Source organism: Girardinichthys multiradiatus, chromosome 19, assembly GCF_021462225.1.
Source record: "Girardinichthys multiradiatus isolate DD_20200921_A chromosome 19, DD_fGirMul_XY1, whole genome shotgun sequence".
NCBI lineage: Eukaryota > Metazoa > Chordata > Actinopteri > Cyprinodontiformes > Goodeidae > Girardinichthys > Girardinichthys multiradiatus.
The window spans coordinates 34,926,153-35,070,331 of record NC_061811.1 but is presented as its reverse complement, the minus strand read 5'-3'; the positions used below and the strand labels follow the sequence as shown (position 1 = coordinate 35,070,331).

Sequence of the window (144,179 nt, the reverse complement as noted above, 5' to 3'; positions counted from 1 at the left end):
TCCAAAAGACTCCCAGGGTTGTGCATTATTTACTGTAATCCCTACTTTTTTTTGCAGAAGCTGATACACATTTGCATCTGGTAAAATACATTATAGAGAGACAGCGCTGGTTCCCATGTTGTGCAATACTTCATGTTGTAGAAACATGGACTCTTTATTAACATGTAAAAGAAGAGAAATAAAATATTGTCTTGATAATAAGCAGTTCATGAGATGATTGGGAACCAACGTTAAGTATGTGTCTTCTCAGTCATTCCAGAAGAAAAGCTGGTGTGAAATTAAATACACTCAAAGTAGGAGATACATTTAATGATTGCTCTGCAGGAGTGGGGATGGGCGTAAAGTTTTTTTGGTAATGCATTGTGGTTTACTTACCCCCCAATCTCATGCAATCCTTGGTGACCGAGCGACTGAGTGGGTGACAGCTGCCAGGCTAGAAAAACAACGGGTGCCATTTTACTCCATGTGAACTCATGAGAAATTCCAGGAATGACTGTGATTCAACTGTGGCCCTATAATGTTACATAATGAGTGCGCTTTATAAATATAATCTCCGCTTCCTTCTTCCTTCCTCTTCCCTCAATGTCACCTTCTCATCTTCTGCCTGAGCACAGGCTCGTTTTCTCGCAAAGCTGGATCTGTTTCTCACCCCTCTGTCTTTTACATATGTCACATTATGTATTTGGGAGCACACAGCTGCACTTCCACAGCTGTTATTTAATTGCAGTTGAGATTTACTTTCGCACACTGTGGTGATATTTTTTATTCTAACCTCTTGACACCAACTCTCTCTGGGCAATGAAACTTTTACAAGGCAAGTCAAACGTTTACATCCATTCACCATAGGAATGAATTTTAAACATTTGGACTTCTACTGATGCATTTGAACCATTCTTTGTCCATGATGGAATGGCTATACAACAAAAAGCTTCACAGATCTTTTTGAAATTACCTGGTTTATCCAGGCTAAAACCAGTTTTGATGTGCGTAGCTCCCAGTCGAACAAAGATGAGCCTTAGTGATGGTTGTAAGCGGCTTCCTTTGAACTTTTTCCTGCCGCTTTCAGGCGTGGGCACAGCTAACCAAAATGTTAGCTTCACTAATCCATATTCTGCTATCTAAACTATTAGCTGCACTATTGCTAAACCGCTAAACAGATGAAAAATTGGCAGAAGCTAACGCTAAACGTTAAGACTGTCACTCAGTCTGTCACATGTCTCAGCCTCCTTCCAGTTAAAAACCCTGACGCTGAAAATAGGCCCCCACCTCAATGTGTTCTGCCATTTTCCTTCACGCGCACACACACACACACACTTGCTACTGCCCTACTCCCTGAGTAGAATCAAGAAAACGAACCGAGGAAGTAGCATGCCTAATGGACTTTTCAAGCCATGCCCACAAGGACTAAACATGCGTAGACTCAAGGTAGGTGAAGCCTAATTTAGCGGAAGCTAATGGGTCCGCTAACGGTTTTCAAAGTTAGCGAAGATGCTAATCAGCTAAACAAAAACAAATTTGTTCCGCTATTAGCTGTAAGTGGATTAGCCGAACTGTGCCCATCAACGCCTCATTTCAACCAGCGTGGTTGCTAGTGTGGCAAACGCAGATAAAAAAAAGAAATTAAACGTAATTTCTACCATTTTCAACATGATTTAATTGACCCTGATTAGCGTGTGTTATACTTATAGAAATGTCATGCTAAACATTCTTTCATTAAGCATACATTTACCTTGTTCCTCCTTTTCGACTGGTGCTAAACCTTTAGCCTTTGTATTTGTTTTAACTTTAGTTTTCACCAGACTCTGTTCTCTCCCTTTGCCGTTATGTTTACCATCATACACTTACATACATACATCATGTCATTCAAAGACGGCACTTCTAGGTCTACAGGTACTGACAGAAAAAAAGCGCCCTTAACGTACAAACAAGCCATCAGATGAAAATCCCATTAGTTAATGACCTTCAGAATGTGTGTTTAAAACCATTGTCCTGTTGGAAAACCCCAAATATGTCAATGTTTCAACAATCTAACTGTTGATATTGGGTAAGGTAAAATGAAGAGCTAGTCCTTCTTTATTAATTCTTCTGCTTTTTGCAGACAAGGAAACAGACTTACAGTCATTCTTAACAGTTGGTATAGTGTCATTTGATTTGAAAGCCCAACCTTGACTCCTCCAAACATGCCATTGTTGCATCAATCTTTGTGCTGTCTAAACCATAAATTTGCAGATGCATGTGGATCGTGGGCAGCTTGAAATTTCTCATATGCTTGAAGGTGCTGACTTTGGAGCAGTGACTTGTTTCCTAGTGTCCTCTAAGTCTATGCTGATGTGATATTTGTGTTTCATCATCTTCCATTTTAGGATTACCTTGAATTTTGGGGATTTTTGGGTTGTTTCTGGTCAGGCTTACTTATTTCATTGGAGGTAACCGTTTTAGAATGGATAAAGTAAGCATTTCGAATTTGAGCCTTACACTGCTCATTTTATAAAATCAGTTTGGAACACTCTCCTCCAATAAAAGTACCAAAAAACACTTTTTGTGCTGGCAGCCTAAAATAACAAGTGTGTGACTGAAAACTAACTGTACACATTTCTTCCACCACAGAGAGAAGTACAGCTTGTGACAAGCGGATCAGCTTCCAAATGCTAGGTTTTGTTTACGGTATACCCATCCTCATCTTTGGTAGGTAACTTACCGTTGTCCTTGTTTTTTGTGCAGCTGGGACTCTTGTCAACTGCCCCCACTTGGTTCCCAACTGCCCACCTCACAGCCGAAACATGTGAAACCGCACGAGCATCTACAGTACAGCTCTAACTAAAAGTTTTTTTTCATTCTCTCAGGGTGATGTAAGAGTCAGTGTTGAATCTTCCACTCCTAAAAATACATTGACAACTTTCGACTGCTGCTAAGAAATTCCAAAGTAGTGTGATGTAATCTGTGATGAATGTTAATCAGTGGATCAAAACACTGCGTACCATATCAGACAGATTAACCATGATTTAATACCACCCTCACTTTCTCACCCGGGATGAATTTTGTCACTTGTCCCACTTTACCCTTGAGATAGCCTCACTTTTCTCACCCTCCCCATCTTCTTTCTTCAGGCTGGAGCAGCAGATGAAAGGGAGCCAGAGCAAGCATTAAAGTCTGTGTCTTAGCAGTCAAGATGACCTCCAGGCTTTGCTCCTCTGCTGTGTTTCAATCTACCTCCTCTACTACTTACCTGTAAAACACTCCATGTCTGCTTCCTTACAATCCTTCAACCCTCTCCTCCATACCCATGGTCTTTAAAGTGTCATCATTCCATTTTATGCTGCTCCTGACAGACCTTTTTTAAATATTTTTATTCCTTCAGAATTTTATCTTTAAAACCTTTATTGTTCTTAGTACTGTATTTAATATTTTATGTCTGCTTCAAGATGGCGCCGCAGATGGTCGCCTCGGCGTGTTGGTGCGCATTGTTTTGTTTTGTTTTTTGCTTTCAAACGGTCTTCTGTAATGGTACCCGGAGCTCTCTCACCAGAGAAGAACTCATGAACATCAGGGCTACTACACCAGAAGAGTTATTTCCCACTTTTCTGCCTACTGCTCTGGAATTTTTGGACATTCTGGTCAAAGGTGTGCTCACCTTTGCTCACGCGGTGAAACGCCGGAAGAGAGGGAGACAGGCTGGGGTGCTAGTACGTCTTCGCCAGCGTGGACTACGAACACCGTTACCTGGAATATTTCTCTCTAACGTGCACTCACTTCCCAACAAAATTGAGGAACTACAACTGCTGTTGGGGAAAAACAGGGACCTTTATTCATCGGCAGTTTTGTGCTTCACGGAGACGTGGCTGTGTGGATTAATACCGGACTCTGCGCTGCAGCTGGCAGGATTCCAGCTCTACAGAGCGGACAGAGACACGGAACTCTCTGGCAAAGCGAAAGGTGGAGGAATCTGTTTAACCTCAACAGTGGTTGGTGCAACGACGTGACAGTGATTCAGCAGCACTGTTCTCCATACTTGGAATCCTTCATCATGAACTGTAAGCCTTTCTATTCCCCCCGTGAGTTCGCTTCGTTCATCCTGGTCGGTATTTACATCCCGCTGCAAGCTAACATGCAGGTCGCACAGCGCATGCTCGCCGACCAGATACTGAGTGTGGAGCGGACCAACCCGGACTCCTTAGTTATTGTCGTTGGCGACTTTAACAAAGGTAATCTCACCCACAAACTCCCCAAAAACTCAGAAGGTTAAGACTGGATAAGGAAGAGGCCTTCAGGAGTGGGGACATAGACATATACAGAGAGGCGAAGTACAAGTTTGGCAAGGCAGTGAAAGAGGCCAAACGACTGTACTCTGAGAAGCTCCAAAACCAGTTCTCAGCCAACGACTCTGCGTCTGTCTGGAAAGGGCTCAGGCAGATCACCAACAACAAGCCAAAAGCCCCCCACTCCATCAACGACCGATGCCTCGCCAACGACCTGAACAAGTTCTACTGCCGCTTTGAAAGACAAAGAGACAGTCCTGCAACCATCCCCCACGACACCCCCCAACAGCTGCAGCCACAATCCACCACCCCCACCTCCCCAACCTCAAGAGGGGCCTTGGCACCCCCCCCCCCCCCCCCACCCTGAAGTTCCCCCCCACCAGTCCCCTACCCACGCCGGGGACGGCTCTTTCCATCCAGGAGAGGGACGTCAACAAACTCTTCAGGAGACAGAACCCCCGGAAAGCTGCTGGACCGGATTCTGTCTCACCAGCCAGCATGAAGCACTGTGCTGATCAGCTGTCTCCAATCTTCACAGACATTTTTAACACCTCACTGGAGACATGTCATGTGCCAGCCTGCTTCAAGTCCTCCACCATCATCCCTGTTCCCAAGAAGCCAAGGACCACAGGGCTTAATGACTTCAGACCCGTCGCCCTGACCTCTGTGGTGATGAAGTCCTTTGAGCGCCTTGTGCTCTCACACCTAAAAGACATCACCGACTCCCTGCAATTTGCCTACAGAGCCAACAGGTCTGTAGATGATGCAGTCAACTTAGCCCTTCACTTCATCCTCCGGCACCTGGACTCCACAGGAACCTATGCCAGGATCCTGTTTGTGGATTTCAGCTCTGCCTTCAACACCATCGTCCCAGCTCTGCTCCAGGAGAAGCTCTCCCAGCTGAGTGTGGCCGACTCCACCTGCAGGTGGATCACTGACTTCCTGTCTGACAGGAAGCAGCGCGTGAGGCTGGGGAAGCACGTCTCTGACTCCCTGACCATCAGCACTGGTTCCCCTCAAGGCTGTGTTCTCTCTCCTCTGCTCTCCCTGTACACCAACAGCTGCACCTCCAGTCACCAGTCTGTCAAGCTTCTGAAGTTTGCGGACGACACCACCCTGATCGGACTCATCTCTGATGGTGACGAGTCCGCGTACAGATGGGAGGTGGACCATCTGTTGGACTGGTGTAGCCAGAACAACCTTGAGCTAAACGCTCTAAAGACAGTGGAGATGGTTATGGACTTCATGCAGAACCCAGCCCCACCTGCCCCCATCACCCTCTGTGACTCCACAATTGACACTGTGGAATCTTTCCGCTTCCTGGGAACCATCATCTCCCAGGATCTCAAGTGGGAGCCAAACATCGGCTCTCTCATCAAGAAAGCCCAGCAGAGGATGTTCTTCCTGCGGCAGCTGAAGAAATTCAACCTGCCAAAGACTATGATGGTGCACTTCTACACAGCCATCATTGAGTCCATCCTCACCTCCTCCATCACCATCTGGTACGCCGCTGCTACAGCCAAGGATAAGGGCAAGCTGCAGCGTGTCATTCGGTCTGCTGAGAAGGTGATTGGCTGCAGTCTACTGTCGCTCCAGGAACTGTACACCTCCAGGACCCTGAAGCGGGCAGGGAAGATTCTGGCTGATCCCTCCCACCCCGGTCACAGACTCTTTGAGACTCTCCCCTCTGGCAAGAGGCTGCGGTCCATCCGGACCAAAACCTCATGCCACAAGAACAGTTTTTTCCCATCTGCCACCAGCCTTGTTAACAAAGCCCAGAAACCACACTGACACTCTCCCTTTCCTCCACACCCCCCTTTTTTGCTGACAGGACACTTGTAACTCGCAACTCTACGCGTTACATTAACGCTCAGCTTGGACACCTGCTTTACTTGCACTGCCATACTTGCACACTGATCATCTACACTGTTGTACTGCTCTCGCACCCAATACTGCTCTATATTTACTCTCACTCACTTAAAACTGTGCACATATATTTATATTATATTGTAGATATGTTTATACTGTCTAATTTGTATTGTATTGCACCGACTACGCCAAAACAAATTCCTTGTATGTCCAAAAACGTACTTAGCAATAAAGCTTTTCTGATTCTGATTCTGATTTAGAATCAGGACATAAGAAGTTTAGGAAATAATGGCTAAAAAGATTAAGAGACTTTTTGGGCATCACTTGGCTTCAACAGGCAGCTATGGTTACAGAGGTAAACCATCACGGCCATCTAGGACCTCACTGAGTGCCGAAAAAATTATATTGTAAATATATATATATATATATGTATATATGTGTATATATATATATATATATATATATATATATATATATATATATATATATATATATATATATATATCTATATACAGGTCCTTCTCAAAATATTAGCATATTGTGATAAAGTTCATTATTTTCCATAATGTCATGATGAAAATTTTACATTCATATAGTTTAGATTCATTGCACACTAACTGAAATATTTCAGGTCTTTTATTGTCTTAATACGGATGATTTTGGCATACAGCTCATGAAAACCCAAAATTCCTATCTCACAAAATTAGCATGTTTCATCCGACCAATAAAAGAAAAGTGTTTTTAATACAAAAAACGTCAACCTTCAAATAATCATGTACAGTTATGCACTCAATACTTGGTCGGGAATCCTTTGGCCGAAATGACTGCTTCAATGCGGTGTGGCATGGAGGCAATCAGCCTGTGGCACTGCTGAGGTCTTATGGAGGCCCAGGATGCTTCGATAGCGGCCTTTAGCTCATCCAGAGTGTTGGATCTTGAGGTTCTCAACGTTCTCTCCACAATATCCCACAGATTCTCGATGGGGTTCTGGTCAGGAGAGTTGGCAGGCCAATTGAGCACAGTGATACCATGGTCAGTAAACCATTTACCAGTGGTTTTGGCACTGTGAGCAGGTGCCAGGTCGTGCTGAAAAATGAAATCTTCATCTCCATAAAGTTTTTCAGCAGATGGAAGCATGAAGTGCTCCAAAATCTCCTGATAGCTAGCTGCATTGACCCTGCCCTTGATAAACCACAGTGGACCAACACCAGCAGCTGACACGGCACCCCAGACCATCACTGACTGTGGGTACTTGACACTGGACTTCTGGCATTTTGGTATTTCCTTCTCCCCAGTCTTCCTCCAGACTCTGGCACCTTGACTTCCGAATGACATGCAGAATTTGCTTTCATCCGAAAAAAGTACTTTGGACCACTGAGCAACAGTCCAGTGCTGCTTCTCTGTAGCCCAGGTCAGGCGCTTCTGCCACTGTTTCTGGTTCAAAAGTGGCTTGACCTGGGGAATGCGGCACCTGTAGCCCATTTCCTGCACACGCCTGTGCACGGTGGCTCTGGATGTTTCTACTCCAGACTCAGTCCACTGCTTCCGCAGGTCCCCCAAGGTCTGGAATCGGCCCTTCTCCACAATCTTCCTCAGGGTCCTGTCACCTCTTCTCGTTCTGCAGCGTTTTCTGCCACACGTTTTCCTTCCCACAGACTTCCCACTGAGGTGCCTTGATACAGCACTCTGGGAACAGCATATTCGTTCAGAAAATTCTTTCTGTGTCTTACCCTCTTGCTTGAGGGTGTCAATAGTGGCCTTCTGGACAGCAGTCAGTTCGGCAGTCTTACCCATGATTGGGGTTTTGAGTGATGAACCAGGCTGGGAGTTTTAAAGGCCTCAGGAATCTTTTGCAGGTGTTTAGAGTTAACTCGTTGATTCAGATGATTAGGTTCATAGCTCGTTTAGAGACCCTTTTAATGATATGCTAATTTTGTGAGATAGGAATTTTGGGTTTTCATGAGTTGTATGCCAAAATCATCCGTATTAAGACAATAAAAGACCTAAAATATTTCAGTTAGTGTGCAATGAATCTAAAATATATGAATGTTAAATTTTCATCATGACATTATGGAAAATAATGAACTTTATCACAATATGCTAATATTTTGAGAAGGACCTGTATACATATATTCATACTCATACTCATCATCTTCCGCTTTATCCGGGACCGGGTCGCACGGGCAGCAGACTCAGCAGAGACGCCCAGATGTCCCTCTCCCCAGACACCTCCTCCAGCTCCTCCGGGGGGAGCCCAAGGCGTTCCCAGGCCAGCCGAGAGACATAGTCCCTCCAGCGTGTCCTGGGCCGTCCCCTGGGCCTCCTCCCGGTGTGATGTGCCTGGAACACCTCCCGAGGAAGGCGTCCAGGAGGCATCCGGTATAGATGCCCGAGCCACCTCAATTGGCTCCTCTCGATGTGGAGGAGCAGTGGCTCTACTCCGAGCCCCACCCGGATGGCCAAGCTCCTCATCCTATCTCTAAGGGAGTGCCCGGCCGGAGGAAGCTCATTTCAGCCGCTTGTATCCGGGATCTCGTTCTTTCGGTCATGACCCAAAGTTCACGGCCATAGGTGAGGGTAGGAACGTAGACCGACCGGTAAATCGAGAGCTTTGCTTTTCGGCTCAGCTCTTTCTTCACCACAACGAAACAGCACAGCGCCCCCATTACTGCGGCAGCTGTACCGATCCATTTGTCGATCTCACGCTCCATTCTTCCCCCACTCGTGAACAAGACCCCGAGATACTTAAACTCCTCCACTTGAGGCATGAACTCCAATCCAACCTGAAGAGGACAAGCCACCCTTTTCCAGTCGAGAATCATAGCCTCGGACTTGGAGGAGCTGATCCTCATCCCAGCCGCTTCACACTCGGCTGCGAACCTCCCCAGCGCATGCTGTAGGTCTTGGCTAGAGGGGGCCAGCAGGACCATGTCATCTGCAAAAAGAAGAGACAAAATCCACTGGTCCCCAAAGCAGACCCCCTTTGGCCCTTGGCTGCACTTAGAAATCCTGTCCATAAAAGTTATGAACAGGACCGGTGACAAAGGGCAGCCCTGCCGGAGTCCAACATGCACCGGGAACAGGTCCAACTTAGTGCCGGCAATGCAAACCAAACTCCTGCTCCGCTTGTACAGAGACCGGATGGCCCCTAGTAAAGGGCCCCTGATTCCATACTCCTGGAGCACCCCCGACAAGGCATCACAAGGGACACAGTCAAATGCTTCCTCAACGTCCACAAAACACATGTGGACCGGTTGGGCAAACTCCCATGAACCCTTGAGTACCCTGTAGAGGGTATAGAGCTGGTCCAATGTTCCACGGCCGGGACGAAAACCACATTGCTCCTCCTGAAGCTGAGGTTCGACTATCAGCTGGACTCTCCTCTCCAATACCCTGGCGTAGGCCTTACCAGGGAGGCTGAGGAGTGTGATCCCCCTGTAGTTGGAACACACCCTCCGGTCACCCTTCTTATGAAGGGGGACCACCACCCCAGTCTGCCAGTCCAGAGGCACTGTCCCCGACCGCCACGCAATGTTGAAGAGGCGTGTCAACCATGACAGCCCCACAACATCCAGAGACTTGAGGTACTCAGGGTGGATCTCATCCACCCCCGAAACCCTGCCACCGCAGGGCTTTTTATCCAACTTTGTTTCTTCAGCCTGGGTGATGAAAGAGTCCAACCCCGGTTCCCCAGCCTCTGTTTCCACCAGGGAATGCGTGATGGCAGGATTGAGGAGATCCTCGAAGTACTCCTTCCACTGCCCGATAATGTCCCCAGTCGAGGTCAGCAGCCTCCCACCCCCACTGTAAACAGCGTTGGCGAAGCACTGCTTCCCCCTCCTGAGGCGCCGGACGGTTTGCTAGAATCGCTTTGAGGCCAACCGGCAGTCCTTCTCCATGGCCTCACCGAACTCCTCCCAGGCCTGAGTTTTTGCCTCTGCCACTGCCCGGGCCGCGGCACGCTTGGCCTCACGGTACCCGTCAGCCGCCTCAGGAGTCCCACAAGCCAATCACAGCCGATAGGACTCCTTCTTCAGCTTGACAGCGTCCCTTACTGTCGGTGTCCACCACTGGGTTCGGGGATTGCTGCTGCGACAGGCACCGCAGACCTTACGGCTGCAGCTACGGGTGGCAGCATCGACAATATTTGCGGAGAACATGGTCCACTCGCACTCTATGTCTCCAACATCCCTCAGAATCTGGTTAAAGGTCTGCCGGAGGTGAGAGTTAAATACAGCCCTGGCCAAGGGCTCCGCCAGACGTTCCCAGCAGACCCTCACTATGCGCTTGGGCCTGCCAAGTGTGTCCGGCTTTCTCCTCCTCCAGCGGATCCAACTCACCACCAGGTGGTGATCAGTGGACAGCTCAGCCCCTCACTTCTCCCGAGTGTCCAAAACATGCGGCCGAAGGTCTGATTATACGACAACAAAGTCGATCATTGACCGCCTGCCTAGGGTGTCCTGGTGCCAAGTGCACTGATGGACACCCTTATGTTTGAACATGGTGTTCATTATGGACAATCCGTGACTAGCACAGAAGTCTAATAACAAAACACCACTCGGATTCAGATTGGGGAGGCCAGTCCTCCCGATCACGCCTCTCCAGGTGTCACTGTCTGTTCCCACGTGGGCGTTGAAGTCTCCCAGCAGAATAAGGGAGTCCCCAGGAGGGGCACCATCCAGCACCCCCGACAAGGACGCCAAGAAGGCCAGGTACTCCGCACTACCACTCGGCCCGTAGGTCGAAATGACAGTCAGAGACCTGTCCCCAACCTGAAGGCGCAGGGATGCGACCCTCTCATCCACTGGGGTAAACCCCAACACGAGACGGCTGAGCTGGGGGGCAACAAGCAAACCCACCCCAGCCTGCCGCCTCTCCCCATGGGCCACTCCAGAGTAGAAGAGAGTCCAGCCCCTCTCGAGGAGATGGGTTTCAGAACCCACGTTGTGCGTCGAGGCGAGCCCGACTATTTCTAGTCAATATCTCTCGACCTCCCGCACAAGCCAAGGCTCCTTCCCCCCCAGCGAGGTGACATTCCATGTCCCTAGAGCCAGCCTAAGCATCCGGGGATCGGAGTTGCAGCTTTTAGAATTGCAAAGAGTTGGCTGGCATCATATTAAACACGATGTATTTAGAATGGGATGTCACTTAAGGTTAAATGCGTGTTAAAGCAAGCAAGCAAATACTATTATCATAATATTACTTAGTCACTTTGTAACATAGTGTTGGAGCAAGTATCCAATACCATAAATCAATCTCATTGGGATTTCTACACCCTTCATCCCACTGCACAGCTACTATACGCAAGATGTGACATGACTTGATGTTAAATAGAAATAACATTTTTATTTTATTTTATATTTGTTACCGTGTCCTGTCCAGCAGAGTAGCGCTCAGAATTGTTGTCTGAGTGCCAAGAAGAAGCCCAACAGATTTACTTTCACAAGTGGAGCATTACAGCTAACCCTTTAATGCTCTGCTTGATATTTATAAAAGAATCTTTATAAGAAACTGCTTTGGGATTGTTTCAATTGTTACGGACACGGAGACAGAAACGAATAGGAAAAAATAAGAAGCACGAAACAGAGAGAGGTGGGGCAAAAAGGAAAAAGTGAGAGAAGGGGAAAAGAATGGAGGAGAGAAAGAAGGATGAAGAGAATACAAGCTAACACCCTGCTTGCTTCTACACCTGCAGAAACAAACATATGTAATAACAGCATTGTTACTAAAAAGTGCACAGTACTAATGAATGGAAAATATATTCAGTGGTAACTGTGGCTCAGTGTAGAACATTTGTGTATCTGTTAACACTTGAATCTAAACACCTGTGGTTTGAGTGTGAGCACACTTGTGTATACAAGGTTTCTCCATAAAAATATGCAATAGCGAGTGTGAGGAGCCATAGACCTGCCCCCCTGGACCTCAGACAGACATGGAGGAGATCCGAGCCACAGAAATCTAAAGGACCCCCAGAGCCCAGGAATCCCAGGAGAACCATCGCCAGGACTACTGCAACCCCCCCAGAGAAAAGCAGGGCAGAGTCCAAAGGGAACCACCCAGCAGCCACAGAGCAGAAGCCCCAGGGAGCTGCAGCGATGAGCCCACAGACCCTGCCAGCTCGCCAGAGCAGATCCAGCCATGGACGTAGAGACCCAAGAACCTGGAACATATCACTCCCCAAGCAGAGGCCCGACAGCCACCGGGAGTGAGCCTTGCACACACAACAAATGCAGTTTGTTTACACTTGTTTATACCCAAGTAACACCCATTTTTCTATCTTGTCATTATACATACAGTACAGACCAAAGGTTTGGACACACCTTCTCATTCAAACAGTTGTCTTTATTTTCATGACTATGAATATTGTAGCTTCACACTGAAGGCATCAAAACTATGAATTAACACATGTGGAATTATATACTGAACAGAAAAGTGTGAAAGTGTCTTATATCCTAGGTTCTTCAAAGTAGCCACCTTTTGCTTTGATTACTGCTCCGCACACTCTTGGCATTCTGTTGATGAGCTTCAAGAGGTAGGCACCTGAAATGGTTTTCACTTCACAGGTGTGCCCTGTCAGGTTTAATAAGTGGGATTTCAAGCCTTATAAATGGGGTTGGGACCATCAGTTGTGTTGTGCAGGAGGTGGATACAGTACACAGCTGATAGTCCTACTGAATAGACTGTCAGAATTTGTATTATGGCAAGAAAAAAGCAGCTAAGTAAAGAAAAACGAGTGGCCATCATTACTTTAAGAAATGAAGGTCAGTCAGTCCGAACAATTGGGAAAACTTTGAAAGTGTCCCCAAGTGCAATCGCAAAAACCATCAAGCACTACACACAGAGTTCTAGCAGCAGACACATCTCTAGAACAACTGTTAAGAGGAGACTGTGTGAATCAGGCCTTCATGGTAAAATAGCTGCTAGGAAACGACTGCTGAGGACAGGCAACAAGCAGAAGAGACTTGTTTGGGCTAAAGAACACAATGAATGGACATTAGACCAGTGGAAATCTGCTCTTTGGTCTGATGAGTCCAAGTTTGAGATCTTTGGTTCCAACCACCGTGTCTTTGTGCGGCGCAGAAGAGGTGAACGGATGGACTCTACATGCCTGGTTCCCACTGTGAAGCATGGAGGAGGTGTGATGGTGTGGGGGTGCTTTGGTGGTGACACTGTTGGGGATTTATTCAAAATTGATGGCATACTGAGCCAGCATGGCTACCACAGCATCTTGCAGCGGCATGCTATTCCATCCGGTTTGCGTTTAGTTGGACCATCATTTATTTTTCAACAGGACAATGACCCCAAACACACCTCCGGGCTGTGTAAGGTCTATTTGACCAAGAAGTAGAGTGATGGGGTGCTGCGCCAGATGACCTGACCTCCACAGTCACCGGACCTGAACCCAATCGAGATGGTTTGGGGTGAGCTGGACCGCAGAGTGAAGGCAAAAGGGCCAACAAGTGCTAAGCATCTCTGGGAACTCCTTCAAGACTGTTGGAAAACCATTTCAGGTGACTACCTCTTGAAGCTCATCAACAGAATGCCAAGAGTGTGCGTGGAGCAGTAATCAAAGCAAAAGGTGGCTACTTTGAAGAACCTAGAATATAAGACATATTTTCAGTTGTTTCACACTTTTTTGTTCAGTATATAATTCCACATGTGTTAATTCATAGTTTTTTATGCCTTCAGTGTGAAGCTACAATATTCATAGTCATGAAAATAAAGACAACTGTTTGAATGAGAAGGTGTGTCCAAACCTTTGGTCTGTACTATAGTTAGATAGAAAACTGTGTGAAAGCAGTTTAAATCAATGTGTTAATAGTTCTTTTGGAGAGATGATGCCCAACAACTCCCTAATTCTCTCTCTCGCTCAGACTAATTTTCTATTTTTGTTATTGCTTCATTACAGTGTCTTCGGTTTGGCTCCCCTCACCTTGTTGACATACTAGCTGCGTTTCCGTTGAGCATCAAATTGCGCAAATTGTAATCATGAAAATAAATTCGCTCAACCGAATACTACTACTGGCGAAAAAGACGAAGAAGACGACAGAAAGTAGTAGGAGGATGATGTTATCTCATGGACAAACTTATTCACGTGTGATTTTACTTGCATTTGGAAACACAGCAATTGTGAAATTATGTTCTTTTGACATTCGTATAATATCGACAAAATTTTTAGCACATTTATAATACGCAGGTTTTGTTTGCTAATTTTTTAGAAACAAACAGAAGTCAAGCAAGTGTAGCAGTATTTCACCATCAATGTAAGGTTAGTTGTAAATACTACATGTTTGGTATTTGTTCTACTGCTGAAACCCTTCTGTACTCCTTGGCCTCAAGACAAAGATGTCACTATATTAGAGAAGCAGATGCTTTTACATGCATTGAACACAGGAAGAACAAGAACAACTGGATGAACTCAACATCTCTTCAAAGCACCTGTCAGGCCTACTGGTTGCTAGGCAACAGCTCCCCCTGCCTCCCTACTTCACTCCACTTCATTCTCATACTCTGTTTTCTTGCTCTTGCTTCGTACTGAGCTGGACCTGGTTTTCTGCTTAGTGAAGAGGTTCCTGTTACCCTGGGGGAGGGCATCATTTCATCCCGCTGAGATAAAGAGCTGTGTCCGCTGTCGAGGTATAGACAGCTTTTGCACTGAGGCTAACTAGGTTTGAGACCAAAAAATTCATGTATTTTCCCTCCTTGGTTTCCTCCCTCCTCTCATGATGATGAACAGCAAGGTACTAACAGCCGTAAGAATTCAGGCATGGAATTATTCAAAAAGCTTTTTAGACCAAACAGTGGGAAAGAAATGGAACTAGTCTTTGACTGAAGTAGGACACTGGTGGAAAACACTCAATAGTTATTTACTTCACCCTTTGAATGGTTTAAATGTTGAAGCAACAATTGAAGCAACAATCTTGGACACAGTGAGACAGAGGCTTCTATTCAATAAACAAAGTGGTAAATTTAGCCCTTCAGTTTGTTTCTTTAAGTTAGATCACACTATTATAATGAGTTGATAACACACTAATAAACTTCACAGAATCAACAAGCAAAGAATTATTTAAGTAATTTTTGCTTCTACTTTGTTTTCTGACAATGATTTTCTGTGCTGCTCTGCTGGAACGTCACACTTTTTGTGGACAGATGTGGAGTATGCATCTATATTTATGCCTTGTTCTTATTATTAGTTGTGTTGATGTGTTTCAGTTAGAGTATAAGGTCCTTTGTTGTTTCCTCAGTACCCCTGGCCATCATGAGCAGCAACTAAAGCTATGAAGTCAGGCAAAAGACAAAAGCTGTGACAGCAAAGGCAGTTTGACAAGGCTTAGTGCAAAGGGCTGTCTTCATGCATCCAAGCTGATAGCCAACTGAGAACTAGTAACCAGGTAGAGGATATTCATCTGATACAGAACAGTCTTACAGAGAAATACTGTGAAGTGCATGCAGATTTTGCAGTCTACCTGCAACATATCTGGTATGTTGATTTAAAAATGTTGCACAACTTACACGTCTGTCCTTGAAATCCATGGCAACCTATATGTCGTGCCATAACAAACTAACTTTTTTGTTTTGTTTATCAGGGTTGTTTTATATTACAGTCCCTTGCAAAAGCAGTTATATGTTCTAAAATGTTTTCACATTTTGTTGCATTATATGTAGTGTAACAGAGCAACACAAAGCATTGCATAACAGTGAACTGGAGGGAAACGGATAGATAATTTTCAAAGTGTGTCGTTGCTTTGTATTCAGGCTGTATTGTGAATGCATATGAATATTTACATAAACGGAATTGAATTGAAGTGTAATTATTTGTACTCCATAGATATTCTGCACGTAGACCAAAAAATATAATTTTGGTCTCTCCTGACTAGATGCCCCTTCTTCCTCTTTGTCTCTCACAGAGCTTCTGACAAACTGGATTCCTTATGACATTCTTTCAATAGTGACTTTTTCTTGCTACCCTTCCATAAAGGGCAGATTTCTATAGTGCACAAATAGTAATTGTCTTGTCCGCAGATTCTCTTACCTGATCTTTGAATCTCTACAGCTCCTCCAAGAGCTGATTATTCCTCTCCATGCCCAGACAGTGTGATTCTATAATCTATCATTGGTTTAAACTTTACCACAACCTTATTCTTAATTAAATCTTGTGTTGCTCAATATCCAGTTCTCACTGGTGAGGTGTGTCAAAACTGGTATTCAACTTGGTCCTTTATTTTCTTTTTCCGTTTTTTTAAAATTTCTACAGCAGGTTATGTAACATGTTTTGATGTCTGCTTTAGCCAAGAATCTAATCCACTAATCTAAGGAATATTATTTTGTTTTCAGACATACAAAGACGGACGCACATTTTCAAGTAGCAATTGAGTGTGATGGAACACAGGAAAGCAGCCTTTAAACAGTTCTTGGTCTTGTTAAATTGGTTGAGGCTAAGCAATTCTAGGAAAAGAAAACTCATGGTAGACGTTACAGATTATTACCCAAAGTGTTCCTGCTCCATTTAAATAAGCATGTAAAAGTTCCAGATGCTCACTTAACAGTGACCCGGTTGTCTCCGGTCAGATGAAAGGTTGAACAGGTGGTGATTGTTTGTTGATACAGGAGCGACAATGCCTGGAAGAATGTTCCACATGTGATAATTGTTCACAGTTGAACAGGAAAAAAAGATGGATGGGAAGAAGGGAGACAATGAAGAAAAAAGGAAAAGGATCACGAAGAAACCAGAAGGGGGAAATATTATCTGCGCACACAGCAGAGCCTAAGGGAAAGACATATTTGACAGAATTGTGTGTGAGTTTGTGTTCCACTTAGTTACAATCCCCCATGATTCATCATATTCTTCACTCATTTATCCTCATTTTCCTTTTCATCCCCTGTATCAACATCAATCTCAACCTAACCAGTTAAATTAAAAATGTTGTGTTTGCAAATTATGTTGGCAGGCACGTGCATTCAGCCACCTTGTGTTCACAAATTGTGATTGCAACAGTGGGAATTTTGTTTGGCGTCTCGACCAGCTTTGTATTTCTGGAGACATCTGGAGACTGACATTTTGTCCATTCCTCTTTTCAAAATAGCTGAAGTTCATAGTAGGATAGCATCTGTAAAGATCAATTTTTAATTGTTACCAAAGAAGAAGGAAAAAAAAAAACATCCCCGTTATGACACTTTCAGTATCATGTCTTACTATGAATATGGCGTAAAAAGGGTTATGTGATGTTTTAGTTTTTTGTGTTTTGTATGTAGGCAACAACTTTCAGTTTCATCTCATCTGACCAAGAGTACCTTCTTTTATGTCTGCCATGGCCCCAGTGGATGGCTTCTGGCTAACTGCACACAAAACTTATTCAGGTTTCTTGTTAAGATGAGAAAAAGTTCAGTGTTTATGAATGTTTTTGCAAAACTGCATGGTACTAAAAGGAGAAGCTTGTTTGTTTTGATGTTTTACCACATTACACCATGGCAATATAGAGTTGCATTAACTGATCTCACTAAGTAAGGACCTAAAGAAATGATTTATGTAACCTTCTAATACTACTGTAGATCCCATTCCTTGATTTATTGTTGTGTTTTAATGCAGAGAAAACCCTATCAACTTTACTGTATTATGTACTGTGGACAATATAATGATATACTGTGATACTGAACATGTGTATATAAGTGATTCCTGCCAAACATTAATATAACACTCATTGTGAGTGTTAGTATTTGTCCTCAAAGCTCTCATGCAATGTCAAGGTTTTCAAAATTAAAAGTATTTTTATTTCTAACTTTCCCCTTTTCTGACTTTTTTGTTCTTATACAATGTTACACGCCATTGTATTAGTTTAATCCTCATCCATCTTTTTTGTTGTTTTCCCTCATTTCCTCTGTTCTTCTTTCTGCTCTGACTTCTCCTCATCTAGATTCTTTCGGAATTTCATTCATTTATTTTTCCTCATTTGTCCTGTTGACATTTCCTCCATGTCTTCCTTTCCCTCTCATCCCAGCCTTTCTCCTCTCTTCCTTGTCTCCTCTGCCGTTCTTCTTTCTGTGCTTATTTCCTTGCCTTCAGGAAGTGGTTTATCAATGGAAACCATTCAGTCTTTGGGACTTTGGCCCAGTTAGGTCCCTCTGGCTTGTCAACAGTTGTCTTGGAGAAGCACTGCACTCGCCAGGACTGGCTGTCCTCCCACTGTGCCTCTTTGACCCTCCCCAGCCCGATGCTGCTGGGCTTCTACTCTTGGCCCAAATAAGTCAGTCCAGAGCCAGCTCTGGTTCTTTTAGGGGTCTGGGTTTGTTTAAGCGTGTGTATGCACAGGTTTGTGTGGGATGGTCAGTTTGCAGAGCGAGTCACAGGACCAAAATTGTCTAATAGAGGGAACTGCTTCTTTGATGTAATTAGGGACTACATCTTGTCTTAAGTAATCTATGATCCGATTCTTTCTGCAGAAGCTCCGATAGCCATATTTAGGCACCTAGTCTTATTTTCGGTCAAGGTACATAAACAGCAGATCATACTTTACATTGGATCCAAGGTTTCTTCGAAAATCTAGTCCTTTACTTGGCCAGCGAGATCAAGACCTTCACACGTGTACCCTCTCCAATGCAACCTGCGGAGGGCAAAAAGGAAGAACTCTGATTTGTGTTGTGCTGAGTTTCGGAGCTCAATGACGTCATTGGAATTCCAGCTGTGAAACTCCTCCTTCCTGGGAGCTGTCATGAAAATGGGTTTTTACTGTGCTTTTTGGGATTCTCTTTCGTTCTCTGTTTTGAGTTCCATCTGTGTTCTCCATCCTTGGCTGGGCCGAACACTATTTACTTCTTAGGTGGTAGCACTGTTGCCTTGCAGCAAACAGGTCCTGGGTTCGACTCCCGGCTGGGGATCTTTCTGCATGGAGTTCGCATGTTCTCCTGTGCATGCGTAGGTTCTCCGGCTTCCTCCTGCAGTCCGAAAACATGACTGTTGCCCTGTGATGGACAGGCGACCTGTCCAGGGTGTACCATGCCTTTTGCCTGTAGACAGGTACCAGCTCCCCCGCGACCCTGTTTAGAAGAAGCGGGTATAAGATATGGATGGATTGAAGTTGTGAAAACCTTTTTTACTTTTCTTTTCATGATCCAGTTACTTTGTGCTGCTCTGTTACATAAACTCCCTATAAAACACATTGGAACTTATAGTTATGTTGTAAATAATGTTTGAAACTTCTTTCTCTTGACATCTAAAGTGACGGGACACACATACAAAATGGAAAGCATCATATTCTCGCTGTATTTATATACTGTTGAGTTTTAGGAATACGCTTGGCTTCTGAACTCCATCCCTCTGTGAGTCTGGTGAGGTTAAAAAGGCCTTTGAGATTGTGTGTCATATAATTATGAGCTGCAGAGCATGTTTATAAAAAGAGCATAGTCTGAAATCTGGGACTCATGTAATTATACATTTACTTCTAGAGAGCAGGGTATTTTTATATAACTGCTTGAAATACTATAGAAACTAATGTAAGCCACATTTGTTGCCAATGTTGTGGGACTATTTTGTCCTCCCTGGCACAATGGAGGACAACATTATGCAATTAAATGTGTTCACACAATACTATATTTATGCAATATGCATATATAACTGAACTTTAAATCACAAGCTGTGGTTTTTGTTAAAAACAGAGCCTGTGGTTGAGAAAAGAGACAGAGGGGTAATCTGAACTGACATAGCTGTGAATGGAAATTGCTTACTTTAGTATGAGCAAGTCATATATAGCATTGTTGCCTGGTAATACTTAGTTGCTACATAAATATGTATTTATTCAAAGAGGTCATAGCACAGATCAAGCCACCAAGGTTTGCTCAAATATAAGTGGACCAAACTGGTGATATTTCAGAGGTATCTGGTTTCCCAGCAGTTATACTCTAAGACTGGATGTCAGTTTTTGTTGAATCAAACCTTTATGCCCCCCTCTTCCCCTTTAAGAAGACACCCCGGTTACTGCTTTTTATTTAGAGCCAAAATATTCTGATGGGAGAAAATGTGAGAAGCAGAAATAAAACCTAAGACATAAACAGAAATAAAAAGGGATTATTTCTGTGCTTTTATTCTTGTGCTCCTAAACAACATAATGAAAAGCACCCTTTAAGTGTATATACGAATGCGATCTTCTAATAAGTACGAATATATTTATGTATCCCAGTTATTCTGTGTGTGCATGAGAGAAAAATCTGTAGATTTCTGTGCTTTTGGAACACTTTAACATGCAAAAAGTCAGCCTGTATACACCGCCTTGTAGTACTAAACAATATTTACACTAAAGAGAGGCCAGTCATATTATTTCTGTTCTTACAAATGACCAGCCACACACCTGTGATCCCCTTCTTTGCAGCTCTCATGACAACTTTCCTGAAACCCATCCAGTCAGAATCATTCATTCAGTCATTGTACAATTAACATTACCTGTTTAATCTCTGAGTGTTCTTGTATGTGTGTCAGCTTCAAACCTGAAACTTTCCTACTGAAATTTGCTAATGATAAGGTGTTTTAAGTTATTACCATATCAGGCACCCAGAAGGAACAGTTTGATGTGAATGTAATTTTGTACACATGCAGAGTGGAGTCTTATACACAAATACTTGCCTAGATTTCCTACTGAAACACAATGTACAGTTATATCGAGAAAACAGTGAAAGCCCAGCTGTGTGAAACATTTTATGTGAAACCGGACACAGGCTCTGTGCACATCAGAAGAGTTCACCTTAGGATAATTAAATGAGTTGCAATGTATATGCAGTCATAAGCTCCAGATACATAAGCAAGTCCGAGTTTTGATGTAAAGTGAGATTTAATAGTGGCCTGTTAAATTGCATTGTATAGGAATTTGATAAACCTGGCTGACATCAGTGTTGTGCCAGTTAACAAAAACCTATTTTGTCCAAAAACATGTTTTTGCACCCCTTCATTTGCAATATCCTTTACTTTCCTGATGCATTAATTGCTTCTGTGTTGTGTCTGTGTTGCCCTGCAATGGACTGGCAACCTGTCCACGGTGTACCCCGCCTCTCACCCATAGAGTGCTGGAGATAGGCACCAGCTCCCCCACGACCCACTATGGAAGAAGCGGTAGAAAATGACTGACTGACTGACATCCTCATGCAAACCCTGTCAAACTACATTAAGTGCTGGTGATGTTGTTCACTGCATCGAAGACACAGTCTCACTCAGTTACCCCTTTTACCACCAATGCGGCTCGGAGCCCATTCCAGTTCCTGAACATGATTTCGAACCGGTCTTCAATGTATGTACCAATGTTCTTGCACGGCATCTCCTTTTTTTGTGCTAACTGTAGTTTATGGATGCTCTCTCTGCATTAGAAGGAACATTGCATGCAGCTCAGCAAGCTCTGCTGGATGCTTCCACGCTTTCCCCGGGCGTAGAGCAATGCCAATTACTGATGAGTCATGCTTGGCTCCTAAAACTGGTGGAAACAAGTGCCGGTGCTCAACAAACACCAAAATTCAAATGCACCCGAATCGAACTGGTTCCAGAATGAGAGTTCTTTTGGTGGAAAAATGTTTTGTGTTTCGCCTATACCACAACATCATAGCTTTCTTGGCTGCTTTTGTCGGTAACTATAAAAGGCATAAGAAAAGCCATCAAACTCCACAATATACACTCAGAAGGCATAACATTATGACCACTAGGCTAATAGTGTGTTGATTCAACCATTGCTGCTACAACAGCCCTGACCTGTCAAAGCATATACTCCCTGAAGATGTGCTGTGGTATCTGGCATCAAGAAGTTAGCAGCAGATCCTTTAAATACTGTAAGCAGCTAGGTGGGACCTATATCAATAAGACTTGTTCAGCAAATGTCACATATGCTTGACTGATTTGTGATCTGGGGAATTTGGAGGCCATTTCAACACTTAAAACCCAATGTTGTTCTCATCAAATCATACCTGAACCATTTTTTCTTTGGGAGACGGAAAGAGGTCACAACCTCCAAGGATTACAGTTTCCACCTCCATCAGGGAATACAGTCTGTATAAAATGGTGTATATGGTCTCCAACAATGCTTGGGTAGGGGTAACATGAAGAACCCAAGGTTTCTGAGTAGAGCATTGCCCAAAGCATCCCTCTGCCTCTACCTTCTTTCCATAGTCCAACCTTGTGCCATGTGTTCCACAGATACGTGTTGCATGTGCATCCAGCCATCCATTTGGCTCTTGGTCAAATCCTTCTGCCTGCCCATTTTTCTAGCTTCTAAACCAACAATTGCGAGGACAAGATGTACCCCACCAGCTGGTGCAATGACAAAAATATAATTAGTGTTATTCACTTGCTAGTGGTCATAATGTCATGCCTGATCAGCTTATACTCATATACTCATATGTAAGGTCGTCTTTAGTTTTGCTTCACTGCATTCTTGCTGCTGAAAGTGAAAACCTTTTCTTATCCTCCATCGCTTGCAATTTCCGAAGCAAAGCACTCTACCTTGATGTGCTATCTTTCATCATCATTTTAATTAAACTTCCTGAAGAGTGCTTGGGGTGCGTCTGAACGCTGTTCTTCCATATTGATCATGGTGAACAATAGAGACCTGCAGGGGCCCTATGAAGGCAGTTACAAAACGTGGCATGCAGTGCAGAGCGGCTGGACTCAACTGTCACTGCACACTGAGGAGCGTTTAATCTTCACCAGAGCTCATCCATCACTTACTGACAGCACAGGAGACAGCAGCTATGTTTACATGCACAGTTTTCAGTTCTAAGCAACCCAGTTACCCGACCATGACCAGTTTGTATTCTCAGAAAAAATACTACTTCCGGCAAATATAAGCTAAAATATATATTAAAAACAACCAAGCTAGAGAGCGCTGATTTTAGAGAAAAATTCTGGATGCTCAGATTTTTTCTTCCTTCATTTGAATGCACTGAAGCAACCTGGCTTTAAATGGTGAATATAAATGGCATGACTTTAAACAACCTTCCTAGGCTTATAATTTAATTATGGGTCACAGGATAAATTTGAATGTCAATAAAACGGCATGGCAAGCCAGTGGTACTGACAATCACAGCTGCCATTGGAAGCCTCATTTATAACCCCCCCCCCCTGCGGGCTCTTAGAGGAAGCCTCTCCCTTACTGGGGGAACTGGCAGTCATACCGTTTCATATATTTTGTGGAGAAGCATGCATGGAGCTCAGGAATATTTTTAAACTTGTTTTTAATACAAGGAAAATTCAATCCCAGAGTATCAAAGGTTCATGTCGAGGTCCTTGACCTGAATAATATTTTAGGGATGACCAATATAGTCAATAGCTGTGACTCTCTGAAATGACTCTCGGAAATGTGTGCCTACATGTACAGTATTATCTTGTGGTACAGTTTGCATTGTTTGAACAGGCTGCCCTTTATCATCTCAGTTATATGCCTGGGGGTGAAACACAATTCCACTATACTCCATGAAGGGACTCTCAGTGTCCTTCAAGTGATACGTAATGTTTCAAATTGCTTCTTCTTTGCTTGAACTTTATTGAAACCTAAGAGTTTGCTAACAAAAGTAAATGGATTGACCGGGTTCATATTCTGTATGCCAACACACAAGTAACAAAACAGGTAAGCCCCTCTTACTGTTTTATCTGAGCTAAGTATCAGCAGAAAGCAAGTACTGCATACATTCGCCAAAAGAGATGCACCAGTCAGGCTTTTGTTTATCTTTGAGGTCTGAACTACCGATTCCGATTTCAAATTTTTGTCCAATGGACAAATCAAAAAGAAAAACATGTGCTCTAGCTTCTTAGAAAGATATAGTAATTTTGAATCTATTAGGCAAAGAGGGAATTACAGGAATATCCTATTTATGCATCAAGCTATGTCTCTGTTATTTATATTTAAATTCAAAGAAAGTGTATCAAAGTGCGTGCTGCTAAATGTTGCCTTTATAGACGGGAAAATGTGAGAGTTCTTATTTTTGATGCATTTAAGAATTAGAGGGAAAGCAAATCTGATTCCTAAGTATTTGCCTGCCAGTCACTGATGAGAGCTAATTAAGGAAAACTTGGCAAATTCCAATTTTTGCCTGATTGATTGGAGCATCTTTATTTGCTTTGTTTGTCAGTTATTGTCTGATATAAAACTAAAGCAATATATTTTATAGCGGTTTAAAAAAAACAGTTTTGTTCATTTTTACGCTGCCATACTTTTCTGTTTGGTAGTTACTCTGACCGGCACATGCTCTGTTTCCAGTGCTTTTCACACAGGGAGATCACTGATGGTCTACCAGCCTACTTTTCCTATGTAAATGATCCTTGGTTTTCTGTAAATTACCTTCAAATGCAAATGTGACGATTTTTCATCAGGCTCATAAAATAGTGTTCCCATAAACGGCTATGATGTTTCTAATATTGTAAAAGTGTTGTTCTCTGCCCTTCAGGCTAGTCATTAGCTTCAGCATCCAGGACCAGTAATCTGGATTTATACTGAATAGAGATGGCGAGAGAATCCTGTACTATAAGATACAGGATAAGATATTTGCTGGAGTAGACTGCAATCTCATCTGCTGATGTTGACATCAGTCTGGACTGTCATGGTTGATTCAAAACCATTTTACTGGTTTGTCTGAATTGCAACCATCACAAGTGGTCATGAGATCTGGATCATGAATAAAAGAATGAGATCACAACTTCAACTGAAAAAAATCACACCTAGGAATGGCTTGTAGGACTATACAGGTCCTTCTCAAAATATTAGCATATTGTGATAAAGTTAATTATTTTCTATAATGTAATGATGAAAATTTAACATTCATATATTTTAGATTCATTGCACACTAACTGAAATATTTCAGGTCTTTTATTGTCTTAATACGGATGATTTTGGCATACAGCTCATGAAAACCCAAAATTCCTATCTCACAAAATTATCATATCATTAAAAGGGTCTCTAAACGAGCTATGAACCTAATCATCTGAATCAACGAGTTAACTCTAAACACCTGCAAAAGATTCCTGAGGCCTTTAAAACTCCCAGCCTGGTTCATCACTCAAAACCCCAATCATGGGTAAGACTGGCGACCTGACTGCTGTCCAGAAGGCCACTATTGACACCCTCAAGCAAGAGGGTAAGACACAGAAAGAAATTTCTGAACGAATAGGCTGTTCCCAGAGTGCTGTATCAAGGCACCTCAGTGGGAAGTCTGTGGGAAGGAAAAAGTGTGGCAGAAAACGCTGCACAACGAGAAGAGGTGACCGGACCCTGAGGAAGATTGTGGAGAAGGGCCGATTCCAGACCTTGGGGGACCTGCGGAAGCAGTGGACTGAGTCTGGAGTAGAAACATCCAGAGCCACCGTGCACAGGCGTGTGCAGGAAATGGGCTACAGGTGCCGCATTCCCCAGGGTCAAGCCACTTTTGAACCAGAAACAGCGGCAGAAGCGCCTGACCTGGGCTACAGAGAAGCAGCACTGGACTGTTGCTCAGTGGTCCAAAGTACTTTTTTCAGATGAAAGCAAATTCTGCATGTCATTCGGAAATCAAGGTGCCAGAGTCTGGAGGAAGACTGGGGAGAAGGAAATGCCAAAATGCCAGAAGTCCAGTGTCAAGTACCCACAGTCAGTGATGGTCTGGGGTGCCGTGTCAGCTGCTGGTGTTGGTCCACTGTGTTTTATCAAGGGCAGGGTCAATGCAGCTAGCTATAAGGAGATTTTGGAGCCCTTCATGCTTCCATCTGCTGAAAAGCTTTATGGAGATGAAGATTTCATTTTTCAGCACGACCTGGCACCTGCTCACAGTGCCAAAACCACTGGTAAATGGTTTACTGACCATGGTATCACTGTGCTCAATTGGCCTGCCAACTCTCCTGACCTGAACCCCATCGAGAATCTGTGGGATATTGTGAAGAGAACGTTGAGAGACTCAAGACCCAACACTCTGGATGAGCTAATGGCCGCTATCGAAGCATCCTGGGCCTCCATAAGACCTCAGCAGTGCCACAGGCTGATTGCCTCCATGCCACGCCGCATTGAAGCAGTCATTTCTGCCAAAGGATTCCCGACCAAGTATTGAGTGCATAACTGTACATGATTATTTGAAGGTTGACGGTTTTTGTATTAAAAACACTTTTCTTTTATTGGTCGGATGAAATATGCTAATTTTGTGAGATAGGAATTTTAGGTTTTCATGAGCTGTATGCCAAAATCATCCATATTAAGACAATAAAAGACCTGAAATATTTCAGTTAGTGTGCAATGAATCTAAAATATATGAATGTTAAATTTGCATCATTACATTATGGAAAATAATGAACTTTATCACAATATGCTAATATTTTGAGAAGGACCTGTATATTCCTTCTAGCCTGGGAAGAACGTGGGACTTCCAGAACGAGCTAGACAGATGGATGGATGGATGGATGGATAGATCGATCGATGGATGGATCGATCAGAGCAGGCTCTATCCATTTTGTTTCCCTAGACGAGATTGAAATATATTTCACATAACAGACATGAGAGACAGTGAAAAGCCTCATCTTGAGTGTATTATCCTTTCCAATCATTTAAAACTGGGATACAGTTTTTCCACTGACAGTATTATTTTTGTAAAAGGAGGAAAGAATGGAAATTAACTGACAGATAAACTAAGTAGAGAATCCCAACCTGTTCACACTTAACAGGTCCGCATGAATTAAAAGTAAAAAAATAAAATTTTTGGCTGTTTGTGCATCAGGAGGATACAAACTATAAATAATAAAGGGCCTGATTTAAAATTTAAAAATCAAATCAACTCTTTTAAGTGTTTGTGTGCATGGCAGGTCCTTGAGGTCATCTAGTCAGCTTTTAATTGGATGTTCCAAGGACCACGCTTAAACACTGAGGTGACCGGGCCTTTTAGGAAGTAATACCCATGCTCTGAAACATGCTTCTTTTGAATTTTTGTGCCATAAGTGAACTGGGCCTATTGAAGACACATTTGTTTTTGGAGGCTTTCAATGCTCCTTAGCACATTTCTTTTTAACTAATTTGTTGTCTGTTGTTTTCTGAATAGTTTTGAGTGTTTCAGTGGTTTTCTTGTTATGTACTTTAGTCTCCTTATTTTGGGTGTTTTAAAGCTCGTTACAAATCAATAAATGAGATGATTTGGAATGAAAAGACATGTCTTAGATTTTTAAAATGAATTACCAATTTATTTTCAACTTGATATGGCCTCTCTCACAGAAGAAATACTATCCAACCGCAGGTAAACTACAGTTTGTCAGATTTTGGGGTGGAGGAACAGGACCCAGGTGCAGACTGGATTGTTTGATAAACATAATTTATTAAATGAAGAAACTTACAGGAGGCTCATGGAAACAGGGCGAGAAACACGGCAAAGTCACACGCGCAACAACAGACACTGGCATTAAAACAAGGAGAGTAACAGAAGATTATGGCGAGGAGCATGGCAAACAGGTAAGCATAATAGTGAGGGGAGGAATGTAGAACTGACATGAAATGCAGGTATAAGTAATCAGAAGTAGAATGAGTAACAGCTGCAACCAATGAAGGGGAAAGCTTAGCAGCAGAAGAGAAAACTATTGGCTGGGGCTAAACAGGAAACCTGGAAGGAATCTAACAGAAATGTAAGTAAACAATGGGGTGAACAAAAATGGCAATGCCAGGAATATCAACAGGTAAATAAAGAAACAACATTAATCAAACTCAAACACCTCAGGATCATGACGATATTATCTGTTTAAGCATCAGATCACAGCTGTTTCACATGGAAAACACAAATAGTGAAACAGATCTATCAGCAGCTACAGATGATATGCTGACTTCAGCTTGTAACAACAGAACCCGCCCATAGATTTATGTACAAAAACAAACATACAATATAGTATAATACAGACAGATATATATATATATATATATATATATATATATATATATACATACACACACGCACACAATTCTCACCAGAAATGTGTCGCAGGTTGGATGGCCCCGATATTCAAGGAGGGGTCAGAGGACTGTGCTCTGAAGTGGAAGGACTAGATGGGTTGAGCGTGGATTCTGTGCCGTTGTCGACTTCGGTAATGCATTCTTCTCCCACATGTGAGAAGAGGCATTCTTTAACAGAACACACAGACCAGTTGAATACAGTGCAGAAACGTGCTAATAATGGAAATGGTCACAAAACAGGCATTTTGAGTGGAGGAGTAGAAGCCATGGATAAGGGCCGTATGTGAACAATGCCCAGAGCTGGCCCTCGCATGGATGGATGAATGATGGATAAATAGGAAATCTGAATAAATCTGACATGCCTTTTAGTTTGTACATTTTCCATTTAATGTAAAAGATCTGTTTTGCAGCACTGGTGGCCAAAATCTTGTCATTTCTTGAAAGTGGGCAGACAGGAAATAGGGTGAAGACAGGGGACAGACATGCAACACAGGTTGCTGTGGCCAGGACTCAAACCAGGGGACAGCCGCAATGTGGGCCGAAGCCTCTCTATGCAATGGTTGCACACCCAACTGCTGTCCCAGTGCCTCTCCCAGTTTGCACATTTCTTGCCACAAAATAAAGTTTGACGTCTTTTTTTTCTTCAGTTTTTGCACTTTGGTGTCAAAAATGAAGCCCACATGGCAATCTCCAACATTACGTCGTAGCATTCAACCAGCTGATGTCATTGTGCGTCACACTGAAAATATCTTCCATCGCTACCTGAAGCACGTTCAAACTTCCTGCTCACACCTTCTAGCCCTCACTCATCCTCTGGTACTGTGTAAAAAGACTTCATGAGCTCTATCTTGATGGAAGCAGTGAAGTTTGGCGGGGCCACTTGAAATTCCACACAGGCAGCATAGAGCCATCTTTGTGTCATGACTCATGCTCAAGAAGTCATGAGGATTTTCTTTGTCTGTGGAGATTAAAAACATTTTGCAAAGGCAAGACAAAATTTTGGAAACTTGTGGAGGGAAAAGAAGATGTACAGATGGTGTTGTTAGGTTTCTCACTAATGGAACTTTCTGGGTCAGACATTTGGTAATGGGGGAGATCGTATTCTCAGTGGGAGCTACTTGCAACCAGCTTAAGGTTCTAAAAATAAAGAAAGCACAATAAGGCTCCCATTCTTTCTTGGTTGTTTACCTTAAACATTAGAGTGAAGGTGGTTGCTGCATGTGGAACCATTTTTCCTTGCCTTAATGACTCCTAATTTCATGGCAAATAAACTAAACAATGATGCCTTTGAGTCTTGCTTCATTTGTGGAGCTTTGCAAGACCAAATCACATTCTTTTCCAGTCAAAGACCAGCTTAAATGTTCCTTTCTTATCTTCCAATCGACCTGCAAGTGTACCCAGATTGTTTAGATTTAGTTTTTCCAGGCAGTTTGAGGTCTGATGCCACAATAGTATTTAAATAGAAACAACAAAAATGTTACTATTGTGATGAATAAAAAAGTATATTTATTTACAAAACTAAATTCATTCTGTGGCAGTCTGGCATGCTTTAATCAGTAATGTCAATGTCAGATATACAAGATCTGATGATGGTTCAGGGGGTATGAATACTTTTGCAAGATATTGCAATTACTTTTTAATATAGAACAATGAATTCTCTAAAATGTTGCTATAGAAGGAAATATCACTTAATAGCAAAAGTGCCAATAAATTGGCTCTGTCGCCATTTAGTGATAATTTTCAGGAATTCATCTTGCATTGCCCCTTTCTATGTAAACCACTGAGGGCAATTAGTAAAATTTCTCAGAGGAAAGCAGCCACAACCTTCTTTCCCTTAAACGATTCAAAAAATGCAATTGGACACTGAAACATTATGACATAAACAGAAATTTTTCCTATCATGATCACACCTCATAGTGGAACATGTCAAAACAGCTCAGGGGCAACTTTCAGTAACCACGGGCTTCCTGTCACCTTCTAATCCAGCAATTAGGGGAAAAGGCCAGAGGGACAGAACAGATGTTCCATAAATGGGAATGGCAGAAGGAGTCTTGGCTGGTGTTGGTTTTCTTTTATATGTCCACGAACAATGACCAAGGAGACTAAGATAATTGCTACCATGCTTCTGCTTCTAATAGTCACAGCACCTGCTTTATGGGTCAGGGTTTGCCAGAAGGATATAGGTGAAGAACAATATTGCAAATAATGTGCATCTATGGCATTTTAATTAAATTAAATGAAATACAGCAGGCAGTTGATTTAAGTCTTTAACTTTGCAGCAATCCCTCATACTTAGCATGCATGTGGCGACAGTGAAAACAAAAAAAATAATTTTTAACAGGAAGACGCCACTAGCAGAACCTGGCTTAGTGTGAACGGCCATCTGCCGCGATCCACTGAAGCGTTTGAGGAATTAGAGCCAGCTCAAAAAACACAGAAGCACTGATCCAGGAATACTTTCTATGTTAAAGAATATAAAAAGGCTTAATGGCAGCAGTAGCTCTTTTAGTTGGTTCTTAGTTCTGTGTCTGTAATTTAACCTTCTGAATTTAATTTGACATCAGACAGTCCTCTCTTGGCATTTATTCACCATCATTCATTGATGCCAGCTTGGGGCTATATGGGCTATGTCGTGGAGATGGCGCAGAGGGATGAGAGCTGGCTCGCTTGTTAGTCTTCAACAGCGAGGACTACGCGCACCCTTGCCTTCAATCGAACAGGCAAACGTGTGTTCCCTGGCCAACCAGATGGACAAACTGCTTCTCCTCATCTGTAAAAATTTGGACCTCCGCGGATCTGCCACCCTCTGCTTTACTGAAACATGGCTGAGTGAGAACATCCCGGACTGCGCACTTCTGATTCCGGGCTTTCAGTTGTTTAGAGTGGACCACAAAGCAGACTTGAGGAAAAAGCGAGGACGCGGAATCTGCTTTTCTATAAACGAAGGTTGTTGCAGAGATATCAAAGTGTTGAAGATATGTAGTCCTGACCTGGAGTCATTTTTCATAAACTGTAAACCGTTTTGTTAACCGAGAAACTTCTCCTTGTTTGTACTGTTTACCTCCTCAAGGCTTCAGTTCAGATGCTGAAAAACAACTCGCTGAGCTGATAACACGTGGAGAAAAAACATCCAGACCCTCTCATCATTGTTCTTGTGGATTTTAACAGTGCAAACCTCTCCAATGAACGTCCCAAATACAGACAGCATAAAAACACTCTGGGACCACTGCTACACAACTTTAAAGGATGCATATCATGCTGTCAGCAGGGCTGTTTGGATATTCTGACTACTCTCTGATCCAGCTCATTCCAACCAACCTACAGAAACTAAAAGCTTCCAAACCTGTGGTTTGTACTGTTAAGTGGACTGATGAGTCAAAGCAGATGTAACAGGCCTGATTTGACTGCACAGATTGGACTGTTTATAAAACTTCAGCCACTGATTTAAACCAACTTACTGAGCTGGTGACATACAGCAGTTTCTTTGAGGACATGTGTGTGTAGACCAAGACCTTCTGCACATACAACAATAAACCTTGGTTCACTTCTCATCCGAGGCAGCTGCGCAGGGATAAGGAAGAGGCTCACAGCAGTGGAGACTGGGCCCTGTATAGGCAGGCCAGGACAAACTGACCAAAGAGAGCTAAGCTGTGAAGAGAAGCTGCAGTGAGAAGCTAAAGAAAAGCTTCTCACATGGAGACCTGACTGCCTACAGGAGCCACTCCCTCAACCCTGAGCACAAACCTCACCTGCAAAGCAGTTGAATGGCTCCTACTGCAGATATGAAAAACAGCCGTTCAAACCTCAATCCAACTCCTCCACATACCATCCAGACACAAATTCTTGCCATAGACCAACCACCCCCCAACCTTCAGACCCCCTGCCTGCACTTAGGATCTCAGAGGAAGATGTAAATAGGCCCTTTCATTGCCTGAAAACTAGGAAGGTGTCACACTCAGGAGACAGAGGACTTAAGATGTTTTATTGTAAAGAATAATGTTGGTTGATATCCGGAACCAGGAAAACACTTCAACTGTGCAGGAAGGGGGACAGGGAGGTTAGAATGGAGTTGATATGTATGATGACGTTGAAAAGATTTTATGCTTATAGTTGTTGAGTAGATGAACCACCAGAGGGGAGAATGAGGTGGGTCTGGGAGTGGAGAGTTTGTCCTTTAGTGTAGGACCTGATCCAAGCTACTTGCTGAAGGTAAGTGATCCAAAGGCCAGAGCGAGGCGGTGTGGAGTTTGGTGGTGAGCACGGTGGAGGGTGAGCAGGGTTTGTTTACCAGTATCTTGAGAGAGGAGCCAAAAATGCTGTCAGCTGGGATCTTGTCCAAAGATCAGAATCATCAAAGGAGGCTTGGAACCAGAAGGAGAACTGGAGTGGGATCCAGTGAACTATGCAACCTAGGGAGGAGCACAAACAAGGTAAGATTCTTTCTTGAGAAAATTAACAAAGGTTTTCAGTGAGCTTGAGTTTAACACTCAGGCCCTGAAGTGCTGACAGCAGGCTCCTCTTATACTGCCAGGATGATGAGGCTTGATGTAGAACACCTGTCTCACCCTCAGAGACCCTGCTCTGGCACCACCTAGAGGAAACTAAAGGAAGCAGCAGGCAGCAGAGGAGACTTGCCACTTTTTGTCCGCTTTAAACGGACCAGAGTTCGTTGCCCCCCTTGGTCCGGACCTTTTCTGCAGGTGTGAATACGCTCAAGCGAACCCTGGTCCGGACCAAACAACCGGACCGAGACCCACTTTTTGAGGTGGTCTCGGTCTGCTTCCAAACGGACTCTGGTGCTGTTCGCTTATGGTCTGAAAACAAACCAGCCCCGATCCGAACCAACTACAAAAAGCGTACGTCTCTTTGGACATAAAAAGCCACCGTAGCCGGTAGCAAAGGTGTGTGTTGTAAGGTAGTCATAACTGATAAGCTGTGTGTTGCTTAGCAACGCTACCGGCTTGTTGTGGGACAAGGCACGTAGAGAACGTCGGCGTTCAGCACGCATTCTCCAACCGGGTTCCAAAATTATAAATGGAACGTCTCAAAGTCTGTGTTGAATGAGCTGCTCTTCACCCTCACAATAATATTGCAGCTGTATTAACGGTATAAATATGCAGAACAGAGGTGCTGCAGGCAGCACATCTACAGCTGTTTTCCTAAATTTCCGAGACTGTGCTCTGTCCCGCCCCCGTTATTTCTGTCCAATGGGAACAATGATCGTCACCCGCGTGGCTTTGTTTACAAGTAATAGTTCACTTGCAAAAAGTACCATGTGAAAACAAACCGCACCAAATGAAAAAAATAAAGTTTGCTTTTGGTCCGGTCCAAACAAGTGGACCAAAGGACTTTCCTGGTGTGAGAACACCCAGAGTCTCCCAGACCCCAACAAAAGGCCTCAGGCCATAATAATGTCTCCCCATCATGCCTGAAAAGCCTTAGGGACCAACTGGCACCCATCTTCACTGAGATCTTCAACAAGTCACTGGAGCTGTGTGAGGTTCCCTCTTGCTGCAAATGCTCCACCATCATCCCAGTACCCATTTAACCCACCATCACAGGATTAAATGACTACAGGCCTGTCGCCCTGTCTGTGGTCATGAAATCCTTTGAGCAACTGGTTTTGAAGTACCTGAAGGACATCACAGGGCTTCTGCTGGTCCCCCTGTAGTTTGCCTATCGAGCAAACAAGTTGGCAGATGATGCAGTCAACTTGGGACTACCCTGATCCAGGACAGTGATGAGTCTGCATACAGACAGGAGGTGCATCGGCTGATACATTGGTGTGGTCAGAACTACCTGGATCTTAACCCACTCAAGAATGTGGAGATGATGGTTGACTTTCGGAATATTCGGAAGAAGGCCCAACAGGGACTGTACTTCCTAAAGCAACTCAAGAAGTACAATCTTCCCCAGGAGCTGCTGGTCATCTTCTACACTGCCATAATTCAGTCTGTCCTGTCTTTGTTCATCTGTCCATTGACAGGTCCAGACTGCAATGGACAATCAGGTCTGCAGAGAGGGTCTTGAGGGCTGACCTTCCCTCTATTCAGGACTTATACAAGTCTAGGGTCAGGAAAAGGGCAGCTAACATCTCTGCAGACCCCACACACCCCACAAAATGTTTAGGCTTTTACCTTCAGGTTGGCGCTACAGAGCACTGTCTGCTAAAACCAGCTGCCACAGAGACAGTTTCTTCCCCCAGGCTGTTTCTCTGATGAACACTTGACAGTGTAGAACAACACAATGCATATTTGGACTGATTTAACACAATATTCTATTGTATAGTCAATTGTCTCTATATGTACATTTAAAAAGATATTTTCTATTTCCATTATTATATATATAGTAAAAAAAAAAACTTCACTGAGAGCAAAGTGTACCAGAGATAAGTTCCTTGTTTGTCTATACAAACTTGGCAATAAAACTGATTCTGATTCTGACATAGAGTACAGTATAGTCAGTGGCAGCAATAGCTCCATCAAAGGCTTTGTCTGGAAGAGAGACAGAGTTAAACACAGAGAGACAAGACATACTGTATCCTCCATTGAGAGATAAAGTCAGATTAAGTTGGGGGCAATAATTCAGCTGATAGCCTACTCCAGGACAGTGTCTCAGCTAAACATAAATGCAAGACCAGATGTGACTTCTATGAAGTGAAAAGCTGAGGCTTGGCAAATTAACAGCAGAAATGACTGCAGATAATGCATGATTCGAGTAGGAGGACAAAGTAGAAGAGTGAGGAAAAGTGGTCAGTAACTCCTTCTGGAGTATGTTAAATGTTTGTACCTGAAAGCAATAATCTGACCAGTATACACAGTGATTGGCTGGTGCTCTGAGATGACAGAGTTAGCATAACTTCTGTTTGATGACTCTGAATAGTGTGATGCTTCTGAAGCTTTCGCAGTTGTCACACAAACTTAGTAGTTAGCCCAAGCTAGTGCGCTAACTAATTACCATACTTAACTACTCTGTTCAACAGTCAGACTTTGACCAAAAGTCTGGTCATAAAATCTATAAAGGCAAGCAATATTTCATACAGTGTTACATGCTGAAAATGAATTTTGTTAATCATAACAATTCTTTGCCAAAGAAATTCTACTTAGACATTATGATGTTGTTGTATATTTTAATTTGTTCATTTTTTTATGAAGAGCAAAACTAAAACTAAGAATCCTTCAGTTTGTGTAGTAATCCAGGTTATGGGCTATGCTTTTCAGTTAACTCTTTGGTAGCCTCACTTTAACCAGATGTCTAGGGTAGAAACCCCTAATCCATGTATAAGATCAAACCCATGAACCAACACTGTTGTTTTGAATCAATCCAGTTCTGGATTACTGGGTAAGAAAAAAAAAATACAATTGAGATGTTATAAATCCAGCTTTCTTTCAAAGTTTTTATAGCAGACAGGAGTTATGAAATGAGACAGATGGTGGTTGATTCTTAGGTCGGTTATCCACTGTATAACAGTGTGGGAATCACTGAATTTGTAGAAGAGCAGAGGCTGTTTGTCTTGTCTAATTTTTAAACAATGTAAAGAATGTTGTTTTGATGGGCAGATGTATCATGTTAAGTCATTATGGCGCCTCTGGTACATGTTATAGTGTTGTAGTTTACTTCTGGATTGGTCTTTGCATTGTTTTGTTGTTTGTTATAATCATTATTTTGGATTTATCTGTTTTTTTATTATAAGAAACATGTTTATTTTTTTTATCTGTTTCTTTATTCAGAATTCACTCTCTGATCCTGTTCAGACAGAGAACGCTAAATACCGGCCTGAATGCACTCAGAACACTTTCAGGACACTTTAGGACCCTTCTGTCTGCATTTGCTTAGCCATCAGAACTAAATCCATACTCAGACACACCAAAAGATCACCCACTGACCTAATGAGGCTCCCTTCAAGTTAGTACCTGTTAGACTTTCTCATTAAACACATATCCAAGGGAATATTGTCAAAGCAGGATTCATTTTTGGGTTATCAGTTTAAATTATTTACTAATTGGAGTTCTCCTCAATTGAACATACTGATATGTAGATGACACAATAGTGTGGATGTGTTTTTTCTCTTCAGTGCATTTTTGGAACTGATTGTACACACTGTGCCTCCCATATAGTAAAATGTTCTCTGTCAATCATATGAATATGCACTCAACAATTATTTGCCACTTTTATGCAGTAAAGGTCAGTAGTAGTGGCTGCATCCTGCTGCCAGGGTGATTGGAGCATACCTGTTGTGGTCAAGTGAGAAGCAGGCTAGGTCATTCAGAACCAATCAAACTAATCAGATTTATTTTTCTGAATAAACAACAGACTGATCCAGTTGTGACTGAAATCAGAGAAGAACCCCGATATTCACGAGGCCATTTACAAACAAGCACACCTATGTTGGTCTCAAACTATCATCAGGTCTATTCCTGCTGCTCGGTGTGGCTGCAGTTCTCCAAGGAGCTCCGAAAACCAGATAGTTTTACACAAACCTGTTCCTGGATGTCACTCGACTACACGGCTGTCTCAATGGAGCGCAGTTAATCGCTGATTTGGCACACTTACAGTAACAACATACGGAGGTCCAGTTTCAGGAACACAGTATCCACACATGCACATAAGAAAACAGCCTTTCATTCTTGTCCTCACTCACTAACACAGAGCAGACACATATCACTTGAAAAAGACTAAAACATACAAACAGCTTATTTTTTACCTCAGTCTCACATTAGCTGTGTAACAGACAAGGAGAACGGCCATGTCTGACTTCCATCTGACTGCTGATTCACCAAAACTGCTTCAATCTGTGCAAAGCAGCATTTTCAAAGCCAGTTTGAACATGTGCAATTATTTCAGTCCACCTTAACGTGGTGGAGGGGTTTGAGTGCTCAAATGATCCTAGAGGCTATGTTGTCTGGGGCCTAAATGCCCCTGGTAGGGTCTCCCATGGCAAACAGGCTCTAGGTGAAGGGTCAGACAAAGAGTGGTTCAAGAATCCCTCATGAAGAATAAAATATCGAGGCACGTGACGTCGCCCGGTACGGCGGAGCCGGGGTCCCACCCTGGAGCCAGGCCTGGGGTCGGGACCCGTCGGAGAGCGCCTGGTGGCCGGGTTGCTCCTCGCGGGACCCGGCCGGGCCAAGCCCGAACGAGAGACGCGAGGCCATCCCCCAGTGGGCCCACCACCTGCAGGGGGAACCGTGAGGGACCGGTGCAAAGAGGATTGGGTGACGGACGAAGGTGGAGACCTCAGCGGCCCGATCCCCGGATGCTTAGGCTGGCTCTAGGGACGTGGAATGTCACCTCGCTGGGGGGGAAGGAGCCTGAGCCTGAGTGTCACGACAGTGACACCTGGAGAGGCGTGATCAGGAGGAATGGCCTCCCCGATCTGAATCCGAGTGGTGTTTTGTTATTGGACTTCTGTGCTAGTCACGGATTGTCCATAACGAACACCATGTTCAAACATAAGGGTGTCCATCAGTGGACTTGGCACCAGGACACCCTAGGCAGGAAGTCGATGATCGACTTTGTTGTCGTATCATCAGACCTTCGGCCGCATGTTTTGGACACTCGGGTGAAGAGAGGGGCTGAGCTGTCCACTGATCATCACCTGGGGGTGAGTTGGATCCGCTGGAGGAGGAGAAAGTCGGACAGACTTGGCAGGCCCAAGCGCATATTGAGGGTCTGCTGGGAACGCCTGGCAGAGCCCTCGGCCAGGGATGTATTCAACTCCCACCTCCGGGAGAGCTTCGACCAGATCCCGGGGGATGTTGGAGACATAGAGTCCGAGTGGACCATGTTCTCCGCATCTATTGTCGATGCTGCTGCCCGTAGCTGTGGCCGTAAGGTCTGCGGTGCCTGTCGCGGCGGCAATCCCAGAACCCGGTGGTGGACACCGGCAGTAAGGGATGCTGTTAAGCTGAAGAAGGAGTCCTATCGGCTGTGGTTGGCTTGTGGGACTCCTGAGGCGGCTGACGGGTACCGTGAGGCCATGCATGCTGCGGCCCGGGCTGTGGCAGTGGCAAAAACTCGGACCTGGGAGGAGTTTGGTGAGGCCATGGAGAAGGACTACCGGTTGGCCTCGAAGCGATTCTGGCAAACCGTCTGTCGCCTCAGGAGAGGGAAGTAGTGCTTCGCCAACACTGTTTATAGTGGGGGCGGGAGACTGCTGACCTCGACTGAGGACATTATCGGGCAGTGGAAGGAGTACTTTGAGGATCTCCTCAATCCTGCCATCACGCATTCCGTGGTGGAAACAGAGGCTGGGGACTCGGGGTTGAACTCTTTCATCACCCAGGCTGAAGTCATCGAGGTGGTTAAAAAGCTCCGCGGTGGCAAGGCTTCGGGGGTGGATGAGATCCGCCCTGAGTACCTCAAGTCTTTGGATGTTGTGGGGCTGTCATGGTTGACACGCCTCTTCAACATTGCGTGGCAGATGGGGTGGTGGTCCCCCTACATAAGAAGGGTGACCGGGGGGTGTGTTCCAACTACAGGGGGATCACACTCCTCAACCTCCCTGGTAAGGCCTACGCCAGGGTATTGGAGAGGAGAGTCCGACCGATAGTCGAACCTCGGCTTCAGGAGGAGCAGTGTGGTTTTCGTCCCGGCCGTGGAACACTGGACCAGCTCTATACCCTCTACAGGGTGCTCGAGGGTTCATGGGAGTTTGCCCAACCGGTTCACATGTGTTTTGTGGACCTTGAGAAGGCATTCGACTGTTCCCTCGTGATGCCCTGTGGGGGGTGCTCCAGGAGTATGGAATCGGGGGCCCTTTACTAGGGGCCATCCGATCCCTGTACGAGCGGAGCAGGAGTTTGGTCCGCATTGCCGGCACTAAGTCGGACCTGTTTCCAGTGCATGTTGGACTCCGGCAGGGCTGCCCTTTGTCACCGGTCCTGTTCATAACTTTTATGGACAGGATTTCTAGACGCAGCCAAGGGCCGGAGGGGGTCGGGTTTGGGGACCAGTGGATTTCGTCTCTTCTTTTTGCAGATGACGTGGTCCTGCTTGCCCCCTCTAGCCAAGACCTACAGCATGCGCTGTGGCGGTTCGCAGCCGAGTGTGAAGCGGCTGGGATGAGGATCAGCTCCTCCAAGTCCGAGGCCATGGTACTCGACCGGAAAAGGGTGGCTAGTCCTCTTCAGGTTGGAGGGGAGTTCCTGCCTCAAGTGGAGGAGTTTAAGTATCTCGGGGTCTTGTTCACGAGTGAGGGAAGAATGGAGCGGGAGATCGACAGACGGATCGGTGCGGCTGCCACAGTAATGGGGGCGCTGTGCTGGTCCGTTGTGGTGAAGAGAGAGCTGAGCCGAAAAGCAAAGCTCTCAATTTACTGGTCGGTCTACGTTTCTACCCTCACCTATGGCCATGAACTTTGGGTCATGACCGAAAGAACGAGATCCCGGATACAAGCGGCTGAAAGGAGTTTCCTCCGTAGGGTGGCCGGGCACTCCCTTAGAGATAGGGTGAGGAGCTCGGCCATCCGGGAGGGGCTCGGAATAGAGCCGCTGCTCCTCCACATCGAGAGGAGCCAGTTGAGGTGGTTCGGGCATCTATACCGGATGCCTCCTGGACGCCTTCCTCGGGAGGTGTTCCAGGCACGTCCCACCGGGAGGAGGCCCAGGACACAGCCCAGGACACGCTGGAGGGACTATGTCTCTTGGCTGGCCTGGGAACGCCTTGGGCTCCCCCTGGAGGAACTGGAGGAGGTGTCTGGAGAGAGGGACGTCTGGGCGTCTCTGTTGAGTCTGCTGCCCCCGCGACCCGGTCCCGGATAAGCGGAAGACGACGAGACGAGACGAGAGACAGTTTGTATACACTGGAACACTCCAGGTTTTGTGGCTTTGCCTAAATGGGAAACAATTAAAGATGCTTTTGGCAGCACATGAAGCTAGACAGATTAAAAATGGCTGAGCTTCTCAGCGAGGTCTTTGTCGACTCATGGCAATCTTATTGTAAACTTTACTTCTGCGCTCAATCAGTTTGTATTTGCATCTTTTCTATATAGTTACCATCACAGTTTTTCACATAATTTAGAAGTCAGTGAATGAAGAGCACCTTGTATTTATTCCCATTGAACCTGTACACATTTTGCAACATTAAAACCACCTGAAAGAAACTTATACATGAACCAAACTGGCCTTTATTGAAGAGTGCTTAAAGGAAATCTACCACGAGAAATCAATTTTGCAGCTAAAATGCACTGAACATTACCCTGAAAACATCCCCACAGTGATCTAGGTGTCAGCGTCATGCTATGGGGATGCTTTTCTTCAGCAGGTGCAGGGAACATGGTCACAGCTGATGGGAAGACATATGGAGCTAAGTACAAGGCAATCCTGGAAAGCCTGAAAACATTTAGATGCTGCAAAAGATTGAAACAGGGGTGGAGGGTTATCTTCAGTCAGGTAAAAGTCCTGCAAGTATATATAAAAAAATCAAAGATATGCATATCAACTTTAGGGAGAAAGTGACTCTGGACTGTGTTCAGTTTTATAATAATTATTGATGATAAATTAAACTCTGCAGCAAATACTAACCCCTATTGGGAGCTGGTAACTGACCTATCACTTCTATGAAATAAGTGGTAATACAGGATTACGTAATGAGTAGGATGCAGTGATATGATACAAAGTTAAGACAGCTGCAGAAGTAGCAAGAGTCTGTGGGCACAGAGCAGAGGCACTGCATGATACTCCAGAGCCAGTCTGATCTGAGAAAGAAATACCACACCATGGAAATACCACAACATATCGTGTATTTAAGCACTAAATGTAGTTGAACAGTCTGCATGATGACCGCAACACAGAGCTCAACCCTATATATTGCTCAGGTTAATGCAAGTTATAAGCCACCCCCCTTTGGTACTACAATCTCAGCTGCTTACTCTGAAAGAGCACATGCCTCCTGAATTGGCTTGTATGATGTGACAAAATGTTCTAAAATCTGGGTTTTATGGTTGCATGTTTATTGTGTAGCTATGATCTAAAAGGGGCTTTTGACCTTCACTTTTTTCAAATTTTTTAATTTTACATTAGTGTTTGTGTGCTTATTTTACTTTTTATTATACTTATTTACCTATTATTACATGTGCCTCATTCAGATGAGTTTTTCCAACAAAACACTAGTGAAAGTCCTGGCAGAAGGACCATCTCTAGTGGTGACCTTAACGTACCACATAGACAAACAACATATAGACCAACTAAGCTGTTGGTAAAGGCTGTACATATCGAAACTGTTTACCATACAGACTTTAAAGAGTTATCTTCTTACTGCATTTTTAAAGCTTATTTGAACTGTCATCTGTAGCAAGACCAAATATCTGAAAACCTACTGTGTGACTGAGATCTTGACTTTGACTAGATCATTCCAACACAAGTATTTGATACGCTGCTGATTTAGCAGGTTTTCATGCAAAGCATGTAGAACTCTTAAATTTTTAACATAGGTACTCTTCAACAGTGAGTGATAGAAACTAAAACAAAAATCTAGAAATTCACATTGTGTGATTTTAAAGTAATTTTATTGTATGACATAAGTATTTGACACATCAAATCCTGTAGTTTCCTGTAGTTATTGACAAGGTTTGCAGACACTGCAGCAGGGATTTTGGACCACTTCTCCTACAGATCTTCTCTAGATCCTTCAGGTTACGGGGCTGTCGCTGTGCAATACGGACTTTCAGCTCTCTCCAAAGATTTTGGATTGGGTTCAGGTCTGGAGACTGGCTAGGCCACTCCAGGACCTTGAGATGCTTCTTATGGAGCCACTCCTTAGTTGACCTGGCTGTGTACTTTGGGTCGTTGTCATGCTGGAAGACCCAGCCATGACCCATCTTTAATACCCTTACTGAGGGAAGGAGATTGTTGGCTAAGATCTCCTGATTCATGGCCCCATCCATCCTCCCGTCAATACGGTGCAGTCGTCCTGTCCCTTTTGTAGAAAAGCATCCCCAAGAATGATGTTTCCACCTCCATGCTTCATGATAGGGATGGTGTTCTTGGGGTTTCACTCATCGTTCTACTTTTTCCAAACATGGCGAGTGGAGTTTAGACCAAAAAGCTCTATTTTTGTCTCATCAGACCACATGACCTTCTCCCATTCCTCCTCTGGATCATCCAGATGGTCAATGGCAAAACAGACAGGTCTGGACATGCGCTGGTATGAGCAGGAGGACCTTGCGTATGCTACAGGATTTTAATCCATGGCGGCGTAATGTGTTACTAATGGTCTTCTTTGAGACTGTGGTCCCATCTCTCTTCAGGTCATTGACTAGGTCCTGCCTTGTAGTTCTGGGCTGATCCCTCACCTTCCTCATGATCAATGAAGCCCTACAAGGTGAGATCTTGCTTGGACCCCCAGACCGAGGGAGACTGAGCATCATCTTGAACATCTTAGAATTGCGCCAACAGCTGTTGTCTTCTCACCAAGCTGCTTGGCTATTTTCCTGTAGACCATCCCAGCCTTATGCATGTCTACTATTTTATCCCTGATGTCCTCACACAGCTCTCTGGTCTTGGCCATTGTGGAGAGGTTGGAGTTTGTTTGATTGAGTATGTGGACAGGTGTCTTTTATACAGGTAACGAGTTCAAACAGGTGCAGTTAATACAGGTAATGATTGGAGAACAGGAGGGCTTCTTAAAGAAAAACTAACAGGCCTGTTGAGAGCTGGGATTCTTAACTGGTTGTTAGGTGATCAAATACTTATGTGATGCAATAAAATGCTAATTAATGACTTAAAAATCACACAATGTGATTTTCTGGATTTTGGTTTTAAATTCTGTCACTCAGTTGAAGAGAACCTATGATAAAAATCTAATTCTTCTACATGCTTTGCAAGTGGGAAAACCTGCAAAATCAGCAGTGTATCAAATACTTGTTCTCCCCACTGGAAATATTTCTTTGCTTTACCAGTATGCTTCAGGTCATTGTCCTGCTGAAAGGTGAACCACTGTCCCTGTCTCCAATCACAGGCAGACTAGGTTTGTCTGAATTTCTGGCTTTGACCGGTTGCACCATCCATTTTTTGCTCGATTGAACCAGTTTCCCAGTCCCTGCTGAAAAACAACCCCACACCATGAGGCTGCCACTGCCATGTTTCACTGTGTGGGTATGGTTTTCTTGGGTTGATGGGATGTGTTGGGTTTTCACCAGACATAGCATTTTCTTTGGTGGCTGAAACGTTCAATTTAGTCTCACCTGGCCAGAACAAATAGACCAAAGGTAACCTTTAGGGTTACCTTTAGAAGGCTAAATGCAATCACAACTAACAAAATATAAGCACAGAAAACTGAACTGATATGACAAAATACCACAAATCCTTACACTTTTGTGCAGATTCATCACATGACATACGATAAAAAAAACATTTAAATTACAGGTTGGAATGTAAAACAAGAAGTAAAAAAAATCAAGGGGGGGGGGGGGGTGTACTCTTGCAAGCCACTGTATGTTGTTTTACAACATACCTAATGTACCTTTATATACCTACATATGTATAAATAAATGTTTGTGGTCCAATTTACTGTGAAATTCTATTTAAAGTAAAACGAGAAATAATTTGTACTAAACATTTTTTATAAGAGGTTTCATTTGTAAGTGAAAAGACTCCATCTGCATCAACTGATTGTGCTGCTGGGCCAAGTTTGTTCCATCTTTGAATTGCAGTTGGGAGCAGCAATTCAAAGTGCAAAAAAGGTCAGGGGTTATGAAGACTGGCGAGGCACCGTGTGTGGCTCCTTACATACACCTTCCTCAGTAGCTATCATATTTACTTTATATCACCACCTCCAGCTCCACCTCTTCAGCAGAGATTTAATGGTTGCACAGGGGTTTAAGGAGCTGATAGGTGCAGTTAGCAGAGAGGGAAGTGGGCAGAAGGAGAATAGAGGAGAAAAAAGGAGGTATGGTAGAGGAGGAGGAAAAGAAGTGGGGGACTGTGGAAACAAGCCACTGCAGCAAACACCTCTGAAACAGAAACATCCATTTAGCAGCGAAAACAAGCTCCCCTCACAAGACGTCTATGAATGGGGCACTTCAGCTGGCTAAGGAAGTTCCAACGAGGGGCAGGATGTTCTCCTCAGGACGCTCTTGAGATGGGCTGTGGGCCAAAAGTATGTTTACATAGACCCATCTCTCTCTCCTTCTGTCACTGTCCAGCTTTGCCCTCCTTGTTTGGCCGAGTAAAAAAGAAAAAAAAAAAAACCCTACCCTGCCTGCTTGCCCACTCCATCCCCTCCTACCAACCATTTGAAGTGGTGCAGCCAGCAAGGAGGCAAGGGAGGGTGTGGAGCTGTACTCAGCAAACAAAGACAGAGAGGCAAAGACTTTCTGTGATTAAAGAGCAGTTAAGATGCTATGAGAGACTAATTTGTCCACTGGGTGACAGAATTAACAGGAACTGGGTGCAAAAATAACTGGGGCTTGCATTTCCTGCGTCAGTTTGAAATACAATATTAGTTATTTAGCCATAGAACAAAACTCCTTTCTCTTTCTAAATCCTTTACACGATGCATTACATTTTCTTTATTTGTCCTACAGGCTTATAGATTCCAGATTAAAATCATTAACACATACACTGAGCTGCACCTCATTAATACCATAACACACCAGAAACTTTAAGACCGAAGGAGTCAGGTCGGAGATAATGTTGTTTAAAGCAGGGTTAGGTTATAAAATAATATCATCCATGTTTTAGAATGGGTGGAGGTTTAACTTCCAACAGGATGACGACTCCAACATGTTCTGGTATGACCCATAATTAATGTTCACAGATTTCCATTCCACCTGGCTGAGCTTGAGCTACTGGGAAAAAAATATTTCAGTTTCTAAAGGTGAAAAGCTGTTACAGATATACCCTAAAGGCTTGTAGCTGTAATTGCATTAGAAGGTAGTTCTACCAGGTATTGACTCCATGGGATAAGGGAGCTGAAAACAAATGCATGCCATATTTTTTTTATTTGTAAAGAACTATGTATCCTTCCACTTCACAATTTTTAACCACTAATTATGTTGGTCTGTTAATCAAAATTTGTAACAAAATGCATAGAGGTAAAGGTACAAACTGTAGACCTGTGCCTTGCTTGTGTTAGCTTCGTGCTCATCCCGAACCATAAAAGCCAGAATGGGATATTTGAAATTAGCACTTCACGGGTAGACATGCTTATCAGTAGGCAGCAGTGGCTAACTCCAACAAAAGTAGTTAAGCTAACTCCACGTAGCCTCACAAAACACAGAGCTAATCAGCAGCAGCTAGCTAGCCTGACCCTGAGAGGTGTTCTTAGCGAGGTGAAGAGCGAGTAAGGACAGTGATGACAGACCAGTAAATAATGCAGGCGGGCCTGTCACTTGTCATCACATCACTTGCCCAGAAGACTAGGGGTGGCTTCAGCCAGGACAAACAGGGGCGTGATATTCCATACTTCATGTGTGGTACTGAATGAATTGACTGAAAGGAAACTCCAAGATCCCATCTTTTCCTCATCATTCCAAATATCATGTATTAAAGTACTTTCAGGCATCAGTGACCGCAGCAGTCTTCAGTGAGGACACTGTTATTAAGTGAAGCAGACCCAAACGTAGCCTGAAAAGAAGCAGCGCTGGACTTTCAGTGCTGGTTCTGGGTTTAGCTCAGAGATGCGCCACAAATCCATGTTACACAGAAAAACATGCTGTGAGTTTATTTGCAGGTGTTAACAATTCATCCTGTTATCCTCATAATAAAGAGCTCCTTCAGCTCCTACGTATACGTTTTACCTTATATCTCTTTTTGTATGTATATAGTGTACATATTTGTTGTAAGTTTGTTATTAGTTTAGGCATTCTTTTTTATATTCAGTGTTATATTTTTTGTTGCTTTTGCTTGCACTATTAGTTTCTTGTCCAGTAATGTTATCCAGTAGATTGTTTACATGTTCTTCATGTTTATTATTCAGCTAAAATTCGACTAATGACAATAATGATTCTCAGCCTTCTCCTATTAGACTCGTAGTCTGACCATGTTGGAAATACCATCGCTGCTCCGGGATGTCAGGTGCTGTTAGTTTACATAACCAAAATGATCATGTGGTCTTAAAACACAAAGCCACAATAGAAAATTATTTGTTCTGCTCAACACCTACAGTACATAAAGCTGATCTTCTCTCACATATTAACCATAACCAAAATGACAACAAATGACTCACAACCTGGGTCCCCCAGGCAGTTGGCTGATTAGTCTGCTAAATGTTTCCATTGTTGTGGCACATACATGTATGGCAGCGAACCCTGACAACAATAATAATGCTCTCCTGATCGCTCCCTATCTGTCTCCCATAAAATCCCTGCAGTATTGTAGCTGTAATTTTCCTTCTGACTGTATTGCAGCTATTATGCTGCAATTCTGACCACTAGGGTGTCCTTTCATTTTTTTTTTTTGCCACGTCTGTGACCTTAGGAGGGTGTTTTTAAAGGTTAGGATTTATTTTTTTAGGAATACACAAAGGATGCCACTGTTTTTGTAATGCTAACTATGATAACAGTGTTAATGGCTAATATAGTGTACTAAAGACAGTTTAACTTTGAATTCTGTAACTATTTTGTCAGTTTGAAAATAATTTCTCCTCATGTAAAAATGTATTGACCACTTACGTCACAAAGTCTACAAAGTAATTATGGAGTGCTCTTGTCATATTAGTTTACATTTAAATTCTTAAAGCTAAATCAGAACTGGCTAACATTGTTATGAGCAGGTCATAGCTTTACAAAAACAGATGTTTTTTGTTTTAATCTCTAATTTTATGTCTGGTGGAGATTCATTGGGAGTTAATTTTCTATTTTTCTCACTTTATGAAAAACTTTGACCAGGAATTTGGTAAATTCTTTTCTAGAGGGAGATTCATTCATTTATTCATCTTAAATGTAACAAGCAAGCTAAATGCAACAACATAATGTGAAAACTTCTGAGATATTAAGAAGATATTAATCATGTCTGTCCGTCCCATCCCTCAACAATCTGCATCCTACCATTTCCAAGACTTGCTGTAATCCACTCAAACCAACAATTTGTGTCGAGCAAATACAAGCCCTGTTACAACATTACCGAGATAAAACAAACTTGAACAAACTGGCTACATTTGTACTCTGTGGTATTTTGGTTCCAGTTCATTTCAATATTCTTCTAAACTTCAGGATCTCAAAGTCTGCCAGAGTTTTGTTTTTGCCAACAGAAGTGTTTGCTTTGCAAATACACAGCGAAAGAAACTCTGCTGACAGAAAGTTCTGTTATAATGTGTTTATTCATAAAAGAGTTTGACAGCATAGTTTGTTAGTGACAGAAAAAAACAGGGAGACTGAGACATGTTGTGAAATAGTTCTTTTTAGGTTTTTTCTCCCACGTGGGGAAATGTCTGCCCAGAGTGGTGTGGGGGTTGCATCGTCATAAAAAACCTGAAGACTGTAGCAAATAAGCTGTGAATACAGACAAAATAATCAAATAACAGTTAGTTCCAGCTTTCCATGTTAGAAATCTGAATACAAGCAGAGAGAAATAAATTGTGGGTGCAAAGAAGATAACAAAAACCAAAATGAAATGTGACAAAAGAAACAGAATGAAAATGACATAACAGCTCACAAAGCTACATGAATATCAGCTCATGTACATCAGCATCATCACGAATATTTCAAACTACAGATCAATCCACGTTTCGTCAAGTGGATACAACAGATGAAGAGATGTGAAGACCAAGATTAACAGTTGAAAACAAAACTTAAAGAATGTGTGTACACATTTTCATCCTCTAGTCACATCCTCCCTGATTATCATGTGGCTGAACACAGCAGAATGAAGAAGTCATTCAGAATAGAGACCACAGATGTCAATTAAGGTCAATTCACGCCTGTATTTATTGTATTGAGCCCTGTTCCAGTTAACGTTTTTCAGAGCATCACCAAGACAAAACCTTTAGTCCAAGCTTCAAAATGTCAAGTTTTCAAAATAGAGATGCACCAATCAAGCTTTTCCTGGCTTGATTGGTGCAAGTTCCGGTTTCCTTGAGACCCAATTTTGTGATTCTGTTTTTTGGGAGAAAAAGGGGGTGTTGTGGTGGCACAGGAGTAAAATGCATGACCAATGTATGGAGGCTACAGTCCATCACAGGTTCAAGTCCCAGCCTGTTGACCTTTGCTGCATGTCTTCCCCTCTCTCTCCATCCCATTTCCTGCCGGTCAACTTACAAAATAAAGGCCACTAGTGCCACAAAAAAATTGCTACAGGCTGTTTGATACAGGTAAAACTTTTAAATTCTAAAGAAAATTAAGGAAGATTATTACTATTTGTACATCAAAAAATATTTATCTTTAACCTTTTTCATATTTTTGTTAAAGTCAAAGTATATCATGGTACATGTTGTTGTCTGATACATTTAGAGACCAAACATGGTAGGAGTTCTTAGGTGTGATGCCTTTAATGGACAGGGAAAACAGCATGGAGAAATAAGATATTTCAGTATTTGACCTGCTAATCGAACATCCCACATCCAACACCATCTGAATACTGGTTTGGAAAAGGATGGAAATTATCTACCAGAATTTTCAATTTGTACTTTTGGTTTATAAAACTATGTGCATGATTTTTTTTTAGACTGGAATTATTCTAATATGTTTGGACAGTAGTTTGCCAATGTCTTAGCCCTATTCTGTGTTTCATGAAAGTAGACATCAACAGAGTTAATAACTGCACCCAAGGTATTTACTACTAGCAACCTCTTAACAGAACCCCTCTTCAAACACATGGCACAAAATTGGTTATTTACAGCTATTGACAGCTTTGTTTAAAAATTAGGCAAGTCCTGATCCAATCTCAGGGTTCCTGATCACAGCATTTTCTAAGTGGTTGATATCTGAAGTCCCTGTTGAAGCTCAACTCCCCATACCTGTTGTTGGTCTTCTGTCTGTGATTATGCACCTGCAGTAAGACCCAAAGTTCCATTTTGCATAGCCGATTTATAACAACTAAACCGTATTTTAATGTGTGTGGCTTGCAAAAATGTATTGTATTTCATTATTTAGTTGACCAACCTTCCCAGAATCTTTTTCACTCTTCTTTATGACATTCAAAGGGGGAGCAAAATGAATAATTTAAGATATCATAAGAACTTTACCAAACAGACAGAAATATTATTTTAATCTCACTTTAATAGAGAAAACAATGTAAGTCACAAAAAGTACCTTTGATGTTTAATGAAATGCATTTATTTCCAATCCTGCTGCATAAATAAAACTATGTACTTGGAGTCAGTTCTAGTGTTAGTAAGCTATTTCAATGCATTTCCATAAGAAAAATAATAAAAACAAAACCATAAAAACAGAGTGAAACAAGTCTTCAAATTTGCTGCTAAAACAGAAAACTAATAAATTTATTTTAAAAGATATCTGACAAAGAGAAGGAGGGCATTTAAAGATAAAATAGCAAAACAGAAAAGAACCTAAACCAGAAGGAAAACTTTTTAAGTATCTAACAAAATTCCAACCTTACAATTCTTTTCTTCTGGCTCTTAATAAAAATACTGAAAAGCAAACAGCTCTGAATAAAATACTCTCACCATAGGGAAAGTTTTTACCCAACATGGAAGAATAAATAAGAACAAAACACCATCTTTTTCATTATATCCATTGGTTCTTTACAGAAGTGCGTTTTTGTCTGTTTGGCTCTTTAATATTAATAACATTAGTGAACAAACTAGACCAATTAGCCCTAGAATCCATTATTTAAAATCTACATTTGAATTTTTTCTAATGCATTTATACATTCATAATGTGATCAATCCCCTTTTTTGATTTATTTAATTTAGGCACAATTGTAATAAGAACACAAATGACATCTCCAATAAAAGCTTTCTGAGAGATTTTGCTTCACTGTGGGCTTTTTTTCTCTTTGACGGAATTTGATGCCAATAGCAAAATAATCTGTTATTTTAATTGCGAGTTTACTAAGTTTATTAAGTCTTTCAAATACAAAAATGATTTAAGCAAGTACTGGCAAAAACCTTCCAGCTCATTTCTCATTGCACAGTAACATGTTCCCACCATTTCCATTTAGCAGCGAGTAAATCTGTGAACCCTTCAATACCCTGCAAAAGGCCTTTCCCTTTTGTGACTCTGCAAACATTTCAGACTGAATGCTCTTTTATGAGGGGTCTGTTAGAAAAATCCCCTCAAATACTAGGATACTTATTTTGTAAACCTTCCATCTTCTAGCCACCTCCATTCCCCAGTGCAGCATTTAGTTCAGAGATCGGTTGAAGTTAAGACTAATTTGGCACCTTTTTCAACACAATCGAAAAAGAAACTAAAGACTTCAAATCCTGTCATATAGATAGATATACATATATTTGATTTTTTTGCTGTGTGGTCTGAGTCACACAACATGCCTTCATTTCTTTCAGTAATAACTCTATAGAGAGGAAATAAAATAGGTAGTTTACTTTTTCTTTTTTTGTTTCATGAAGAGAAAATAACATGATAGTTTTATATTTACCCCTTAGGCATTTACCAGTGAGTATTAAAATGAGTGTTTAGCAGCATCAACTTTGTGATCGTTGAATGTTCTGTTATTAAAACCATATGAGGCACCTCTTTAATTAAAACAGTTTTTTCTCTCACTGTAACTTGGATGCATTCTTTGTGTAATCGTCAGCTACTGTCAACTATTTAAGGGATCTGACTATACCTAACTGGGTTTAAAGGTGGACTGCACTGAATCCAAAACTTAAAATAAACTATTTTCTGACTGTTGCTACAAAGCCTGCAGGAGCCTATTTTAGTAATTTTATTTAAATATTTTAATGAACTACATAAAATCTCAACAGACAAGTCTAACCTGAAGGAAAAGAGAAGCACTGTGGCCAGAAGTGATGCGAAAAGGTGCTGAAGTGTTTAGCAAACAGCACAGCCCAAAAAGGTAAAAATTATTCTTTTTTTTTTTTTAGAGATGCACCGATCGTCTGGTGACCAGAATCGTCTGACCTTACGGGTGACCGGCCAGGCAGAAATGTAAAAATTTGGACTTTTTCAAGAAATACAGAAATCTCTAAAGTTTGTGACCTGCCAACACCAAGAGACACTCAAAGAGAGAGGCACTCAACGTAGGCTATTTAAAAGGAAACTGTTCACTGAGCGGTATACCTGTACTCATTTAGACATAAACCAATAAAAATACATATATATGACGCTGATTTAGATTTAAAGGGAGGTGTTTTGTCTTCATTAAAATGAAAACTGGCTGATCTAAATGTAGTATGAGTTTAGACATTTATGTGGAATATTTACCTATTCCGCATAAGCATTTGTAAGAACCATAAAAATCATGTAAATCATTCAAAAATAAATAAAAATATCAAATATAAACTCAAAAATCGCTTCTTTTGATTCAGTATAATGCCCTTCATCCATCACTTTTAAACTTATACCATCAATATGGAGAAAAACACTATCTTTGTTTATCTGAGAGCTTGAACAGGACATCGAGAGAATTGCGATTTTTAATAATAAATGTTAATAATTAACCATTGGAACTGTGCACTGACAACAAGATGCTTTCTTGATATCAGCCGATACAATGTTCAGCTTGTTCTCAGAAAAGTTTCAGTTATTCAGCATAAATCATAATTTTCAAGCATAATTAAACACTTTATAAAGTGTAGCCCATCTGGTAAAAGATTTATCAGTTACTGAAAAGTCCCAGTTTTAATCTCACTCCACTTTTTACTTCTATTTTAATGCTTTTCAATCATCTGAGCTAAACCAGGTCTATGTTTAGACTTGTATTAAAAGCACTAAAAACCCACTTTAGATGTCTACATGTGACTGCGCTCTCACACACACGATGTGAAGTCGCCTCTGCCCCATAATAAAATAGATGACCACACAGCATGAGAAGCTAAATGCTGTTTTTAGACATCTCCTTATGTTATAGCTCTTAAATTGGGATTTGGCTAAAATTTGGACTGGCAGCTCAGAACTATGTCAAAAAAAAAAACAGGATTGAAAATTGACCCAAAACATTCTGATCGGTGCATCTCTAATTTCTTTGTCATTTAATAAGAGACTGAGGTTCTCTGAAGGCTTTGTGATTGATATCTTGTTGTTGGTATTCAGAGCATAAATACAGTCAGAGTAAAAAGAAAGTAGGCCTCCTTTAAATAAAAGTAAACGTTTTAACAGTTTGTACGTATGTTGGATTTTTGGGGTGTACCTAATTTTTCATGAAACCGAGAATTCATGCAAAGTCTTTATTTAATAAATAACAACAAGATGGAATCTCTGGTGTGTCTCTTTTGTAAGGTTAGATTTAAGTTCTTTCGAAATCTGCTTTATATGTTAAAACTGTGTCCTTTATTTTCACCATGACTGTATATATGAAACGTCTCTGTGATGCGCTGCTATTTCTTGCCCAGCAAGAGATAATCATTCCTTTCATGGTGCAAATGGCAACATTTGAAACCAGAACTAGAACTCAATGGAAACCTCCAGCGCCTTAAGTCGGAGCTTTGGATTCACAAGTCCTGGCTGTCACACTATCGCTCTCACCAACATCATCTTCTGTCATACATTCGTATTTTTCTGTTTCAAACTGTAAACAAACCAACAAAAAAAGTCAGCCAGTTTGTGACAAAAACATCTCATTCTGTTGTAAAATAAGTTACAAAAAGTTGAAATAAAAATCTTTGTGTACAGTACTAAAAATTCTAAACTAGACCTTTCAAACTTAAAAACCACATATTAAGTCTATAAATACCTTACAAATATACATGTTAATTATTCAAATAAAACTTTTCTGCAACACCCTAAATGATTCAATGTTTTTAACGCTCAGACAGTGTCTTCCATCCTCAAACAAAAAAAATGTAAATGTATTTTTTTTTATCTTTTAAGTACACGGCTGTGGCAGCGATATGATACATATTTGCATTTATATATTTACAATAAATCTTTCTAGATATAGAAAAAAAGTCCTCCAAACACCACTGATTTGATCACTGAAAGGCCCTGAAAGTTTGCCTCAAGTCATGAGGAATTCTGTTACAAAACTGTTCTTAGGATGCAAAAATGTGGAAAGAAAACACTGATAAAATCCACTCTGTGGCTGGAAGTCTTCAGTGAAAACGTATTCAGCAGGAGTTCCTTCTCTGAGTTGATTCTGGTTTTGCCACTTCTCTGCAACATCTTACAGTTATATTTTAAAATAGGGCAGTTTGTTGTGACCTGTGAGCTCTGTGTAGATTAGAGGATAAAAATCAAACGTCCTCCTGCACCACTAACTGGTCACTTTTAAAATGCCCTTCATGTTCTGTAATATTTCTGAATTCAGTCCCAGGAGGTTTAATCCAAGTAGGCACGGAATGGTTTCACCACAAAACCGTTTGTAGCAAAAGACTGGCCAGAGTATAAAAATATAATTTCATTCCTGAAAAGAACGCAAACATGGTTCAACAGCAAAAAAAAAAAAATCCTTCAATGTCGAAAGTGTCTCTTGGAATTGGAGAAGAAAAGCATAAAGAGAATGCCAAACCAAGAGTTTAAGACGAGCTGAAGAGCTGAAGAAGTATTGCATGAAGTCTTTATTTCCATATCTTGAGGAATCTTGAGTCGCTGAGAGGTGATTATTTGTCACAAACTGTGAGGGGAGGTCCAGACCTGACCTCCCTAAGTTCAGGTTTTATGTCCTTATCACCCCGTTGCTGGGAAGCTGTTTGTGAAGACAGGGCTCATCAGGCAGCGGGTCGTGGGCGAACACTGAGTCGTCTCCAGAGGAGCAGGTGCTGTTGGAGTCCTGACAGGTTGGAGAGTACTGCTCGAAAGGCACCGACAGGTCCAGGTACTCCTGTCAGAGGAAGGATCAAAGGTTACACTGTCATTATCAATCCCGTCTGTGCTCACATAATTAAAGGAAAATCTGAGATCCGCTTAAACGTTCTGCATGAATAGAACCAGTGAGATATTCAACACTGTTTGGACATTGGAATTCCATTCACACAGTGCCTTGCAAAAGTAATCATACCCCTTGAACCTTTTCCCATTGATTACATCTACAAAGTCAATTTAATGTAATTTATTGGGATTTCATGTTAGGGAACAACAGAAAGTAGTGCCTGATTATGAAGTGCATGTAAATCTTTTTTTTTTTTACAACATGGTGGGGGATGATTTTCTTCAGCCATGATATAAAAGCTGGTTGGAGTTTATAGGAAGGTGAAGCTAAAGAAAGGGCAACCCTGGAAGAAAACCTACAGGAAGGTCCAGCTTCCAGCAGGTCAATGACCCTAAACATACAACCAGAGCTACAGTGGAATGGTTTAAATTAAAGTGTATTCTTCTGTAAGAGGTGCATTAGATTTTATTTAGGGTATCAGAGTAAAGAGGGCTGAATATAAATACAGGACAGACATTTACAATTTTTTTGTAAAAAGCGGGAAAACCACAAACGATCTAATTCCACCTCATATTCGAGCACTACTATTTGATGACATATCACATTAAATTGCAATGAAACATACAGACGTTTAAGGCTGAGGGTATGAAAACTTTTGTGCGGCACTGTAAGCCATGTATTTATTTGACACTGTGGATGCTGTGATGTACTTTTAAATTTCAATATAACACATGCCCCCAATACTTCTAACTGTTACAATAAATGTGTAACAGTTCTTTCTTTTTGGCTTTAAATAACCTGTACACAGAACCCACACAACACCAGTATACAGACTATTTGCTGTTTAACCAAAGCAAAAATAATACTACTAAAAAAAACAGTAACTTAAACAAAACAGACTTGATTTTTCTATGGCTGATATGAAGATACGGTCAAGAAAAACAATGGCTTTTACCAATAAAGCCTTTCCAAAGGTATTTTTAACAATAGTTTAACTCATTTGAAGCATTTTTAAGCATTTAAAAAAGGGCCTCATGTAAATTAAGGAAACGGTTATGACAAAATGTAAACTTGTTTTGCTTGTTTTACTTTAGTAAAAATGTTAACATGTTGCCGTTTTTGCAACTGGCACCAGGTTCTATTACCCTTGATTTATTGCATTTTATTAAACTGACTCTTTGTGTAGCAATAAATAAGTCTGAAGTCACACTGACAGTTTCCTGTACGCCTTGTGCCAGCATGAGCAACAGCTTTGAAGGGTGACTCACATCTGTGGAGGTCATTGATAAAATCCGGTCCAGATCTTCTACCAGCTGTCTGAACGTCGGCCTCTGAGACGGGACCGCATGCCAGCACTCCCTCATGATCATGTACCTGAAAGCCCGCAGATTAATGCCCTGTTACTCCACAGCCAATAAATTTAACTTACTGAAAACACAAAATCCAGGCACTGATGTTATCTTGACACAGTCTATTTATTTAAGAATCATGTGAGGAATTTAGCTTCCCGATGACACTGTGAAAAAACAGAGCGATCTTTGTTTCAGACACATACAGTTCATGCGTGCAGTTGGCGGGTTTGTCCATCCGATGTCCTTCTTTCAACAGTTTGAAGAGTTCCTCCACTGGGATTCCTGGATACGGTGAACCTCCCAGGGTGAATATCTCCCATAACAAAACTCCATAAGACCACCTGAGCAACACAGAGCACACACACACACACACACACACACACACACATATTGAACACTGATTACTAGGGGTGTGGCATGAGATTTTGCACTATTAAAATGCCACAATTAGGGATAGGTGGGTAACCGGTATGAAGTGAGACGATGGTTTTTAAAACGTCTTTTCTATTGAACTGTTCCCATAGCTTAAAGCAACTTTAAAGATATTTCAGAAGAAGTGCTGGACTCCTCTCCAGCCTTACCAGTCACAAATGCAGTGTTGCCCCTACCCCACCTGTTACTGTCAAGCTGGAGATAGGAGACAAGTACACTTTTTCTTTTATGACAAGAATTTGGCAGTTAGGAAATATTTCAGCTCATGAAACACATGAACAGCAATGGTGTGCAAACCAAAACAACTATCACCAGACATCACTGCCTTTTAAGGATTCTGAACAGTTAAAAAATGTAGGGAGAAATTGATTCTCCCCAAAATCTCTTATCTTGTTCTTGTAAACAGAATATTGTGTATTGTCTTTCCCTGTGAACTAGATGTATCGTTACAACCCCTAATCCTGTGCCGCATTACTATCACTGTCATATGCCCAAGCAATTATCACACAGAAAACACCACTATCCACCCCCACCCCCCTCCTGAAACACATACACAAATGACAACACAATGAAAACAATTATCAGTCATTAATATTAATCAGTTTTACTTATTGGGCTGATCATCAGCTGGTACCGATGTTAATGCCGATATTGCGTGAACTCCTACCTGAAAGTGTCAAAGTTCGCAACAAAATGCTTATCTTGCTCAGACATCAATCCATATATTTCAGGAGACAATTACTGATCCTAATTAATAGTTACTGAATATAATTTATAAAATTAATTTCATACTCTAATTGCTTGTGTTGCAGTACTTGTGAAAGTCATTATTCTTTGTAGCAAAACAAATCCCCAACAGATGAGGAACATAAACCAAGGACAGGTTGTGTTTGTTCTGTTTTACAGCCTGACATGAAAACCGATTAAGTGTTACTTCCAGAAATTACATCATCCTCATGAAAAGTAAAAAAAATGTAAGTGTACAGAATGCTAAAGATTGTTTTCTCTAAAATCCTCTTGACATAAAAACAAGGTTCAAAATACTAATTTGTAAAAAGGTCATTAGGCCAGTGATTTCACAGGTATAACACATGTATAAGTGCAAATAAAGCATTTTTATGGTTACATAGGGCCAGCCTCAGACATAAGTAGGTTTCCCGAAAAGAAAGCTAGGCTTATGTTTAAGATGATGCAACTGTAGAGAGAAACAGTTGTCTTAAATATCACTCAATCTTCGCATCCACAAAGACAGAAACTCTTCTTTTTCTTCATCATAATCTAGTAAAACTACTTCAAACAACTTCTGTAACTGCAGCTAGGTTGTTAAGATTTGTTTTAAAATGTAGCTCACTTTGTCACATGCTTTTTTAAACGATGCTGTAAAAGTTTAATGCATCTTTCAGAAGTTTAAATACTGCTTTTATAGGCTGACACCTCTAAAGTTGTATAAAGTTGTATAAAGTTGTATAAAGCCAATCAGAGATACACAGATGGTGACCAGAATCCAAAGATTATCTGATTGATTGAATGTGTTCCGACTTGCTATTGTCTGTGTCAGTAAGTTGCTAAAAATGAAGGTCAGAGGAAACACAGATGTAAGAAGCTATTGTCTCTATTTTCAGAGACATGTCGACATATGTCAGGATATGTTTCTGGATCTTTCAGGGTGTGAAAGAACGAGACCTTTAGGTAGATAACAGAAAGGCTGAATGGAGGACACCAAAGTTGCTTTTAGAACGCTTCTGAGAACACTAAAATTTGTATCAGTAAGTGAAAGCTTGACAAAAATTGGATATTAGAAATCGGGCTCAAATCTCTGACTGATGCATCTCAAAGTGAAATCATTACTTACCTTATAATGAATAAAGTTTTAAGTTTTTGACTCGTTTATTGGAATGTTTATAACCATTTCCATATCAGACTGTATGCCCAGAAGTCAAAGGCCCTCCACGGTGCATGAGGATAAACTGGCTCAGAGTGACTACTGTATAAAGGGAGGGGGAGATTTGCAGTCTGTAATCCAGACCTGCTGAAATAACAGAACAGGCTGATTCTCCCCTCAACCCATTTCCAGTCTGGAGTAATCACACGGCCCGGCAGTGTTGACAGGGGCCCTTGTTTGGCTTGGATGGCTGTGCTGGGGACACAGCGTCTGGCTGTAGCTGGCAGGGGGAAAGGAGTATTTTAGGCTGTTGGAGCTACTGCAAGATAGATTGACTTTGTGACCTGCCCCATCTGAAGAGGCCCATCTTTAGATCAGAACCAACACAACTACAGTTCAAAGTGGTAAAAGGTGTGTTTGTCTTAGAGAAAAAGGGCCAAAAGGAGCACCTTGCAATGAATCCACTGGCTTTCTAATCTGGTTATCTTTTGGATTAAGCCTGAAAAAATAACAGTAAGATTATGGAACTCCAACATGTTGCGTTCTTTGTCTGAGGTCCATTTAGGGATTTCAGAACAAACTCCACCAGAAAAGTGAAGTCGTCGATCCACAAGATGATCAGGATTACCAAGCAAGGAGAGTTGACAGTGATCCGGAGCTATTTGGCATAGAAACCCATCGGTTTAATATACACATGAACAAGTTCTGCACTTGATGCTAACACGCTCAGTCATTACATTTCAACACAAGCATTCCTCCGGTGTACAGCTGCTCAACATGAGCTGGCAGTCAGCATGTGACAGTTAGTTTGTGCAAACTCACACATCGCTCTGGTGCGTGTAGACCCGGTCGAACAAGGCCTCTGGAGCCATCCATTTCACGGGCAGACGACCCTGAAACAAAGGAAGTACAACAGAACCGCTTTTGTCAGCAGAACATTTCTGTATGGAACAAAGAAACGTCAACATAATCAAAACAATTTTCAGCCATCTTCTGCCACCTGTATACTGTCAGCTTGTTTGTTACAATGCCGTATTGTCTGATCATAGTCATACAATCAGTGTGGAGATATTCAGTAACATGGATTATGACACGTTTTTTACAAATATAAATCTGACTGGTGTGCAATGCATTTGTATACAGCCCCCTATACTCTGAAATCCAGTACAATCAACTGCTTCAAGAAGTTGCACAATTTGTCAACAGAAACATGGTGGTAGGAAGATAGATGAACCCAAAAACAATCCTTAAATAAATCTATTTAGAGGCTGCAAGAGACTTAAGACAGGGAGGGAGGATCAGTTTACAATTAGGTGCTACTTTGTATGGTCTGTCTGATAAAGTTCCAGTAAAATACTTTTATGACAACAAAGTACTCATGTTAAGACACTCACATTTGTGGTCTTTTTGTAGTAGTCTATGTTGTGCACGTCTCTAGCGAGACCGAAGTCGGCAATTTTCATGACATTGTCTTCCGTCACAAGAACGTTTCTGGCTGCCAGATCTCTGTGGATACACTGGAGGGAAAAAAAAATGCAAATTCAGTTTTAACAAAGTTTATTAGCTTTACATATAGACATGTGTATCACAAATGTCTCAAAAGATTTCGGCTGACAGCTTTTACTGGCAATGTTTTGCATGAGGCTGCTTTCCACTGACGATAACAACTTGCACAAGAGAAATTTGGTGCTGACCGACCGAAACTGGACAATTTTCTGGACTGCCCTATGAGGAAGTAAAATAATCCAATCTTTTTCCTATCAATGAATGCTCCATAGAACTATCAGGTCTTGCTAACAATAACAAGCTTTAATGTGATGGTTGTTACTGAGGGACAAAGACTCAAAGTTAGCTGTTTTCAGTATTAGTGAGGTGCCTTATAGTAAACAAGTGACATGTTGGTTGTTCATGGAGGCTGCTACTACAGAGAGCTACACTTCAGCAGTTTTTGGCTATTTTGCTTCTTCACCTTTTTGAATTTTAGGAGATTTGGCTGTTTCGCACCAAAACTTTTCTACAAGAAAAGGAGCTGTGTGTTATTTGACAACCACTTGTATTTATGACGTTTTGTCAAATTAGCAAAGGAGTAAGTTGACCCAGAACAGGTTTTAGCGGAGTACAGGAGGGGGTGGCCATGTGGTATTTGTTTAGGCATGTGACAGTGATATTGATGCAGTGCAGGACTGCAGGGTGTTTAACTGAAGCAGAGAAGCAATGTTAGCAGTGTGGTTGGTTTTTCACGGTGTTGAAAGGGTAGTGAGATATATGATAAATCATATAGGTAAATATCGGTTATCGGCTATAACAGCAATATTAATATCGGATATTCATATCGGTCTGAATTTTGATATCGGTGCATCCCTACGTTGAAGCTCTGTCTGTCATGAAAAGATTGGCAACATTTTGAAAATCTTAGAGTTAAGGCAAGGATCAACATCTGCTAATTTAAGATGCTAAAGACTGTTTAAAATGTCAAATACAAATCATGTTTTAAATTAGTAAAACCCTGTTTTACCGCCACAGCTTTAGAAATAATAAGACAGACTGGCCAAAAAAAAAAAAAGGTCACACACTCTAATATTTCATTGGAGCGCCTTTAGCTTTGATTACGGCACACATTCGCTGTGGCATTGTTTCAATAAGCTTCTGCAATGTCACAAGATTTATTTCCACCTAGTGTTGCATTAATTTTTCACCAAGATCTTGCATTGATGATGGTTAGAGTCTGACCGCTGCACAAAGCCTTCTCCAGCACATCCCAAAAATTCTCAATGGGGTTAAGGTCTGGACTCTCTGGTGGCCAATCCATATGTGAGAATGATGTCTTATGATCGCTGAACCACTCTTTTAAATTCAAGCCCGATGAATCCTGGCATTGTCATCTTGGAATATGCCCGTGCCCTCAGGGAAGAAAAAATCCACAGATGAAATAACCTGGTCATTCAGTATATTCAGGTAGTTAACTGACCTCATTCTTTGAACACATACTGTTGCTGAACCTTGACCTGACCAACTTTCTTCCGGCCACATTTCTACCTCGAAGACGATGGGTCCCCACCATCCTTCCAGTTTTTAATAATGCGTTGGACAGTTCTTAACCCAATTTTGGTAGTTTCTATAATCTCCTTAGATGTTTTCTCTGCTTGATGCATGCCAATGAGTTGACCCTTCTGAAACAGCCTGACATCTCTTCCACGACCACAGGATGTGTCTTTCGACATGGTTGTTTAAGAAATGAGAAGCAACTCCTTGCACCAGTTGGGGTTAAATAACTTGTTGCCAGCTGAAACATAATCACCCATGCAGTAATTATCCAATGGGAGGCTCGTACCTATTTGCTTAGTTAAATCCAGGTGGAGACTTTTTTTTTGGCCAGGCAGTGTATTTTTGCCACTGTTATTTATAGTTTTTAAAGAGAAGTCGGAAATGACTTAAATTGGCATAAGTAGTTCAAAGCTTTACAAAAATTTGAAATTGGTCACTTATCTTTGATTGGTGAATATTTACTTCCTGCCTTTAAAATGATGTAAAATGCTTAAAAAAATATTATTTAAAACCTTGAGTATCAACTATTCTACCTCACTCTGATCGAAGCTCAAGCAACTATAACCTGAATGCATTCCTGTATTTGCATCTAAAACAAAATTTAAATCCTAATCACTTCAATTATGTATTTGTAGTGCTTTGAATCAGAACCTATACATTTACAAAAAATACAGTATGCAAACATTAAATATGTATTTTTGGCTTGATTAAATAACAAAGGGATGGAGGACGGTCTGACCTTTTGTGAGGCCAGATACTCCATGCCTCGGGCGACCTGATAGGCACAGGACACCAGGTCTTTAAATGTGAGCTGCTCGTCAGGGATTTTGCAGGTGTCAAAGGAGTAATCCATGCCTGGAGGACGCCGTGCCCTGAGGTACTCCCTCAGGTTCCCTTTTGAAGCATACTCCACCAAGACGTACAGAGGACCTGTTGGAACGAGGACAGCACCACTTTTAAAATGTGTCTTAATTCTTGCGTTAATCCTCTCCTTTTCTTCTTTTTCTTTGAGGCTCACCATCCTGCGTGCATGCTCCCAGTAGGTTGATGATGTTTTTGTGTTTGCCTATCATCTTCATCATTTCCATCTCTGACACCAAGTCTGACAAATCTTTATCTGTTGCATCATCTGGGGAAAAAACATAGCCAAATCAGAAATAGTGCTGATATCTTTCTGGTTAATAAAAAAAGAACAGTATTCCTGCAGCCAGTATCAAACATCATATATTTAATATTCTGTAAACGGCAGGTATGGTGATAATTAACCTTTCAGCATTTTCACAGCAACGGTGAGAGGCTTGTTGGGCTTCTCCTTGTCGATGCCAACTGCCTCAGCCATGACCACCTGACCGAAGCAGCCCTCCCCCAGAGGTTTACCCAGGGTTAACCTGAAAACACAAGCCATTTTAATCTCTAAACTCTTAACTACTTGTTTTTAAAATTCTCCATATGCTTTAACAAATGGGCAGCTGCACATTGGCTTACAGGAATATTCACACCCCCTGACCTTTTCCAATGTTCACGATACAACTGAAGCTGCCAATTGGCCCATAGTACTACTCTGGAGGAGCTGCAGAGCTCAGGTGGGAGAATTTGTGAACAGGATGGCTATTAGTCATATGCTCTACAAATCTGGTTTTGGAAAACTAAAAGAGCACATCTCCCTTAAAGGGGACATATTGGTCAGGTACATGCATTAATTGGAATGTATGTACCTGACTTTTGTGAAGTGCCTTGAGACGACATGTGTTGTGAATTGGTGCTATATAAATAAACTGAATTGAATTGAAATCATGCAAAATCCACTTTTTTAGCTCTTAAACATATTTATTTTGTGTATGGGGAGTCTCTGAAAGTCTAGAAAATTTGAATTTAGTCACTCCAGATCCTGCGATGATATATTTAGATGCTTTTTGGGTCATATTTGGTCAGTCTGTCCAGACTTTTTCATTTTCTATTATGTTTCGTTCTCTTTTACGTCACAGTATTTTCTGTGGAACTTCTAAAGATGGTCATGGACTTCCTGCTAACCAATCCAGCGAATCTGCCAATTTTTTTCTCTCAGTATTCTTGAAGTTCAAGTTGAAAGATGCCGAAGCAGCAAGCAAAAAAATCTAAATGTTCTGTAAAAAATATTTCAAAAACTAAATTACCTCAAATAAGTTGAATTTTGTGGTTGTAATGTGACAAAATGTGAACACCTTCAAGGGGTCTGAATATTTTTGCATTCGCTGTTGGTGCTGACAGCTTTCACAACACAGTGTATGTTCACTGCTCCTTCTCACCTTGTCCGAGGAAACTCCCATTTGGGGTCGGAGGGCAGCTCTAGCTCTGAGACGTTGGCCAGCATGGGCCCATCGCTGGATGACAGCCGAGCAATCCGGACCAGAGGTGTGTTTGAGTTCATGGAGGAGTTAGAATCCAAGGAAACCTGCTTGGGTGCAAAAAAAAAAAATAATCTGTTATAGTCTCTGAAAAAAGTAAGGTGAAATCTGTTTAACAAGGAGATAGAAGGAGGAAGTTTTCTCATTTAACTGTATTTTCTGCTTAAATGTTGTCCTTTTCATTATAAATATCATTCAAATTTTTTAAAGAAACGAAGAATAATACCCATAGTGTCTAGTCATAATCCAATGACAAGTTTACTGAGACTCCAAATATAATCTTCTAAAGCATTCGTCTGTCAGAACCATGTCATAGCATAACAAACTGCCCGCCTTTGGCTGTGGACAGGATGAAGCAAGAGGTAACAAAGACTGATGAGGCAGAATGCATATGTGGGTAAAGGGTTTTGAGACTGTGCAGCCATCTCTATCGATCAGTAATCTCCAACTCCAGGTTTTTGGCCCTGCCTCTGAGACGATGAGCTCGACATCCTCCCACCATCTATCTAACCGCTGGGAGCTGAGGGCCATCTCCTGCTCTTTGATGGACCTGTTCATGTCAGTCTGCCGGATCGGATCGGATCTGGTGGGGTTTTGCAACACCAAGTGTAAATACAACAAGCCATGACTGTAAGAACATGAGGAATATGATGTTAAGCAAAAATAAAAAGAAATACCAGCTCCAACCCCAATTTGAGAAGCATGAAAGTAATATCTGACAGAACATGCCTGGAGGTTTACAGGAGATTTACTTTGAGTTATGAAAAAGAGAGCAAAGAACTGGTAGATTAGCCCTACAAAATTGAAGCAGAGATTATAGAAAAATGCAATAAGAACTTTCCCTCTGCTACCTTATAAGAAATGTCTTTGAAGGTGGAAAAAATTAGAAAAGACTTAAAGGCTACAATTTGAGGATCTACTTGACTAAAGAAAGGCTTCATTATGTCTCAAAAAGGCAACGTTTACACTAAAACCCTGCTTTGTTGTTTTCCAAGAACTAAATCATGATGTCCAAGCTTGTTCTTCTAGAAGTATGCATTTTGAAGAGTGCAACGCTTCAATTACAAAGCTGGAAAGCTGGAATTTGCTGAACAGCCATGCAGCTACTTTTCCCAACACAGAGAGCCCATCTAAGTGCAGCAGGCAAATGAAGCAGTCAGATTGGGGGTTTATAAGAGCTGAGACATTCAGGCAAGCAACTCTTAGTTTCACTTTGTTTTGAGACCGTTTCTTGCTCTAATATCAAACCTACGTATGCTTTCATATTTAACACAATTTCAAATGGTCAAATTGTGGCTTCTACAGTAACATGGTTTCTGTAAGTTTGAACAGAGTAATGAACTCAACTGCAGTTTGTTTTCAAAACAGCCCCAGCAGAAAGAGACACAAAATGTTCTTCCATTTGCAGGTTGTGACAAAGCAGCTGCTTCACTTTGTGTTTCTCTCTAAACAGTTCAGTGTGAAAGAGTGTGTTACACACACAGTGAAATTTAAAACTGACACTGACAGTCGGAGAATGGCATAAATATCCCTGTGCTGAATCTGCTCCAAGATAAATGTGAACACATGTCAGCAGAGTGATGCCTTACAGTATCCCAACAGGACAAGGGGAAGATCCATGACAGACAGGTGTATGATACTCTACTGAGTTCATTTGTGCCTTATGTAGTATTCCTAACTATGATTTGTTCACATTTCGTCATATTACAAACTCAAACTTCAACAATTTGTTCTGGATTTTATATAATAAATGAAAAAAAGCAGTGCATAATTGTGAAGTCAAAGGAAAATGACACATAGTAAGCAAAAGTTTTACAATTGAAAATATGAAAACTGTGGAGTGCCTTGGTATGGAGCATCTCTGACTCATTTGCAGAACTACCTTTTGCTGCACCTTCAGCTGCAGGTCTTTTTGGGGTGCCTATTTTTCTTTGCAAAACAACTCAAGCTGATTAGATAAACAGTCTTGCAACAGATTCTCATTTAGATTTAGGTTGGGACTTTGACTGGGCCATTCTAAAACAATTCATTGCAGCTTCTGGAAGGTGACCCTTTGACAGGGTTTCTGTATTTAGCTCCATCTATCTTCCCATTTAACTTTGACCAGATTCTCTGTCTCTGAAGAAAAGCATCCCCACAGCATGATGCTGCTACCAACATGTAACACTATGAGGATGTAGTTTTAACGATGCTGCTTTTAAACTAATAACCCTCTGAGGCCTTCAAATAATAGCTGTAGCTACAGGTTACTTCTGAAGAGCATTGGTGGTACAGGATTTTATTTACACGTATCAGATCAAACCTGACAGAATAGAAATGCATTTACTTTGCTCTTCCTTCACATTAAATTTCTGGTTGCATGATGACAATATGTGAAGGTCTCAAAAGGTGAATCTGGACTGAATTCTGCTCGGGTTGGAGAGGCTAAACACAGTGTGTTGCCATGTGATGATTTTGTTTTGCCCACCGTCACATTATTTCACATTGATTATCTGCAACCAATTGGGCCCGTTGGGAGTGCTAAAACAGAACAGGCATGAAGAAAGAAAGGGAGAGGGAAGTATTGTGCAAATCTTGTATCTACTTTCTGTTACCTGTCTCTTTAGGGGAAACTTTGACAGTTTTTGCACAGGCGGCGTGGGGAGCGTCTTCTGCGTGGTCATCCTCATGCGGCAGAGGAAGACAATAACCACAGCGAAGACGAAGAGCACGCAGCCCGTCAGGTAGATGAGGATGTCGGCGTAGTAGTCATCTTTGCCTGAGTTCACTGCTTCCGAAGGAGAGGAGGTTGAAACGCATTTAGTTTTCATTAAAGAAAACATTTTTATGAGCTACACAAACAAATCAGAAACGTATTTTCGCAGAGTAAAGAAGCATGCATCATTCTAGTAACTGTAGCTGTTTATTCTCATGGAAGCAATTACAGTCTTTAACACCAAGCTCAGGGATGTTTTAAACTGTTTCATAGCCTGAGGATGTTTGAACAGATGCTTTAAAGTGATCAAAGAGCAAGAAAAGCTTTCAATTTCATGCCTCGTCCTTTTAAATAAAGATATAATGACATATGCTCAACAAATTCAAATTGCTGGTAATGATCCACTAAAATGCACAGTAATCAGATTAAAGTACATTGCAAAACATCACACTGTATAAATACTTCAGTAAACATATGCAAATGAGAGAAGGATGAAAGAGACAAGCAAGAATCAACAAGACTCCCGTGTAGTGAAGAGAAATATACCTGGAAGCACCGTCAGCCAAGCGGAGTGGTAAGAATAGCCGATAGAGTTCCCCGCCAGACAGGTGTACTCGCCTGCATCCTCAAAAGATACATTGGTCAAGAAGAGCACCTCTAACTCCTTATCTGTTGTATTAATACCAGCCGTCTGTGGGGGATGAGAGGGGGATAGAGACAGAAAAGAAGGATGGAGAGGGGAGATTCCATGAGCCCAGAGGTTTTTAAAGTAAACACCCTACACAGCCTGAAGGAAAGGAGAGGGCCGAGAAGTCAGCTTTGCCACCACCAACAGCTGAAAACACCAAGAAGCACCATTACCCTGCCATGAAAAAAGGGCACGTTTTTATCTGATTTCAACAGAATTATACTTTTCGTGGTTTCAATGGGGCTTTTTGTATAGTAAACTTTAAATGCTAACTTTAATTTGGAATGATCGTTAAAGCTCCATTTAAGGAAATGTGCGTTTCTAGCAGCACTTTTTTGTTTAAGGTAAAAGTGCAAGTACAGTAAGGATGTGCTGACAACAGAAATTTTAATGAGATTTATGTAACAGGACAGAGTTGTAATATAATTTTTGATTTCACACTGAGCCACTAACATATCCATTTCCCATTCTACCAGGAAAAATGTTGGGGAGGGAGAAAAACCTAAGAATGAAGGGATTATGGCAGCAAAGAAATCCACAAATCCATGACCAAATTTCATCGATATATTCCAAAAGGATCTGTCCTCTGCTGATTAAATTTGAAAATTTAATGATGTGCATTTCGGTTTGAAGGTTATAAGTGTTCAATATCTTACCTGCTGTAGATCACTTTTTTGGTGTCTTCATTTAGTATAAATTTAGTTTAGTTGGTCCCATAAACTGAGTCTAAGTCTGAAAGGGCCTAAAAGTAAATTTGTTTACTGAGGGAATGGTTTATGTGAAATGCTATTTTTAGAACCTTCAAACGTTTGCATTGGACAGGTATTCATGTATAAGCTGATGATTATTTATGCAGGAAATAGACGTAATAGGAGGTTTGACACCAATTATCTTTCCTGTGTCCCTTATAACAGCATTCCTATGGGGACACATGGTGGTGGCAGCATCATCCCTACTTCTCTATAAGGAAGTAACTATGGCCAGAAAATGTATTTCACACAGAAAGATCATCAGCCGTGTACCACTTCCTTCATCTAATGTATGTGCAATTATATAAGAAAGTTAAGTTTGTGTTTTTTCAAACAAAACATCTCTTCAAAAATCCTGAAATATTCATTTAAACGTAGTTTGATACGCTACACTACATCAAAAAAATACATTGCAGTAATGAATTTTCTACTTTAGCTAATAGTTATAGTCAAAGTTCCTCAGTAATGAACACTGCCATCACAGCCCTGTGCTGCATACTTTGATATAAAAGCTCATTGATATTGCAGCAAATGCCTCGCAGGGAAATCAATACTAATCTGTGTGCGTTTGAGGGAGGTTTGGTCAGTGAGGGTTTATTGCTGGCTTTTAGATTTATAGTATATTTGTGTGAGGGTGAGACCTTTGAAGCGATAGTAGCAATTAAGAATGCAATGTTGTGGTTGCTATTGATCAGGGTCAACGTGACACTCAGAGTTAAAATGAATGATAGCTACTTACTAGCAAGATGTGATTACTTGAACTCAGCAGAGGAATGTGTGTGTGTGTGTGTGTGTGTTTGTCCTATTGGCAAGTCAAGCAGACCCACAACCAAGAGGAACATTGCAGGGGAGGGCAAGCAGCAGAGAGCATCAAATGTGGTGAAGGCGGTTCCTGCAAGAAGCTCAGTATTTACCTGGTTTGTGTACCATAAGCCAGAAAGCTTTTTCCGACTTGCCTACAAAGTTTGAGGCACGACACCAGTACTTCCCGGCATCATTCTCTGTCACGTTGGACAGTTTCAGTATACTGTGAGCCACAGTGTGTTTACTGACATTACTCTGTGAAGGGAAAATTGAGAGGCACAGTGAGGCCCTAGAAAGTCTTGCAAGAACACATTGTCACAAAAACCTGCAGTAGCTCAAGAAATCCTGCTGTTTTTTAGTTATAAGAGCTGAGTTGATTGAGAAGCATATTAAAAACTTAGGCTTTAGAGGTGAAGTCTTTAGTGAACTGGTGACTTGAGTCTCAGAATAAGACTCGAGCTTAAGTTGAAAAACAACGACTTCAGATATTACTTCAACTCTCACCCTAAACAGTTGAGATTTGACTTGGACTCATGGTCTGGGGCTAGAGTTTTGACTTAGACTTGCACTCTAAAGACCGAAGACTTGGCAAAAAATTACATGTGAACATCTCTGGTATTAAATCCCATGCACACGTATGCATCTGTGCTAACATACCTATTGAACAGCCAAAGCACATAAAAGAGAAAGCAAATCATGTTTTAATGTTCGCTTTGCACATCCAGGGCTTGACTCTTCCTCACCATCCAGAGCCAGTGCATGGTTGCTAAGTCTTTTTCCAGGCACCAAAGATCAACTGAGGCGGATCTCACAAAAAAACTGAAAAAACTCCTCCCAGCCCGAGCTGCGCTTAAATGTTACAGTCTATGCCACACATGGGAAACTATATGATGTCTTAATGAGCTGCGGTGAGTCCAGATAGAAAGGCACACATAAGTTTCTGTAAATACTGTTTCAATTATGCCGCGGTCGAAAATAGAGCCTGGAGCCGCAGTCTGGGCCGATAGACCCACTTTCCCCTTCTTTCTCTCTCTCCCCTCCACACCCTGTCTCTCAGCCCATCCATCTCTTGATTTCATCTTGTTATTTTAAATTACAGCCATCAGTTTCTCAGACGCTCTCCGTATGTCCGCTGGATGATTTATATGCTAACTTGTGTTTTATTGAGTGCTCAAAGAGTTTTTCCATTAAAATTTATAGCAATTAAATTGTTGTATCCTAAAACTGATCTTAAAAGATTAACTAACTGCAATTTTGGTTATGTAAAGGTAGCATAAAAAACTTGCTATATTTGTGTTACTCTACAAAGAGCAGAACCCCACAACAGTACAAGCGTTTAAAAATATTACTATATTCAGTGGATATTTAATCTATATATTTGTCAGTCAGTCAGTCATTTTCTACCGCTTATTCCATAGTGGGTCGCAGGGAAGCTGGTGCCTATCTCCAGCAGTCTATGTGCGAGAGGCAGGGTACACCCTGGACAGGTCACCAGTCCATCGCAGGGCAACACACAAACAACCATGCACACACTCATTCACACACCTAAGGGCAATTTTAGAGAGACCAATTAACCTAACAGGCATGTCTTTGGACTGTGGGAGGAAGCCGGAGTACCCGGTGAGAACCCACGCATGCACGGGGAGAACATGCAAACTCCATGCAGAAAGACCCCTGGATGGGAATCGAACCCGACACTTGTCACAGATATAATTATTACAACTATAATAACAAATTTGTTTTTATTTTTGGCTACAGTTTTTTTTTAAATTGCAAACATTTGTCCTAATACCACAATATTGTGAAATTATATAATTTTTAATCAATTTCATAGTTTGAGAAGATATACTGGGCAATTTCTAGTGAAGATGCAAAAAGAGAGCATTTTTATGTTTTTTGGGCATTATGGCCACCATAAAATCAAACAAACATAAAAACTGTGAAACATGGGCCAGTCAAACCTGGACTGGAATACTCTACATCGATTGCAGTTTCTTTAAAAATGTGTTTGGTATTACTAAAAAAATGGGAGATTCTTAGTTTTCAGTGAAATATTAATAAAATTTAATCCCGTCTTAATGTCTTAAAAAAAAAAAAAAGTCATTATAATAAGATAATAAGCGTCATCCATTGACAGAACTTTTGGAGGAATCACAAGTGATTTAGACAAATTATTTGACACATAAGCAAAATAATAGATAACTACAGCAAAAGAAACCCTTTCCTTCTTTCATGTGGCTGCTTTTCTTTTTTTGATGAAAGGTGTGTCAAGAAAGATCCAGGGAAAACAGCTGAATGGCTGTCCTTCCTCTTCTTTCTTCTTTCTATTCTCAGTTTCTATCTCTAATGCTTTTGTCTAATACCCTTTTTTCCTTTATTCTTACACAGGCCTTCATCTAACCCCAGCACTCTGTCACATGTTCTCCCTCTCCCTGCTGACTTTGCCCTTCCTTCAGTTCCCCCACTCATTTTTTCCATGGCTTTTTTTGGGTGCCTCTTTGCTCCCTCATTCTCTCCTCCTACTCAAACCACGCGACGCAGCACATCTGACGGCAGCGGCGGTTAACTGAGCCCGTCTCCCTCCCTGCGTTGCCGCCACCACAGCAGTTAACTTAGTCCAAACCAGATGTTTGTTTTTATTCCTTGTCTCCAGAAGAAAAGACGAAAAGAAAGCTTGGGGTGCAAAAGCCCTGTTGGTTGGCGACAACAGACTCATCAACCCAAAAACATAAAAAAACAGGGTTAATAGTAAGTTTAAGGTGTTGTCCTGTGTTGAAGGAATACTTCTACTTCATTCTTTAGAACCAAAGCTGCGTGGGAAAAGATGAGACCTATTGGTGATGATAACCTGTGAGAGGAAACTCTTCCAAAAGAGCAAGAAGATGCCTTATCAGAGCAAGTGCACATGCCACATTCACAGTAAGAGCGGAAATATCAGCTTTGATTTGAAGTGATATCATTATCTTTATGGGTTTATACTTGCATACACTCCAGTTTCTTGTAATGATGCTACAGTGTTCGAGAAATGAGCTCTTCAATTAGATGCAGCGAAGCAAGGCTGTGGGCCCCGCAGACCCACCTTCTGCAAAGGCTCATTAAAAAAGACATTTAGGAAAAAATAACTATGAGTAAAAGTATGATGAGCTGAGCCTGGCTCCAGGCAGACCCATTAGATATAAAAAACATGGTGTCTGGCTCAGAACCCACCTTCAGAATGTTTACGTAGGGAGCGCCGTCAGGACCGTAGCGGCTGCCGTTCACCTCAATGTGTTTGAGCCACTGGATGTGCGGCTGGGCATCGCTATAAACTTTACAGTGAAACTCCACGTCGCTGCCCACCACCACCGTCTGATTGGCTGGTAGGCCCGCCTGGAGAATCGGCCTGTGAGGTGAACGCTCTGAGGGAAACATGGGAGAATTAGTTACGCCAGTAAATGTCTGCTGCAGAAAATGTTGACAACAGTTTAGGCTTTGTAACCAGATTACAAAGATAAACTATTCCCTGAATATTTACTGCTTTATATATGAGAAACATATTTTAAAAAGAAGTCTAAAGTCCAAAGAAAACTAGTATAATGCATACAAAACAGGAGTTGTATGAGCACTCTTGTTAAACCTAGTTAACCTGGCCACAGAATTTTAACTTGTAAATGTTTGAGTGAAAGCTTTGTTCAGTTCAGTAAACAAGGATTTACATAAGTCTAAGCATGAAAAACCTATTGAGCAATTCAGTCTAGTTTATTAGACAGCACCGAAGGTCTGAGTTTAGCAGTGCTAGTTGTAAATGTGAGATGAATTTTACACAGAAATCTGAAATTAGGCTTAAAACTAAATTTACTCCCAAGTTCTGAAAAGTGGACTAAGGCAACTGCTTGACTATATTTTAGGTGGAGCTATAAGCATTGTTTCTGTTTTACTTGAATTTAAATAGTTGCAAAGGTCTATGGAGGTGGCTCACTATTTAAACTAGTGTTGCTTACAAACACAACAGTATGTCGTTGGCATAAAAATGTCATTTAAAGACTTAATGATACCTGCTAAAGAACATACATAAAATGGAAATAATAATGCAACAAGTATTGAGCCTTTATTTGACCTTTAGTCGAATAAAAAAGCTTTATTAGAAAGTGAAAGTAAAAGTTTACCTAAAACATCCAGTTGGTAGGTGTGACTGATAGTGCCGTACTTGTTCTGCACCACACAGGTGTAGTTACCCCGGTCCGATGGCACAGCACTTTCCATTACCAAGCTCCACTGCTGATGTCTCAGCTGAAGAGAGAAGGGGAGGAGAAGGAATGTGCCATTACAACATAATAAAATGGAGGTGGTGTCTTTTACGAAGGAGTTTTTTTTAAGAAGTAATAAATAATAATAATAATAATAAGTAAACAACCAAACAAAAGGTACATGCTTAATAAATGTAACTCTACAATGCCAGGGCTTTTCTACAGTATATAACACAGTTTGGATGCTGACTTCCGAATTTATAACTGGTCTTTTGTAGGAATGGGTACCAAATTCGGTACTTTTATAGGTACCGGCCAAATCCCGTCGGTACTACCAAGTACCGACTCACATAAAATCAAACGGTACCATCTTTTACTACCTAGACGCATTATTGTGACACTGAGGGAGTGGAAGAGTGGACGATTTTCCATGCCAGACATGAATGCAGCATGGCACGCACATAAGTGTAATAACGTCAGCAGCTGCTGATACCCACAACAAAGCATGGCTGATGGAACGTAGGGCTCCAGTTTTCAAAATGCGACGCAGATCACGCTCGCTGCAATATTTGTGATGCAATGTGCAAGACCAGAGGCGGGAATACTTCTAATCTGAGGAAGCAGCTGGTTAAGCACAATATTTTTCTCTGAGAAGAAATGTTTGAAACAACTGAGATGTTACAATACAAACAGCTGGATGTTGTTTTGATATATTCATTAACGTTTATATATTGAAAAATAAATATGCTAAATTGAATATTTTTGAGATAAACAATGATGAATACCTTATTATTATTCAACAATGTGACCCTGTCATACAAGCCATTTTCACATTGGATGTCTTTCATAAATGAGTGTTCAGTAGAGTCTCTAAAAGCATTTTTCTGTCTGCCTGCTGTGAGGGCTGACAGAGTTTTTTCTTTTGCACCTCAGAAATTGGTTTCACTGTACCACTCAGGAGCTATCCATCGCCGGAGACTCAAAGGCAAACCTCTGCGCAATAATTCAAACCAGGTGCTGCTGGAAACAGACAGATACTAAGTTGACAGGCTCCGAAGGCAAATGAAAGGAGTTAGTCTCCACGGGCCAGTGGGGATGATCTGCACCGTTAAAGGGAGAAACGTGCACCGCAAACACCACTGCTGGACAAGAGCAGGGTGAGCTTCTCTGGAGGAGGTCAGAATTACTAATGAGGGATGATGTCAACAAGGTGACTTTTTAGGGTGGAACACTTAACCTAACCTGCATAGAAAAATGTGCTGACCCAGAGAGGACTGTGGCGTTTTCACAAACATTTAATCCCACATGCTTGGGGGACCGAGCAGCTGCAGTATATGCATGCGTTTGCAGGCCCCTTCTTCTTCCCTCTGCGTCTTAGAGCGTACACTTCTTCACCCTCTCTCTTGGAGGTGCATTTGGAAAATAAAGCAACAGTGTAAATATTATGCCTGAGTGTGCTTTTTTTTGCAGTTGCGTGGTAACATAAACCAGGCCGCCCGCTCAGCAAATGGTTTTTCTGTGGAATGGCTGGCTCCACCCCGTCTACCCCCTCTCAGAGATGAGGAGTCAAACTCAAGTCAATGGCTGCTCTCATGAGCAGATGAGTGACGCCTTGTGCTGTGGTCGCTGAGGGGAGAGGAAAAAAAGCGCTGCATGAGAAGGGAGGAGGCTAAAATGTGGTAAAATATGAGCTGAAGCTGATATTCAGTAAAAGCCAGGACCACCAACAGAACCAGGGAGACTATATTCAGAGCTATGGCATACATTTAAAATACTTTCTCTACTTCTGGGACTTTGAGGTGTGAAGTTTCATTTTAGATGTTAAGTGTTCGATGTACTTTCCAAATCTGAAATCAAGTATTGCTTTTAAATGTGGCAGTTCATGACTTGCATTGTCTTGCAAGAGCATCTATACCTCAATAACGTTTTCACATTTTATCACGTGTATTTTATTGGGATTTATATGACAGAGAAACATAAATTAGTGCATAAAGTGGAAGGAAAAGGATACGTGATTTAAAAAAAATACAAACCAAAACCTGAAAAGTATGGAGTTCATTGCTATACAGTCTACTCTGATACCCTTACAGTTAAGTTATCTAATTTATAAATAGGATCTACTTGTGTGAAAATAAAGATAAAGTTACAAAAAGAAAGAAAGCCAGTTTTCCACAAGTCTTTTAGGGGACACACCAAACGGGAGTATAAGGTGCTCAGGTCAGATGAAATCAGAATTTAAATTGGCCAGCTGTAATTGGAGTGAAATCTGTTTAAACAAGACAATGACTCAAGGGCATGCTTCCCTTGTCAGATATTCATTTGTAAAAAAAACTGAAAACAACTTTGTGTTGGTTTGTATAACAAAAAAAAAGTATATTTCTGCAATGTGACAAAATGCAAAAACTCTCGCTTTCTGAAATGAAATTTCTGCTATTAATTTAAAAAAATTAACTTTCAGTGACTTTGAACAACATTCCTCTGCCTTTCAATGCTCACTTTAATTATTTTCTACATGCATACCATTGGCTTTTATTAATATGTTGCACTGGCTAAACCCTAGTGAACTTGTAGCATTAGTCCCTAAACGTGATAATCCCATCCATTTCAATCATGCCAGATTCCAAGCAGAATTAAATTATTAAGCAGCTTATGTTGGAGTCATAGGAGGCTTTAAAGGTTTTAGGGCTTTGGCTGTGGATGTACAGAGTGGAGCCATGGGAATGGACATAGGGCTTGACACCACAAAAAATCTGCATCTAAAGGAGACGAACCCTTCACAGCCTTGGGAGGGACGCCAACAAAGGCGTTTGCGGACAACAATCTATTTCATTTTAATGTTTTGTTGTTTCCCTTATAGAGGGAAGACACTAAAGTACACTTTAGTCAGCTCACCCCAGCGGCTGGTTATTTTGTGTATTTCAACAGACATGAAATATCCTTGATGGACGTAAAAAAGACACATTTTTGGTAGTGCAGTAGTTGTCTGAGAAAACACAGGAAGCGCGGTTCCCTTTATAGTGCAAACCCTCTGTCTTCACCTCGCAAAACAGCCCTTTCAGAACAAGTGGGGCCAGTTAGCAGAATTTATGACCATGTCAGAGCAAACCAACGGCCCGGATCCACGCTACCGTCTAATTTGACCCACAGAGAGAGCGGAAGCAGAACGATGTGGCCCTATGGGCTTGCTATTAAAGCTGGGAAAGTTTTGTTAGTCTGTTGCCTGACTTAGGTTCAGCTTGACATTGTATCAACAAAGAGGATAGGGTTGTAACACTGGATGTGTGAAAGTGACAAAACACAAAACAAAACCCCATTAACAACAGACTTTTAATTTGTGTATTTTAATAAAACAACAGGTGAGCAACGTGAATGTTGTGGCTATGGAGGGTCTATAATTAGATTGGGGAAAAAAGGGTCTAAAAATAATCTTGCAAGTGTAGAAATTCCTGAGCCCCCAGCAGAGACTGGAGTAAAAACTGTAGCAGAAACCCAAGGATTTTGAAGTGCTTAAAGTCCTAAAAATTAACAATATGGAGCCAGCATAAAAACCCCTGCCCTGGAAACATGTCAAAACAGGGGTTGAAAATTATGGATAGAAAAAACCCCAGTAATAACACTGTCGGGAACACAATAAAAACCCTTCTTCCATCTTATGTGGCTGCACATAGCAGCATAGGCTTTAAGTGTTGAAGACCCAGGATAGCTCAATAGGGTAATGGCATCCCCATCTCCTGCCATGTCCATCTGACAGCTCAATAGAGGGTTAAACTCTGACCTTTAGGCCCCGGCCTTCTATAATGGAGGGCTTCACAGTTGTCTGGGAAGGTGCACAGTGTACTTTCACAATCCTCTGCTGGAATCCTCTTTTCCATTTTAACAAACGAGGCAGCAGTTTACTGTTTAGTTCCCTATTTTGCATATCATTCAACCTACAAAGTGCTTGTAGAATTAAATGAAAAGACACACAGTGTGAAAAGAATAAAAAGACCTGAGCAAAACATAAACCTAATGGACGACAAAAAACTGATAATTCAGATGTTTCTTATTAAAGTGGAAAATAGCCATTTGACAACAACATTGTCAGCATTTTTCTAAAAAACTGTACAGCTTCTAGCTGAACTGTCCAACTCAGCCATAAATGTTTTATAAGCAGCTTTTAAAAAAGAGTTGCTGACCAACTATGTCTTGTTTTGGACCATTGCATAAGAGTAATCTGTGATTCTAATAGAAAAATCAAGACTTTTTTCACACACCCCTGAGCTCTGAAAGCACTCTGAAGAAATGACAAAACTGGCTGGTAGGCAGCAATAATTGGACAGAACTCCACTGGCTCAGTGTGGGTCGGTTAGCTGGTCATCCACAGTCCCACAAACACACACCTCACTTAGAGGGTGATGCAGTCCTGTCCAAAGGCTAAAAATCAGAATGCCTATGATTCAATTAGCCAAAATTAACCATGGCTGTCACTACAAAGATGATGTTGTCAAATTAGAATGGATGAAGGAAGAAGATGGCTTCACCTTGAGGACCCCGATGGGGGAATAGAGTCTTTAGAATGCCATTGTTGTGCTGTCAGGACTGAGTCCCCCCTGCCTTCTATATTCAGACAACCCCAGCCTTCTGAGATGAACTCATCACCTCCACATGGAAGATGGGGTCGTATGGTCTGTGACACGGGGTAACAGAACGCTATCCAAATCTGTCTTTTACTCGTGCTGACATGTAGACAATTTAATCTGTGCTTGTGCTGCTCTGAATACATAATCTTTTCATTTCTGTATTTTTTTCTGTATTTACTGAAATCAAATTCGACACAATTCTATGTACTAATTAGGTGACTTCTGAATGTAAGTGGTTGTTTTTATTTAGAGGTACTAAAGTAAAGGACATGAATCAGGATTTTTATTTGTAATACCATTTTAAAACAGTTCATGATTTTCCTTCTATTTCATAACCGTGAGTGGTTTTACACTGAAGGAGACTTTTATGAGACTTTGCACATCTGCACAGTGAAGGCATGCAATAATTGTGATTTGTTTTTTCCTTTTCAATGCAGTGATCAAGTCTCCTTTTTAAATGTACAATTCTTATGTTTTATTCCTTTAGAAAGAGAGTACAAACATACATCTTAGGTGTCAAAACATGTATTTCGTAATTGTTTGGCAAAAAAAAGCTATATCTCAATTTTTATTAATTTCTGTTTTCTTGTGAAAATCAACTCTGTTGATCACCTTTGACATCTGTCTGTGGTTTTATTAATAAATAAACATTGAACGTGTCAAAAATAGCATGAATTCAGATTGGAAAGAAAGCATTTTTTTTATTTCTTGAACAGTTCAATTTTTAGATAATCAAAGTTTTTGTATGACAGCTTCAATTTGCAGAACGCTAGACATATAACTACAAACAAATAATGTCTAAGGATGCATTTTTATTTTATTCTTTACAACTTAAAGCTAAAGTTTAAACTTTATATGTTTTTTTCATTGAACCCTCCAAGTTTCATTAAGGAGGCAATGATGTGGTCAGCAGAGATGTTGAAATTTGGGTGGGTTCAAGCTCTTACATCGCTGAAGCCGTGTCAAATTGGGGTCTGTCACCCAGCACCACGGTTCTATAGTGGATGACTTCTCCCTTCACCCCTGTGAGGGCCAACACTGGCCACATGCTGATTAGCTAACTGGATTTTAAAACAGTTTTGGGACAGAAGGGAGGGGAGGAGCATGTGAATATTACTCAATAAAGACACATGGGAGAACGTCTTGATTACCCAACATGGACATAAAAGAAAACGTGCCACTGTTTTTGGCATGTTCAAGAAAAGAGGACCATCTTATTAAGTCATCCATCACCACTGAATATCTAAATTTGAATTATTGCGAAAGGGGAGTAAGATGGCTCTAACATACTAGTTATGGAAGTAAGAAAGTAAATGAGTAATTGAATGTCATACATAGGTAGAACATGGTAATAACTAAGGGAATATTAAATACTATCAAAGAAAATACAAGCTGCTATTGTTTTGGGAGAATCTGTAGCCTAGCACTGCTTTATGTTCAAAATCGAATCTGAATTGTGATGTCAGTTTCCAAGTAATCGCCACCTGCTGGTGAAAAATATGTATGACAGGGCTTTTATCTCAGTCTAATACATTTTTCTCGTTCTACAAGAAAAACTAGCAGACTGTTGAAAATATTTTTTGATATTGCTTTTTTCAGACATAAAAGCTTTTAGACACACAATATAGATATATTGGTTTTCATATAATTCATTATGCATATGTATCTGTAAGGGGGGAAATACTTTTCCACAGTACTGTAGTTAACATTTTTCCCAAGACTTTCAGGGGGGTTTGATGGAGACGTTCAAGATTAGATGAACAGGTGGAACAAACATGTACATACTCTGAGCAGTCAGTTAGGGATTAATCTACTGCTAACAACGTGGAACCAAGCTTATCATCAGCAAATCATCATGTATACTACGTATGCTAAAAGCTGCTGTCGGGGAGCCACTTCAGTCAAAGCTAGGGTGTCCTGAGGACTGCTGACAGGTGTTTGTGAATCTTTGTGTATGAGTGTGTGTGTATGGGTTAGGGCGAGTGTGAGAGAGAGATACATAGATACAGGAACAGAGAGTGGGGACAGAGCGAGGGAGACAACTGCTGTTGGTCTGCTGGGAGCAGATGTTGGAGATCTCTGTAAACTGTTAATAGCTGCAGGATCTCGTTACATTTAACTCTTTAAAGGCCAAAGTTCCACTTTGGAAAAATGTGCATCAGTACTTCGCTGCCCTCGTCAGACATGTTTACTCTGCTGACATTAGAAGATGCAAATGTGCAGCCAAACAGCAATGTTTCAATGCCAGTCGCCCCAAGTTATACTTCAAGATATTTAATTTCAAACGAGATGAAAAAAGCAGGACTTTACAAAAGGAACAGCAATAAGTTACAATATTTCGGTAAATATTTAGACTGTATGTTATTAGTTAATAGGTAAACCTAAGCCTGTAACAGTGAGCTGTGCCATTCCACATGAGAGCCCAGCCTGAAGTGAATCTGATGACGAAACTGAACACAGCAGCTGTTTGCTACAGCTCTTTACTGTCAACACTGAACTATCATGCGAGCATGCATCTGTCCAGCTCTGGTTTCAAGACTGCTGTTTGACCCCCCAAAATTTATTTTGGTCGTTAGTTGGTAGAGTATGACTCTGTGGCGTCTTTCCCGATCTTATTCACCGTGAGAAGATCCACTGGGCATGGCCTTCTTTCAGCACTCATGGTTCACACTCCTTCGATTACGGAAATTCATGTCGAGAAGCATTGCAGCACTCCCCTACAGACGGACAGACAGGAGCTTTTACTACCTTCCCAGGGGATTAAAATGCCCTGCTAAAGGACATTCTGGTAGCACCTTAAGCAGACGGATTGCGACCTCCACCTGGCAGTATTCTGAGTGTGAAGGTTCGAATCTATACATCACAGTTCTGCTCCTCTACCCTTTAAGTGTCAACATGCTCTTTCTATCACCTTGATGCCTCCCATTCTCTGCTCGCCCTTGAACTCCTTGCCATTCTTGAGCCAGCGGATGGTCGGCATTGGGTTTCCGCTTGCTGCGCAGCGAAACTTGACAGTGTTGGCTGCAGGGACAGCCAGGAGCTTCTTATCCATCCGTTCAGGCCTGGTCCAGAAAGGAGCTTCTGTGGGTCCAAACACAAAACATAGTTAAAGACTTCAATAAGCTCAACCTTTCAAAAATAAAGAGATTCACACTTTGCACAGAACTGAAAGGATTTTAATGAATCATGTAAAACAGGATTGCTGGTCATTTTCTGCTCCTGGTTTTCAATTTTCTTCAGTATTCTTAGATCATAGAACATTTGAGGAAAGACTACTTGGGAATGAATACATAGATTGCTATAATTGCAAAAAGATGGCCCAGATGGCAAAACTTGCTCCCTTGCCCTGTATTTAAAGTGATGCAGCTTGGATGAGTTATGTGCTTCACCAAAACAAAAGTGAGATTCTGGATTTCAGAAGATCTTCCACCACAAAAATGTAAAGAGAAGTAACATAATTCTTTTTTTCAAGTTTCTGTATTATTTTTGCAAATTTGGACGACAGTAACAGGAACAAAATCTAGCGTGCAATAAAAAAAAAAATCTTTTTCAAATAGACATAAACAGTGCTGAGTTCAGATTTTGTGCTATTACAACCACAACACATCAATGTATTTTTGGGGATTTAATGTGACAGACCATCACAAAGCACTGCATACTTAAACTGGAGTGAAAATGATACATGGTTTTTAAAATGGCGTACATATGTATGAAATCTTTTTATTCTGACAGTCTGGCAATTTGATCTCAGTTTAAATACAACTGTTCTGTGAAGAGATCAAAGGTTTGTTAGAGAATATCAGTGAACAAAAAGCAACACGAAGATCAAGGAACACAGCAGACAGGTCAGGCATAAAGTTATGGAGCGGTTTTCGCAGACTTAGGTTACAAAATGGCCAACGAGGCCCATCCTAACTCTGAAGAAGCTCCATAGACCTACAGCTCACTCAGTACAATCTCTCGAAAGTAAAACTATGCATGCCACAATCCTAACCTTTGTGGAGGAGCAGCAAGAAAAATGCTGTTTTGGAAAGAAGGCAATAAGAAGTCCTGTTTGCACTTTGTCACAAACGATGTAGGGGACACAGAAAACACATTGAAGAAGGTGCTCTGTTCAGATAAGACTCAACTGAACTTTGTGACCGACATGCAAAACACTTTGGGGAGCTGCAAATTGACTCTGTGCATTACCCTGAACCTTCTAGCGAGGCAACAACCGTAAGCATACAACCTGAGCTGCAATGGAATACCTGAAATCAAAGCATAATTATATTAGAATGGCCAAATCAATGTCCAGACCTAAATGTTAAATCTGTGGCAACACTTGTAAACAGCTGTTCATAGATGCTCTACATCCAATCTGACTGCAGAGAAGAACTACAAGGCCCCTGTGCTTTCACAAGGCACTGTATGGAAAACACTTATCTGGCACCTGTTTACATGAACCTGTGGATAAAGTTCTTACCCAGGCCCATTATACCCAATTTCAAGCCCCACTTGCTTTACAAAGGGATGTTGTTTGGTTCATGACAAGGACGCAGAGAAAATTGCAGTTTGACAAAAATTGAAAAAGCATAAAACTAGTGCCTGAAGCTCTCCGAGGTCTGAACAAAACTTATCATCTCCTTCACCTCCAAAACAATACAAGAGTTCATCTGAATTGTGCAATCCTGGGAGTTTGGAAACCTGTCAGTGCGATTTATTGAGTTGTATTGAGAAGATGGCGAACAAAGAGAGTGCAGCCAGTCAGACCAGCTCTTTGTCCCATCTGTGAGGGTGAGAGCGCTGAGGCATGGTTTGCTCACTCTCTTCATCAGTCTGTGTGTGTGTGTGTGTTTGTTTCCCTGGACAAAAGCTGGGGAGGTGGCTGACCGGTCATCAGATGTCTCTTTTACTTTTCCAAACGCAGGAGGGGAGTGAGGAGCTAATTACCATCTGAATGGTAGGACTTCTGTCCCTCTGTGTGCTCTATCAGGCATGGATGAGATAATAGTTAAAAAGTAATCCAACCCCTCAACAGAAAAAGTGATGCTTTTACTTCAGGTGGGATGTCAATCACTGCCGAATTATGATCTCACCATCAGATCTACTACAAGTGCTTTTATCACAATGTCTGCGGTGTACTGATACATTTCTGACACACATTTTTTGGCTTCTGCTTTCAAACACTGGCATCAGCTTCACAGAGTAATTGCAACCAGACTGAGAGAGATATTCAGTGTTGAGAGACACAGACGTATCTTCTGAGAAAGCAAACAGAAGGTTACTAAAGTCTATCAGACAGACAGTTATCTGTGTGTGAGTGTGTGTGTCCAGCACGGCCTTCCATCCACATCAGTTTGCAAAGACAAACACTCACCCACATACAACCACTTACAAACCACCTCCACACTGAAGTAAAACTGTTAGGCTTCATGGCTTCCCTCCCCCTCATCTCCCCTCTATCTCTCCATAGCTGTAGTGACTCGTCACTCCCTCTCAGTGTGGGACAACCCTCTGAGGAGTCTGAACACATTGTTTTCTTGGCATCGTAGTAAGCCACACGCACTTGATCAAAAAAAGAAAAGCTTTCCAAATGTGTGGTCCTTCTGCTCCTGAACTCATCTAAGCCTGAAAACGCTTTCCTGCTGCTGATCTCTCAGCCACAATGACATCTCAAACTCAAAATAGATGAGGATTCAATACGTTGGAGGAGTCTCCGTGGTTTCCTCCTTCAGTTATTTTTTTCTCTTTTAACTTCTTGTTTAGTAATTGAAATGCCCGTTATTGTGATTAAAAAATTTGCTTTGGAATCAATTCTAGCCCAAAAAAAACATCCTTGTGGATTCCTCGCCTAAAATAGCCTTACCAGGGAGTGATATACAGACAAAGAAAATAAATAAAAATTGAGGTGGATCAAAAAGTTGACTGATGACCAGGATTAGCTAATTTTTACCTTGACCAGGGCGGCAAACGGAAACTTAAAAACTGATCTTTTTCAAATGATTGAACTTTGTGACAAACATCCTAAATAATTTGGGTGGCTGAAAAATGACTCAGCATCACCCTAAACAAACCACCCCCTACAAGAAACATGGCAGTGGCATCATTATGCTGGGGGGATCCTATCATTCAGCAGGAACACCATCATAAGTGCTTCCAGGTCAAACTGACAACAACGTTCTTTGGTGTGGACGTTGGTACTAAGTGCAGAAGCCTCAAAGTTAGCTTTTTTCAGTATTCAGCAGGGACCCCAACCCCTGCATCCATATCTTCACATTCCCTCTGGCTTCTGGCTCTGTGCTCCAGGTCATAGAGGCGTGACTGTGGCACTTCTGTCGACCTAGCTTCAGTGCAACAGCAATTAGATGGAGCAGGACATGGAGAGCGGCCGACGGCTGGGGCTCAAGGTCTGCCGGCACTGAGACACCGCTCTGAGTGAAGGCAAAGAGGGTGTTTTAATTGCGTAATTGTATAATTTGCCCTCACTGACGCCTGCGAGCACACAGGCAGATTTCATTACAGATTACACTAGGGCTCTTTGAAGGCACACTGTGCTGGAGGGCCTGCAGGGACTCAAGGCAAACAGAGTTGGTGGAATGGCGGCTGTGGAGCAGCGTTGCATGGCCCGGTGTCCAGCTCTCTGCTCTCCTGCCAGGGTAAACAAGGAGGCTGCACAGCGCCGAAGCACGGCACAGATTAGGCTCTGTTAGCATTCCGCCCTCCAACACACACACACACACACACACACACACACACACACATACTGTACTTTTATTCCACACAAGCTTGGACTGTGAGCACTGCCTGCGCTTAAAAAAACACTTTCACATGTCCTCGTCATTGTGTGAGACTGGATGATAACTGAATCTCTTACATTTTAAAAGAACATTAGTCAGTTTTAGACACCTCAATCACTGAGACTTCAGTCCTCAAGACTTCAACGCATAAAAGTAGAAACAATAAACATGGAAACATTGAGTCTTATTTGATGTAATCTTCGACTTGCCCGAGATTTTACTTGTTACAGTGCCTTACAAAAATATTCCTGCACCTTGAACAGTTCCATATCTTGGGAAATTTCAACAAACAAACCAATGTATTTTATTTGGATTTGAACATAATTGATGTTAAAGTCAACATGTAAAATGTTTCATGGGGAGGAAAACTAACACTACTACTACAAATCCCCCCTGAAAACACCATTAATATAGCCTACTATACACCTACTATATATATAATCTTTAATTCTACTTAACTCTTCAGAATGTCTTCCTTCAGATTCTTCCACCAAGTGTGTTAACCAGTCACATCCCTAGTAGAGTCCTCTGTATGTGGATGTTCTTCCGCTCACCATCAGGGACTCTTTGGCTAGCCATGTGGCTCGTCACATGGCTCCATCCCGCTACAGCCTGCTAATTAGCAGTGGCTTAGCGGACATTAAGCTGTGATAGAGGTTTAATGTTTCTGTGCTAATCCCTCTCCTTTTGGCTAGGAAATTGGAGCCTCATATGTCATGAGGTAGACTTACACCCAGAGATTAAGTCTGGCAGTCAGAGGGTATTTACCGGTGTGCAGCATGTCTGCTGAAAGCTGTTGCCTCTGCTGCCACTTACATCTATTTGGAAAGCAGTCCAGGCTTTCACTATTAAGCGAGGCTATGCATTCACCACATTCAGGTTTAACACTAAAGGTGTTGGCTTATCCACTCGGACACGCAGCACAGAGACAACAACAGGAGGATATCTGCAGTGTTTTAGGGGATAAAAGCACCAGGTACACTCTGATACGGCAAGATCACTCTCTAAATTACAACTATGGTGACAACCCTATCCTTATAAAATGAAACTAAATTCAGTGCTGAACTCAAGTGGGAATCTTAACCGAGAAATCTGTAGTAACATTTCAGGTTGATCACTCTGGATAGGTGATTGGAAACAAAAAAATGTGATCTTTTTCCGATCAGTGAATGCACCATAACGAAACTTTATCATGTTGAGCTGACAACATATTCTTCTGTATGGAATTTGTTACTGACTGATAAAGACACTAAATTAGCTATTTTCACTGTCAGTGCTGCATTTAAAATCAAAAACAGAGGAAACAGTCAAAACGAAACAGAGGCTATTTTAAAGCAATCAGGTTGTTCAATGAGACTTAAGAAATGTTTGAGTTTGGTTCAGGCTGCAACAGAGCAAGAGAGAGCAAGACTAAAAATATTTTGAATGGTGTTTTTATATCGCCTTGCATGATACCCCTTGAAGAAAAATCTGAATCTGCCTAAATATGAATAGCAAAGTAAAAAATAGGTTTCATGTAGAATTGTAGCATTATATTTTTCCAGTAACAATTAAATGTGACACTTTTTCTTATAGAAAATGTCCTTGCTCTTTTACTACATGTTTCAACATCTGTCTCTCCCCATATAGGGATTGTTTGACCACAGACTGTATGAATATTAATTATGACCATGCGGCACGTAGGCTTTTACAGCAGTAGTGCATCTTAAAGTCATTGTCATGATATTTTACTTTGGTTCAAATGGGACGATGTTGTTAGGAGGTTTGAGCAGCCTGGAAGGGAACTTTGATTTTCAGCTTGATCTCTGCCATGTTCTGCTTCTGGCACCAATCTCTTTCATTTTTTCAAGCAGTAGGTTGTTTTCCAGTTGTTGTTCACTGTAAAATTGTCAAATTAAATATTCCTATGTTGGTCTACCTAGAACCTTTTTACAGTCTAGAATGCACCTATTCACTCATGTCTCTCTTTTGTGTACTCTCTCTGCCCTCCTACGTGTCTGTTTTAAATTCTCTCCCTTTGTCCTCTTTTTGTCTCTGATCCGTCACAGTACTTCTATCATGTCAACTCTCTTTTCTGAGTTCCCTACACCTGTCTTTGCCTCACCTTCCCCGCTGTCTCCCTCCATATGGTACAATAAAGGCAGCGCAGTGTGTTGTCTGGCTGGTCGAGTGCTGTCAGAGGGGAGGAGACACTTTCAGTCTCTGTGCAGCCGTGCTTGCTGACAGAAAGCAGTGTGTGAAGTCTCTCAAAGTCGGCAGAAGCCATCCTTCATTGTTCTTTGTTACCCTACACCTGAACCCGGCTTGCTCCTGAATGCCAAATCAGCTCAAATCCCAGCAGAGCACTTAGAGGGCTGTTACCTGCTAAAATACATCTGAGCTTTTGATCTGTCCAACACTAGTATTTAGTGCTGTGGGGTAAAGGTTTAATATGAACCCAGCAAGATAGCTAGAAGTTATTGGAGCCATATTATGCCAATCGTAGATGTAAAACTCTGGATGAGTCAAATAGCAGACACATGGTGGATCATAAAACGTTCACTTAACATGATCTTGCAAATACAGAAAAGAAACATGTATAATTTGGTCCTGAAAAATATTGGAATGAACATATGATATAGAGAGTTGTTCAAACAGATAAAGAGGCATGTTTTATTCTTTTCATTCTGGAATCACATTCTAGTGTGTACCTCGATATTTGTTTGCAATCACCACCCTGTTGGAAAATCCAGTAGTGTCCGAGTTTATATCTTTTAACTCAAACTATCAAACCTGAGATGAAAAAATGGTCATAATGAACAAAAACAATCCAGGATCAGGCAGGGTTCTAGCCTACAATGATCTGGAAACTGCTGGAACTGCAATGCTACCTTCCACAGGGAACAAGGTTTCACATCAACATGCTCTGACAGGGTACTGATCAAAATCAACAACGGCAAGCTGCAATGAATTTTACAGTTGACCACATGGATGAGTCACATCATTTCCAGAGAAAGTCAGACAAGTCAAAAATTCGTACTCGTCGTCTTCCGCTTATCCCCCAGTGGGCCCACCACCTGCAGGGGGAACCGTGAGGGACCGGTGCAAAGAGGATTGGGCGGCAGACGAAGGTGGAGACCTCGGCGGCCTGATCCCCGGATGCTTAGGCTGGCTCTAGGGACGTGGAATGTCACGTCGCTGGGGGGCAAGGAGCCTGAGCTGGTGCGGCAGGTCGAGAGATATCGGCTAGAAATAGTTGGGCTTGCCTCCACGCACAGCGTGGGCTCTGGAACCCATCTCTTCGAGAGGGGCTGGACTCTCTTCTACTCTGGAGTGGCCCGTGGGGAGAGGTGGCGGGCTGGGGTGGGTTAGCTTGTTGCCCCCCAGCTCAGCTGTCTCATGTTGGGGTTTACCCCAGTGGATGAGAAGGTCGCATCCCTGCACCTTCGGGTTGGGGAGAGGTCTCTGACTATCATTTCGGCCTACGGGCAGAGTGGTACTGCGGAGTACCCGGCCTTCTTGGCGTCCCTGTTGGGGTTGCTGGATAGTGCCCCTCCCAGGGACTCCATTATTCTGCTGGGGGACTTCAACGCCCACGTGGGAAACGACAGTGACACCTGGAGAAGCGTGATTGGGAGGAATGGCCTCCCCGATCTGAATCCAAGTGGTGTTTTGTTATTGGACTTCTGTGCTAGTCACGGATTGTCCATAATGAACACCATGTTCAAACATAAGGATGTACATCAGTGCACTTGGCACCAGGATACCCTAGGCAGGAGGTCAATGATCGACTTTGTTGTCGTATCATCAGACCTTCGGCCGCATGTTTTGGACACTCGGGTGAAGAGTGGGACTGAGAAGGGACTGAGCTGTCCACTGATCACCACCTGGTGGTGAGTTGGATAGTAAGGGTCTGCTGGGAGCGTCTGGCGGACCCCTTGGCCAGGGATGTATTCAACTCTCACCTCTGGGAGAGCTTTGACCAGATTCCGAGGGATGTTGGAGACATAGAGTTTGAATGGACCATGTTCTCCACATCTATTGTCGATGCTGCTGCCTGTAGCTGCGGCCGTAAGGTCTGCGGTGCCTGTCGCGGCGGCAATCCCCGAACCCGGTGGTGGACACCGGCAGTAAGGGACGCTGTCAAGCTGAAGAAGGAGTCCAATTGGCTGTGGTTGGCTTGTGGGTCTCCTGAGGCGTCTGACGGGTACCGTGGGGCCAAGGGTGCCGCGGCCCGGGCGGTGGCAGAGGCAAAAACTCGGACCTGGGAAGAGTTTGGTGAGGCCATGGAGAAGGACTACTGGTTGGCCCCGAAGCGATTCTGGCAAACCGTCCGGCGCCTCAGGAGGGGGAAGCTGTGCTTCGCCAACACTGTTTACAGTGGGGGTGGGGAGCTGCTGACCTCGACTGGGGACATTATCGGCCGGTGGAAGGAGTACTTCGAGGATCTCCTCAATCCTGCCATCACGCATTCCCTGGTGGAAACAGAGGCTGGGGACTCGGGGTTGGACTCTTTCATCACCCAGGCTGAAGTCACAGAGGTGGTTAAAAAGCTCTGCGGTGGCAGGGCTTCGGGGTTGGATGAGATCCGCCCTGAGTACCTCAAGTCTTTGGATGTTGTGGGGCTGTCATGGTTGACACGCCTCTTCAACATTGCGTGGCAGATGGGGTGGTGGTCCCCCTACATAAGAAGGGTGACCGGAGGGTGTGTTCCAACTACAGGGGGATCACACTCCTCAGCCTCCCTGGTAAGGCCTATGCCAGGGTATTGGAGAGGAGAGTCCGGCCGATAGTCGAACCCCGGCTTCAGGAGGAGCAGTGTGGTTTTCGTCCCGGCCGTGGGACACTGGATCAGCTCTATACCCTCTACAGGGTACTCGAGGGTTCATGGGAGTTTGCCCAACCGGTCCACATGTGTTTTGTATGGAATCGGGGGCCCTTTACTAGGGGCCATCAGGTCTCTGTACAAGCGGAGCAGGAGTTTGGTTCGCATTGCCGCCACTAAGTCGGACCTGTTCCCGGTGCATGTTGGACTCCGGCAGGGCTGCCCTATGTCACCGGTCCTGTTCATAACTTTTATGGACAGGATTTCTAGGCGCAGCCAAGGGCCGGAGGGGATCTGGTTCCGGGACCAGAGGATTTTGTCTCTTCTTTTTGCAGATGACATGGCCCTGCTGGCCCCATCTAGCCAAGACCTACAGTATGCACTAGGGCGGTTCGCAGCCGAGTGTGAAGCGGCTGGGATGAAGATCAACTCCTCCAAGTCCGAGACCATGGTTCTCGACCGGAAAAGGGTGGCTTGTCCTCTTCAGGTTGGAGGGGAGTTCCTGCTTCAAGTGGAGGAGTTTAAGTATCTCGGGGTCTTGTTCGCGAGTGAGGGAAGAATGGAGCGGGAGATCAACAGACGGATCGATGCGGCTGCCACAGTAATGGGGGCGCTGTGCCGGTCCGTTGTGGTGAAGAGAGAGCTGAGCCGAAAAGCGAAGCTCTCGATTTACCGGTCGGTCTACGTTCCTACCCTCACCTATGGCCATGAACTTTGGGTCATGAGCGAAAGAACGAGATCCCGGATACAAGCGGCTGAAATGAGCTTCCTTCGTATGGTGGCCGGGCACTCCCTTAGAGATAGGGTGAGGAGCTCGGCCATCCGGGAGGGGCTCGGAATAGAGCCGCTGCTCCTCCACATCGAGAGGAGCCAGTTGAGGTGGCTCGGGCATCTATACTGGATGCCTCCTGGATGCCTTCCTTGGGAGGTGTTCCAGGCACGTCCCACCGGGAGGAGGCCCAGGGGACGGCCCAGGACAAGCTGGAGGGACTATGTCTTTCGGCTGGCCTGGGAACGCCTTGGGCTCCACCCGGAGGAGCTGGAGGAGGTGTCTGGGAGTGGGACGTCTGGGCGACCCGGAAGACAAAAATTACTATATTATATTATATTCTAAACAAGACAGTCAGAGACTGCATTCATCCACCACCCACCATAGAGCTTCAGGTACAATTTGGTGTTAGTTGTACATCTCTAGCCTTATTTGTTAACTTACACCAACAAATTTTCTATTGGCCCTATATTTTTCCACATTCTTGATCACCAGATCCCGAATTCAGTTGCAATCATCAAGAAACTCCAGCAAACAATAGAACATATGATTATGTTTTACCTTCATTTTTGTCAAGCCTTTGTGCTTTGCATTTGTGGAGTTATGTAACAAATGTTAAAAATGACCCTATCCCACAATGGTGAAGAATCCTTAAAAAAAAATCCAGGATCTGGATCATGATCCAGATCACCACCAAAATGAAATGGATTTTTCCTTGAGCTAAGACACACCTCTGATAAAAAAGAATCATAAGAATTTGTCTGTAACTTTTTCTGTAAATTTGCTAAGACAGAGAAAAACAGACAGACAAGCTCAACTGAAAACAACCTCCTTGGCAGAGGAAACTACATTTAGTACATTTGGAGGAGTCAGGGTGCTTTCAAAATGAAGAGCGCCTTACCCACTGTCAGTCATGCCAGATGACTGTTGCTGCCAGAGATACAGGGGGATTGCACAAAGTGGATGGAATAATAAAGCTATTGTCACATTGTTATTTCCCATGCTTTGTATGTTGGCGTGTTGGTAAATGCATTTCATACAGATTTCAACATGAGGCAATGAAAGGGATTTTGTGGAACAAGTTCTATCAATTGAAGTATGTGAGTCGCATTTGATCCACTGACTATTGTATGTGTACTTGGATCAGGGGTCTAGTTTGGGACTATATTACTTTTGCTATGACACCATGATCTTGGTTTATTTTTTTATTATATATAAGGATGAATTGACTGTTTAGGAAATGCACTTCAATGCACTCTGACTGCTTCTGCAAATTAATCATGAAGTAGTTAATTTAGTGACTTCCAGATGCCAGTTTCACTTCCAGCAAACGCCTCATCATCTTTTCATCAGACAGGGACCAGACAGCAAGGTGTAACTTGTATTTAGATAATCCTATTCAGAGGGTTGCACTTGCATCAATTTTGTGCTGCACATACAGGGGTTGGACAATGAAACTGAAACACCTGGTTTTAGACCACAATAATTTATTAGTATGGTGTAGGGCCTCCTTTTGCGGCCAATACAGCATCAATTCGTCTTGGGAATGACATATACAAGTCCTGCACAGTGGTCAGAGAGATTTTAAGCCATTCTTCTTGCAGGATAGTGGCCAGGTCACTACGTGATACTGGTGGAGGAAAACGTTTCCTGACTCGCTCCTCCAAAACACCTCAAAGTGGCTCAATAATATTTAGATCTGGTGACTGTGCAGGCCATGGGAGATGTTCAACTTCACTTTCATGTTCATCAAACCAATCTTTCACCAGTCTTGCTGTGTGTATTGGTGCATTGTCATCCTGATACACAGCACCGCCTTCAGGATACAATGTTTGAACCATTGGATGCACATGGTCCTCAAGAATGGTTCGGTAGTCCTTGGCAGTGACGCGCCCATCTAGCACAAATATTTGGCCAAGGGAATGCCATGATATGGCAGCCCAAACCATCACTGATCAACCCCCATGCTTCACTCTGGGCATGCAACAGTCTGGGTGGTACGCTTCTTTGGGGCTTCTCCACACCATAACTCTCCTAGATGTGGGGAAAACAGTAAAGGTGGACTCATCAGAGAACATGTTTCACATTGTCCACAGCCCAAGATTTGCGCTTCTTGCACCGTTGAAACCGATATTTGGCATTGGCATGAGTGACCAAAGGTTTGGCTATAGCAACCCGGCCATGTATATTGACCCTGTGGAGCTCCCGACGGACAGTTCTGGTGGAAACAGGAGAGTTGAGATGCACATTTAATTCTGCTGTGATTTGGGCAGCCGTGGTTTTATGTTTTTTGGATACAATCTGGGTTAGCACCCAAACATCCCTTTCAGACAGCTTCCTCTTGCATCCACAGTTAATCCTGTTGGATGTGGTTCGTCCTTCTTGGTGGTATGCTGACATTACCCTGGATACCGTGGCTCTTGATACATCACAAAGACTTGCGGTCTTGGTCACAGATGCGCCAGCAAGACGTGCACCAACAATTTGTCCTCTTTTGAACTCTGGTATGTCACCCATAATGTTGTGTGCATTTCAATATTTTGAGCAAAACTGTGCTCTTACCCTGCTAATTGAACCTTCACACTCTGCTCTTACTGGTACAATGTGCAATCAATGAAGGCTGGCTACCAGGCTGGTCCAATTTAGCCATGAAACCTCCCACACTAAAATGACAGGTGTTTCAATTTCTTTGTCCAACCCCTGTATGTGGTATACATGGTGAGTACTTGCTGCGTTCATGTGGCAGACTAATGTCCAAAACAATCTGCTGCAGCTTGGCTTAGATCGAGATCAAATTGTCTATGCTACAATGTGGAATGCATAATGACACAACAAATAAGGAATTATCTTCCAATCCCTTAACGTTACCAAAATTAATGGCTAGATGGAACAAACCTGGACACAACATGGTGTTCCAACAGATCTAAGATGCCCAAAACACATTTAAATTTGTTTTGGGACAGATAAAGATAGATAAAGATAAAGATGCATTTTTTCATTCTGTAAGTATTATTTAGACTTTGCATGGATAATAAGAGTAGAAAATAATTCACCATTTGCATTACCTGCATCTTCAGGATCTTCATCATAGTCTTCATCATCACCAGAAGACAGAGAATCTAAAAAATTTGAAACACAAGTGCTTTAGAATAAAATGATCATATATACCTTGACTCAACAATAAATAAAAACAAAAGCACACACATTTCATTAATCACATCTGTAAACTCTGCAGCCCAGAAATGTGTATGAATTAAGGATTAAATGGTGTGTGGACACTTATGATTGTGCAAATGTTCCTTCATACAGAATCACAGATGCATGAATGCACATTACAGCTGGCTGTTCACTGAGAAAGTCCTGAATGAGTCTACAGTTCTGCGGAGCGTGTTGGATATTGCAACCCAAACATTTCCATAGACGATAGAAATCAGGGGGCCATTAGTGCTGCAGCGCCACGCTTCTATGAGTGGACCCACAAACACATGTACACACTTCTTTTTCACTATTGTTGCAACATACACAAACTTTCTGCTAGAAGTGATGCATGTCAGACTAATTATTTTGCAGCATCAGATTCTGTTTAGATTTGCTTTACCGCTCTTTTTTGTTGTTGCCAGCAGCGTGGTAACTATTTTCCATGTGACCTTGAACTTTTCCAGTTCAGATCCAGAGGTCTGGTTAATGAGAGCCAGCTGTTACCTTGACAGCCCCGGTGAGCTAAAACTGCTCCTGAAACTCCTGACTAGCAGGTTTTTGTTTCTATTATTTGACACCTGAGCTCAAAACTCCATCCTTCTGTGCTCCTTCGGGAGCAGCAGGAACAATACAGGAATTAAATCTGAAAACAAGTTAATAACATGCTGGTTGACATATTATAAATTAGTAGATGTAAAAAGGTTTCGAAAAGGAAACAAAGTTTGCTTGATAGCTGTGGTAAAACCTGGGTACTTTAAGTGAAAAGATCAAAACAAACTAGCATGATTATCTAAAAAACCTTGAAACCATCGATATTTCACACTCTACAGCTTACAGATACGTACTTGCATAGTACTTCTCATCTACAAAATGTGTACCTTGTTTGAATGTGTCTGGTTCATAATCTGACACAACATGACATGTGACATTAAGACACCACAATCCGTCTTCTACAGAATAAGTCAAGGGGGATTAAGGCAGCTTTTTACCATCTTTATGTGTTTTGTGAAAGAACCTGTTACGCCCCTGACACACCAAGCAAGGTAGAGACAGTCCCGCACCGGCTGACTTGTCTAAGGGCAAATATGATGCAGTGATGATGTATGGTTTGTACAGGCAACCACCAGCAGAATTTTCAAAACAACACATAGAAATCGATTCTGATGAGAAGTGCAAGAAGCAAAAAGATACAAGTGAAATTTGAAGCATTTGCTCAGCAAGCATGATTGCTGCATTGAGTTTATCTGCCATTATTGTTGGGAAACGATTTTATGTGTAGAGCCTACATCGATGCCACATGACAGCTCCTATCGTCCCTTACTGCCAGCTTCATTTTTGAGAACCAACAGCTGTGAGGAAAATGAATGACTTCACCTGTGATTTTTTTTAGAATGGGCAGAGGGAATTCTTGTGACGGGAAAAGCAATGTCTACGATCCACAGATATGAATGTGACAGATTTAAGCTTGACACTAAGTGTCAGTGACCAGTATCAAGATATAACAAGGTTTTAAAAAGCCTAAAAATGTGCTAAAATCTTCCATCAAACCGTTCCAGTAGTTTAAATCCTTTGAATTAGATGACAAAGAAAGTGCTGTAGTGACGAAAGTTTGCTTTCGGCTGTATAGAGCACATAGTAACACAGTGCTGTCCCTTGTTGCTACACCACCTGGTTCTGCACACTGCCAGTCAGCTGGTTGAAAAAAGGCTACTAAACCTTTCCCTCGTTCACAAGAAAGATAAAAAAATGCTGGTTGCAAAAATGGAAAGTCATATTGTGGAAACTAACCATCACTACATGCCACTGTTATTAACAAGTTAGTTCAGATTTTTGAAAGGTTCTTTGTAGCTATTATCAGTAATAATTCCCTTCCCACATATCATCATGAGCTTGATGGAAATGTAAGTATATCATCAGAGTGGTGGAAAGCTAAAAAGATAAGCAGACATACACTGTATCAATCCACCATCTGCTGATTTTGAGTCTGCTAAGTACATTTTCAAGCAACCACAAGACCTGGAAACATACCAGTAACATACCATCTTTTGATACGAACGAAAAATCTATAGGTTTTACTTCATATTTGGTGGACTGATAAATCACAGCATATCTGGCTTTTAACTTAAATTAACCTTAATTCCTGAGAGCAACATGGAGGTTGCTTTGCTGAAGAAAACAGCACTAAAGAGACCGTGGACTGGTAATATCCGCTACCATAGTGTTCTATCCCGCCAGTAAGACCAATAAAAGTTGCTTTAAATTGCTATGGTTGTTTACAAACTTCAGTGTAAGTCTGGCTAACTGTTACTTCCCATAACTCAGTAATATACAGTACTTCAATAATAACTTCACTGTTATACTACCAGTGTTCTTTGGCAAGCTAAAATGAAGTTTAATGGGTTTTTATACTAAATCTTAGCTTTTGTCTACATATTAATATCAAAATATGAACAACATAAATGTTATTGATAATGTTATTATAGCTGCAATATTATTTTTTTGTAATAGGAATAACTGATGCTTTTCTGCTTTAAATAAAATTAATTAGATCATTTTATCTAATTATTAATTTATTTTTTGCCAGTATCATCATACTATGAAACTGAGGTGTTTTTACATTAGTTTAGAATCACAGGAATTTCAGTCCATGCCTACATGACACCCTATTGTCACCATGTTTGACACTGTTATTTCAGAAAGAAAGCAAGATAGTAAGCGGGAGGTGCTCCTGGGAATCTGTACCTTGCTCAAATACATGAGGACCAACACAGTAGCACTATGTGTGTTTTCAGATAGACCAAAGGCAGTGTATAAAGTAAAGGGAGGAGAACCGCGGCACTGCAGGGGAAAACAGGATATTGTTGTCACATGCTGTTCAATGTCAAACTTCTCAGGTGATTCAAGCAGGCACAGGAGCATTAAAATTATTCACCTGACTAAAGCTTGCATTGAAATTGCATCAAGAATTATCTTAATCCCTGAGGCACGCTAAGCAGATGTGCTTGTTTTATTTGGGAAATTAATTTAAGGAAAAAAATATAAAAGCCAATTTTGCTTGACACCACCATTGCTGAGGTAGTATGATTGTACATATTCTGATATTTTGTGCATAAAGAAGATGCTGTCCAGCTCTGATTTGGTGCTGGAATAGACTTCATCCTCTCCAGCTTACAACCAAACACACTCCTTTATGAGGGGGTAAGAGGGTGAACTGAGAGGGAGTAAACTCATGCATTTATTGCCACTCCATCTGTTTTCAATGCAGAAATGTTGCGAGCTAATTGCTTTCTAATTAGTTGTCAATAACAGACTCAGCTGGTGTCCTGAGTTTTACGGTAAAACACCTCCTGACTTTTAAGCTGCTGCTCTCAGCTTTCTGACCCCCCACCCCACCCCCCACCCACCCACCCACAGTCCCACCCTCACTTCCTCTTCTCCTTGCATTTCTATTAACTAATGCCTTCACTGCAGAGCCATGATAATGAATTTCACCTTTGACTGTGCATCAGGAGGGGAGATATGTGTGAAACAAGCCATGAAAGTCAGTGCCAGTACGAGGTGCATATACAGCACATATTCCTGTGTGTGTCTGCGTGGACATGTTGTGTAAGTTCTCCACCTAATTGGTAGTGCGATCATTGTAGGACGTTAGGTAGACAGCTAGCATGGTTTCAGTTAGCCTGACTGACAGACGGGAAAGCAAAGCAGATCTGACTTCATAGCAGAACACAAATAACAACCCCACTGCTGCCCCCTGAGCTTTCACCTGTCACCCTGATAGTGTAGTTGCTGAGAAGCGTGTTGGTATGGGCAAGTCGGCACGTGTAGACTCCGGAGTCCTCGTACGACACGTTGATGATGCGTAACATCCGGTGGCCCACTCGCATCCGGTTGCCCGACACAAGTCCAGCGCCATCTTTGAACCAGACAATTGGCTCTGAGGAGTCCACCGAGTTGCATGACCTCTCCAGGATGTCCCCCATGCCCAAAACAATGTACTCCAGGAATGCAGTTTCACTGGATACAGAGTCTGAAAACAGAAATGAACAAAGAAGTGCTTTCAAATACAAACCAGCTAAGCTTCATTAGAATCATCACAGAGAAAACCGTTTGGCATGGCCATTTACCATTGTCAAGGTAAATGGCCCCCACACACACACACACTGACTGTGTGCCAGTGTCCCTTAGTTACAATAATATGAATTACATTTTGCAGAAGTAGGAGCAGCAACGGTATCTTTTCTGTTTTAAAAAAAATCATTTCAATCACCTTATATAGTTTTGAATAGGGTAAAGGCATTTTTAAAAGCAATGTGCCTGATTAACTCAAATCCTGTTGCCTCTTGATGGTCTTCTGTCTGTGATTATGGTAGCCGCACTCACAGTTTGCTTCGCCAATGCAGCCTCAGTTTACTTGGTCAATGTTTAACAATCATAGTCTATTTTCTAGTGCACAGCCTGCAAAACTGTATGATAGGCCTGGCAAATTCTTTTGTTGATCTAATAAATCTCGGGTTTTCCCCAACAAAGTGTTTTTCAGCCTATCCAATGAAATTTCACGGTTAATAAGAAACTGTATTGGCTGCTGTGCACATTCTGTTCTGTCTGTGTCTGTGTATGTGACCTCCTCCGCACCCTGTGCCCAGACAGTTGTTGATGTAGAAAGGATAAAAGAAATATGTTGAACGCTGCGCTTATATCTTCTATTCTATAACTCTTAAACAGAAATTGGCGAGTCTGCAGTAGAAAATCACAGCTATAGAAAAACCTGAAATCAGCTCCAAAAGTCTGACCAGTGCACCTCTAGGTGAGTGAGTTAAATGAGACAATCACAATACAATTTTTTTTTTGTATATTTTAATAGTACTGAGTTTGAAAGCATTCATTTTGCTGAAGTTTTAGGCTATGACTTGGCATTGGCAAATGCTTATTCTTAAATTATTTGCATCAGCATGGAGGGCAGAGCAATCCTGATTGTAACATTCCTAGTTTGTACTCTTTTACATAAAAGTCAACTTTGCTTTTTCCAAATCCTATTTAAGAACAAACTTAGTCAAAGTGTTTGCTACAAACAAGAAAAGCTGCTGTCGAGCCTTCAAGCAAACTACAGCTTTCAGAAGAAGACAGATCTGGGATGTGAGGAAAGCCTGCTCTGTCAAAAACACCAACTCATTTATTCCTGCTTGGAAAAAGCAGGGGAAAAATCAACATGTTTACCAACTTCCCTGAGAATGCTAACTAGCACTGAGGATGGAGGAGAAAGACAGGTTTGGATACGATGCTGAGGTTTGTTGCTTATTTATCTGAGGTATGTCTTCTTATTCATATTTCAAATACACAATAATGCAATCATAAAGATTTAACGTAGTCTAATGGCAACAACTGGTTTGTTGTACACAAGGACACAAAGGCCACTTGTAAGGCTACTAATGGATGAATACCTTTACATAAGCATGTGTTCAACAGCTTCTGCAACAAATTACTCAACATGCACCTGTTTGCACACACAAAACACAGAAATGTTCCACCCTCCACCCCCTTCCAGCTCTGAATATGTTAAATGTGTGATTTATGTTGGCAAAGACACCCACAACTACAAATGGAAGAAAGGACAAAAACATCCTAGAGCTGTGACTGTGAATACAGACTACCAATAGATGACCTCAAAGCAAGATCAGGGAACAGGAGATGAGGTGCAAGACAAAGACAACCTCATCTTGTTGAGGAATAAGTACAATGCCTTGAAAAAGTACTGGTAGACAAACAGCTAGTATTGGAGGGGCAAAAAGTACAGCATAGTTGTAAAGTGGAAGTAAATTGTTTTTTACAAATACAAATCAGAAAAGTGTGGTGTGCTTTTGTTTTAGCCCTGCTTACTCTGACTCCCACAAATTAACCCCCTGCAACCAATTGCCTACAAATCTGTAAACAACTAAATATTGTAAATAATATTTAGTTGCTCCCTGGACTCGGCTCGTGACCAGTGGAGACGGAGCTTTTTTAGCTGCAGCTCCTAGACTCGAACAATCTCCCTCTTTCTATGAGGTGTTATGGGACTTTAAATATCTTTAAATCTCTTTTAAAAACTCATTTTAAAAAGTGTTTTTTAATTCCAAAGAGGACGCCTATTAGGCCAGTCCTTGTTTCTCCCCTGCCTTTTATTGCTGATTTTACTGTTAATATTGTCAATCTATTTTATTAGTTTTATCTTTCTTTTAGTTTTTATTCACCTGTACAGCACTTTGGGTGCCTTTTGGTTTGTAAAGCGCTTTATGAATATATACGTGATGTTGATGATTTTGTAATTGTTCAGTTGCTAGATGTTCATATTAAGGGGTATAGGAGGAAGGGGGGTTGAGTACAAATGTATACCACACAAATCCCAAATAGGTTGTGACTGTAAACATACAAAATATAAAAAGTTCAAGGGGTGTGATTACTTCTGCAATGTTTATGATACTATATAGAGGAGTTAGTTTGTGTGTGTGACAGTAACAGGTAATGCTGTCTAAGTGAATATAAGATAAAAGTCAAAATGCTTCTTTAAAGCGTTTGAAGCATTTGAAAGTTAGTTTTATTCAGCCTTTATCCATGCTAGAGATGCTAAGTCAGTAATATACCAGTGGGGGCTGTTCAGTGGCCTCTGGCTTCGACGAGCAGATTTACAACACTTTTCTTGTTAAAACAAAAAGCTCCATTCAGGAGAAGAAAACACACTAAGGCAACTGTGCACAGCACATAAATTCTCTGTAGAGGCATGCTCATATAGGACTTCACCGAGTTAAACCCCTCCAATAGAGCCTTTTCTGAGTCTCTGCATTCAGCGTGCATTTTCTTTTTAAACACATGGTTCACCCAGGCTCCTATAAAAGATTTCTATTCGTGACAGTTTCAGCAGCAAACATATTGAATTAGCATTTGGTAACAGTAAGTCAGGATGTTGCAATGCATTTGTGGACATTTTGCTTTGATCTTGGGAAAATGCAGAAGAAGAATATTCATTTACAACTTTGATGTTTACACTGCCAGAGGCTGAACAAATGCAATGTACAGAGAGAGCAAAACAAAACAAAGACATCTGCAACACGTTCTGAAGAACCCAGTTTCTCAGGTGTCACACAGAAACAAAGCAAAGGCCACTTTTCTTGTTCAGCATCAAGGCTAAAATATCAGATATATAATTCTGAACTTTGAAATGCAGAATCGAAAGCTGATGTGCATTAAAGTGTCTCCAGTTTTGAAAGACCACATATTTTGCGGATGCCCAACCGTTCCACGGCAGATCTACGATTCACGGAGCTTTAGTCCAGACTGCTTCATTGTGAAAATCCTGTACTGTGAGGTTTGAAAAGAGGCTGGTCTTTGAGAAATACTATCGTGGTCTTCTCTGAATGAACAAAATATGCGTAGAAGAATTCTTAATTTTGAAAGTGTCCAGACGCAAAAAAGAAAAAAAAAGAAATCTGCAGCTGTGTGCCCAGCTGTGCCGCTTGGTCTTGGTACTGAGAAGGCCATATTGCTGAAGTTATCCTTAGAGCAGTAGAAGTGTAGCAGCTAGTCAGATGGAGGCCTGAGCAGGTCTGAGCAGATTTTACAATAAAACAAAAACTCAAAACTAAAAAGTTGTATGTCCCCATGACAGAATGCAGCATTAGTTAATATTTACCACCTACACACTACCAAGAGATTGTTGCCGTTTTTCTCAGCGAGCTATGTCCGAAATTCGATTGGTGATGGCTACAGTTTGTTTTAGTCAATTAATCAGGGGATTCTACTGATAGCCAGTCCTCCGGGACCATTTCCAAAACACTACAAGGCCTGTAAAGGAAAAAGCAACATTGCTAAATCTAATTTTTGGTAGTCCAATGCTACTTTTCCACTGGCCCACTCAGCCCACTTTGCGAACATTTGCCTTACTGTTTTTTCCATATTGGTACCTACTGTTTTCATCCCTGCTTCTGAGCAGGTAAGATCGGGGCTGAATAGGGACTACATGTGACGCGGACATACTGCTGATCACTGATTGGCCATGGGACCAGGAGAAATGAGAAGGTTTTCCAAGAGATATTGCAAGGAAAAATTAATAAAATTCAAGTGCGACTCCAATAATATTAAGGTCTACAATAGCAGACAATGAGTGGGTCAAACCAAAATATAATTTTACTACTTAAAAATTATAAACCTGAAAAAAAGAAAAAGGACACGATGTCAGCTTTCTGAATTGCATGCAGGCAGGGTGCTGATCACTCATAAAATCGTCTGTTCAGACGCACAAAGCACACAAGAAATTTTATATATAGGTTGCTTTTTTGTTTCACGCAGATTACTTTAATGGGACAATGTCACACAGTGACGTTAATAGTGGCATGGCGCACAAGCCATCAGTGAGTCAATGGAAACGCAACAGGTTCCGTGCCGAGTAAATAGAGCGAGTGAAAAAGGGACACTAGAGAGAAACAGTAAGTTGCAGCTGATCATAACTTCACATAAAAATAAAGATTGTCCGCCTCAGGAAACAGCTTTAAACTTCTCTAAAAATGTAGAGTGGTACTTTCTGACAAAGCTGCATCCCACTAGCAGAAACCTTTGTATAACAGTGGCTAAACTGAGGTAAAGCGGAGGCCTGTCTAACCTGCTGTTATCTTTACACTAGAAACACACCAAAAACAAAGGCTGTTGATGGAAATAAGAAGATTGCCCACTTGGATATCACAAGTATTCAACCAGATGGAAACTCAAATAACCAATACAATACAAAGTGAGCAACAACAACACTCTTCGTTCTAGAAGTCATTACTGAGGAAGAAAGACTCTAAGTTACATATTTTCACTGTCACTCTCATGTAAGAAGCTTTTTTTCCTTTTTTAGTTGAGAGATTTCTGCAGTTCATTCAGTATGAAACAAAGCAAATAAGAGAAAACTTAAAGCAGATAATAGGTAGGCTCAAAGAAGCACAGCTTTAATCCTCAGGCTGTCATGGCACGAAGTTAGTAATCTTGGCCGGCTTTGGAAATTTCAAGAAAAACACATAGAGACTGCTCATGTCATGCTAGCCACAGTAGCAGTGCAAGTCGCTAATACGAGATTGCCCGTTGTTGCAAAACCGTAAAAGCCTGTTTTTCAGTGACAATACCTATTTTGAATGCTGTTCTTATTTTCTAATTCTTAAACAGAAATCAGAACCATCTAAAATCAGTATTGGCAGGTTACAGCTTCACAGAAAATGATGATTGGGAACTGGCCATAGGTGAATTCTGATATCTATAAACTCACAGGAAAATGACATTTATCTACTAAAGGATCAAAGAACCTTACTTCAAAAAATATCCCTTTGACAGAGCAGCCTCATTGTTTTCAACAGAAAGTAGGAACTTTTCGTTTCAAATTTTCATAAGCCCAAAGGTCTCCTGATAATTCAGTCTACAAACACTGTATGTGTTTATTATGGTAGCAGGCAATGTGCTGACGATTTAGTTTCCGAACATTAGCACGGTTTTTTATGACGCTAAAAATGTCAGATAGAGAAACAAAAGTGCACAAAGCAGATTAACCAATGTCTGTTCTGGCTTTCTGGTGACGTCCAGCTTCATATCAACATCTCGACATTCACGCTGCTTTCCCGTCCAGCGCAGCATGTGTAAGCTGTTTGAGCAGAGGGCGGCAGCACTATCGCCGGAACCAAACACCAGCTGGAAGCAATGTGTGAGATCTACTTTTCAGTGTGTGTGCAAATGTGGATATGGGTTCAGATATGTGTGTGTATGTATGTACATTGTAAACGAAGTACTGCGGGTATGTGTGTGTAGTTCTGTGGCCCGGCTGGACAGTCACCACATAAATCAAGAGGCCCATGCCCTTCTGGCCCTTCTTACCCTTTCAGAGCAATATCATAACAAATAGCCCTTCAGAATAATATAAAGTCTGTCTCTGAGATACTGGGGTGCGTTGTCTGTTAAAGTGCTGTTCACAGCCTCCATCTTTTCTGTGTGTCTGAAGAGGTTTATTTATCCTCTACAAACTTCTCCAGGGGCCAGTGGGCAGGCCACGGCCCCAGGGATAAAAAGCCCTCTTTATATGGGAAGTCTTTCCAAAACGTATCCCTCTTTAACGCATACATACACGCACGAACACACGCACACACACACATACACATTATATCTTTACAAGGACTTTGCATTGACTTCCATTTGTTTTACATTCAGTTCTATGGCCAAACAATAACCCTAACACTAAACCGAACTCTTATCAAGACATACCTAACCCTAAACCTAACCTAAACTCAATTCACAGCTTTGCCCTAAACCTAACCCCTAAGCCCCCCCAAAAAATTTCTTCTAATGGGGCCCAGGCTATGGGCCTCACCTTTTTACAGCCACAAACTGCAATGTGTTTTATATGACAGACCAGCACAAAGTATTTCATAATTGTTAAATGAAAGGAAAATGATCCATGGTTTGAAAAATAAAAATCCAAATAAAAATCTGAATCAATTGGCACCAGTATGTATTGAGTATATATATATTGCATCCTTTACTCACCCCCCTTTGCTGGCAGGTTGTGTAAATACAGCATTAATCACAGAATTAGCATAGAGGCCCATGATTACTCTGGAGGAACTATAGAGATCCACAGTTTAGATGGGATCTGACACCATGACAACCATTTCTTGTTCTGCCTATAAATCTGTCCTTTATAGAGAAGTGGTAGGAAGACAGTAATTGTTAACAGGCAGCAATAACATGTCATGTTTATTGTTTTACCCAATGTTTCGAAAAACACTAACACTACACTGCTGGGCATTGCATCCTCATCTTGAAACTTGATGGTGCCAGCATTATGATGTGGGAACACATTTTTTGGAAGGGACGGGGAAGCTGCTCAAAGTTGATGGGAAGATGGATGAACCTGGTAGAGACACTTGCAGCTGTAGAGTGATATGTCATGTGAAAGGTGGTTCTATTAAGTATTGACTGGGGGGTCGTAGAAATACACACTACGCTTCTCAGATTTGTATTTGTAATTAATGTGGAACATCATATATCATTTTCCTTTTACTTCACAATTATTGGCTTCTTTGTGTTGTTCTTTTCTAATAAAATACGATGAAGTTTGTGGTTGTAATGTGACAGAATATGAAAAAGACACTAAACAATTTAGTCAGTTTTGATGTTTGTTAATGTCATTTATTTTAAGGTAGCAACTGTAACAGTTGTTTTAAAATTAGATGTGTGTATGAGGGTTGATCTGCTTCTCTGAGAGATTAGAGTCAAAGATCTTTTTCTGAACTTCATACCTCTCCCTTAAATGCTGAAGTGAGTTTAAAATTCTGCCAGGTTGATTCATAATGCTTTTTCAATAAGCTTCTCTTGTTCACCTATGTTCGGTTTGGCATAGACATCATCTAAATAGGCTCAGACAGGCTGGCAAGACGCATCATAAACAGTAACAGATTACAGAACTGGCTTCCCTAACAGGTACCTTGATTGAGTCGAGTAGAAAAGCAGCACCACATACCTTATTTAAAGCCTTGATATCTGGGTTTAAGCTGCTTTTGAATGTGATTGATTCCAGATGCTCCAGGGAGACATTTATCTTTATCAGGCTCCCTTTTTTCCTCCTACTCACTATATTTAACTAATCATACGACAAGACTGTGTTTCCCACATGTGCAGAGCAGGCTGCTCCCAAAGCAGCAGCAAACAATTCACCAACAAATGGCCTGTTGCAGGTAATTAGTTTGCTTCTACTACTGTAAAAAGCTGGATTCCTTCAATCTGAGATGAGGGTGGCACTTAGCGATCACTCATAGCTCCAGATGTGTACAGACCTGGCACCAGGGACAATATGTGCAGTGCATGTACATTTGCAGATGAATATAATTTGCATGTATTGATTCATTAACCCTTCCAGGTGTACTTGAGCTCCAATATCTAACCTCAGGAGCAACAGACATGCAAGTTCAGCCCAAAAAATTAATTACAGCTGATCAGCTAACACTGTTTAATATACAAAGGTTCCCAATAGGGCTGCCGTAATTATTAAAGGTTATGTTTCAAATAAACTAGATCGCTGACATATGTTTGAGTACATGGACATTTTTCAACCGTTTTTGCTGCCACACAAAAGAGTTGATATTAAGTGATTGATCACTAACCAAGCAGTGTTTTTACATACGTTTTGGTGTTGTTTTTCTTAGTGTTTTCGTGCAACATTCCCACATGATCTACACAACAGAACTAATTGGATAGGGGAAAAAAAATAAGCTTTTCATTAGCCTGCAAACTCAGTCATTTTTTAAAATCATTTTCCATGAATAGGGAATGTTATAATCAGTGAAAAGTTTTGTTTTGTTCTCCAACCTATGTCAATATCAACTTTATTTTGGAGCACTTTATAACAAACACGTTCCATCAAATTACTCAATAATAATAACTAAGACTAAACGAAGAAATAAAATTGTTGCTCACAAAACTTAAAAAGCTATCTTCTTTGAAAAGGGTCGGTAGTTTTTTTTTTTTTTTTTTGCTCCAGACAAATTTTATTTACTAGCAGTGATGGCAGAACATCTCTTTGGGTTGTACAGGTTGCTGACCCCTCCTCTAGCTAGTAGAATACTGACTTAGGAGTGCTGAAGGCAAATGCAAGCCACACTTTTCAGATTTTTATTTTCAAGATAAAACTTTAGACTTATGCATTTCCTCGTGCCAAACAAAAAAACATCCCAATACCAGAAAATGTGAAAAGGGGTGTGAATACAATACATTATCTGTTCTTATGAAACACATCGAACTTCACTATAAATATCTTTTAGACAAAACCTTCTGTGCCGAAGCCTTATAGACAGACAGCCGGCCTCAGACTGGGATGTTCTCAGCAGCAGCAGTTCGTCTGCTCGCTGCTCCTGCCAACAGATTCTTTAGCTTCTACTTCCTATGCTGAATACTGCACCGGCTGCCAACCGTTTGGCACGCTCAACAACCTGTCAGACTAGCCAGTATCACATGACCTTCAAACAGGATCTGAAGAGCCATCCTCACTACCCCCACATCCCACCACCAACAACAACTATCTCCTCCCCCCTTCATAAAGAGCACATTTTTCTTCCTTCATTTCAAAACTACTCAAACCGTAAATCCTGCTCGTCTCTGAAAAGTTTCCCTCTTCTTTCACTCCATTCACTTTTCTCCTCTCCTTTCTCAAATGTGCAGTGAAAAGCCCTAATCTCTGTTTAATATGGTTTGGCCGGATGTAAATACCTTTGGACAATGCCTTTAATCTGGGCCGGCCTGACAACCTCACACCGATGCAGAGAAGACTGCCAAGAGGAGAGGGGCTGGGGTGAGACAAGGGATGGCTCGGCGGAGATCAAGGAGGACAGGGGAAAAGAGATGGGAGGAGGAGGGGGAAGGGTCTCTTCACCAAGCTTTGCCGCTTCATCAAAAGAGCCCCCAAAATCAAGTTAGAGATAGACATTGCCTCTAAACATCCCGCCCCGGTCTGTGCCAGTATGAACCCCCCACTCAGCTTAGGCCTGGACCTCTGCTCAGCTGCACTAACGAGCATCGGAAGCGACTGTACATCCTAACTCTTTTCAGACCCTCATCGTCACCCCCGTATCCCTCCTGCCTCAGAGCGAGGCGTGGGTCTGGCCCATGGTAATTGTCATTCTGAAGACGAACTGGCCTAGTTTCAATTCAGCACACAAGTGTAAGAAGCCGGGCCCACAAAAAGCCAAGATGTCTGCAAAGTGAGTGTGGGGCCACTGAACAACATAATCACACTTCTGAAAACAACACGAAGGAACCAATCTGATTACAAGGTGGCTTTATGAGGTATCAATGCAAACTACAGAGCCTCTGATTTAGGCAGAGGGATCACTTCATGTTCTGGGAGCAGAGGCAATTTTACAGCATATGTGATTTGCATGAACATTCCAAATGAAAGTCAAGATGACCTGGGAATGTCAATGGAAAAGTCAAATGACTTAAACCTCCAGAAAAATGATAGCGACTCGCACCATTGACCAAATTTATGTAACAACTTTTGAAAAACTGTCTAAAGGTCATAAAATGTGTTATAAAATTGTCACAGTGCAGAATTTGCAATCAGGTTGATATGAACTGATAATAAAGAAAATAACTTTATGAAGTTCAAAGTATTCTTTGAAGGTCTCTTATCCAGAAGTCTAGAGACAAGAAACATCTGATGGAAACCATCTTCAAACACACATACACAGAATGGGGAGATGGCTGATTGAAATGTTCAACTCTGACATCTGGTGACCTCAATGAGAACCCTGCCCTGACCTCCCAGAGTGCCAAGTATGACCCTCTCACAAGCACACATATGCAAAGAGACCTTCTAAAGTACCCATAGATATGCTGCTTTCCATTTGTACTCGAAAATCGGAATGTCCGACCTCTGAGTAGGAAATTAAACTGGAATGCCCGCGAAAGTCGGAATCACAAGTCGGAAAGTCAGGGCAACACGACCATACCCGACTTCACCATTCAAGATGGTTGCTACTCGCATCAGTAGAAGTAAAACGTTCTTACTGTGACTGTTTTTTTGCAGTTTTTTGTTATTTATGTAACATTTAGTCAGTCGTACACGTACCACTGTTTTTGAGACGTGATGTTTCAACTCTGTTTATATGCACGAATTACCACGTAGAACATTGTTTAATGTCATTGTTGTAAGACTGCTGTTACAGTTGCCAGCAATACAAACAAACACATGCAGGAAAAGTGGAACGCTACAACTCGGAGATGATGTAAACTTCGACATGCCAGTTTTGACTTCCGAGGTTAATGGAGCGCAGTAATAATGCCAACGATAGGGGTGTGTATCTTTGTTGAAGGTAAAAGAGATTGATTAGTGGCCAGATGAGCTTGTACTTAAAACACAAATACACACTTACATACATTACGAATAAAATTGAAAGCTTGAGTCAAGTTGCCATTGTCTACTCTCTCTAACAATAATTGTCTTTCAGAGAAGTTGACAGCAAGACAGAAGTTACACCTCACCAGCTCTTAGTTAATTATTCTGTCTGGTGTACAGATTTTATTGACCTGGCACCTGCACTTTACCAGTTTTAATAGAAACTAAAATCATCAGAAGCATACTGCTGGAAGTTTTCAGTTATAATAAACCCATTATTTAATCTCTGTTGGGGACATTGCCTTGTGCTTTACATTTTTACGTAGAATTCCTCACCTTTGCCAAATTTTATATTTTCCATTTTAAACTGTGAAATAGGATATCAATAATGATAATGATGATATTAAATATTACACTTTGCTTGAACAGATGTAGCAACATTTTTTCCTTTAGCATGTTCTGTATATATGTTATCTGTGCATGAGCAAGACTTTAAGCAGATAACAGGAAGGCCGAACAAAACAGAAAACATTTGGAAGAAGGTGCTTACATCAGATGAGACCAAAATTGAACTTCTGGGAGGAGATGCAAAACGGTACATGTGGTGGAAAACTAACTTTGCAAATCATTCTGAACACAACTTAAAACATTGAAACATGGTGATGCTGTGGGGATTCTTTTCTTCAGCAGGGACAGGGAAGCAGTTCAGAGTTGATGAGAGGATGGATGGTACTAAATACAGGCAAATCCTGGAAGAAAACGTGTAAAAGACCTTCCAGCACCAGGATGACCCTAAACATGTAGCCAGAGCTACAATGCAACGGTTAAGATCAAAACATATTCTTGTGTAAGATTGGCTTAGTCAAACTATAGACCAAAGTCCAATTGATATTCTGTGGCAAGACTAGAAAGCTGCTGTTCACAGACATTCTCCATTCAGTCTTACTAAGTTTATGCTATTACGCAAAAGAAGAATGGGCCAAGGTTTAGGTCGATAGATGTACGAAGCTTGTAGACACATACCCTAAAAACTTGCAGCTATAATCGCAGTAACCGGGGTTTTTACAGAATATTGGTTCAGTGAGGGCTAATACAACTACATGCCACACTTTTCAGATCTGTATTTGTAAAAAAACCAAAAAAAAAAAACCAAATTTCTTTAAGAATACAAATCTGAAAAGTGTGGCATGCATTTAGTCAATACATAAAATCACCTCACAGTTAAATTACAGCTGCAGGGTGACTTAGTTATCACATGACAAATAGGAAAAAGTTTAAGGGGTATGAATTCAGGGGTTATTCAGCTTTATATACAGTGTTGTATGCTATTGTAGCTTTGCTTCTGTGCTGCTATCAGTTATATCCATGTTCTATTTCACGTGGAGGACTGGTTTCATGGTTCCTGTCAGTTAGAGCCCACTTTATCAGCAGGCTGTCAGAAAATCAAACCATCTCTATCACAGTTGTTTAAGTTGCTCATTTCAGATAGACACTAGAATTTGCCTTTGTCTTGACCATACTGAGTTCTGAGTGCTACTCCAATCTGAAGCAAGCTTTATGAATTATAAAAATCCAGTTCTGATTTTATGTTTTTCAGTGATACACACCAAACCGACTGCTGTGTGCTGTAATGAGGAGAAATCTGTCACATTAGGAAAAAAACTAGTCAATTACCAAATACCACTTTCAAAAATGAACATAAAAAACCTTCTGACAATGGTTGTTTAAAAGGAGAAAAAAATCCAGTCAGTTCCACTGTCACTGCATTGCTGTTAGCCAGAACAACATCACATCTCTCTCTTTCCAGGCTGAAGAAGGCTTCCATTACACTGTGTAGATGGTACAAGGGTTTATTATTTTAGCTCTCCTGGCAAAATAACATAAGGGAATACTGGGGGGCTGAGGGAAGGAATTAGGTTTCAATATTAGATGTGTCAGCTGTGCTGGATGTGGGGGAGCGTTAAACAGAAGCACATATGAGGGTGAGAGCACAGGCCTCTGGATCTTTTCAGCAGTGAACAAAGATAGATGGATGAAGCACCACAAAAAGAAAGGAAAAAAGAGAAAGGAAATAAAGATGGAGAGAGAACGAGGTGACCTAATTAGACTGCATGAAGGAGAAGGGTGAAGACACACTGGGCAGATGTGAGGGAGCATGCGTGGGGGAAGAGGAGACAAAAAGAAGGAAGGAAAAGAGGGAGAAAGGGCAAAGAAAGTTGAGGAAGACAAAAGGAGAATGAAGATAGAAGAGAGTGGCCACACTTACAGTCTAGGAAGTACAAACACATTGTTGCCTCTCTCCCTCACCCTCTGACACATACTGTAACCCTTGTCTACTGGCTCTAAGTCTTCATTCACAGAAATGTAAATAGAGCACAGCAGTCGTCCTGGTGAGGGGTCAGAATAACAGACAAACACAAAGAAAAAGTGTCAGGGTATGGACATTTTTGGACTTTGTTGTGGTCTTGTGTTTTCGACTTCTCATTTAGTTTGGGTTTTGTCTAGTTTCATTAGTTCCTATTACGTGTTATGGTTTTCTTAAGATTATAATTATTTTATTTGTTGTCATTCTAGCTCCCTTGTCTTCCTTGTATTCTCTAGTTTAGTTTCTATAGTTCTAGTTCTCCCTCCTGTTAGGTCAGCTTTAGTTATTGTTTACATGTGGGTTTGTATTTAAGTCCTCACATCCTCTGCTTCATTTCCCTGTTTGGTTCAGTCAGTGTTTGTTTAGGTTTGTTTATTTTTCTAGTCAGGGTTTCCTTATGGTTTCTATTTTGGTAAGTCCTTAGATTTTAGGTTGTTGTGTTACCTCCAGTTTCTGTTTCCTTTAGTTCATGTTTATTCTTGATTCTATGTTTTATTGATCTTGGTCAATAGTTTTGTTTATGTCTGTGTCTCTTTATTGTTAATTAGTCCCTTCGCCCATGTTTTAGTCTATGCATTAGTTTCACCTGTTCCTAGTTCCTTTGATTACCTGCCCTTTGTTACCCTCTGTATATTAGTTAGTCTAGTTTCTTTGTTCTTTGCTGGTTTGTCATTTGTCTCTTCGTCTCCCTTGGTGTTACCTTCGCTACGTCTAGCTACTTTGTTTAGTACTTTGTTCTGACCTGGACACCTAGATGTATTTGTCGCATCCTGCTTGCCTGCTTTGAGTTTTGCCTAAGTCTGGCCTGAAATAAATCATCGTTCTGCTCACCATGCCGTCTCCTTGCCTGCATCTGCACTTTGTTCCGCAACAAAAAACTCCACATATGACAAAAAGATCCTCTGTAACTCATTTTCACAACACCCTTTCACGCTGGGCCTGAGACGCCTTCTTGCTGTCTCAGTGTAAAGACAAAGGCGGGATGGATGCTTAACGTTAACCTGCAACTGTTACAGCTCTGAGTGGCCAAGGGAGACAGTCATAGTGTCCAAATAATCAGCGTATTCAAGATTAGATGGCCTTCTGTAGTACTGATGGATGTCTATGCGACCAATGTTTACACTGGGCATTAGCCAGTATGAGATTTTCATAGAATGATGACCTAGACCAGGCTTTCCTAAAGCCTGGACTCTGTTCCAGACCTAGATCATTCATACCAAGCTCAATGTGTTGCAAAGGTGGGGGAATTACCAAATCGGGTTATTTAACACAATAAAGTAGAATTTGGTATTTTGTGCAACAAATCTGGAGTTGTCCAATGATCTAAGTTTCACAAAAGTGTTCCCTTTAAACTGATTCCCACAATGAAAGTGCAGTAAGAGAGAGTTTGCCTTGCCTACTTCTCCCTATCTGGCTGTCTGTGGATGAGATGTGGATCTCTCTAACAGAATGAAACCACTGCACGACACCTTATCTATCTGGAAATGAAACATTTCAATTTAATGCAGCTCAACGCATGAAAACACGCAGTCTCAAACAGGTTTAGACATGCACAAGGTATATCGGCTGCATTTTGCATCTACAAATCCATTCCGGTGATTCGTTGAAAACATGCAGCTCAATAAATGGCTGCAGTAAATCTAAATGGCTGCAGTAAATCTAGATGACAGATGCAAATAATGATGAACAGAGGGTGAGAAGAAAGATAAGTTTTAATAAAAGACAAAACTGAAACAGCGATACTGCAGTTTCCGCTGCTAAAAAGAAAAAGAAGGCTGATGTTCCCATTCACAACGAGACCTTCTGTTCCCCATGTTGTCTGCTTGATCTGTTAAGTATCTCAACAACTGCCTTAAGGGGGGACTTTGTAATTAAAAACCTGCTGTATGTCAACACTACTGTCAGCCTGCAGGCCAAGAACTGCCCTGAACCGCAGCCAGGGGTAGAGCAGAGGGCATGTACAGGTGTGTATGAAACAGAGAATGTGTGTATATGCCTCAAAGACATAATTACACTGCAACACAGTACATGCAGCTATGAGAGGAGCTTGAACGCTGATAGAAACTTCCAAACATATCAAAAAAGAGAAAGTAAGCAGATTCCTGGCACAATTTAGGGCTTACAATGTGTTTCTTATTCAATATGACCTTATATATGTGCACAAAAACTAGAGATAAATACACACACAAAAACCAGGAACATGACGATGGCAGGGGTAAGACAATTGTGGAGCAAACAGATAGACCTGTCTTTTCATCCATAATTCGTGGAATAGCTTGTAGAGCAGATTTCAAAGGGCATTAATGAGGTATAGTAATACATAGACAGGTGAGAACAGCAGACAGGGCCTGTATGAGGCCCATTGGCTGAAAGGGACCTGCTGATCTGCAGCTGCCAGCTCACATTTAATAAAGAAGGTTTGCGTAAGTGGACATTTAAACCACATACTCCTATGCAATGATTTTCTACTTGAAAAAACTACAAGAATCAACAAAGTCTATCACCATCCTGGACCATAAAGCAGGTTTGTGAATGAGCATTTAAGAATGATTCAGCTTAGTGCTAAGCTATCCAAAGCATCCCGGCCCTATGTGAAAAAGTAATGGCCCCCTAAACCTAATAACTGGTTGTGTCATTCCCGTTGGCAACAACTGCAATAGAGCGTTTATGATAACAGGCATATGGCAGCAAGTCTTTAACATCACTTTGTAGGAATTGTGGTCCACTCTTCTTTGCTAAATTGTTTTATGTTAGACACCTTAAAGAGTTTTCAATGCCTGTTTAAGGTTATACCACAGCAGCTCAATCAGATTGAAGTCCGGACTTTGACCAAATCTAAACTTTCATTTAGTTTTTTTTGTTGTTGTTGAGCCATTTCTAGGTGGACTTCTTGCTGCATAACCCAAGTGATCCTAAGCTTAAGGTAATAAACTGATGACTGGACATTCTCCATCAGAACATTATTTTGGGTTCCATCAATTACCCCAAGTCATTCAACTCATCCAGCAGCAGAGCAGCCCTATACCTTCTGCTTTCGACCACCACGTTTGACTCTCTGCATGATATTTGAAGCTACCAGATGTAATTGGACACACATTTTCCCAAAACTTTCACTTCTGTCTCATCTGTCGATAGCATATTTTCCCAAAAGTCTTGGGGATTATTGACATGGTTTTAGACTAACGTGAGAATCATGAACACTGACCTAAACTGAAGCATGTGAGGCCTGCATTGCTCTAGATGTTGATTTTGATCTCATTGATGAGTTGTTGATGTGCTCTAATTATGGTAGGCTGGCCATGTCTGGGAGGGCTCACCACTTTTCTATGTTTTCACATTGGTGGATACTGTCTCTCATTGTGGTTCATCATAATCCTGAAGCCTTGGAGATGATGTAACAATGGGGTGTTTACATTTTATAGGACTTTCATAGTCTGGTTTAAATATGTTTTTATTTTGTCCCTAATAAATTAAACAATCATGGAAAGCTACAGTTTTATTTGCTCAGGTTATCTTTGTCTCATGAACAAATTTATTTGATGGATCTGAAACTTTTAAAGGTGATAACAAAAACAAAACCAGAACAATTCTAGAAGGGAACAAATGCTTTTTCACATCCTTTTTTCAGATGCAGTGTGGGATTATATAGTAGTGCTTTGCTAAGAAAAAGGTTTTTCCAATTATGATTCAGTTAATTGGTGAATAATTAGTATGATAAGACAATGTTCTTTTAGATTTTACTGTATAAAAACATAACACATTCTACATAAAACTACTGCATAACAATATTATAATACCTGACTTATAGGTGTTTTCAAGAACCTTTCCTCTGTGATCCTCTATTAAATGGGAGAAGGGTTCAGTGTTTAATTCCTTCTGAAAAGTGTCTTAAGTGCCTGCTGGATTACTTGCATCACAGAGTCAACACAAAGCAGTCATTGTTCGAGAAATCAGCGTTCTCTAAAGCTTGTTTGACCTGTATGCTTCCCACGCTTGCCAAAAGATTTCCTGATAACGTTGCCAGGGAAATGTTCATCACCGAGGGACTGAAAAAGCAACGTCTTTTTACTGAAACTGAGCAACGTTAAGCCTATTGTGATGAACTGCGTGATTTCTAATAGCTCTTTTTAAGCCCACACATGGAGCACATAATGAGATGATTACATGGTACTTTAAAACACATGTATGATGATATTCTGGAAAACAATCCACCACGTGTATACTGGATGGGAAGAAGAATCCCATAAAGCCAAAATTAAATCTTTTTCAATGTTTTCTGCTAAATGGAGACTTGGTGAGATTAAATTCCTGAGAGATATTCCCTGTCAACTTTTGTTTTCAGACAGTTCCATAGAAGAGCGCAGAGCCGCCTTTCCCAAATTCCCTCCTCCACACTGCTGTTCAGCTGGCTACATAAAGGCTACAACTGTTTCCCTTACTAAAAGAATTATTTGTTGGTTTTGAAATAGTTCTGATCAAACTTGTTACACTAATTTTGCTCTACAAAAACTAAAAATGTCACAAAAACATGCACAGTTTTGGTTTCATTACACTTCTTGGTCCAAAAATCTCTGGACACGTTCAAATCTCTTGTCTGGAACAGTCACTCAAGTAGTACTGTAAATCAGAAATGGTTTACTTCATGTAGCCAACAGGGCCCTACAAAAGAAGACCAGTACCTGGTGGCTTTGGGTTGAGTTGCATCTTTATGCAAGACCAGCAAGATCATTCAAGCAACTCATTTAAAAAGCTACTGTTTCTCTCAAGCTTTGTCTAATTCTATGCTACAGATGTCTTAGAACAAGTTCATTGAAAAATCCATCAAATCTTTCTCCAGTTGTGGCCTAAAGGGTAGAATCATGTTTTCATTGAAGGCCTTCAGCAAAACTACTTTCTGCCTAACCTGTCAGCTATTCTGAGGCCCCCACACACTCAGACACACAGACACACACCAACAAGAAAACACTGTGATCATCAAAGACTTTACAAGGGCAGGGGAGGCTTTCAACTGGCAAGAGCATGCATATTCATGCGCAGGACAGAGCAGAATAAGTATGCAGGAAAATAAAATTAGACAAAGAGGAAGAGTTAAAGGGTTTGAGACAATAACAGCAGGGGGATTGGCAGTGTGTGCATGTGAGGGTGTGTGTAAACAAATTTCTTGTTGACCCAAGCAACCCCTGCTGACATTAACTGTGCTTAGAGGGGTCACTGATCTCATACACATCTACGCCTGAGCTATTCACCTCTCTGCACTCTAATACCACTAAATAAAATCGAGTGCAACCAACTACCTTCATAAGTCACCTAAAGAATAGGGTTCTGTTCTGGTCTCTGAGGTTTGTTAGAGTACAACTACAGCAAAGACTCAGTGATATCGTGGTAAAGATTCCACCAGAGTTGAGTAATAAAACAACAGCTGCTAAGCTAACAAGAGATCAGCACTCAACTGACAGAAAAGGCAAAGAAAGCATCAATCAGAGAAACAACCAAGAGGCTCTTGGTAACATTGGATAAGCTGCAGATTCACACTAAATCACAAGCATGGTAATATCAATATGCACAATATCGCAATCACAAAACACCATGTGATTGGTAAGATTTCAATATTTTAGGTTTAACCCAATAAAACTTTTTTAGCCAATAAGATTGTTGGCCTCTTGCATGGTTCTCCATGGTAACATTTATATATATCCTAGTGAAAAAGATCAGAAAATTCAGGGAGAATAGTGGGGACATTGTGATCACTGAAAACAAAGAGAATAGTGAACAAAAGCTGGATTAAAAGTTACCGACATTGTCAATGGACCAGGAATACTAATATTGAAATTTCACATCTTCACAAGCTTGTCCTAGATGAAAGGGGGATGGAGCCAAATGCAGGGCAATCCTGAAAGGAAAACTGTTAAAGTTGAAACTGGTGTGGAGGTTAACCTTCCAGCACCTACCACAAACAAGAATGGGCAAGATCTAGTTGGTAGAAACGTACCCTAAAAAGCTTCCAACTACAATTGTAGCAGAAGGTGCATCTACAACATATTAACTAAGTATTAACTCACACTGATGTATTTCATTTTCCTTACATTTTACAATTACAGACTACTGTGCGCTGATCTGTCAGAAAAATGCAAATGAAGTACATCATGGTTTGGGGCTGTCATGTGACATTTTGTCACATGACAGCCCCAAAAAGCCATCAGCAGGAGGTGTGTGTGTGTGTGTTTGTGTGCGTGTGTGTGTGTGTGTGTGTGGGGTCAGTGAGTGAAGTTGGAAGAATGACCCACGCATGCATACAGCCTCTGTTCTTCGTCACTAGTCTCTCACATCAGTTAACCCAGCTTTCCAAAATCCTTTTCCATCATTGGGAATGCCACCAGCCTTTGGAGAAATAAACAACGGAGCAGACTTAATGGAAACAAGGGACTGCACGCCACACTCAGTCACAGACAGACCACAGAACCGCCTTGCTTTACTAATGCACACATAAAAAGCAGGGAATAGGTCTGGAAATTACTCTAGAAGCCCTTTTAAAACTCATTCCATGATCATTTTTTAATGGGCAGTTCTGTTCTTTGGGTGAGTTTTTTTATAAATGAAATTACATGCTTTCAGGGCCTTCAGTGGAATAAACCCTCCATCTAAATAATTATAGGTCTTATATTTAAAATCTTCCATAAGAGAAAGGCAACCATTACGTTTTTTAGGCAGAAATAGCAGTTTCACCCCTGGCAAAGCTCCCTTTGTCAGGCAGTATATCACCTGTACATGGGTGAATATAAACAAGCTAAAACAAGGACGAATTTGCAGGATATTATTAAACTTATCTTTAGGTTACGACTGACAGCATGTAAGCTGTCAAGGGCATTTTAGTTCTCAGCACCTTCTGTTTACTGTTTCTGACACACAGGCATATACATATACATATCAATCTACCTTCAACCTTCTCACACACACACTCACGCTTATACTGTAACACACACACACACACACACACTCTTGTTTTGCTATATGTACTGAGGACCATCTGTTGACTCCCATTGACTTCCATTGATTTTCAGTCATTTTCAACCCTTTCTATGACCTAACCCTGACAATAACCCTAAACCTAACCATTACCAGTGCATGCCTAACCCTAAACTCAATTCACACCTTAGTCCTAAACCTAACCGTTAGCAAAATAGGTTGTGAGGACCAGCAAAATGTCCTCACTTTGGTACAAACGGTCCTCAATTTGATGGTGAAATCGGGAAAATGGTTCTCACTGTGATGCCAAGACAGGAACACACACACACACACAGTCGCAGACAGAAAGCACAAACCTAAGGAGCAACTTCACAGCTCTGTGCTGTTGTGGCTGAGGGGAAATCATGCCATCTGCCAGTAAACGATTTTTACCCCCACTGCTCATCCATCTGTGGACATGGGGAACTCTGCTCGGGGTCAGAATGCCGAAGGGGAGACGGGCCACAGGCCGGACATGCCTAGTAGGCACGGGGGAATCCCAGTCTCTCCATGACATGGAGAAAAGTGCACCAATGCTACAGCTGGATGATAAAGTTTATTCTGAAAGTGACCATGAATACCAGTTTTAGTAAAGTGAATGAAGCGCTCTTTTTTAAATGTTGATGTTTTAAATATTTTCAGTAGATTCATAGCAAGTATCATTTTAAGCATCGATACCCCAAGAAATCAGCTGGTGACCAGAATGAGCAGTTTTTCTTCTTGTGGTCAGCCAATAGCAAACTCAAAAGCCCAATCTTTTTCCTATCAGTGAACGCAACATAATAAGCATTCCAGGTCACACTTCACCGAGTTAAGAAGATTCCAAGTTAGCTATTTTCAGTGCTGTATGAAAAATTAAGTCAGAGGAAGCACATGGATGAAAGATATTCCAAAGAAAACTGTATTTCAAGCTGTGAAAGAACGCAGAACTTTCAGCAGATAACAGGAAGATTAGATGTGTAGAGGTTTCAGCATCTGTTATGGAATGTGTTGGGTATGTAAATGTTGAGTTCAGGTAAGGCTCTACATTCTTTAGGGAATACAGACTCATACTGCTGTTTTATTAATGCTAGCCACACTAACTGCACTAATCATTAATGTAAGGCACCAAAAACAGTTAAAAATGTCAACTTATTTTGTCTGTATTGTTAAAACCCAGGTTTACAGCGACTGCTCTCTCACATGCATGACGCATTTTAAATTATGTTCCTATATCTTCTTCTTCTAGTTGTTAAGACAGATCAGGTCAAAGCTTTACAAACTCTGGATATCAGAAAACAGCAACAAAATTCTAATTGGTGCATCTCTAATTATGAGGACTGACACCAAACTGTAAGGTGTCTAAATAATTTTGGAAGGCACTTTAAACATTAAACATGACATTTAAACAGTATTGTTGTAAAAATTGCTTATTTCTGCACTTTCATAAGTAAAATTCTTATGTGGTTTCTCTGAGACAAATATATAACCTTGACCTTTCTTGCCACACTGCAGTATCTCCATAAAAAGGCCCCTTTAAGTTCTATTGCTTGTATATTCAGAGCTATATGGGGATATAAATCAGTCTATTTTACTGTATGTGTGGGTTCACATTTTTGATGCAGGTTATGTCTGTTATTTCAGCAAAGGTGAAAGTAATTAACAACACACACACTAACGATAGTGAGATAAAACCCTCTCCAACCATTTCACATCAAGTGAACCATCACATAATCATGTGTAAAAGGAGCAGAGACGTGAAACAGTCTTCTCCTCAGAGTCGTGTGTCTCCGCAGCATTTCTGCAAGTATATGAAACGGTTAAAAAAAGCAAAAACAAAAGCACGGCCTGAGCTTCTGGGATCATGCTAAACGTGATACGCCATGAGGGCTCCCAGCAGGGACAATCAGATGCACAGAATCACAACAACTCTATCGTATCTTTGGGGTTCAACACGAAGGAGGGTAGACGCCTCAGGCAGCTTTTTCACTCTGTTCAGTCCGTAAGTGAGTTGTAGTGACAGGATTCTTTAGATGACGTCACATTTAAGAAATGTCCTTCCAAAGCTGAGTTTTTCAGGTTTTTGACTCTAAAATCACACATGAACATTATGAAAGCGTATGCGTTGCAATCTATATGCCTCCTGTGAGTTGTGTTATCTGGAAGATAGTCTGACATGTTCTTACACACACATGAACAAGTGAGAAAAACCTGCCTTGCACAACACATATGGATCCTCTCCAGAAAACCCACAGCTCCTCATCTTTCTTAAAGCATGTAAAGTGAGTCAAAAGATTGTTTCAACTGGCTTTTGAAAAAAAATGGGGGAGGAAAAAAATAACTCTTGGCTAACGCCTTAGAAAAAAGATTACCATGCCCTGTTTGGGTTTTTTTTACGCAATATGAAGAGATTAAAGAAAACACAGTTGACGTTTACTTTGGATTGATCTTTGGGCATGTCTCTGCCTCAAGAACAAAGAGGGAAAAATCACACTAAGCTCAGCAAACCAAGAAAAGTCCAATTAAATCCTCCTTGTAAAGAGGGGAAAAAAAATCAAAAAGAGCACATTTACATAAACAAAAAATATCTTATAAAACACTTCTTTTATTTGAGGTGACAAACACAGCACGTGACTGCAGCAATGAGATGTTGCCTGCATGAAAATATTATGCACATGAAGCCAACTGGAGCTTCACATAAAGTGTTGTAACAATCCAAACCCCGAAGATATCATTCAATGCCTCACAGAAGTATTCACACCTCTTGATTTTTTCTCCCTTTTTTTTCACTATTTTCTCAAACTATGTATTATAAGGATTTTAAAGAATGGACCAGCACAAAGCAGTACGTGGAAATGGTTTCCTCAATTTTGTACATGCCCCTTCTTTTTTGAAGATGGAGAGGCTTTGTAAACAGCAATGTTCCAAGTTTTGTCACCTTTTCTTAATTGGATTTACATCTGGATTTTGATGGGGTCATTCCAGGCTATTTAACAAGTGGGCAATGATTGTTTGTGTAGGGCTTCATACCCACAGCATGATGCTGCCACCACCATATTTCACAGTGCGGATGTTGTATTCAGGGTGTTGTGCTAAATTACTTTTCTGCTGCAACAAACCTATTTCATCTAGGCCAAATAGTTCAGTTCTGGTTTGAATGAAGATGCTTCAGTCCCTCCAGAGGTTTGTGGAAGCTTTAACTTGACCAGCTTTCCCATCCCTACTAATGAAAACATCCCCCCAGCAAGATGCTGCTACCACCGTGTTACACTGTGGGGATAAATAAATTACACAGAATTTTACACTGAATGAAAAATGATTGAAATGTTCAAGTGGTATGAACACTTTTGCAAGTCATTGTATTACCAGTGTTTGCCATCCTGACAATAGACTTATCAAGAAAGAAATTTTTTCAGTGTTCCTTTTACCAGAAGTGTTTGAGCAGTTGTATCAGTATTATAAACGGGAAAAAGAAGTAAAGAGGAGTCAGGGTGGGAAACAGCGTCCTACCTGTGGGCTGAGCAGTGGGCAGTCTGGCCGGCGAGACACAGAGAGGCAGCAGGAGGGAAAGCCAGAGTGAGCACCACAGAGCCGTCATTTCTCTGGACAGAGAGGTCCGACGCAGATCAGCAAGGACCGACTCCGACTCAGGCACCATCCTCCACCATCTGCATGCCGTCCTGCTGAACAGCGGCCACAGACGCCGCAAAAAGACAAAGGGTCCAACAACTCCCTGCCTCCAACCTTTAAAACAACAAACATGAAGTCAGAAAATAAATCAGTTTGGAGAGAACAAGTTATAGAATCTTCTGGGTGTTCACTGTGAGAGAAATCAACATCAACCTGAACCAAAAGAAGAAACGCCTTGGGCTTTGGACATAATCAAATATTTTGACATGACATTCCACACAGATTTTAAAGATTAGGGTGGAAATCTCTCTTCGCTGTTTTGCACAGAAACTCTCTCAGCACACCTGACTGCTAAGGTGGGTTAACTAAGATTCTGCTCCCAAAAATACCTGTTTGGCAAATCCCAAGTCTACAATACAAGTTTATTAAGTACTCTTTAAACAACAATAATTGAATAGTAGCAGTAGTATTTTTAGAACTAAATAACCTTTCACAGGGCTCACTCCTGCTTAGGAAATTCCCTTGCTTGGTCTGGCAGCTGACTGATGCAAATGTACTGCTCCTCCAGCAGGAATACCCAAGTTTAGAAATGAGTATGAGTTAAGTGTGCGTAGCAGGAGGGAGGCAGAGACACGGCAGGTACAGAGCGAGATGATGAAGAGCTTTGCCCTCTGTTTGCCTAAGCTGGGAGAGGCTGGAATGTACCGAGTGCTCTGAGTAAAGTGCCCAAAAAAAGCAAAGTACAAACTGTCCAAGGCACACACTCTTACCCCGACTGGCAGCTTTAACTTTAATGGATGTCCCGTCAGTTAGAAGGCTTTAGACTAGCTATTTTCAAATGTTTTATACCAAGTCGCCAGGGATGGGCGTTCACATTTGAGCCGATACGGTACCGATACTCAGTACCTGGGAATCGATACCGGTACTCAACGGTACCAGTTTTCGGTACTTTTGTGTGTGTTTATGTGGTAATAAATGTTAATTAATTTAATAATAAAATCTGAAAAAAGTTCAATTTAACATATTTATTTCTCAATATATAAACTTTAATAAATATATCAAAACAACACCCAGCTGTTTGTATTGTAACATCTCAGATATTTCAAACATTTCTTCAACATTAAAACCCTTAACTGACTACGCCGTGTAATGCACACATTAAAACTCAGCCATGTTGCTGGCTGCAGACGACGAGTCGCTAACGAATGCAGGCGAGCTAACGGTGCTGAATGCAGGAGTTGTAGCTGTAGATCTGAGGCTGACGAAAATTGTCTCTGCAGCCTTGAAAAAAATCTTGTACTTAACCAGGTCAGTGTACACACACACACACACACACACACACACACACACACACACACACACACACTCAGAAGAATATTTAAATGTCTGGGCCCATGGTTTCCTCTGACTGCAGCCTGTTTTAGCTGTCTACATATTCGACACAACATTCTTACGGGAAAAAAACCTCTGAAATCTTTTACCTCCTGTATTTATATCAGTCAATCAGTCATTTTCTACCACTTATTCCGCAGTGGGTCACGAGGGAGCTGGTGCCTATCTCCAGCAGTCTATGGGTGAGAGGCAGGGTACACCCTGGACAGGTCGCCAGTCCATCGCAGGGCAACACACAAACAACCACACACACACTCATTCATACACTTAAGGGCAATGTAGAGTGACCACCTAACGCCTAGCAGGCATGGGGCTGCAGGTGGCGCAGTTGGTAGCACTGTTGCCTTGCAGCAAGAAGGTCCTGGGTTTGATTCCCATCCAGGGGTCTTTCTGCATGGAGTTTGCATGTTCTCCCCATGCATGCGTGGGTTCTCACTGGGTACTCTGGCTTCCTTCCAAAGACATGCCTCCTAGGCATTAATTGGTCACTCTGTATTTATATATTATGACTAAATCTATCTTTTTTTCCTTATCTTTAACTATCTCTCCATCTTGCTGTACCTTTTTCATCTTTTATCTGTTTCTGTCTCTTTCCATCCTTCTTTCATTTCTTTCCATTCTCTCTTTCTTTTCTCTAACTATCATGTATTTAATTACCAAGCTCAGTCTTATAGATCCAGGGGGATAAATGTTACCTCCAACAGCCAAGCCGGGTCAAAAACGTTTATTCGGTGGTGACTGGACTTCAGCTGCATGTCAAGAGCAGGGCATGAAACACTTGGTCTATTTTATGTACTTCTACCTTCGCCATATGTACCAATAGAAGAGTTAGCCCTGCTGCTGCTCGCAGGAGAGGATGTGCTGCCGTCAAAACTAAATTTGGCACTTTTTAAAACCACAGATATCTTTGGATGGTTTCTAGGTTTTAGCGGCATGTTTTTCTGTCTGCTGTCAGGAGCTTGTGTTCACCTGTGTGCGAGCGCACGTAACTCAGTGTGCCAGCGTCAGCGTTGGTGACACAGAGTATGAGGAGTGTGTCTTCGTTAAGCTTTTGCCTAGTTTGGCCATAGAAAGTAGCGACGATGTAGCATTGTTACCAGGTGAGAAATGTAGGATTAGGGACGTAGGGACAGAAATCCTTCACAACGTGATACATTTAAACCCCCCTTGAATAGCGGTCGGGAAACGCTGCAGGTGCTTCCTCAGATTAGAAGTATTCCTGCCGCTGGTCTTGCACATTACATCACAATTATTGCAGTGAGCGTAATCTGCACCACATTTTGAAAAGTGGAGCCATACTTTCGAGCACCTTCTATCAATCATGCTTTGTTGACGGTACCAGCGGCTACTGACGTCATTACGCTCTTGTGCGTGCAATGCTGTGTTCATGTCCGGCGTGGAAAATCACTCTTCCACTCCCTCAGTATCACAATGATGTGTTTAGGTAACGAAACATGGTACTGTTCAATTTTACGTGAATCAGTACTCGGTAGTACCGACGGAATTCGGTCGGTACATATAAAAGTACCGAATTCGGTACCCATACCTACAAGTCGCACCTGAGTAAATACCAAGTTACAGAAAACAGTGGTGCAACTGGAACAAACAACAGTTTGTTGTGTTAATCTGCATGATTTACATATGTGTTCCGTTTTTACTCAGTAGATTCCCAAGTTTCAAGATGGGAAAAAATGAACAGAAAGATCATCTTAAATTGAATTTCCAAGAGGTAAAGAGTTTATTCACCAACCCACAGCCTCAAAATCCAATATGGCCTTCTTCCATAAAAAACATAAAATTAGCTGCTGTAAGAAACTGTTGATATGCATCTCATTTAATACACATACATAACTACACAGTACAACACTTATTACATATTATTTTGCTAATGGTAGCTAGATTGTTCACTGAGCACATCTATTAGCAGTACCCACTGGTTTTCAAACTTGAAACGGTTAGTTTGATGACATTACCAAGGCTGGATTTCATAGCTGGATGGAATACAGCATAAGCAGCCACCAGCACTTGTTTGTCATCTTTTAGTTTTTTTTAGTTGAGGGGTGTTCTTATTTTCACCCACCGCACTTCTGTCTTGATGGGTTTTGATGAAGAAAGGATCAAATTGCTGAAACAACTCAGCCTGTAAGTTATTTAGGTTTTTGTGCTTATAAGCTCTACATCACAGCTTCAGAGCTTTGCAAAAGTGATCATAACCCTTAAAATTTGTCACGTTATGAAGAGTGACAAAAAGAATACATGCAATATGCTATGTGTGCCCCCGCTGTGAAACATGGTGGTGACAACATAATGCTGTGAAAATGCTGTTTTTTGACAGGAACAGGGAATCTAGGTGGAGGTGACAGGATGATGAGTGGATCACAGTACAGGACAATCCTGAAAGAAAACCTGTTAAAAGCTGCAAAAAACCTGAGGCTGGGGTGAAGGTTCAACACCAGCAGGACAACAACAAATATTACAGCCAGAGCTGCATTGAAATGCTTTGGTTAAACGATATTTGTGTTTTAGAATGTCCCAGTCAAAGTCCAGGCCTAAATCCAATTGAGAATCAGGCAAATATTGATAATTGATGGTTATAGACACTGTCCATCCCATCTGACTGAGCTTCAGCTATTTTTGCAAAGAATGGGCAAAGATTTTAGTCTCTAGATGTGCAAAGCGGGTAGACATCCTAAAAGAGTTCCAGCTCAGATGGCAGTAAAAGGTAGTTCTACAAAGTATTGACTCAGAAGGGCTGAACAGAAATGCATGCAAGAAAACCCTGTACTGTTTTCCTCAGTACAGGGTTTTGTGTACTCCCAACAAAATACACTAAAGTTTTTGGTTTTAACATGGAGAATTGTGGAAAAGTTAAAGGTGTGTGATTACTTTTACAATGCACTTGAATTGCTTTTGCACAGACCTTGTAAGCAATTGATACCATAATTTCTTCGAAGCACTGCTAAAAGTAGCCCGATCCCAGAAAAAAAAACAAACAATGAAGACACACAGCAACATTTTAGCGTGGATTTCAATCGCACACACAGAGGTGGGTTCTCTCCAGACGCACAGTCCAGAAAAGGTTGTGTCTTTCCTCCTAACCGTGCTGTTTTTCTTTCCCTTTGGAGGATGTGTGACACATTCCTTACTCAGCACAAACTGTGAGACTTTGGTTGCACCTTATCAGTTTTCTGCACAGAAAACACCAATTTAGACCACGTCACAAGACACACACACACACTCGCATACACCAAGTACATCTAACTGCACCTTTCATGCTTCCACATCCTGCAGCCTTTCATATTCTCTACACTTGCTACAGGGAGTTCTTCTTCTCTGTAAGCCCATCCTCGGTGTCTTACAGACAGGGACGTCTGTATGCTGTTGTGGTTTGTTTATACAGCGCGATAAGACCGCCGTACTCCAGGCGCTCATTAAAGGCCCATCTAAATCGCAGCTTTTTGTTTGCTTTGGCAAGCACAGAAACATCCACACAGCAAAAATAATAAAAATAGAATAATTTTAGTTTTTTTTTTTGTTTTTTTTACATTCGAGCTGACTTTGACATGACTTCAGAGATGGCTCTTGTCAGAGTGGAGATCTGTTTGGACAAGTTGCATGACGGCCTCTCAGCCATGTGAGAAGAAACTGGGAGACAATAACAGCTCTGATTGACTAATCATGTGTCTGACAGGTAGTTTAGACGAAGACACTGAGGAGAAGCCAAGTGTTGCAGTATGACAGACAGCATTAAACTGAGACAAATGATCATTCCCTGTAAGAGGAGTGTGTCATTTAAGAGATTTCTGACAAAAGAGGGTCTATTTAACAAACATTGAGAGATAAATAGTAATGCACCAATTAACTGGACAAAGGGCTGGTTTATCCTTGCTCAGCTCTGATCATCAACAGAATAAATACCGTTAAAACAGATTTTCTTTTTTTATTTACTGAATTCATAGATGCATGTGTTGGATTTAAAACGGCTGCCTCTTTTAAAGAACGTGCAGCACATGAAATATGGAGTCCTTAGAAAAAAATATCTGAATCAGTCAAATTTGGATGTCAATAAAAATCAGAAATCTGTACTGGACGGGAAAAAACCTGATCGGTGCATCTCTATTGATAAACTCAATAAACTCATTAAATCATAAAAAAAGAAGAACCCAAACCGGGTCTCAGTGAGAAGTTCAAAAGCGCAAAGGTGTTTTTATGTTAATATTTTCTTAAAGCATGAAAAGAAAACAGAACCAAAGCTGTGAATAAAACATGAACATTAATCATGCAGAACAATTTTCACACTGTTGAAGCTCAGGGGCAGAAAAAGGAGCTCCTAGCACAGTTCAGATCCCCGTTACCCCCCCCCCCCCCCCCCCCCCCCCCCTCTTCAGTTAGGATCAATCCCAGCCAGTTACACTTCTCCAGAGCAGGAGTAAAATTCAATAATTAGGCTGTAGAATCATCAGCTGAAGAGTGGTCGACTCACTTTGGAGTGAAAAAGGACCATAAAGGTTTTTAGGGGTAGCCGGACAGAAAAGAAAGAGTCAGACGCAACTCACCCTCACATCATGCCTGTTTCATCCTACATTTCTTTCTATAATGCACACCATTCTTCATTTCTTGTCACCTCACTGCTCCAACCTCACATCAGAGCTGCAGCATTAAGTGAAAAGAGATATTGATCAAATGAGAGGCAGGGTAGCTTTCTACCTCAAGCTGCAGAGAGACCACCGACTGAGGAGACTCAAACTCACCTCTGGCTGACACTCCTTTACATGTTCACACACCCGAAACTTACCCTAACCTGGAAGCACAGAACAAGTAGGATGTTGACCAATTCTAATATGCACTTAACACTCCTATGAATTTGCTGCCCCCCACAGACAGTGTTTGATTCAAATTTCACATGAATATGGATTTAGGAGAGGTTTGAAACAAGCCATTTAGGGTAAACCTGTGGATGAAGGCGTCTGGTCACATGAGACCAAAACTGAACTTTGCGGCCAACATGCAAAACTCAATATGTCGAGGAAAACTCACCCTGAAATATTAATGAAAAATGGTAGAGACAGCATTATGCTGTGGGGATGCTTTACTATGGCAAGGAGAGAGTTGATCGGAAGATGAATGGAGCTGGAAGTGCTTGAAGACATCTGTTATAAGCTGCAAAAGACACGAGACTGGGGCAGAGGTTCCCTTTCCCCCTGCAAGTCAAAATAGCCCTAAACATACAGCCAATGCTACAACGGAATTGACATTCATTCGTTCAAAATGGCCTACCCAAAGTCCAAACCTAAATCCAATTGAAACCCTGTGACAAGACTTAAAACCTGCTGTTTACAGAAGCTATCCATCCAATCTGACTGAGCTTGAGCTGTTTTGCAAAGGACAAGAATCCAAATGCACTACATACTTTTCAGATTTTTATTTGCAAAAAAACTTTGAAAATCATGTATTATTTTCCTTCCACTTCATTATTTTATTTGCTACTTTGAATTGCTCTCTTACATAAAATCCCCCAAAAAATACTTTGAAGTTTGTGGTTCAAATGGGACAAAAAATGAAAATGTTTCGGAAAACCTCTTGATTATAGTGTGCAAAATCAGAGTTCATGACAGAACTCAGCCTTTTCTCTAATAATAATAATAAGAATAAGAAAAGTCGAGGCCATCTAACTGATAAATGAAAGGAAGAAACAAGGAGGCACCAAAACTACAAGCTTAATGACAATTTCAAAGCAATTTGAGTAATAAAAAGAGGCAATTATTTTCTCATTTGGAAGCGAAATGTGTCTGAGCAAACTGTCAGGCAGTATTCCTCGGGTCAATATGTGCAATTCATTTACAGCATTAGCTAAACTATTTTTTATCTGCTCGTTTTCCAGCTGCAGCTTCTCCGTCTCATATGGGCACCCATATTTCTGTCATTTTTCTGCAGTTTTGATTTGCTCAGTGGTCAGAATCACCAACTGAGTCCCATAGCAAGAAGCTTACACTGCAAAAAGGATTTTTTAAGTGTATTGAATTTTAGTTCTTTAAATTATTTACATTTAAATCAAGCATTTTGGTTTGTAAAGATAATGTTCAGTAATGGTTCTAACAACATTTACTTAGTTATGTTAAGAAATCCAGATTAGAATTTAACTGTAGATGTTGGTTCAGTGGAAGATTAGCCAAAGAGTAAGGTTGATATGTTCACATTGGTTGTATTAAGAATAAATATATCAACTTAGTACAAGTTAAGAACTGTCAAATAACTTGTGGTTTAGAAAGTTTCTGTGTTGAAGCAGATGTTTCAGTTTGTATTGAGTTTAGATAGCTTAGTCAAAGAGCAAATCCTAAAGTAAAACTTGATTTCAAACTGAGCCTCCTCACCCTGAGGCAGTTGTTGCCTATGAACGGCACATCTTAGCTGTGGTTACCAAAGAAAAGGTAATGGATTGAATACGTTTGTCACTGTTTCAGCAGCATTTTATACCCTAATGACCGACACAATCTTGTTTGCTATTATTTAACATGAAATTACAAACCAGATGAGAAGAATGATCCTAACGGTGAGAATTTAACTAATTTAGATGAGTATCTAGTATCTTTTTTGCTGTGAAACATGGAAAGTTTTCCCAAAAATGTTGATAAAAATGTATTAAAATGCAAAATGCAACACAAAGAGCTGTTAAACTCAAAATATTGCCTAAAATCTACCCAAATCAAATGAATGCAGCAGTTTTATTGGTTAAATTCCAACACATTGTTTTATCAGTGTGTGTGCTGCTGTGGGGAGAGAAGCCTCACATCAAAGAGATGGAAACATGGGGGAAATTGGTGCTTTCTGGAGAAACTTTAGATTAGTTTGAGGAACATCAGAGAATATAAGGGAGGGGGCTCCTCCTCAAGCCGGGGAAGACGTCACCGCTGCAGAGAGGAGAAATCAGCTTCACCCACCCACCCAGCGGAGGATGTCATGGTGTTTAATATTTCTGGAAATTATTACTGTCATTTTTTACAGGGATATTGTTTATTTATCGTGAATGGAATTTGAACTAATCTTTAAGGCATGTAAAGATAATTAAAGATTTCTTTTTGGAGTCCAAACGTGCGTAATTAAACTTCACCCACATTCCCATGTTCCTGCGTCCGTGGTTCGTGCGATTTCTTGATTTTGTCTAGAACTAAACGCGACTTTTAGGTTATTTTTCGAAATTGTTCAAGAAAGCATGCTTTTAACTCAAATTAACACAAAACAGTAAATGTCCTCAAATGGGTTTTCTTTAACCTTCACCAATTTTTCAGCCGGCAAACACCCAAAACAAGAAACTCGTCCAAACCATGGAGATGAGTCTATAACGACGCGCAAAATACGCATAAACTGCGAGTAAAACGAGCCGCTGCCTTTGCGCCATTTGTGCGGCTCTGATCCAGTAAATTCAAGTTGGAATTGGAATTGCGCAGGGCCACTTATACACCTCTGAGACACTGAGCTCCAACCTGTCATAAGCCCAGTACAAGGAAGTAAGACACTGTTTCATTGTCTAACTTGCAAAACTGCATAATAATAATAATAATAATAATAATAATAATACTTCTTACCTGAATATTTCAATTTTGTCAAAAACTCAGCCTTCAGGTTCCAAATGTAAACCGGCTTTCATGAGAAGAAAAACAACCTTTATTCAGCAGGAAACTTTAGAAAAATCCACCGAACTGTTGTCAGCTTCTGCCGTTCTCAGAGCAGACTCTAAACACCCACACAGCCGTGTCCGAAACACTCCTCGCGACTTTACTGAAAGTGTGCTCGCGCTGCGCCGCTGCCACAGCCAGCAACTTGTCCTCCTATACATCCAGCTCGGCTCCGCGCTTCTGCTCAAACAGTCCAAAATACGCTCATCTCCTCCTGCACGTGCAGCTGACTGGAAGACTGGAAAGTGCGCACGAGGAGAGGTGAACGCGGCTCCTCCGCTTCTCTCAAGAGATGATGAGTCTCGCGCGCTTCGTCTCCAATGAACAATCAACTCCGACTGGTGAGTCTCCGCCGACTGCTCCTCTGTCAAGTAGTGGGAGTTGGCAAGGTGTTGTCGTAAATTCGACTTGATTCAGACACATGTGACACATCCGTTAGTTGCTTTCAAAATAAATTCTTGGCGCTGAAACGTGGATTCAAATGCTGAAGTATCCAGCTATTTGAAACCAGAAACGTTTGTGAAGAAAACAATCTTTTCTGAGATATCCTGGGAGTTGAATAAAGGAACTGAGACGGGCTGATGCTCACCTTACATCAGGACAAGGACAGAAAAACATACATCCAGACCTACAATGGTTTAGATACTAGCATGTTCATGTGTTGGAATAGACCAGAACACTTTGTTAAATTTCTGTTTTATTTGTCCCTCGTAATCTGCTACGATTTTATGCTGTGTGTACAGTGAAAAAGTAAGCTAACAAACTAATTGAGCCTGTTTTTTACATTAGTAGGGAACGCATTTTCAGGCCTGATGGTCTTTTTAAATTACTACATTTTTCATGATAGGTTATGCAAGTTTTATGTTCTCTTCTCCATTGTTTCTGATTTAAAATATTCCGAACGGTATATAACATGTTAAGCTACTCTTGGCATATCATTGCTTAATAATAATAATGACAGTTGTAAATATTACTGATAAATAGAAGTCGGAAGGACCATAATGAAGTCATCTGTGGAATCCCGTTTCATTGTGTGTGAGTCTTTTATTTTGAAAACGGAGAACGTCTATGTCAGCGTTTATGTTGCGGGTTTGACGCTTTATGCGGTCGCCGCGGTCCGTGATATCAGCGGGACAGTCACGCGCTGCAGGACAGGACCGTTATAAGTTCGGTGCCCGCCTTGGACCCCCTCTCGGCGCTGCTGAGGGCATGAAGCAATGTAGAGGTTTAGGGGATGAAGCGCTTCCCACGCTCTTCTTCTTTCATTCGGTGAGAACTCAGAGCTGCTGGGTGAGCCTGATATCATGTCTGGCTCTGGTTGGGGATTAGGTATTAGTTATTTTACGGTTGAAGCAACACAACAACTATTTGCATCAATCTTTCATATCCATGTGGGGCAATTCTGTTCCACTGTTATTCACAACATGACTTGAGTTCATTGACGTTTTTTGGGCATTCATGCAGGATGAGGTCTGGACTTTGACTGGACCCTGGCATTGTATTAATATGCACCTAAAAAACTGCCCAAACTCTCTTTTTTATAGAAGTGCTCACACTGGCTCTGTGCATTTTAGTTGATTTACCTGGGTGCTATTTTCCATCTTAAACCCTGCATAAACAGCTAGGTTGAACATAGCAGAACTAAGAACAGAACTTAAGAACTGCTCTCTTTCCTGTAGTTGCATTTGGCCTAAATCTAAAATTAATTGGTTTGGTTGAACTAATTGAACCAGTGAAACCTTTTGTCATACTCAGATCAGATATGTCATTTCAATTAGATCTTACAATCAGTAGGAATAACCATGGCCACATACATTTCAGGATTGCTTTCTTTCACTGAAATATCTAAATCATTTTGAAGCAAATCTATGTTGTCCTGCTAAAGGAAAATAGTTCAATTTCCCTGCAAAAGTACTTTGTTAGTAAACGTTTTGCGAGCATAATTGTTTAAAAAATCTCAAACATGTGGCATGTATTTGTACTCAACCCTATTTTCTCTGACCCCTTAAGAAAATTCAGTGCAATCAACTGCCTTTAAAAGTCACCTAATCAGTACATTTGGTGTAATCTGACTAATCTCAGAGTACATACAATTTATTTGAGAAGGTGTCAGGGGTTTGTTTGAGAATATGGTGGTGGATGCATCTTTACACAGTGCTAGGGAAGCTGGTCACAGTTTATAGAAGAATAGATTAAACTAAATGAAGGACAATCTCCTAAGAAAACTTGTTAGAGGCTGCCAAAGAATTGAGACAGAGTCAGAGGTTCCCCTTCCACCAGGACAAGGATTTTAAACATCCAGCCAGAGTATTAGAATTGGCCCAGTCAAACAGTCATTCTGTGGCAAGATTTAAAATACTATGTACTTTTTAAATTCACTGTAAGGGGAAATTAGCGAGTTAATTTATTTACTGCCTTCAGGGTATTTTATACAACAATACATCTTCCTTTTGTTTGTTTTGCTGCTGTCTGTACAACTGTACTTTTTTAAGCAATTACCCAGAATCACCTTTAACACCTATTTAATCTGCAGTCTGCAGCCGCTGGGCTAATCACTGCCATCAGGACAGACGTGATGGCACCCAATAAACCTTTAAAAAACACACTAATTACTGTCATCTCATAAAACTGTGTTTAAGTTGCTTTATGGCATCATAAAGTGAAGCAGTCCACTGCTAAGTGACCATCAGGAGGCTCCAGGAGTGTGCCGCTGTCGCCCAGGTTGTAGTGGTGCCTTCTCTTACACGATTTATGGCAATCTCTGTCAACACATCATGAATTAACTAGAAAAGGATTGGCAGTGCATCTGCATCATCAGATAGATCTTGTATCATTAACCCACACGACTCTTACCTACAGGTGCAACATTATTTAGCATTTACCAGCAACATAACACATATAGAACATGCTTATTGAGTCTGTCTCTCATCTCCTCTGTTCTTAAATTGCCAAACACAGACTCCAAGTCTAAAACATCCACATTAGGTTTGGAGAATATCAAATCAAAAACAGCAGCAGTGTTAAAAGTAGCACTAAAATTGCTCTCTCTAAGGCTTCCCGTTACGTTATTGCATTTCACTATACCGTTTCCTTGTCACAAAAAAAAACATATCCTTATGTAGTAGTTCAAATAAATAGTACAGTTTGGGTTTATTCTAAATGGTTTATTTTTTCCATTACCGATAACATAATAGTCAGAGGAAATTACAAATGTACTATGCTGTTTAGGTCACCACTTGTATTTCAATCTCAAAAGACTCACAAAGAAAGGGATGGCAATTAGAAAAGTTTTAATGATGAGAAATTACATGGTTATTTCTTTGGCGCTTGGACCTGGGAGGAAGACATGAATGCTGAGAATGACATGAGCTAAGGCAAAGCTTAGAATCTAAGCTTTGTAAGGCTTAGATGTAGAGATGTCTTCCCCCTGATCCAACACTGGTGGTGGATTGGCGGCCAGGGAGCGAGGAAGCCAGGAGTAGATGTGAAAGAAGATGGTGGAGGTGGAGTGGAGGAGGCATGAGCTCAGCTGACAAGCGAGGATGAACACTGCTGAAGGTCCTTTAAAAACAAGGCGTCGGAAGGTGATTGGATGGAGAATCAGACGGACAGGATGCTGATTGGAAGGCCGGGAGACGCACAGAAGAGTCATTGGAATGTGTGAAGGTGAGTCTTTCATTCTGAATTTTCGTTTAAACTCCATTTCCTGTAAATTGGGCACTGATATTATTGCTCTAAATAAGCCATCTTTGATTAAAAAAAAACAACAACAACAAAAAAAAAGCAAAAAGAAAATCTAAAGATGTCAATAAATACAGTATATAAAATTCTATCATAGAATCAATCCAGAAGCTGGCATCATGTTTATTTGTTCAATGTCAGAACCAGGTTTCCTGATATGGTGTAAATGAGGCAGCTTTGATGTCAGTTTTGGAGCACTTAAAGGTAGTGTCACAACCTGGCCTACAGGTCCATTCCCCTGCTGCTGCACAGCACCCAGGCCTTTATATGAGGGTGAAGGTCCAACTCAGGTGCTCTAAATCAGTTTGCCTGCTGCACTCCAGCTAATGGATCTGTTCCTAAGACAGTGCAAACAATTAATTTCCCAGCAGGGCCCCAACAGTGGATATCAGAATTCTGAAGTGAGGTTCTGTTAAAATGACTAATTTCTTAATGGTGACTGTGTTTATTGTTTAATTTAAATCCAAATTAGTTGGATCCACAGACATGGACATAGTCAACCAACTAATCTGACAGCTGGGAAAGGAGAGGATTAAGCAATAGTCATGAACTCAACAGTACAAAAGACTTAATACTGGATTCTAAGCTTTTGTGTGAGAATTTATCTCAAATTACTTTTTGAGATCGGCTAGATTTATCTCTGTGGATTCATTTTTGCCAGGCTCGCTAAAACTCCTACCCACTAAACCCTGGCAAATTGCATCAGTGCTCAGCATCATGGGAAAGTGTTATATAGAAAAAACAAGCTGCACGAAAAGGAGATCAGACTGATGATGATGAAGACCGGGCCCAGCGACCCTTTGGACTACAGTGCTGCATGAGAGATGTTAGTGGGAGGGAAATGAGCTCGGGAACAAAAGCCAGCCGGTCAGGAGGAGAGGTCATACAGATGGTGAGAATGCTCACTCAGACAGCTCGAGTACTGATGGGCAAACTGACCAGATGACCCCTTCACACACACACACACACACACACACACACACACACACACACACACACACACACACAGAGTAACTGCTCATGTTAATTGGAAAAACAAAACTTCTCCAAACACCCCTGTAACACTATAACTTCTAATGAATTCTCGCATCACAGACAAACACACACACACACACACACACACACACCAATCCCCTCCCCTTCACTCGCATTCCTCTCCCCACAAGTCCCCCAGGGAAGTGATCAGCAGGAGATGAAAGGTGAAGCCTTTTCATTTAAAATGGAGTTAAAAATTAAACAAGAAGAAGAAAGGCACAGAGTTTAGTTTGATTATCCAGGACTGAGTTGTCCAGAAAAAATGTAAAAAAGCCTCAATAAGGTCTTGGGTGCTCAGGGGATTGCGTAGCTGTGATATCATGGTGCATGTTTTCCCTGTTAACCCCACAAGGCTGGTAGCGTGGAGTGTTTTCCCACCCAGCTCTCTGTTTACTGGGGTGGACAAAAGTACAGAAGCTAATCGTTAACTTGAGACAAAGGTGCAGTACAAAGGAAGCAAGCTGATTGCTGAGGGAACTTTGCACTCAGCTACATGTTGCTCTTTCCTCTGCCAGAGGTACAGTGCCTGTCAGAAGTGCACATCCACTCATAAACAGCATGAATGGACTTTTTAATTTGCACATTTAATGCTGTTTCAAAAGTGGAATGATAATACCATAAAATACATTCAATTAATTCCAAAAAGCTGAGACTGGTTGCACAAGTTTGAATTTAAGGCAGATTGTCTATAACCTACACTGAATTAAATATATACATATATCCCAAGCAATATTTGGCGAAATTCCCTTTAGCAAGGCCACCATTTTGAAGCCATTAGCAAAATTCTGGCATAATTTTGACAGGATATTTGACCACTATCTTTTACAAAACTGATGCCACTCAGATGGATTCCCAGCTTCTCAATAAAGTCCACACATTTTCAACAGGACTGAAGTTGGAGTCATTCCAGACGTGTTTGCCTGCCTTATTCATTCCAAAACCAGTCTTGATGTTTAGGATCACTGTCCAGTTGGAGCACCCAACTGTCCTCAACTTTCACTTATCTGACCCTGTCAACCTGAGATGAAAAGACATTGGTCAGGATGTTTAGAAATGACCCAAGAACCACAGAGGATTCAAGCCTATCATAAAGTAAAATATGCTGGAGCACCAGTGTCCCTGTCCACACTGCAGTGGTTGTAACATCATCATGGACTTAGAGGGAGTTAAAAAAGAAAGAAGTGCCACTTCAAAATAGACACCTTCTAGCATGACTGAACGTTGCTACTGCCCATGAGGACAAGGCAAAAGCTTTATGGAGAAAAATATGAGACAAAGATTGAACTAGTTGGCCACGGTATCAAGAAGTATGTTTGGAGGGGTCAAGGTGAGGCCTTCAAACCAAAAAATGCTGTACCAACTTTTAAGCATGGTGGTGACAGCATGATACCAACGGGCAGTTTTGCTGCCACTGTTGCTCTCATAAAGTGTGGAATAATGAAAGAGGAGGACTACCACCAGCTTCGTCACCATCACCACAAATCAACAAGTAGACGATTGAAAAAAAGCATATCTGATCTATGAAAACAGGAGAGAATAAAGCAAATGAACCTGTTACAAATACAAGGCAATAAAGTCATTAATAATACAGTTTTAAGCATTAGATAACCTTTTAGAAACTAAAATTGAAAGAAAGAAAATGATCACACCACAACTGGAAATAAGTCATTTCATAAACACTACACGCCCAACCTCTTTACTAAATAGTTCCGTCACAAAGTTCTGCCCTACAAAATTAGAACAGTCTAATTAGCCCAGCAAACTGAAGACCTGCTACACATTTATTTAAAACATTATTCTAAATGACAGTTGTCCTGTACTATCACAGAACTTTCTTTAATCCCTTGCATGGATTTGATGCTACCACCACTTTGCTCAACAGCTGACACAGTGTTCTTTGGTTTGAAAGTTTTATATATACTCCTTTTCATTGTAGTGTTTTTCTACTTTGAGCATAAACTTGGATAAAGCCTTCACAGTGGACAGTGACTCTGATGTTCCAGTAGTTTCCAGGTAGTGGCAGGCTTGACTAATTTCCTTTGGGGAATGACAGTTTGGGTCATATGGTTAATGTTTGGACACAACTGGAAGTCACATCGGTATGAGATACTGTTCAAAGCACCGGATTGGCCCTTTGTTTCTTTTCTTATGTGTGCTATACATTATAGTGTTAAGAACAATGTGATGAAATCAGCTGATAAAGGTAGTTTAGAAGAAAATTGTTGGATGTATAGATATAGCAATGCATCTAACACACTAAATGCATTGGAAATTTTCTTTTTCTTTTTCAGTGATTCATAATAATTTCAATTTTAAAGCAATCAGCAAGCAAACAGTTTACCTTTTTGCGAAGAATTGCACTAAATTAGGTGAGCTGAACTCTTTGTTGAGGTTCTGCAGGGTTCCAGCAGAAGGCGTGTCTCCCAAAGAGCTTCAGGAAATCAGCAGTGGGAAATGTTTGGAGTAGGTGGCAGAGAAGTGAACGAGTTCACCTCCACGTTCACTTTCATTTTACCTCTTCTGAAAATCAGTGAGCCACAAGACATTTTAACCTTGCAGCTCTGAGTGGGCATAGGTAGTTGGTGATGCTACAAAACACTTTAATATAATTTAATATTATAGATGTTTGATTAAATAAAAAAATAGACAGTTGAGGCAAAAACTGGTCAAAAAAAAGTCAGGCAGAAGAACTTCATTCTGCTCTCAAAGTAACAGTGAGGGCATGTGAGGACACTGTGGTTTGTGGAGGGAAGAAATGTACATGGCATGATTATACAACAAACAAACAGAATAGTTCTGAAAACAAGAACTGAGTGCACACATTAGAAACTGTTAAGGATTTTCTCTAATCCTGACCATAATTCTGGGTGGATATTTGACCATTTTTCCTCTGAGAAATAATACGACGAATTTTAACTGATATACTCCATAAATCTTCATGGAGTTAAGGTCAGGCTGATCCCAGAAGGGTAATGTTTTCTGTTAATTCACAATCAGCTTTGATGTGTGTGTGGAATCATTTTTCAACTGGAATGCCATGGTGGGTCCAAAGTTTGAAATGTCAAGCAGTTTATTTGAGGTGAACTTCAAATCTTTGGAGGTACTTCTCCTCTTTCATCATTCTATTCACTTTGCATAGTGGCAGCAAAACAGACAGATTGATGTTGCCACCAAGTTCCTGATTTTTTTATGGCAGTCTTTGATTTGAATGCCATAGCTTAACTCCTTCAGACATATTTCTTGTCATTGTTGAATCAAAGTTGATTTTTTTTACTTTAAGACAGTTCTCCAGATGACACCAGGCTTGTCCATGTGGACAGCTAGGGTTTTCATTTTTGGTCAGCAGCATCTCATTCATGTTGGTGTTAAACTGGCTTTAACCCTGAAACCCTGGACAGTGGACGTGCTGTTCAAGCATCTTCACAGATTTTAAGCCCTGCAGGTTCTTTTACCTGAACCAACTAAACCAATTTCTTCTCACCGGAGGTTGACAGTTAGGGCCAGATGGTGGAAACGTCACAACTGGATATTCTAGCAGGAAAATATTCTCAAACAGACATAAAAACTGGTTTTGGAATCTATAAAGCAGACTAACCTATTAAATTTCTCTACTGGCCCCAACTTCAATCCTACTGAAAATGATGCATGCTTATAAACTGGGTCTGAGCCAGCAATCCATCCAGTTTGAGCCATTTCAATTCTGGGAAGAAAAGTGGTCAAATATCAAACCAGAATTATTGCAGAAGAATTTTAATAGCGGTAAAAATTTCACAGGTTATTTATTCAAATGCTGGATGACGTTGGGGGTGTATATACATTTCAGAACTACAAGTCTAGTTTGGGGCTGCATCGTGGCGCAGTTGGTACCACCTGTGCCTTGCAGCGTGAAGGTCCTGCATTCTATCCATGAATGCATGGGTTCTCACAGGGTACTCCGGTTTTCTCCCACACCCCAAAAACATGACTGTTAGGTTCATTGGTTTCTCTGAATTGCCCTTAGGTGTGAAAGAGTGTGTGCATGGTTGTTTGTCCTGTGTGTCTCTGTGTTGCCCTGAGATGGACTGGCAACCTGTCCAGGGTGTATCACGCCTCTCGCTGGAAATAGGCACCAGCTCCCCCACGACCCACTATCGAAGAAGCGGGTATAGAAAATGGATGGATGGATGAATGCCTAGTTTGGAACCTGTTTGTCAAAGAAAATACAAAATAAATTCTAACTTGTGCATCCAGTTCTTGTTTTACAAATTCATTGAAGTTGGTTGTTGCATGAACACATCAGCAAGAAATAATACGATTTCAACGCATCACAGAAAGACAAAAAATTGAATCTAACATTCATGCTGATGATAAAGGTGTAAATAAACATCTGTAGGGATGATTGGCCATCCATTGCATATGTAAATTTGCATCACATTTGAACTGAGGTTTTGAATGATCCAGGTGCAGTTCAGAAACAATCTGTAAGAACTATTCCAAGCTGTTTTTGCACAGAAGCAGAGACTTCAGATCTTCTCTCCTTTGTGCCAGCACACACTGGCTAGTTGTTCCATGTCTTGGCCTTGGCACTCTCTGAGTGTGTCTTTTTCTAACTTTCCCTTTACCTCCCATCTGCTCTGATTACAAGCTGAGGAAAGAAAGCAGTGAGTAAACAGAAAGAAAAAACAAAAAAACTCCCAGCTGCATTTGCGTTGGAACTGAATCAAAATAAAATTAAAACAATTTTGGAATTCAATAAAGAGTTTCATTGATCTCCCCTTAATTCTGTAAGGAACTCTGAGAATAATTGCTGTTTAAAAGGAAATGAAAAAAGAAGAACTGCATTTACAGATAACTGAAGTTATAACTTCAATATTTTCTTACTGTTTGCATTAAAGCAAAGATGATCAAATCTGATTAAATAAAATCAGTTGCCAGCTCCCTTGATGACAGCCAGGCTATGAGAAATGAATCTACCCTGTGCTCTACTGAAACAGGTTGGAGATGCTTCAGACACCGATCTGCGTTTATACTAGGGAGGAATACAGATCTGCCTTTACATTCACACAGAGCACAGGGAGCACTAACTTTGTTTTATGTAGTTCAAACTCTTAACAGTTTCACAGTAGAGCCTACAGTAAAGTACTGGCAGTGCCACTGCCGAGCAGTTACTGTAAATTTAACAAGATATGTCAGGGACCAAGCCAGTTAAGCATGAGGACAAAGTGGTACATTTCAAAAGAAGTGGGTTTTATTTCCCCAAAGTAACAAAACTCAAAAATATTTTTCCAAAATGTATGTTATTTTCCCATTTCTTCCCTCTAAACTCAACATATTGGCCTTAACTCTCTTGCAACTCTTGTTTTTGCCTTAACCCAATTTCTTTCCCATCTGTAAATGCATTAACCTGCTAATTTCACCACTTTATTTTACCTCAGGGGTCGTTCTGTTCTTTTTGGATTTACAATGCCCTGCAAGGTTTTCATACCTCTGGAAGTTCACAAATTTAAATGTATTTTACTGTCATATATAAGGTAAAATACACATTGTCTCCAATATTTTTTTGCAAATAGAAACCTGAAAATGCTGTATGCACATCCGGCCTGCCTGATTCAATATGTTGTAGAAACACCTATTGCTGCAATTACAGCTTTGCAAATTAGCTCAAGCTCAGTCAAATTAGATAGAAAGCATCTGTGAATACCAATTTTAAATAGCAAGTCTTGCCCCATATTTACACATTTGCATTTAAGTTGGGATTTAGTTCATTCTAAATCCAAACAATACTAGAATGGGCTTTACTAATAAATAAATGTGCTTTTATCTAAATCCTTCCATTGGAGTTCAGGTTGTGTGTTTAGGGTCTTTGGATCTGCTGGAAGGTGAACTTGGGATGTGGCAAAATGTGAAATTGTTCCATGGATGTAAATACTTTTGGGACTTGTGTCCTCATTTTGTTTTATTAATTTCTATTTCCCATTCACATTGAGTAATTTTACGAACCAGTTTGATCATGAAGGTAAAAGGATTTCATACTCAGCTCCAGAGAACAGAGGGCAGCTAGCAGACTATCTGTTTCACCATTCAAACATATACACTGATGCCAGAGTTTATAGGGCACCAAGCTAAAACACCACACAAGCCCTTCTTATGAGGTTACACAAACTCAGCTGTCTTCACTTCTCACAGTATCACAGCCTCTGAGTTTTATGTCTGATCATCCCACACTGGGAATTACTGGGAAGATGGGGGCACAGCTGATACGCTGACAGGTAAGTGAATGGGTGCCCAGTTAAGAGGAAATTAAAGGAAAGTGGCACTGAAATTAATAAAGATGACATGAATGTGAAGAACATCATACACAACTTTGATCAGTTAGAGAAAGAAAGAAAATACAATCCCTTCAACCAGTGAACTGATTTCTGGTTGGTATATTTGCATATAAATCCTCAGAGCTGGTGGCATCAACTGTGCACTGTCACAGCTAAGCCCAACAAAGGAAAATATTTCCAAGATATAGTTAGACTTAGTGTTACTCACAGACAGAGAATTAGGATGAGTTATGTTGTAATGTTAAGAAATGACTGGAAGAGGAAGCACCAGTTTCAACACTAAAAGTCTTGAAACTAGTCCTAGGGTATATTTGAATTCTCCCGGTCTGGACAAACTTGTTTCAGTGTTAGTCAATTCCTTTTCATATTACTTTTACTTTCCTTAATATATCAGATTTCTCCACTTTTTGCCTGAATTAGCTCTAATTGTCTAAAAATGTCTCATTTAAGCTCAGTGACCTTTAAAGCAATGATCTTCCAGTGTAAAACATATTAGAATGGAAAATGGAAAGCAAGTAAAAACCCAATAGAAAAGTAAGAAAGCATAGCAGTTAATGAAATGGTGTTCACTGACACAAGATCACTTTCTACTGAAGGTATGATATTAACTGCTTATAACCTTAATAAACCTCAGTTCACGTTCATGAACTACCCCTGAACTATCCACCTGCTCTGATTAGCACATTTGTGAAACTGCAGAGCGCTTTTTCCACTTTACTGAGGTTCTTTATCATTGCCATATTTTGACTTACCTACGTAATTATTAATTATTCAGTTCTACAGAAGCTTTTTGCAGTTTGTAAAAAAAAAGATCAGCATCATTGTACATAATTTATTAAAAACACCCTAAAAAAGAAAGTGCCATGGCTCTATGGGACAATAAAAATGGAACATGATCAATTTAGTTTGGACCCTGTTTGCATTATCGACTATCTCTTAGGTTTTTATGGTTGACTTTGTGTCAATGAAGAAGAAAGAAAAAGTGAGATCCTTGCCACAAAGACAGATGAATGGCTATTTTCTGCATGCTTCTCATCCAGAGCCTATTTTTGGCCTGATATTTTATTCATAACCCCTCCCTCAGCTACTGACATCAAAAAGCTGCTGCTACAGCCAAGTTTTGGAGACTGATACATTTATGAGTTATAGAGGATATGCTTTTAGGTGTGTGTGTGTGTGTGTGTGTGTGTTTGTATGTGTGTGTGCAAACTAAACCAGCTGTGCTGCACCTCACAGGTGAACAAACAAGAGGGGGATGGGTGCAGATCAGTGTGTTTCTGTTCAGATATGTATGTAGTGACGTAGGAGAGGTTAACAGTGAAAATAATGTTGGTTCAACAGTGCTACAGCTTTGACCCATAATTCAGTGGTGCTGTAGCGGGTTGCTCTTTTTACTATTGCCAGTTCGTATTGCAGGAACACATCAGAGAGTATGTTGCCTTCATCTGACAAGAGTGAGTTATTTTTTCCTCTCTCTTTGGCTGCATGAGGCACTTTTAATGACCGTGTGGGAGGGCAGAGAGGCACAACTCTGAACTAATTTTTTTTACACAGAACCACAGGGTTTGGAAAGTGGTTCGCAGGATTGTCAGAGCAGCAGCGTAGGTGGAGAGGTGCAGGTAGAGGAGAAACTCACACTGCCAGTCAGACCTGTTCGTAAAGCCCAGGTCAAAGCAGTGCATGGAGCGCCTTGATGACTAACTACACCAGACTTCGTTTACTCTCAGCCTAGGTGCTATTTCTTGTGTAGTCAAGGTGTGTAGGTTACTCGATTCTTTAAATGCACAAACCAACTTTATTGAGTTGTTCTCTGGTTTAAAAAGTTGGCTGTGAATGCAATGTTTTTTTTGTTTTTTTTTAATGTGTCCTTTCTGGCAGAGTAGCGCTCAGAATTGTTGTCTGAGTGCCAAGAAATTGCCCAACAGATTTACTTTAACAAGCGGTGCGTCACAGCTAATGCTTTAAAGCTCTGCTTGATATTTATAAAATAAACTTTATTATAAACTTCTTTGGGAATATTTCAATTGTTACGGACACGGAGAGTGAAATGAAAAGGAAAAAAGAACTCAAAAAAGAGAGAGATGGGGCAAAAGGGAAAAATGGGAGAAAAGGAGGAAAGAGTGGAGGAGAGAAAGAAGGATGAAGAGAATACAAGATTACACCCTGCTTGCTTATACATCTGCAGCTGTTTTTTTTTTTTTTAACAAAATAGTACATGGTAATTATGAATGTAAAAAAGGTGCAGCGCAATATAGAACATCTGTGTATCTGTCAACACCTGAAGCTTAACACCTGTGAATTTGAGTGTGAACGCGCTTTTGTATAGAAGGTTTGTCCACAAAAATATGCAACAGCAAGTGTGAAGACCCACAGACCTGCCCCATGGTCCCTGGACGGACAGTGAGGAGATACGAGCCACAGACATCCAAAGGCCCCCCAAAGCACAGGAACCCCAGGAGAACCACCGCCGGGACTACTGCAACCCCCCCAGAGAAGAGCAGTGGAAAGTCCCAGGGGAACCACCCAGCAGCGACAGTGCAGAAGCCCCAGGGAGCCACAGCGACAAGCCCACAGGCCCCGCTGGCAGCTGTCCACGCCCGAGCAGATCCAGCCATGGACCCAGAGGCCCAAGACCCCGGGACACACCACCCCCCAAGCAGAGGCCCGACAGAGCCCAAGGGGCCAGGCCCCGGCAAGCAGCCACCGGGAGTGAGCCAGCACACACCAAAGCACCCTGCCCCGGACACCGAGAACCACAGGTACACCAGTGGGCAGAGACTCCAACCGCCGGCAGGTAGTGTGGCGGGGAGGAAATAGGTCCCCCATAATATGGGGGGGCCTAAGGTGATCCAGGAGAGGGAGCAGTCCAAGACCCAACCTGTCACAAAAAAAAAAAAAAAAACAGGCATACGGTCACAATCACCAACTCCCACCTTCATGCATACACATGAAATCACCTGCACCCAACGTAAAGACAAACAACAATGGACGTCATACACTCACTCACACTCTCCATGCATACTCTATACTCTCAGGTCCAGGCACCGGTACCCCCTAGGGGCAACCAGCCCCCGGACCCAGGAGGTGGTCCCCTTCCCTCCTAGGGCAGAGACAAGCAGACAGCGCCGGCCCCGCCCAGACCCGGGTGACCCCAGCCCGGCTCCCGCCCCGAACCCAGTCCCGAACAACCCCCATCCACCTCCGGAGAGGGGGCTATGTACAAAAGAGGGGTCCACATGGCTCAAACCAGCCCGCCAACCGGAGCTGCCCCAGGACGTAGCAGTCCCGACCCCCCAATGAGCTCCGATCCCAACCGCATGAGTCTCCCACACACAGTGAACCCCAACAAGAACCTCCCCACAGGGCCACCCCCAACAAGGACACCAATATCGAACACATCCCCCTGAACCCAAACGCCACGAATCCCCTCCCCCACAGGGGCACACCCCCACAGGTGAACTCCATGGCCAAGAAGCCGATGAAGCCACACCCACACAGTGCAAGCTCCACACACAGCCCCGCTTTAAGAACCCCCGCCAAACCCCGCAACAGGGCAGACCCCACCGAGCACCGCACTCACAACAGGACCCCCAACCCCGCACCATGACGGGACAAACTCATCCACCAAGAGGTCCCCGGCCAGCAGCAGGCACCCAGGGCCAGTGTCTCCCACCACGCCCCCCTCAGCCACAAAAAAACACTACATCACTGCCACTGCAATGACCGCCCACGGAGAAACACTATCCCGCTCAGCGCCACCATTGCCGCCCAGCCGATCCAAACGCCAGGAATTAACCTGAATTAATCTAAAGTTTT

General features: G+C 41.5%; 1 protein-coding gene and 1 long non-coding RNA gene across 7 annotated transcripts; both read right to left on the bottom strand.

Annotated features, from left to right (window-relative positions):
• Window positions 1-32,001: 32,001 nt before the first annotated feature.
• Window positions 32,002-32,757, bottom strand: LOC124856044. The gene is made up of 2 exons (XR_007035227.1): window positions 32,602-32,757; window positions 32,002-32,445 (listed from the first exon to the last, which is right to left on the bottom strand). It is a non-coding gene; the product is annotated as an uncharacterized LOC124856044 (long non-coding RNA).
• A 14,520-nt stretch (window positions 32,758-47,277) lies between these two features.
• Window positions 47,278-129,628, bottom strand: fgfr3 (fibroblast growth factor receptor 3). Of its 6 annotated transcripts, none has more exons than XM_047344724.1 (18): window positions 129,190-129,628; window positions 120,095-120,328; window positions 96,121-96,384; window positions 92,210-92,275; window positions 79,716-79,885; window positions 72,105-72,228; window positions 71,167-71,357; window positions 68,070-68,214; window positions 65,618-65,793; window positions 62,925-63,073; window positions 61,906-62,027; window positions 61,658-61,768; window positions 61,379-61,569; window positions 58,989-59,111; window positions 58,417-58,487; window positions 55,484-55,621; window positions 55,197-55,302; window positions 47,278-53,880 (listed from the first exon to the last, which is right to left on the bottom strand). In XM_047344724.1, the coding sequence occupies exons 2-18, from the start codon at window positions 120,240-120,242 to the stop codon at window positions 53,716-53,718; spliced, it is 2,460 nt and encodes an 819-aa protein (XP_047200680.1). In that variant the 5' UTR covers window positions 120,243-120,328; window positions 129,190-129,628; the 3' UTR covers window positions 47,278-53,715. The 6 variants fall into 6 exon arrangements, with proteins under 6 accessions (XP_047200680.1, XP_047200679.1, XP_047200681.1 ...); XM_047344723.1 differs by lacking the exon at window positions 68,070-68,214 and adding an exon at window positions 66,265-66,409; XM_047344725.1 differs by lacking the exon at window positions 68,070-68,214 and adding an exon at window positions 66,265-66,409 and having other exon boundaries at window positions 62,925-63,070.
• Between the last annotated feature and the right edge of the window lie 14,551 nt (window positions 129,629-144,179).

Bases quoted from the DNA above. Each gene is read 5' to 3' on its own strand.
- fgfr3 (XM_047344724.1), bottom strand. From the start codon at position 120,242: ATGGTGCCTGAGTCGGAGTCGGTCCTTGCTGATCTGCGTCGGACCTCT. The intron at 68,215-71,166 runs GTGGGTTCTGAG...TTCCCTTCACAG, and splicing joins CCTACGTAAACATTCTGAAG to AGTAATGTCAGTAAACACAC. The intron at 58,488-58,988 runs GTGAGTGTCTTA...CCTTTGTTTCAG, and splicing joins ACTACAAAAAGACCACAAAT to GGTCGTCTGCCCGTGAAATG.